Source organism: Heptranchias perlo, chromosome 4 (genome assembly GCF_035084215.1).
Source record: "Heptranchias perlo isolate sHepPer1 chromosome 4, sHepPer1.hap1, whole genome shotgun sequence".
NCBI lineage: Eukaryota > Metazoa > Chordata > Chondrichthyes > Hexanchiformes > Hexanchidae > Heptranchias > Heptranchias perlo.
The window spans coordinates 98,101,549-98,245,727 of NC_090328.1; the positions used below are offsets into that span (position 1 = coordinate 98,101,549).

The 144,179-nt window shown below is 44.5% G+C and overlaps 1 protein-coding gene across 3 annotated transcripts; it reads left to right on the forward strand.

The window, feature by feature from the left end:
• Positions 1-9,123: 9,123 nt before the first annotated feature.
• mfhas1 (multifunctional ROCO family signaling regulator 1) lies at positions 9,124-85,153 on the forward strand. 3 transcript variants are annotated; one of them, XR_010962719.1, is made up of 3 exons: positions 9,124-12,018; positions 76,553-76,776; positions 83,660-85,153. XR_010962719.1 is itself a non-coding variant. In XM_067983371.1 (3 exons), exons 1-3 carry the CDS (start codon positions 9,177-9,179, stop codon positions 83,662-83,664), a joined length of 2,970 nt encoding a protein of 989 aa, XP_067839472.1. In that variant the 5' UTR covers positions 9,124-9,176; the 3' UTR covers positions 83,665-85,153. The 3 variants fall into 3 exon arrangements, 2 of the variants coding, with proteins under 2 accessions (XP_067839472.1, XP_067839471.1); XM_067983371.1 differs by having other exon boundaries at positions 76,553-76,675; XM_067983370.1 differs by lacking the exons at positions 76,553-76,776; positions 83,660-85,153 and adding an exon at positions 14,694-15,301.
• Positions 85,154-144,179: the final 59,026 nt, after the last annotated feature.

Sequence of the window (144,179 nt, forward strand, 5' to 3'; positions counted from 1 at the left end):
TATTTTACGAGGGGTGGGATTTTCAACTCAACTGAGACTGTTTCCTGTACTGGGGGAAACACTCCCAGTTGAAATGAACGTGTTGCAGCCACCAGCCTGTGGCAGCTGCAAAGGTCCATTTGACAGGTGGGGTGGGGTGGGAGGGGGGGGGAGACCCTCACTCATTGCAGGAGGCCACTCTGTCACTTTGGACAAAGTTTGGCCTCCACCACCCTCCTTCTAACACAAAAATTCACCAACTTGGAACCTCAACCCAGTGTGCAGACACATTTACCAACCTTGTGGACCCCCTCAAACGTACATCTTCCGGATGGGGGCCGCCGTAGCTGCAGTCATGACCTCCTCGGAGGAGGAACAGCATCACCAGCCTCGCCGGCCACGCCGTCCACCTCTGACACGTGGAGCTCCACAACACAGTGCTGTGACACATCCACCTGCACAGCAGGAGGGAGGGCAACCGCAGAGAGAGATGCGTCGCAGAAGGGACTACCCTCGCCACAGGGTCTACAGACCGAGGCTCAGCTTCCTGGACCTCTCTGAGCAGCAGTGCACACGGAGGCTCAGAGTCAGTCGCCAGGTAGTTGCGGACATCTGCAGCCTCCTTCATGCCGAGCTGCTCCCGGATGGACCGAGCAGCATCTTCTTACCTGTCGCTGTCAAAGTCACCGCTGCCCTCAACTTCTTCGCCTCCGGATCCTTCCAGGGTGCCACCGGGGACATCGCCGGGGTCTCTCAGTTGTCTGCACACAAGTGCATAACGCAGGTCACCGACGGCTTGTTCTGCAGGGCCTCGCACTATATCAACTTGCCCATGGATGACCTCAGCCAGATGGGGAGGGCATTGGGATTCCATGCTGTGGTTGGCTTCCCATGGGTGCAGGGTGTAATCGGCTGCACCCATATAGCAATATGAGCTCCTCCACATGAGCCAGAACAGTTCATCAACAGGAAGGGCTATCACTCCATCAACACTCATCTCATCTGTGATCACCGCAAGAGATTCCTTCACGTGTGTGCCAGATACCCTGACAGCTGCCACAATTCCTTCATCCTGAGGGAGTCCAACGTCCTGCCCCTCTTCCACTCACCCAACATCCGCAAGGGCTGGCTCCTCGGGGATAAGGGATACCCCCTGCACACGTGGCTTATGACACCTCTGAGGAACCCCACCACCGAGCCACAGTGTCAATATAACAACAGCCACATCGCTACCAGGTCTACAACTGAGCAGGCTATAGGGTTGCTCAAGATGTGTTTCAGGTGCCTTGATCGTTCTGGGGGAGCGCTTCAATACGCACCAGACAGAGTGGGACGCATTGTAGTCGTGTGTTGTGCCCTGCACAACATGGCACAACAGAGAGGGGTGCCGCTGGAGGAGGCGCAATCCACATCTGCCACCCACATTGAGGAGGAGGAGGAGGCCGAGGAGGAGGAGGACGTGGAGGAGGAGGACGAGGAGGAGGAACAACCCATGGGCAGAACAACGGCTCACCTGGCAGCTTGTGAGGCCAGGGAGTCACTGATATGTGAACGGTTCTCCTAACATCCGACTGTATGAAGAGTCCAGTACTCATCACCTGGACAGAGGAGCGGCCACACCAGCCCCCTCCCCCGTCCCCTGCACAAAACGGTGGTACAACTACATCTACACCCACTGTAGAATGACTCAATGGGTGGCATCAAGTGTGCGTGTTCATGGTGAAGCTCATGAAAGGGACCTATTCCACAAGCCAGTCAAGAATGGGCAAGACGTGGCAGTAGTGGTGATAATAGTAAGATTTATTGTGAATGTGGAAGTAAACAAATATAAATAAAAAAACATGACAAATCATCAAAACACCCTTGTGCATCCCCTTTGTGCTCACAAAACCTTCTCCTTACGTTTATGGGAACCCCTACGTGGTGCTATCCCTGTGGCTTCAGCAGAGGTAGTGGCAGGTTGCTCTTGCTCATGCCCTGACCGATGAGATGCTTTGCGCGGAAGCCCTCTGGGTTTCGGTGCCCATGAGGACTGCTCCACCTGCACCTGTGCAGAGGCAGACTTGAGCACCTGGAGAGGAGGCAGCATTGGAGGTACTGGTTGAGAGGGGGGCAACGGGTGAGATGTGGAAGCGCTTTGACTGGCGTCCCCACTTCCAAGTCCCCTTTCACCATCATCCCTCTCCTATCAAGGCAAAACACAGAAAGGCGTGATTGAGTGATGGTTGCATAGTGACCCGCTGCATGCATTAGTGGGGTGAGCATGAGGGAGATGCATGGGAGGGTGCGTGTGAGACATAGCCATGAGATTGTATGAGGATTGGGTTGCGTGGTAGTGTTCGAATGGGAACTGGGGCGGTGAGTAAGTGCAGGCAAGGTGAGGATGATGGCTGAGAGGATGTGAGGAGTGATGCGAGTACGTTGTGGTGGCAGTGCAGAAGGAGTTGTGTAGTGGTGGAGGTGATGTGGAAGACAGAGTGTGGGAGAGTGCGTAAGTATACTCATTTTGGCTGACCTGGTTAGGTCATTACAGTGCTTCCTGCATTGGACCCAGGTTCGGGAGATGTTACTGCTGCTGGTGACCTCCTCTGCCACCTCGAGCCAGACCTTCTTGGTGGCAGAGGCAGGCCACTTCCTCCCGTCCGCTGGGAAAAATGTTTCCCTCCTCCTCCTCACCCCATCGAGCAGCACCTGGAGTGAGGAGACAGAGAATCTTGGAGCAGCCTTGCCTCTGGCCTGTTCCATGATCCAAAATTGGTTGTTTGCTGCAGGAGGAGCATTGGAGGACTGCCCCTTTAAATAGGGCTCCTCCTGCTGACAGCCTGTGATGTGGGTGCGCAGTGCGCCCACTGCGCAGGTCTAGAACGGGAAACCGGGAAGCCAAGGTAAGTGCCTTCAATTAGGCTGTGATCATGTGCGGAGCACCCCGAATTTACTGGCCGCGTTATCCACGCGCCCAGTCGACCCCCCGCTGCCAACCCGCCTCCCTCCTAAAATCGACCCCTTTGTGTCCTCATCGCAACTTGCTTTTCCATCTGTCTTTGTATCATCAGCAAATTTGGCCACAAGACACTCTGTTCCCTCATCCAAGTCATTGATATATATTGTAAATAGTTGAGGCCCCAGCACTGATCCCTGCGGCACCCAACTAGTTACAGATTGCCATTTTGAAAATGACCCTTTTATCCCGACTCTTTGTTTTCTGTTAGTTAGCCAATCCTTTATCCATGCCAGGATATTACTCCCAACACCATGAGCTCTTATCTTGTACAGTAATCTTTTATGTGGCACCTTATCGAATGCCTTTTGGAAATCCAAATATACTGCATCCATTGGTTCCCCTTTATCCACCCTGCCCGTTACTTCCTCAAAGAACGCTAATAAATTTGTCAGACATGATTTCCCTTTCATAAAACCATGTTGACTCTCCTTGATTGTATTTTGAGTCTCTAAATGTCCTGCTACTACTTCCTTAATAATTCTAGCATTTTCCCAATGAGAGATGTTAGGCTAACTGGTCTATAGTTACCTGCTTTCTGTCCCACTCCCTTCTTGAATAGGGGTGTTACGTTTGCAGTTTTCCAATCCGCTACTCTTCCTGTTACCTCTTTAAAGAATTCAGTAAGGTTGGTCAAACATGACTTTCCCTTTTGAAATCCGTGCTCACTATTCTTGATTATATTTATGTTCTCCAGATGTTTTTCTATTACATCTTTGAGAAGGATTCCATTATCTTTCCTACCACCGATGTTAAGCTAACTGGTCTACAGTTCCCTGGACTTGTTCTAACTCCCTTTTTAAATATAGGAATAACATTAGCTGTCCGCCAGTCCTCTGGCACTATTCCCTTTTCTAGTGAATATGGAATAGTGCCGGAGGAGACGTATATATTATATATATATACACATATATATATAAACACATTAGTTACAACTGGTCAGTCAACTTCCAGCCACACTAATTAACACCTAGTCAGTGACCCACTTACAGCTGATTGACTGTTGACTGCCATTGACTGATATCAAAGAGTCACTGTGTGGTCACTCTCATCCTCTATTATCTCCACCCACTGGACTTTGCTTCCTTGTCAGCACGACCTCTCACACCATCTATTGCTGGTTTCACCCTGTTACCAAGAGCCCCATTATAGCATGATCCAGGCATAATTGTAATTCAAGTGTAGAATTCTTATTTAGCAACAAACTTGCTATTCCCTCCTGTTAACACTGAGTGAACTCAATGGCCCACAGTTTGCTGCAGTATTGGGGACGAACACGTAAGTTAGACCGCTGTACTCCCCCATCCTCCAATGGTGAATTCACACCACAATTTGCTGGAAAAATAATTAGAATACGCCACAGCGAGCATAGCGGTGGCGTGGCCAATGCCAGATACACATTCAAAGTACCAGGGCCTGTCACAGAACAACAGGTTATTTAACAGGGACGCGTTTAGGAGCAATGGGGTCCAATCTGATAACATGGAGATGGTTCGCAGTCTGTACGGCCTGACCATCCAGGTTGGGTTTAATTTGTTCAATGAGTTTGTACTGAAACAGTATAAATATATAAATCGGCATTAAGAAGGGACCCGTATGAATTGGGTTGTCTCCCTAACTACATTCAATCCCTAGGCATATTTCATTGCAATCCATACTTAGTGCATGAGCTCAATAGAATCATAAAATCTTACAGCACAGAAGGAGGCCATTTGGTCCATCGTGCCTGTGCCGGCTCTTTGAAAGAGCTATCCAATTAGTCCCACTCCCCTGCTCTTTCCCCATAGGCCTGCAAATTTTTCCTTTTCAAGTGTATATCCAATTCCCTTTTGAAAGGGATAAATCATAATATAAAAATATCAGTCAGGGGGAAAATCAGAACATAACTGGCTGTCAAAGCACTTATTGTATTACTTAATTGAGGTTTAAGATTTCAACAAAGTCTCTAGAACAAGTCAGTAAAAATTTTATCCTCAGGCAACCCACTGAGCAATTGAATACTTTACTGATTCTGAGCTCTGCAGCGCCATTCTGTAATGGTCTAGGTCGCTGTAGCGATCACAATGGTGTTAATTCAGCAAACTCGATCTCGCCATTGATTTTACTAGGGGCGGAGCTGTGATAATTATCTGTTCAACTTTTTCAACAAGGGTCCCTGTGGAGCAATTCAAAAGAATCAGACGGGTGATGAGGAGAATTTATTTTTACGCAGTGAGTTATGATGATCTGGAATGCATAGCCTGAAAGGGTAGTGGAAGCAGATTCAAAACAACTTTCAAAAGGGAACTGGATAAATACTTGAAAAGGAAAAATTTGCAGGGCTATGGGGAAAGGGCAGGGGAGTGGGACCAATTGGATAGTTAAAAGTGTCGGCAACGGTCTCTTTCTGTGCTGTAAGATCCTATGATTCTAAAAGTCCCTCTGATGTATTATGGTGCAGCAGTTCCAGTAAATTATGGTGTAGCATATGTAATGGCATAAGTCACTCATACCACAATTTCCTGGAATTTTTGCACCATAATCTATGACGTAGATGCGTCATTACTATGGCACAAGTTTTCAACAAGCTCAGGCCCAATAATTAGCTGCGTCGGAAGATATTTTAAAAATGTGACACTCCTCTCCAGATGTAAACTCCCTTTTCAGCACTGTATCACCAATACATTTATCATTAATTGCAAAACTCAAGCAGCCTTTATTAAAATCTATTGAGATATTTTAATAGCTGACTACTTTTAGGCTGCATTCACACTGCACTGTTAGTACGAAGTGGTTTTGTCTACAGTTATTGCCTAAATCCTCCTTGGAATCTGGAGTCAGCATCAGACCTGACATTGGAGTGTGACTCCCTGGACAAGACAGTCTCACTCCACTTCACTTCAGTATCAGTTTACACCCGATTTACACTTCACAAGATCAAACCAAGACCGTTGAACTTGAAATGGAAATGACTTTCATGCAGAGCAACTGTGATTGGTTAGCTAACTAGCAACTGGCTTTATAAACAGCCTGGCAGATCTCATTTCACACAGTAATAAATCAATAAAATGTTGTATCAGAAATTCTGTGGAGCTAATCATAAACCTCTATTGGTTTTAATAAAAATTTTGAAATTTTGTTTTAAAAACTACATATCAGAAAACTTTTACAGGATATTCCCAATTTCCCCATCAGAGTATCTTGCCCTGTAAGATTTCATAACTAGCTAGAGTCCTTTTTTTTATTTGTTCATGGGATGTGGGCGTCGCTGGCGAGGCCGGCATTTATTGCCCATCCCTTGAGAAGGTAGTGGTGAGCCGCCTTCTTGAACTGCTGCAGTCCATGTGGGTGAAGGTTCTCCCACAGTGCTGTTAGGAAGGGAGTTCCAGGATTTTGACCCAGCAACGATGAAGGAACAGCGATATATTTCCAAGTCGGGATGGTGTGTGACTTGGAGGGGAACGTGCAGGTGGTGTTGTTCCCGTGTGCCTGCTGCCCTTGTCTTTCTAGGTGGTAGAGGTCGCGGGTTTGGGAGGTACTGTTGAAGAAGCCTTGGCGAGTTGCTGCAGTGCATCCTGTGGATGGTACACACTGCAGCCACTGTGCGCCGGTGTTGAAGGGAGTGAATGTTTAGGGTGGTGGATGGGGTGCCAATCAAGTGGACTGCTTTGTCCTGGATGGTGTCAAGCTTCTTGAGTGTTGTTGGAGCTGCACTCATCCAAGCAAGTGGAGAGTATTCCATCACAGTCCTGACTTGTGCCTTGTAGATGGTGGAAAGGCTTTGGGGAGTCAGGAGGTGAGTCACTCACTGCAGAATACCCAGCCTCTGACCTGCTCTTGTAGCCACAGTATTTATATGGCTGGTCCAGTTTAGTTTCTGTTCAATGGTGAACCCCAGGATGTTGATGGTGGGGGATTCGGTGATGGTAAAGCCGTTGAGTGTCAAGGGGAGGTGGTTAGACACTCTCTTGTTGGAGATGGTCACTGCCTGGCACTTGTCTGCCGCAAATGTTACTTGCCACTTATCAGCCCAAGCCTGGATGTTGTCCAGGTCTTGCTGCATGCGGGCACGGACTGCTGCATTATCTGAGGGGTTGCGAATGGAACTGAACACTGTGCAATCATCAGCGAACATCCCCATTTCTGACCTTATGATGGAGGGAAGGTCATTGATGAAGCAGCTGAAGATGGTTGGGCCTAGGACACTGCCCTGAGGAACTCCTGCAGCAATGTCCTGGGGCTCAGATGATTAGCCTCCAACAACCACTACCATCTTCCTTTATGCTGGGTATGACTCCAGTCACTGGAGAGTTTTCCCCATGATTCCCATTGACTTCAATTTTACGAGGGCTCCTTGGTGCCACACTCGGTCAAATGCTGCCTTGATGTCAAGGGCAGTCACTCTCACATCACCTCTGGAATCCAGCTCTTTTGTCCATGTTTGGACCAAGGCTGTAATGAGGTCTGGAGCAGAGTGATCCTAGCGGAACCCAAACTGAGCATCGGTGAGCAGGTTATTGGTGAGTAAGTGCCGCTTGATAGCACTGTCGACGACACCTTCCATCACTTTGCTGATGGTTGAGAGTAGACTGATAGGGTGGTAATTGGCCGGATTGGATTTGTCCTGCTTTTTGTGGACAGGACATACCTGGGCAATTTTCCACATTGTTGGTTAGATACCAGTGTTGTAGCTGTACTGGAACAGCTTGGCTAGAGGTGCAGCTAGTTCTGGAGCACAAGTCTTCAGTACTACAGCCGGGATGTTGTTGGGACCCAGAGCCTTTGCTATAGTTGTTTAATTGTCCACCACCATTCACGAATGGGTGTGGCAAGACTTCAGAGCTTTGATCTGATCCGTTGGTTGTGGAATCGCTTAGCTCTGTCTATAGCACGTTGCTTCCGCTGTTTAACAACATCACCAAATCCGGTCGGAGTACTGATTATATCCTTGGTGTGTAATTATTTATTTTAATTTGGAGACGGAATAATAAAGTTTACAAAGTCTGCAGTTTACAGCAAAGGGGCATCCCAAGTTGGTAAATGTTTTTTATCTGTCGAATATTAAAGTGGAATTTCTATTTCCAATATTGCAGTTTAATCCTCATAATTCAAAATAATTTTTTTGCAGTTATTAGCCAAAAATAACATAAGGGGTAAAGTTATAGCGCAGCAAAGGGGAAAAATTATAGCAGCAAAGGGGTAAAATTAGATCAGCGTGGGGGTAAAATTATAGCAGCGAAGGGGTAAAATTATAGCAGCGAAGGGGTAAAATTTTAGCAGCGAAGGGGTAAAATTTTAGCAGCGAAGGGGTAAAATGATCTCAGCATGGGGGTAAAATTATAGCAGCGAAGGGGTAAAATTATAGCAGCGAAGGGGTAAAATTATAGCAGCGAAGGGGTAAAATTATAGCAGCGAAGGGGTAAAATGATCTCAGCATGGGGGTAAAATTATAGCAGCGAAGGGGTAAAATTTTAGCAGCGAAGGGGTAAAATTTTAGCAGCGAAGGGGTAAAATTATAGCAGCAAAGGGGTAAAATTATATCAGCGTGGGGGTAAAATTTTAGCAGCGAAGGGGTAAAATTATAGCACGCCAAAGGGATAAAATTGTAACACAGCAAAGGGGTAAAATTGTGAATCACAACAGTGAATCGATTGCGCATGGTGAGATAATTTGAATTGAGGTGAATGTGCTCTTGTAATTTACCGGGGGGACCATTTCTAACAGAGTCGGTTTCACTCCCCAGGGTGGCGGGGCTGATTGAATGTCTTTGGTTGAAGGTTTATTTTATTCCCCTCCCCACCCCACCCCAGGCTGCTCTTTGTTACTGTCGGGCTGGTCTGGACAAGAAGGGGCGGCGACCGCTCCTCCCTGGGCACCGAGCTGTAACATAGGCTGACGTGTTGTGTTATTGGCTGCGGGGCGCGGCTTTGAGCCGGTGTCAGAAGGAGAAGGAGGAGCGGCCGGGCGGCTGTGGCTGTGCCGGGGGAAAGAGTTGCAGCCTCTCCGCCCCGGGTTAGACGGTGGGAGAGGGGGGGGGCTCCGCTCCCTGGCCCCCGATCCATGGCTCTGGGCGTAAGATGCGGCTGCCGCCCGGGATACTTGGCAGTCAGAGCCGTGGAGGAGTCTAGGAGGGAGGGAGAGAGAGAGGTGGGGGAGGAGGAGGAGGAGGAGGAGCGGCGGCTGACCATGTAGTAGGAGCAGGAAAGAGCCCCGTCTCAATATGGCTGAGAACACTCGCAGTGTGAAGACGGCCAAAGTGTGGCGAGAGGCAGCGCTGCGCTGCAGGAAACTCCGCAGTAACTTGCGCCAGCTCACCCTGTGCACCCACAACAACCAGCGCATCACCCTGCCGGAGAACATCAGCCAGGTGCAGATCCTCAACCTGGGCAACAACTCCCTGCAGGAGGTCCCCGAGGGACTGGACGGCTCCCTCACCAACCTCCGTGCGCTGATTCTGCGGAGGAACCGCTTCTGTGTCATCCCCGAACCGCTCTACGCCTTGGGCCACCTGGCCGAGCTGGACCTGGGCCACAACTGCGTCTCTCGGCTGCCTGGGGAGCTCGCCCGCCTCCACCGCCTCAAGAAGCTCTGCCTGAGCCACAACAAGCTGCAGCTGCTGCCGCCCGAGATCGGGGCCTTACAGAGCTTGGAAGAGCTGGACATCAGCTTCAATGAGCTGTGCCAACTGCCGGCCACCTTCGGCCAGCTCAAGAGGCTGCGGACGCTGGACGTGGACCATAACAAGTTGACTCATTTCCCCCACCAAATCCTGCATCTCAGCGACCTGGAGGAATTGGACTTCTCCGGCAACAAGATCGACGTTTTACCTGAAGAAATTCTGATGTTGCAGTCGGTGAAAATTCTGTGGCTGAGCAGCCTTAAGCTGTCGTGTCTGCCGGAGACTTTCTGCAAACTAACGGCCTTGGAGAGTCTTATGTTGGATAATAACACTTTACACTCTTTGCCGGAAAGTTTCGGCGACTTGGAGAGGCTCAAGATGATTAATCTGTCGTCCAACCTATTTGAGGATTTCCCAAATGCTCTGCTGGAGCTGGTTAATTTGGAGGAGTTGTACTTGAGCCGAAACAAGCTCTCCGTTATCCCGCAGAAGATTTCCAACATAACCAACCTGGCCACGCTGTGGTTGGACAACAACAAGGTGAGATACCTCCCCGACTCCATTGTGGACCTTTGCAATCTGGAAGAGCTTGTGCTGCAGGGAAACCAGATCGCCATACTCCCTGATTCGTTTGGAAAGCTCTCCAAAGTCAGCCTCTGGAAAATCAAGGACAACCCTTTGATACAGCCGCCCTACGAAGTATGTATGAAGGGGATTCCCTACATAGCGGCGTATCAGAAGGAGCTTGCACTGTCGCAGCCTGCGGTCAAACCCAGACTGAAACTCGTACTGATGGGTCCCAAATGTGCTGGCAAGACATCACTGAGGCAGTGCCTCGTTGGGAACCCGTCCGGTCTCCCTGCGATACACAGCAAGGGAATCGAGGTGACTCAATGGGTCGCCGATGCTGAAAAGAATCTAACTTTTATTGTCTACGATCTAGCAGGCGACCAGAACTATGATCTTATCCAACCATTTTTTCTCTCGCCCGGTGCTCTTTATGTTCTGGTAGTCAGTCTGAAAGCTTACGTCTCTGGTCGCTTTTATGAATTGGTTGGGTATTTCCTGCACTTACTCGGGGCCAGGGTCCCTCACGGTGTGGTGTGTGTGGTGGGGGCGCATGTGGACCAGTGCAACGAGAAAGAGGTGGAGGAAAAATGCCTGGACATCCACCACCAAATTGCTCTCCAAGAGAAGCGAGATGTTGAGTTCATGCAGGCTGTGGCCGAGAAGGTGGACGGCGCCCTCGGGCAGGAGTTCGACCTGCGAGCTACAAGCCCACATGCGCCGTTTTATGGCGTCTCTGATAAGAACTTGAGGAGGAAGAAGGCGCAAGTACAGTACCTGCTGAACAACCGTCTCCAGATCCTGTCCCCGGTCATCACCGTCAGCTGCCGGGGCGATTACCTTGGCATCAACCGCTTGAAGGAGAAGCTGTTGTCCGTGGCCGAGCATCGGGAGATTTTCCCCAATCTGCACCGAGTCTTGCCCAAATCCTGGCAGAGGTTGGAAGAACTGCACTTTAAACCTCAGGAGCTCTGGCTTTCCTGGTGGGACTCGGCCAGGCTGGGATTGCAAGCTGGTCTCACGGAAGACCGACTCCAAAGCGCCCTGTCCTACCTGCACGAAAGCGGCAAGCTGCTGTATTTCGAGGACAGCCTGATTCTTAAAGAGTGCGTTTTCCACAACTTGACCAAGCTGATCGACATCCTGAATGTCTTCTTCCAGCGCGATGCCTCGGTCCTGCTCCAGAAACTCTTAGCGGACGCGAATATCGACGAGCTGAGGACAACGCAGCTCCATCATTACGTGGAGGGATTTCTGCTCCACGGGCTGCTCCCCCTGCACATTATTAGACTGCTTTTGAAACCACACATAAAGACCCAACAGGACCTTCATCTGATTCTGGAACTGCTGGAGAAGATGGGACTCTGTTACTGCCTCAACAAACCCAAAATTACGCCTCTGAACGGCGTGACGGTTTGGTTCAAATTCCCGTGTTATGTGAAAAATGAAGTCCCTCATGCAGAAGCCTGGATCAACGGATCGAACCTCTCTGGGCAGCCGTTTGCAATCGAACAGCTGCAGGTGGAATACAGTTTCCCCTTTTTGTTCCCGCCAGGCCTGTTTGCCAGGTATAGTGTCCAGATCAACTCCCATGTTGTACACCGGTCAGATGGCAAGTACCAGATCTTTGCTTACCGGGGCAAGGTTCCAGTGGTGATCAGTTACAGGCCGTCCCAAAGTAGTCTGCAAGCAGACACCTTATCTATTGCTAGCCATGCTTCGTTGCCAAATATTTGGACAGCATGGCAAGGCATAATCCCTCTGGTGGAAGAACTAAACGTGCTCCTCCAGGAATGGCCGGGGTTATACTTCTCTGTGCATGTCCTGTGCTCCAAGTGCCTTAAAAGAGGGTCCTCAAATCCTCACACCTTTCCAGGTAAGATCCTTTAAAAATAATTAGAAACAGCTATCTCAACACCTCTTATCAGTGATCATTAAACTTGCACTTGTATATCTGCTTTATTCTTTCTTTAAATTCTTAAGACTGTGCAATTGCTTAAAAAGTATGTTCAAAAGTGGAATTCCACACTTGAAATTGTGAAAGTTGTACCCCTTGAACGCCATACTGACTTTATAACAGTGTATCAATGTTTGCTGGTAATACTAAGTTTCGAAGCACAGTAAGTAGTGTAGATGGGAGCAGAAAGTTGCAAAGGGACATTGATATATCAAGTGAGTGGGTAAAACTGTGGCAGATGGAGTTCAATGTGGGGAAGTGTGAGGTTATTCACTTTGGACCTAAGAAAGATAGATCAGAGTATTTTCTAAATGGTGAGAAGTTAGGAACTGTGGAGGAGCAGAGAGATTTAGGGGTCCAAGTACAAAAATCACACAGCTGAACGAACAGGTACAAAAAATAATTTAAAAGGCTAATGGAATGTTAGCCTTTATCTCAAAGGGGCTGGAATACAAAGGGGTGGAAACTATGCTACAATTGTATAAAGCTCTGGTTAGAATGCACCTGCGTTCAGTTCTGGGCACCACACCTCAGGAAGGATATATTGGCCTTGGAGGGGATGCAGCGCAGGTTCACCAGAATGATACTGGGGCTAAAAGGGTTAAATTATGAGGACAGGTTGCATGGACTATGCTTGTATTCCCTTGTGCTAGGTCATTCAGGGGTGATGTCAGGAAGCACTTCTTCACATAAAGGGTAGTGGAAATCTGATACACTCTCCCTCAATAAGCTGTTGAGGCTGGGTTAACTGAAAATTCAAAACTGAGATACATTTTTGTTAGGTAAGGGTATTAAGGGTTACGGGACCAAGGCAGGTTGGTAAATGGAGTTGAGGTACAGTTCAGCCATAACCTAATTGAATGGTAGAACAGGCTCGAGAGGCTGAATGGCCTACTCCTGTTCCTATAAGTTGCATAATTTAAAACAGTAACTGGCACTTGTCTGCCGCAAATGTTACTTGCCACTTATGAGCCCAAGCCTGGATGTTGTCCAGGTCTTGCTGCATGCAGGCACGGACTGCTGCATTATCTGAGGGGTTGCGAATGGAATTGAACACTGCAATCATCAGCGAACATCCCCATTTCTGACCTTATGATGGAGGGAAGGTCATTGATGAAGCAGCTGAAGATGGTTGGGCCTAGGACACTGCCCTGAGGAACTCCTGCAGCAATGTCCTGGGGCTCAGATAATTGAAGGCAGACATATTAATACTCTTAATTTGCTTCAATATTAAATGTATAAACCCACTCGGGGAAGGTTTTGGGAACTGAGCAAAAAAAAGCCCAAATGTCATGAGCCTAATTTTGTTTCTGAAATTTATATTTTAACTTGGAGTAGATGTACATTGTTAATTTTTCTTCTTATCTCTCACATAATGTGTTCTATTAAAATCATGTAAGGGGCAGGCTTTCATCTGTAAAACAAAAGATTGAAAATTTCTCACTTGTTTAGCATCAGAACTTTGAAACCCTTTCTTCCTGTCGCGTACTGCCTAACAGAACCAGTCAGAAAATGTTGGGGAAAAAATAGATGCTGACCTGCTTTTTTTCTGTCTGTTCTTGGGATTTAGGTAAAGTTGTAATGCCCATTCCTCGCTGCCCTGGGGGTATTAAGAGTCAGCCACGTAGTGTGGGGCTGGAGTTTCCCGAAGGTCAGATCGGGTAGGGGTGACAGGTTCCCTTCCCTGATGGTTATTGAGGGTGTTTCCATCATGTTCTGTGTTTATTTCTGATTTCCAACACTTGTAGTTTTTCCTTCATATCCAGCCGCGCCCACAATATGGAGTTCAGTTGGAAAACTCGAACAGGAAAGTAACTTAACATGTAACAGGTATTTTTTGTTATTGTCAGCAGTATGTACCCTTGTTAAAATACAGTGCTGTGTGTTGAGGTGGTCTGAGTGTAGATGAGATGCCGTGTACCCCTCCAGAGGTAGCTTCATAGAGGCAAAAGAAAAAAAAACCTTGCATTTATACAGCGATTTTCACGACCTCAGGCCGTCCCAAAGCACTTTACAGCCATTGAAGTACTTTTGAAGTGTAGTCACTGTTGTAATATAGGGAAACATGGCAGCCAATTTGCACACAGCAAGGTCCCATAAACAGCCATGTGATGATGACCAAATAATCTGTTTTTTAGCGATGTTGGTTGAGGGATAAGTATTGGCCAGGACACCAGGGAGAACCTCCCAGCTCCTCTTCGAGTAGTGCCTTGGGATCTTTTACTTCCACTGAGAGAGTAGAAGAGGCCTTGGTTTAATGTCTCATCATAAAGATGGCATGTCCAACACTGCCGCACTCTCCCAGTACTGCACTGGAGTGTTAGCCTGGATTATGTGCTCGTGTCTCTGCAGTGGGACTTGAACTCACAACCTTCCGGCGAGAGTGCTACTGCTGAGCCAAGGCGGACACAGTATAAATGGAGTAAAATTCTCTTTTCCTGCAGTTGATGTTGTCTTTTCCTCCTTTACTGTTATTTTATCTTGTGTTTAGGCTCCTTTTTATAAGAAGGGGGGGGGGTTAGGGTGTGCTTTATTTTTTTAAAAAACAAATCAAATAACAAACAAAGTCAAATAATTTTATTATATTGATCAAGGATGCACTCCAGTCCTTGCGGAGCCCACCGGTCGCGGAGAGTCTCAAGCGTACCGGCAGACACCTCATGATCCCTCTCCAGGGCCGTCCGAGCATAGAGAATGCCACGGAAGAGAGGCAGACAGTCGGAATTCTCGATGCTGCCCAAATCCCCCTCAAGGGCATCACAGCCTTGCAACTGTAAGGCGGAATCGAACAAAATATCAACAATTAAACGTGGCTGGATTAGAGGGTGATAGGCAAATGCCAAATTTGTTAGCGGAAGAGAGAACCTATCCAGAAAGTATTGACTGAAATACCAATCTTTGCAACTGGGGAGATAAGCTGCATAGAGAGGTACCTTTTCTTCTGGTTTGTTTTTAGATGACTCACTGCCTCTACAGCAGCAGTGCAGAGGGTTGCCAACTCTTGATGTATGCCTGGAGGTTTCATCACATGACCTCCTGCCTCCAAAGATCTCGCCATTGGTCACCCAACAACGACCATCCTCCTGACGCACTGCCTTCCCACGCCAAGTGGAAAGCAATCAGACTCCTCGTTACCTGATTGACTGACGGTCAAGAATCATTCAAACAGCCTTTGTTCCCCCTTTCCAATATTTTTATAACTAATAAAATGAAAGTATTCAAAGAAAATGGAAAAAGACATACAATTTTTTTTTAGTGCCCCCATGAATTTTCTCCCGGGTCGCTCACAACAGTGTGCAGGAGATTAACTTTTAATTCCTGGACACTCCAGGACAATTCAGGAGGATTGGCGACCCTAGCAGCGCAGAAGAGCTGTGAATTTCCACATCAGAAGGTCTCCCGTTTTTCCTGATGGAACAACTGGTGACTTCCTTACAGGGAAAGAAAATTGGCGGGCGAGTCATGCTTGTGCAACTCTTGGTGGCCACTTTAAGAGCATCCTGGCTTTTTAAAGCAGGTTGGATGCCCTCCGATTCCAGCCTGGTGTGGGGAGCAAGGTGGATAAAGGTAGCAGGAACTAACGGATGGATAATCTGTATACAAGGTACCCACTTGTAGCTCAAGAATATTCAAGGGTTTGTGATTCCAGCCAGTTTTATCAAAAAAAAGCACCCTGCTTCTCCACAGACTTGTTGAACCTAGCACACAATTAATAGTTAACTAATTTATTAGTAGTTCATTAAATATTTTTTGAATCAGGGTGAGGAGTAGATTTAATCCACTGATTAGAAACTATCTTCTGTCTGCTGGCCCAAACTATTAGGAATCCTGGGGTTTAGTAAAGAGTTTAAAATTGGCGTAATTACACCTCGGGAGCTGCGCTTGGAAATGTTTTGCGATGGCTTGGGAGGTGGAAGGGTATCGCTTGTGTGATGCTACCTACTGTAGGCTCATGCAGTCATAAAGGGCAGTGCTGAGGAGAAAAAACAAATGACCTGCTCACTTGGCTGGTTCAATTTTATTGAGAAACTCTCAAAAACTGTTAACTTTCACTTCAACTTGAGCATGATGAATGAAATCTCTGTGTAGTGAAGGAGAGATAGGCAGAGAATCAGACAGAGGAAGAAATTGAGAAAGATGTAGTGTTGGAGGTACAGGGAGAGAGGACTTGTCCTGAGCTAATCAGCAAATAGAACTTTCTGGCTCTGGTCTGTGATATTGAAGATCTCTCTGAAAATGAAACACACTTGTGAGAGCTTTGAAATGAAGGTTCTCTACACTAGTGACCCATAGAAGTTTACAGCACAGAAAGAGGCCATTGTGCCCATGCCAGCTCTTTGCTACGGTAATCCAAAGCTAATCCCAATGCCCTGCTCTCTCCCCATACCCCAGTATCTTATTCCACTTCAAATATTCATCCAATTTTCCCATAAGATTCAATGGTCTCTGCTTCAGCCATTCCATGTGGCAAAGCATTCCATGCTCCAACAACCCCCTGGGTAACTTTCCCAACCCCTCTCCTCACTCTTTTGGTGACCATTTTAAATTGATGACTCGTCATCACTGACTCTCCAGCCAGTGGAAATTAGCCTTTCCCTACTTATTCCATCAAAACACTTCCTAATCCTAAAAAAAAAACCTCCATTTAATCTCCCCTTTGCCTCCTCTGCTTCAGTGGAAATATTCTCAAAATTGCACGTCTCTCCTCATAACTATAGTCTCCCATCTCTGGCATCATCCTGGTGAATCTACACTGTGAGCTCTTTATGGCTTTGATGTCCTTTTTGTAAGGGGACCCCCAAAACTGCAGCCAGTATTCTAACTGTGCGTCAGAGTGATTTGCTAATGGTGTGTGCTGCTTCTGTAGTAAGGGTGCTGATTCCGCTTCCTCATTAAGCTTTGGTGACAGTGCAGTGTGCAATTAGATTCAGTAACTTCTCTGCTCCACTCTGCATTGGATTGCATGCAACATTAATGGCACAAGATTCTTGATTTTTCTTGTAGTTACTTTCATGACTAAATGGAGTTCCAAATGTGTAGATTGGAATGTTCAGCAGTAATTGGGAGATGATTATCCTTTAGTTTCTGTACTGAAATGTAGGCAGTGCAATTATTGCAAGCCACAGAATTTGATCCTACCAATGGTTAATAAGAAATAGTAGTTCCCTTGATGGCATTGAGTTTACCCAGTGAGGTGCTGAGTCATGCAGACCAGGCAAGTTCCAGGTTCATTCCTGGCCTGTGCTGAGATAGCTGATTTCAATTGGTTGTTTGGGGGGGGGGGGAGCGGCAAGGGTGCTATAATCAGCCTCAGTCCCTATTGATGAGAGGAGAATCACCTGGGGTTCCCATCCCTGAAAGCTATCTAAGTCACCCTTGCTAAAAGTGCGAAGGACGGGGTGAAGATCTATAATTAGCCCCAGTGTTTTTAGGGAGAGTAAATTCCTGCATTTCGATTGCTGATCACTATCCAGCAGCCCATGCTGCAAGTGCTAATGTGCAAATGTCAGGTGAACACACTCAACTGTTAAGGCTCATAGATACCAGACCCCCAATCCCCACAGAGTTAACAGACTTTAGAGGGCAGGGTAGAAAATTGGTGGTGAAGGAGGCAAGGTGAAATCATAGAGTCATAGTCATAGAGTTATACAGCACGGATAGAGGCCCTTCGGCCCATCGTGTCCGCGCCGGCCATCAATGATTTGAAGAAATATTGCTGCGCTCCTATTTTGCAGGTACGTTATTTTCATCTCTGCCCAATTCTGAGGTCCCCAGCCTGGGCACAGGAAGAGGATACTTTTCCGGTGTTCTGCTGATGTCACTTCTAAACGCCATTCCAGTACATGCGAGAGCAGCTCAGCTGATTCACCTGCTGTGGGTTTTTTTTCTTCTGGGCTTTCTTGAGGCTTTCTTTTACACACCACCATTATATTTTTTTAAAATGCATTTATACAATGTCTTTCACATCCTCAGGATGTTCCAAAGTGCTGCATGGCCAATGAATTACAGCCATTGTTATGTAGGGAATCAAAGCTACCAAATTGTGCTGCAGCAAGATCCCAAAAACTGCAATGAGATAGATGAATGACCAGTTAATCTGTTTCTGATGCTGTTGGTTCAGGGAGGAATGTTGACCCAGGACACCAGGATCACACTGTTCTGTGTATACTACCAATGGGATCTGTTCGTCCCACCTGAACTGGTGGATGGGACCTTGTTTAAATGTCATCCAAAAGACATCACCTCTGCCAGCGCAGCACACTCAACACTTCACTGAAGTGTTAGCCTAGAGTATGTGACCAAGCCCTGGAGTGGGGCTTGAACCCATGATCTTCTGACTCAGGCAAGTGTGTTACCAATGGGGGAAAGCTGCTAGCTAAGATCTGGAAATTGCAGGTGCATGGGCACCAGTCTCCAGCTTAGTGCCTCTTGTATATACTATTACTTGTTCCCCACTCATTCTTTAGTCAATAACTTGCACTTCAATCAGAAGAGCATGAAAAATAAAACCTCTGTGGAAGAGATGAGCAGGGAATCAGATGCAGGAGAATTGTGTAGTACAGCACTGGAAGTCATTTTAAGGGAGATGGAACTTCTTTGCTTGTCCAAGTTGCAGAGTGACCAGCACCGAGCTATGGCCCTTTCCAGCCCTGATACGTGATATTACAGAGCTGAAGCTCGTTTGCAGGTAGAACACAAAGTAGGAGTGACTGCACCGGTAGAATGGTGTTTATCCCATGCACCTTCTATATGATTAAGGAAGCCAGCGTAAAAAGCCTTGTTTAATTTTTGCAGAACTGCCAGACAATAGCCCCCTCACAGTACTTTTGGATTCAGGAGTTGCTTTCCTTTTCTTCCCCCCCCCCCCCCCAAGTGCTCTCGTACCCTTGCCCCCTCCGTCCCGTGCTCCCATATTCTAGGACCACCACCCCCGCCCCTCCGTCATTCCAAATCCCAAGATTGACTCCGCTGCTCCTACGATTAAACCTTCGTATAAATCTTTGAAGCCTGTAAGTACCTTACCCGTTTCGTCACCCGATGTACACAAATTCTGGCCGGCACGGGGGGCTCGCTGCCTGACCTGGCGGGGTGGGGGGGGGGTGCTCGCTGCCTGACCCGGGGGGGTGAGGGGGTGGTGCTCGCTGCCTGACCCGGGGGGGTGAGGGGGTGGTGCTCGCTGCCTGACCCGGGGGGGTGAGGGGGTGGTGCTCGCTGCCTGACCCGGGGGGGTGAGGGGGTGGTGCTCGCTGCCTGACCCGGGGGGGTGAGGGGGTGGTGCTCGCTGCCTGACCCGGGGGGGTGAGGGGGTGGTGCTCGCTGCCTGACCCGGGGGGGTGAGGGGGTGGTGCTCGCTGCCTGACCCGGGGGGGTGAGGGGGTGGTGCTCGCTGCCTGACCCGGGGGGTGAGGGGGTGGTGCTCGCTGCCTGACCCGGGGGGTGAGGGGGGTGGTGCTCGCTGCCTGACCCGGGGGGTGAGGGGGTGAGGGGGTGGTGCTCGCTGCCTGACCCGGGGGGTGGGGGGGGCTGCTCGCTGCCTGACCTGGCGGGGTGAGGGAGTGGTGCTCGCTGCCTGACCCGGGGGGGGGGGGGTGAGGGGGTGGTGCTCGCTGCCTGACCCGGGGGGGTGAGGGAGTGGTGCTCGCTGCCTGACCCGGGGGGGGGGGGTGAGGGGGTGGTGCTGGCTGCCTGACCCGGGGGGTGAGGGGGGAGGGGGTGGTGCTCGCTGCCTGACCCTGGGGGTGCGCTCGCTGTCTGACCCGGGGGGTGGGGGGGCTGCTCGCTGCCTGACCTGGCGGGGTGGGGGGGTGCGCTCGCTGCCTGATCCGGGGGGAAGGCATTTATTTCAAAATGGACCATTTTCTGCCAGGGGGAAGCTCATTAACCATTTGATTGAAACTCTTGGTAATTATTGCAGATTGTGATTGTGAGAGGAGAGTTTTGACCAGTTCAAAGACTCTCTTCTGTTGTGTGTTGGCGAGGCAGAAGTGATGAGCTGCTTCTGTTTACTTCACCCCGCCCTCTCTTAATGGGGCTAACTGATCCAGAAAGTGCACATCCTGTGATGGTTGGTAGTTATTTTTTTTGGTCCTACTGCGTCTCGTTGTTTAGCAATGGTGAGCACTGAGGTTACTGGCTCAACGCTGAGCCTATAGGCCGCAGTGTATTTACTTCCAATGTTTAACCCTTCCTGCTGTGTATTGCAGTGGGCTGGGTATCAGTGTACAGACGCTTCCCAGGGTGACGTACTGGAGAATGAGCACGTGGTCAATGCAGTGCAGCAGTATTCAGCAAGGAGCCTTACCGCACAGTCCTGTCTGTTCTCCACTACTTACCATGTCATTCCTCAGATTGCAAACGTACTTTGTTGTTGAGCCGTGTGGCCCAGTTTCCTTTCTTTCCCCTCCCCCCGCCACACTGCTGCCGAAGTCCATTAGTTTGCTATATTGTTATTTTTGGTGTCTGGCTTTGTTTTCTCCCCAGGAATCTACTAGGGAGGCACTGACCGAGCAGACATTCCTTTGGAAAAACGATCAGGGGGCACACTGCATTTAATTTAAGGATCAGTGGAATTCTCCAACAAAAGCTTGGTCTTCGTTGAAAGCTTTGATCAGGAATTTATCCTTTGTGGTCACTGAGTCAGAACCAGGTGCAGAGTTCCAGGGCTTTTAAACAGGCTGTAAATTATAATACAGTGACATTTCAGAAGGTCAGAGGTTCAAGCCCCACTCCAGAGACTTCAGTGCAGTACTAAGCCAGTGCTGCACTGATCAGAGGTGCTGTCTTTTGGATGAGGGGATAAACCAAGGCCGCGCCTGCCCTCGGGTGGATGTAAAAGATCCCCTGGTGCTATTTCGAAGAGGAGCAGGGAAGTTCCCTGGTGTTCTGGCCAGCATTTATCCCTCAACCAACATCATTAAAACAAATTAAATGGTTATTTACAAAAAGCAAAATATTGCAGATTCTGTTTATTTCTCATTGCTGTTGATGGGACCTTGCTGTGCACAAATTGGCTGCTGTGTTTTTCTACATTACAACAACTTCAAAATGCACTTCAAAAGTAATTAATCAGCTGTGAAGAACTTTGGAAGGTCCTGAGTATGTGAAAGATAATTTATAAATGCAAGTTTGTTTCTTAATTTTAAATATGATAAACTTGGTAAGTAGGCACCTCACTTGGACAGTGCCAGGTTATAATGGGCACTGTTGGGGTAGGATGGTACAGCAGTATCAATATCACCTCCAGAGATGGATGTGCTTAGAGTTTGAATAGCTGGAGCTTTCAACTAGTGGTGCAGACTGCAAAATGAAAAGGTTCTGGGTCACACTCGATGGCTGGATGGTGCACTGTAGTTGGGAGAAAGGAAAGCTGTTGAGGGGTGAAACAGTTGCACTTAAAGCTGCCCAACTGTGTATAAATGATCAGGACTGATCAACAAACCAATTTAAAATCATGTTTAGTTGTGAAATTTTTAATGTTTGTTTAATTTGTGTTCCTTCTGTCCCCTTGGTCCTTTGTATTGTTTCTGGTTTATATGTTCAGGTACATGGAGACAGCTCTAAATAAAAACTAAACGCAACAACAACTTGCATTTATATAGCGCCTTTAACATAGTAAAACTTCCCAAGGCACTTCACAGGTGCGTAATCAGAAGCCAAAGGAGTTATTAGGACGGGTGATTAAAAGCTTGGTCAAAGAGGTAGGATTTGAGGGGGGAAGAGAGGTGGAGAGGTTTAGGGAGCGAATTTCAGAGGTTGGGGCCTAGATGGCTGAAGGCATGGCCACCAATGGTGGGGCGAAAGAAGTGGGGGATGCACACAAGGCAAGAATTGGAGGAACACTGAGTTCTCGGAGGTGTGTAGGGCTGGAGGAGGTTACAGAGATAGGGAGGGGCGAGGCCATGAAGGAATTTGAACACTGGGGATGAGAATTTTAAAATCGAGGTGTTGGTTGACCGGGATCCAATGTAAGTCAGTGAACACAAGGGTGATGGGTGAATGGGACTTGGTGTGAGTTAGGATGAGCTCAGTAGCTTGCAACAGTAGCAGAACAAGTGTTCTCTTGCTAATAATTGCTCAATTCTAGTGCTGAAAATATTGGTTATTGCGTATCAACATGGTGCAAAGATCCAAATGAGGAGATCCACATTTGAGTCAAATTTGCTGTGATTTGCAATGTAGAGGTCGAGTAATTTGCATTGCTATTCATGGCTAAACTCCAAGCTATTAGTGCTTGGACGACAACTAAGACTGCAGTCCCATTCCAACTGTAGCAAAGTGGTTCTGCTCCACACTGACGCTGCAGTTATAGTGCAAAAGCAGCCTGCATCTGGAACCAGGACCCGACCTGGCACTCAAACAAAGTGGAGTGAGACTCCCTAGAAAAAGAGTCTCACTCTATTTCACCTTGAACTCTGACTGCCGATTTACACTGCACAAGTTTAGCAATGGTGCTAAGCCAAAAACTTGTTAAATGAGTGTACTATAAGTATTAAGGTAAATTTCAGCTCTCCCACATAGACAGTGTGGATGTTCAACATTGCATTCTCCGTAAAACTATATCCAACAATAGCACTTCCAAAGGAAGTGTGCTTTATCTGAAGACGAGCAGCCCTGATGACACTGTGCAGCGGAGTTGAGTGCGTTGTCAATAGGTTGAACGCCGGCCAACTGCCATTAGCGAACTAGAATGTTCCAGATTTCCTCCCCTCTTGTGTAGCTGGTAACTAGCTGTGGTTCCAGGGTGCAAACGTTAGGAGCCATATTCTCAATCGACACTTGTGTGGAAGACCTGTAGCAACTCAAAGCTCTCCGAGAGAGAGGTTTTTTTTATTCGTTCACGGGATGTGGGCGTCGCTGGCGAGGCCAGCATCTATTGCCCATCCCTAATTGCCCTCGAGAAGGTGGTGGTGAGCCGCCTTCTTGAACCGCTGCAGTCCGTGTGGTGACGGTTCTCCCACAGTGCTGTTAGGAAGGGAGTTCCAAGATTTTGACCCAGCGACAATGAAGTAGGGGAAATGAGACAATCCCTGCTCATCACTGATATCTAGTGGCTGTTGCTGGAGTGTGTGTGTTTGGGGAGGGGGATAGGGTAGCAGAACTGGGCTTGCTGTGATGCCCCCGTAGTTAAACAGCCTGCCTACACTTGCCATCCAGATTCATTATATGAAGTATGGGCACTTGGGCATGGAAATAGAGAGCTGTTAGCAGACTTTTTTTTATTAAAAAATGTTCTCTCTTCCACCTCCTTCGCCCCTGAGTCAAGGCACACTGAGGACAAATGTAGCCTGGCTGAGATCAGCTAGCTCAGCATAGAGTGTGGACTGAACCAGATACCTTCCTGATTTTATCCCCCTTCAATCACAGGCCGTGTCCTCTGGTTCTACTGTTCTGGATAAAGTGAAGTAGCTTGTCATGGTCTATATTATCGAGTCTCTTTAGAATCTTAAAAACAACAATCATATCTCCTCTCAACATTCTCTTTTCCAGTGAGAATATGCCCAATTTACATGATTGCTCCTCATAATCCAATTGCTCCACCCCTCAATCATTCTGGTTGCCCTCTTCTGTATCCTTTTAATAGCTGTAATATCCTTTTTGCACCGTTGCGACCAGAACAATCGGAAAACCCTTATCCTCAAGGTGGAATTCTTTTTGCCTTTAATTCCACTGCTAAGGGATGGAGATAGCACTCCTGCTTTCTAACAGTGAGTTTACATCGTACGTTTGGCAGCTTGACGAAGCGATTCTGGTGTACGTCCGGAGTCTGACCTGCCTCTGGAGTGAAGCGGATTCAGACTCTGCTTCAGATTGATGCTGCATGAAGTGTAAATCCAGTGCGTTGTTAAACCTGGTGTATAAAATGCTCAGCAGTCCCTCAGACCCCTGGACACTGTTTTAAGCCTCCCCGATCTCTATTTAAAATGTTTATAGAGGGTGGGGATGCTCCCCATCCCTAGACACTAAGTATTTGCTTTTCTAGCTGTTGGGAAGGAGACCTGCCCTGCCCTACAATCTTACACACAACTCTCTCTTAAAGAGGACAGTCAGTTCCAGCCAGGCAGGTGCTACCAGTGTAAACAGGCTTCGGCCTGGCTGGAACCCAAACTGCAGCTACAGGTTTCACACTGGTAGCTGTAGTGTTAATGCATCTTAAGGTTCTTCAGTTTACTGGTGCTGAGAACTATCGTTATCGTAAGTGCTCAATACCCAATGACTGAAAGAGAACGTGTGAATGGTAAGCACATCGTTGCACAGTGCGTGCACAGATGTTGATTGACTGTTTTCCTCACTGTTTTCCTTTGATTTAAACAATCTTATATTCTTCCACATGTAGGACATGGTGAAGGAAGGAGTTAGCCTTTCACCTGGGATCTGGCTTTGAATCCATCGTTGAACAATTCAATGAAAGTTCCCTCCCTGGGCAGTCTTGATCAAGTATCTAGTGCATTTGGGCCGACAAGCAGAAGAGAACAGTGATTTAGCATAAATTGGCAACCTCATTCTGGCATTGGTGATGGCTAAAGTAACAATTAAGAAGAATTTACATTTATAATGGCACCTCTCTACCTTATGTCCCAAAGCGCTTTACAGCCAATGAAGTACTTTTGAAGTGTAGTCACTGTTGTAATGTGAAACACGCGGCAGCCAATTTGCACACAGCAAGGTCCCAGCAATGAATTAATGACCAGATAATCTGTTTTTGGTGGTATTGATTGAGGGATAAATATTGGCTAGAACACCAGGGAGAATTCTCCTGCTCCTCAAATAGTGCAGTGGGATTTTTTATGTCCACTTGATAGGGCAGATGGGGCCTCGGTCTAACATCCCAACTGAAAGATGGCACCTCCAACAGTGCAGCATTCCCTCAGTACTGCACTGAAGTGTTGGCCTGGATTATGTGTTCAAGTCTCTGGAGTGGGACTTAAACCTACGACCTTCTGACTCAGAGGCGAGAGCGTTACCACTGAGACAAGGCCGACGCCTTGGAGAGAAGAATCACCGGTGCGGTATGGGGTGCTGTCATGCAGTTGGGCTTCTGACTAGAACAGTCCGCCTTTTACTGTGTCTGACCTGAAAATGTGATGCTGACATTCAGGGCATGGCGGGGGGTTCCAGGAGACAACGGAGATCGGGGTGTGGGGGGGAAGGAGACATCGGAGATCGGGGTGGGGGGGGAAGGAGACATTGGAGATCGGGGTGGGAGGGGAGGGAGACATTGGAGATCGGGGTGGGGGGGGGGAAGGAGACATCGGAGATCGGGGTGGCGGGGGAAGGAGACATCGGAGATCGGGGTGGGGGGGGGGGAAGGAGACATCGGAGATCGGGGTGGCGGGGGAAGGAGACATCGGAGATCGGGGTGGGGGGGGAAGGAGACATCGGAGATCGGGGTGGCGGGGGAAGGAGACATCGGAGATCGGGGTGGCGGGGGAAGGAGACATCGGAGATCGGGGTGGCGGGGGAAGGAGACATCGGAGATCGGGGTGGCGGGGGAAGGAGACATCGGAGATCGGGGTGGGGGGGGGGAAGGAGACATCGGAGATCGGGGTGGGGGGGGGAAGGAGACATCGGAGATCGGGGTGGGGGGGGAAGGAGACATCGGAGATCGGGGTGGGGGGGGAAGGAGACATCGGAGATCGGGGTGGGGGGGGAAGGAGAGATCGGGGTGGCGGGGGAAGGAGACGTCGGAGATCGGGGTGGGGGGGAGACATCGGAGATCAGGGTGGGGGGGAGGGAATCCAGGCAGCATCAGTTTTAAGGTATGTTTTTCAACATTTTTTTACAATGGAAAATGTAATTTTATTTAATTTATTTAGTGTATTTTTCATTGACTCGGCCCTTCCCACTGGTTCTAGCTGGGATGTCTGCCTGCTCCCGAAAACATTGATTTTTGTCTGCCCTGCCCCTCCCCTCCCCCAATCCACCCGATCTTGGGGGATAAAATTGAGCCCCCAGTGACACTAGTGGGAGAAGGATTCTGTTGCTCAGAACTGAAAATCCCTAATCTTGAGCTCAAAAATGCAGTAAAATACTTTCAAATTCTTGCATACAAAACTCCAGGTTGATTTGATTAGTATTTTAAGGGACATCTCCCTTTGGTTGTTTTTGCTTTGGACTGAAATATGGGAGATGCCTAGAGATAGGGTGGTCATTAGCTGTCTCTGCTACTGGCATGGTCTACAGGTTGGCAGTAGGATGTGATCGTGGCATCTCAAGTTGAGAGAGGTTCTTTTCTGGCACTGGAGCTTCACAGTCCCTTCCACATGGAGAGCAACCGACCACTGGGATTTCGGAGCAATAATCTAATCCTGTGGGCCGTACACCAGAAGAATGTATTTTAGGTGGTTTATAAAAGTTATCTGAATCCAGATATCCTGCTTCTGCCTATAGTTCCCTGGTGTTTATTGTATAAACTTTAGGGAAGAGGTATTATTATTCAGAGTTTGTCTTCGCGATGACACTGGGAGTGAGGTATGATGATGAACAGCTAGAAGGTAATGGTACATCGTGCACACAGCTGAATTGTTTGACTAACAGATGCAGCCTCCATCCATCTGGGGCTCTGATACTCTTATTCAAACAACTGATGGTTTCGGGCAGCTTGACGTACTTTGGGACTTTGTGCTAACTTTCAATAGGTTTATGACACTACCACCATTTGTATAATTTCATTATGTAACGTTTTGAAATTGGAAACAAGAACCTTTGCAGTTGGAAAGATATTTGTTGTGGTCCCTGAATTGTTGCATCCCGGGGTACTTACAAATTTTCAAAGATGATGATAAACTTGCGAGCACCAGCCCTTTCTTGGACTCGTTCATTGTTGCTCAGGACTTTTAGTTCTGAATGGTCTTAAATTCTACTTGATTTACCTCATCTTCTCTCTTACTCTTTTCAACCTTGCTGTAAGCCTGAAATGTCCTAGCTTTTGTTGTCAAGGAGACATAGATTTAAGATTAAATTTAAGAGATTTAGGACAGAGAGCAGGAGAGATATTTCTACAGAGGGTGGTGAGGCTGTGGAATGTACAACCGGAGTTAGTGATTGGTGCAGAGACCACGTCAACATTCAAGAATAGGTCAGATAGATGGTTGAAGGAAAGGGAAATAAAGAGCTTTGGGAACAGGGTGGGAACCTGGGATTAGGATGACTGCTGATGTGGACTTATTGAGCTGAACGTCCTATTTCCATGTTGCGATTTCTGTGTAATTATTTGCAATAGCAGATCTTTTCATAAAATCATACAGCATACGGAGACTATACAGCCCATTGTGCCGGCTTTCTGGGAGAGCTATTCCCTTAGTCCCATTTGCCTGTCCTTTCCCATTTAGAAGAGAAATTTTTAAATAACTATCCGCTTTGAGAAGTTTCCATGTTCCCTGAGCCCTCTGTGAAAAGAGCCCAAGTCTCTCCTCATAACTGAAGCCTTTGAAGATGAATTACAACCGTGAAGAATGAAGCCAGTTTATGACATGACATTGAACTGAACTGAATTAGCCACCAAAGCGACAATGGAATCTTACTCCATGACAGTAATGCCAATCTTAAATCACATTTTACAGTAGATTATCTGATTTGCCTAGCAATTATGGAATGGACACTTTTTCTCTCTCTCTCTTTTTCTCTCTCTCTCTTTTTCGCTCTCTCTCTCTCTCTCTCTCTCTCTCTCTTTTTCGCTCTCTCTCTCTCTTTTTCGCTCTCTCTCTCTCTTTTTCGCTCTCTCTCTCCTCTTTTGCTCTCTCTCTCCTTTTTCGCTCTCTCTCTCCTTTTTCGCTCTCTCTCTCCTTTTTCGCTCTCTCTCTCCTTTTTCGCTCTCTCTCTCCTTTTTCGCTCTCTCTCTCCTTTTTCGCTCTCTCTCTCCTTTTTCGCGCTCTCCTTTTTCGCGCTCTCCTTTTTCGCGCTCTCCTTTTTCGCGCTCTCCTTTTTCGCGCGCTCTCTCTCTCTTTTTCGCGCGCTCTCTCTCTCTTTTTCGCGCGCTCTCTCTCTCTTTTTCGCGCGCTCTCTCTCTCTCTCTCTTTTTCGCGCGCTCTCTCTCTCTCTCTCTCTCTTTTTCGCGCTCTCTCTCTCTCTCTCTCTCTTTTTCGCGCTCTCTCTCTCTCTCTTTTTCGCGCGCTCTCTCTCTCTCTTTTTCGCGCGCTCTCTCTCTCTCTTTTTCGCGCGCTCTCTCTCTCTCTTTTTCGCGCGCTCTCTCTCTCTCTTTTTCGCGCGCTCTCTCTCTCTCTTTTTCGCGCGCTCTCTCTCTCTTTTTCGCGCGCTCTCTCTCTCTTTTCTCGCGCGCTCTCTCTCTCTCTCTCTTTTTCGCGCGCTCTCTCTCTCTCTCTCTTTTTCGCGCGCTCTCTCTCTCTCTCTCTCTTTTTCGCGCTCTCTCTCTCTCTCTCTCTCTCTCTTTTTCGCGCTCTCTCTCTCGCTCTCTCTCTCTTTTTCGCGCTCTCTCTCTCGCTCTCTCTCTCGCTCTCTCTCTCTTTTTCGCGCTCTCTCTCTCGCTCTCTTTTTCGCTCATACACACTGAAGTACCACAGAAATTACAACTCCGTTTGTCGAGCTGTGTGTGTTAATACCTCTTAAAGCTGTTTCCTTGGCTATCAAAAAGGAATCTGAGTGTCCACTACTAGTTTGCCTGCAGACTGAGATTTTGTCTACCATTTTTATAACTTAGTGAAGATAGATTAGCTTCCATTTTGGCCTTGGCTATTTTTTTAAATAACACGTGAAATAAAGTCTCAAAACCCTGCCCTTGTCACAGTGGGGCTGATAATCGGATGGTACAAGCTGTGCACGAGTCTGATTAATCCCCTGGTTACTCTTCAAATTAGGGGCCGTCCCACCTCTTGTCCTTGGTGACTCTCTCCTCCCTCGTGTGAGGAAAATCAGGCAGCCAGTAGCTGCTGGTACCCAATATTCTGGCCTTTGCTCTCCTGACGCATTACAGGAAACGTACACAGAAAGCCAGAGAATGACTTAAATGGAATGGCAGTTATCCGGTGAGGGCAACTCATCTGTGTGGGATTGGTACCGTATCACCAATGAGCACCACTGGTTTAGACAAATGTAGGGTGATGATAAATTGGCCCTTTAAAGAATGGCAGCAATGTTTTTGCACCTTAAAAGAGAGTAAATAACTGTAGGTAAGGTTCTGTATATTTCGCAGTAATGGTGGGTGCTCTTTGAGAATCAGGCTGTCATTTCTCTTCCGAAATCCCTTGCATGCATTCCGTTAAATTGTAAAGGTTGTTTTTTTTTCATCTTTTAAATCTCTTATGACCATGATTGCTGTCTTCAAGAACAGGAATTCCATGAATCTTCAAAGTAAAATGTTACTGCATGACCTCCCTTGTAGGAAATATGTCGCCTTTTTGTTCTGTTCAGTGTTTCTTCCCACTGAATGTCTGGAATTCCAGAGGGTGAAGGTTTTGCACCGAGCGTTTACAGAGTTGATGCTTATCACGCTGCACTCGTGACGGTATTTTAAAAATGTTGTTCTTCCTCATTTAGTGATAATCCCGTTTATTATTAATCTTTAATGGGCGAGGGGTTGCTAAGTATTTGGGAGGATTTCATGATCGTTTTTTTGCAACTATGCTTTGTCACCACAGGCACTGCTTTTCAGGTTATTCCACTGTTGATTTGCCAATTATTAAATTGTTTGAAGAGAAAGAAAGAGACTTTCTTGCATTTATACAGTGGCTTTTACGACCTCAGGCCATCCCAAAGCGCTTTACAGCCATTGAAGTACTTTTGAAGTGTAGTCACTGTTGTAATATAGGAAACATGGCAGCCAATTTGCACACAGCAAGATCCCACAAACAGCAATGTGATAATCAGGTAATCTGTTTTTAGTGTTGTTGATTGAGACACACTGCCGAGCACTCCCCTGCTGTTCTTCAAATAGTGCCATGGGATGTTTTACCAAGTTAAAGGCGCTATATAAATGCAAGTTGTTGTTGTTATTGCCATGGGATCTTTTGCATCCACCTGAAAGGGCAGTCGGGATCTTGGATTAACGTCTCATCAGAAAGATGGACCTCCAGCAGTGCAGCACTCTCAGTACTGCATTGAAGTGTCAGTCTGGTTTATGTGTTCTTGAGTGGGACTTGAACCCTCGACCTTCTGACTTAGAGGTGAGAGTGCTACCAACTGCCATTTCACCTGCAATATTTCCCAGAGTGGACAGCTGTGCTATCAAACCATACTCATCTACATGGAATGCCATTGTTCAGGCTGCATGCACGATGCATTCTTGTCGGCTGGATTCTCTTCAGCAGCGTCATTGCGTGGAATTCTCTCTTGAGCTGGTTTCGCTTTACGTGAAACCAGTGCCTATTGTACCGGATTCCCGAAGCGCAGGTCCTGTGTAGCCAGCTGTGAGCTGTGTGTAAAACTGTCAAGATTCATTAAAACTGGTGATGCGGGAAGACCTGCTGAGATCCATAAAATGCAGGTAGATAAAGCCATGGAGCAGGCCAACAGCATTTTGGGTTTTTACAAATCGAGGCACAGAGTGCAAAAGTAAAGAAGTAATGATAAAGGTGTACTGGGCAATAATTAGACCACAGTTAGAGTGCTGGGTGCAATTTTGGGCACCCCATTGTAGAAAGGACATTAAAGCCATAGAGAGCCTACAGTGCATATTCACCAGAATGAAGCCGGGGTTGGAAAACTATTTCTGAGGAGATACTTGAGATACTGGGACTATTTCCATTGGAGCAGAGGAAGTTTAATAGAGATTTTAAAATTATGAAGAGATTTGATGGTGAATAGGGAGAGACTATTTCCTCTGGTTGGAGAGTCAGTGATGAGGAGTCATTAACTTAAAATTTTCACTGAGAATGAGGAGAGAGGTTGAGAGCAGTTTCTTTACAGTGCTGTTGTAGCATGGAATGCTTTGCCATAGGGAATGGTTGAGACAGAGACCAATGCATCGTCTAAGGGAAAATTATATAAATGTTTGAAGCAAAGGGAGACTCAAGGCTGTGGGGAGAGAGCGGAGCAGTGGGATTAGTTTAGGATTGTTCTGGTAAAGAGTTGGCATAGACACAATGGTGAATGGCCTCCTCTGCTGTAAACTTCTATGGTTGTAAGAAATGGGCCTATTGGTCTACTGGGTGTAGCAGATCCTGGCAGTGAGACGTTGGTCGCGTCTGGCTGTGCAGGTCCTGCCTTTTGGCCAATGGGTGGCACCAGCCCAGATTTTGTCCGGTGAGAAATGCAGCTTCCAATGCAGAGGTAACCGGCACTTGCTGAACAATGTTGCCGTATTCTGCATTAAGCTATGGGAAGTTTCTCTAGCATGGTTCACCATCTCCAAGTACTTCTGTACTTTCGGTACATCTGTCCCTGTCATAGTTGCCTCTGGCTGCACCCTGTTATACCAGCCGATGTTCTACAGCCCTTACTGTAGCGATTCTGCACCAAAAATCAGCAGAGCATCAAGTTTCAATGTGAAGACAATTTGAGCTGAAAAATGCTCTTTGAAATCTCTAGTGTTTCTCCAATTTTAGTAATTTGGTTAAGTTTAGCTCGGTTTGTAAGGTGATGCCTGGCCCTTTCTGGGGGGGAATAACCCCCCCCCACCTTAAGATTGATCGGTTTCCATGCAGCACCCTAGGTTTCAGTGGGATTTATTTTTTGAGTACTGGCCGTAGAATTATCTGTTAATCAATTGTAAAAAAAACTTACAACAGTATTAATTGGTCCAAGTCTGTGCATATCCTGCTGAATCAGCAAAGTGGAGGAGCCTGACTGCATTGACACAAAAGCTGACCTGAAACTGAGGAAATCTCTCACGTAAATTAAAAGTCGGAGGCTTTGGCGTGAGTCCAAGGCAGTAATGTGACCGAGTGATGTTTGGGGGGGGGACATGTAAACCGAGCTTTGCTCTTACAGCTTACCATTTCAGATGAATTTCCTGATTTTGATTGCCGCTTCGGTACATTTATATGGCGCCTTTCATGAACTCACAGTCAATTAAGTACTTTTGAGGAGCAATCACTGTTGTAATGTAGGAAATGCAGCAGCCACTTTGCGCACAGCAAGGTCTCGTAAACAGCAATGAGATAAATGACACAATTCTTTTCTGTAGGTTGAGGGATAAATATTGCCCATGGCACTGGGAGAACTCCCCTGCTCTTCTTTGAAATAGTGCTGTGGGATCTTTTACATCCACCTGAGCGGGCAGATGGGGCCTCGGTTTAATGTCTCATCTGAAAGATGGCACCTCCAACAGTGCAGCACTCCCTCAGTACTGCATTGAAGTATCAGCCTGGATTATGTGCTCTAGTCCCTGAAGTGGGGCTTGAACCCATATCCTACTGACTCAGGTGAGCCCTGGCCAATATTTATCCCTGAACCAACATCACTTTTTTTAAAAAAAACAGATGACCTGGTCATTTTCTCATTGCTGTTTGTGGGTTCTTGCTGTGTGTAAATTGATTGCCATGCTTCCTACATTACAACAGTGACTACACTTCAGAAGTACTTCATTGGCTGTCCTGACATCGTGAAAGGTGCTATATAAATGCAAGTTCGTTCTTTTCTTCCTCTTGGTGCTGCTTTATGCTGGAATTTATAAACTGGACTTCTCCCAACTTCCAATAAACTACTTTGAATATAAACAGTTGATGGAACATGTCTTGGCACACCTGAAGCTTCACCAGCTTATGTTGGATCCGGGAGCATGGAGAAGTAGATTAAATAGAGCATTACTTTCCTCTTTCACATGCTGACTGACCTGCTGTGTGTATTTGCAACATTTTTTCAAATTTTATTGTTAAATTTCTTTCCTTGGTTATTTGGGATTACTTGTTTGCATGCAGTCACTTGCACGCATGATAACATTGTACTGGCATGCATTTAACTTTTAGAATTGATTCATATTGTTTTTCTCTTGTTTTTCGCTTTGGACACAGAAGAGCAAAGTAACTCCGTGTGTCTCTCTCTCTCTCTCTCTCTCTCTCTTGCATGCGCTCTCGTAGTTACTTTTTTTGCTTGCTCTTGTTCTGTCTCTCTCCGTCTGTCTGCTTTTTCTTTCTATCTCTCATGCTCTCTCTGTGTCTGCCTGTGTGTGTGTGTCTCTTTCCCTCTTTATCTCTTTTTTTGTATGTCTCTTTCTCTCTTGCTCACTCTCTGCCGTTGTATATTTCTCTCTCACTCTATCTCCATTTCCCCCTTCCCTTGTATCACATGTGATGATGTAAGACCTTAGGCTATATTTCTTTAAATTTTGGAGCTGTCAATAGCAAATAGTTTAGTAATGGCTTTGATTTTTTTTTAGAGCTTTAAAACAAGATTTGTGCACATGAAGGAAAATTTTACCAAATAGGGTTATGGTGGCTCAAACGACTTTTAAGTACATGAATAGTGTATAAATGGAAATCTCCAGTTTTAGCTGTGAGCATCCAAGGCTGCATCTCCAGGCACTCTGACCGATTCCACACTGCAGAGACAACTTAACTAGCTTCTCCATCAGTTTGTAGCAGGAATCAATCAACACAGCCTTCTTGCTGCATGATCACTTTATTTCACTTTCTTCCTGCCTCTTCTCCTTCACTCTTTCCACCCTCCCCCAAACATATGTTAAAGCCTGGCTGAAGAAGGGACTGAATTTGGATGGCTAGTTTCAGCAAAGCTCTTTGCTCATAGAATCATAGAATCTTACAGCCCAGAAGGAGACCATTCGGCCTGTCATGCCTGCTCCCGTTCTTTGAAAGAGCTGTCCAATTTAGTCCCACACCCCAGCTTTTTCCCCATAATCCTACAAATTAGGCCTCCAAGTACATGCCCAATTGCCTTTTTGAAAGTTCCAATGGAACCTGATTCCACCACCCTTTCAGGTAGTGTGTCCCAGATTTCTCCTCATTTCCCCTCTAGTTCTTATACCAATTATTTTAAATCTATGACCTCTGGTTACCGACCCACTTGCCAGAGGAAACAGTTTCTCCCTACTTGCTCTATCGAAACGCCTCATAATTTTGAATACCTCTGTTAGGTCTCCCCTTAAGCTTCTCTGCTGTCAGAAGAACAACCCCAGCTTCTCCAATCTCTCCACATAACTGAAGTCCCTCATCCCTGGTATCATCCTGGTAAACCTCTGCTGTACCCTCTCCAAGGCCGTGACATCCTTCCTGTAGTGTGGTGCCCAGAATTGAGCACAGTACTCCAGCTGAGGCCTAACCAGTGATTTGTAAAGGTTTAGCATGACTTCCTTGTTTGTGTATTCACTGCTCCTATTTACAAAATCAAGTATCCCTATGCTTTCTTAACTGCTTTATCAACTTGCCCTGTCACCACCTAGGATGAATTAAAAGAGTTATTGTCCTGGTGGGGGCTGGAAGAGCTTTTGGTGGATTGTGTTAAACTTGCTTCCCAACGTCGGCCAAGCTGTCTCCTTGACCTTTTTAAAAAATTCCTGCCTGATCCAAGAATACCTTCAAACACAGTAATTCAGCCTTTTCTTTTAACACTGGCAACCTGGAGACTCGGAGGTGTTTTGTAATAAATTGTCCATTCCCGACCCAATTATTTTCAGCATCTGCATGCCAAAAGAGGAGACGTTTCTTTGCAAATCATTTCTCAAACCCCTGCTGGGATTTGATCGAGGATGCTGTGCAAGCTTTTCTAGCTGATGCCCAGTGAATAAATCTTATTTTAGAATTCTCCTCCTCCTCCTTTTCTCCCTTTTCCTTCTGAAGGCACTGATTGATGCTGGGGTATCAGCATGGATGAGCCCCTATTTCTCCCAAGTGGCCATTTTTCATAAGTCTCTATTATTGAGTGTTGGTAGGCTATTCGACCATGGGGGTTACTGCAGCTGAGCTAAACCCTAATCTTGCTCAACATTCGAGTGTGTACCTTTGTAGCACGAGCCATAGAACGATACAAGTTTACAGTGCAGAAGGAAGCCATTCGACCCATTGTGTCCGTGCCAGTTCTTTGCTACAATGATCCAAAACCATTCCCACTGCCCCACCCTCTCCCCATAGTCTTGTATCTTCCTTTGCTTCAAATATTTACCTAATTTTTCCTTTAAAAGATGGTATGGTCTCTGCCCAAACACTTTGGCAAAGCATTCCACGTTCCGATAACCCTCTGAATAAAAGAAATTTCTTTTAACCGCCCCCCCCCCCCACTCTTAATGACTTTTTAATTAATTAATGCCCCTTGTCACTGACTCTCAACCAGAGGAAATTGTCTTTCCCTATTCACTGTAACAAAACCCGTCATAATTTTAAAAACCTCTAATTCTCCCCTTGTCCTTCTCTGGAAATAGTCCCCGTATCTCAAAGCTCTCCTCATAACTATAGTTTTCCATCCCTGGCATCACCCTGGTGAATCTATAATGCAAAGCTGTATGGCTTTAATGTCCTCTTTATAATGGGACACCCAAAACTGCACCCAGCATTCTTAACGGTGCCGCAACCAATGTTTTGTACAACATTCTCGTTACTTGGAAGGCTCTAACTTTCCTTTTGTCCAGGATATTGCTGCCAGTGCCCTGGCTGAGATCAGCTAGCTCACCGCAGCCCAGCGGATCAAAATCTGGGCCTTCTAGGTCTGTATAGCTCAGTACCACACCACGTGGGCCCATCAGTAGAGCTTGTCAGATGAAGTATTTTTGTACCTCTGCCAGTCTAACACTTGAGGAGTTGAACTACTCCTGCTAACTTAAGAGGAACCTGAAGTTAGACTTTTCACAATAAATCCAGTTGAAGGTTTCATGTGTAGCTTTGAGTACTCCCTAGGGTGAGACGTTAAACCAAGGCCTTGTCAACTCTGTCAGGTGGACATAAAATATTCCGTGGCACTATTTTGAAGAAGAGCGGGGGAGTTCTCCCCGGTGTCCTGGCCTACCTCAACCAACATTACAAAAACAGATGATCTGGTCTTCATCACATTGATGTTTGTGGGATCTTTGCAAATTGGCTGTCACATTTCCTAAATTACAACAGTGACTACACTTCAAAAGTGCTTCATTGGCTGTGAAATGCTTTGGGACATCCTGAGGTCGTGAAAGACGCCACATAAATGCAAGTCTTTCTTTTCTTTAAGAAGTGCAACGAATGATTAAACAATCTACGCTGAACTCGTCCTTTTCTCATGGTGGCCAGTTCCTGTTCTGTTTGTTTGTGGGACACCAGAGCCGGTTCTGTCACTTTGAACAATACGTCGCATTGTTTACTTTTCACTCTGATGTTGTATCTGCCCTGCCAGTTCATGACCCAATTTGCAGTGACCCAATTTGCAGGGAGTTGATAACTCCTTGTAAAAACTTCTTGTGCACATTTTAGTTTCCATGGCCCGGAAAGGAAATGGCAGCATCAGGTTTAACACCATAGGATGTAGTTACTACAGCAGTGGTTTGGAGGTTTTTTGATTGCTGGCCACATTTTCTGGCATGGCCAGTTTCACTGTGTGTAAGCAATGTTAATAGGCATTTATTCAGCCACAGTTAGGAAACTCTTTTTGGACCTGGGCTTCAGTCCAGCGCAGATGAAAGCCTGCTGGATGTATGGTCCTACATGGCGTCTCAACCCAGTTCCTAATGCTTATTAGACCACAACACAAAACTGTTGCTAAATTGCCAATCCTATGCAGAAACCAAGGGGATGATTTTCAACCCCAAGAACGGGTGGGTTGGGGGCGGGTGGGAGTTGAAAATAGTTTTTTTTTGGGTCGCAACCGCAACCCGGCTTTATATCCGGGTTTAACATCGGCGTGTAAAAGTACAGGCTTCCCACTGGGAATGCAAAGTCCGAAAATTTTGTGATTGCGACCCCAAAAAAACAACTATTTTCAACTCCCTCTCGCCTCCAACCCACCCGTTCTTGGAGTTTAAAATCACCCCCCCAAGTGTATGGAATGGAAAATCTTACACTTGTGCAGTGTGAGGCGATCGTCTGAGAGTGTTTAGTCACACTGTTGGGGCAGAGAAAATGGAGTTGGCTGCGGTGTACCTAAGCTCAGAAGTCTTGATGGATACCTGAAATTAGAAACCTTTTGATTCCCCACTACTGCTGACCCTCCAACTGGATGAGTGGGAAAAATTCACCGCCCCCTCCAATAAATTTAATTAAGAATTAGGGGAGGTATCAATTGGGGAACCTGAGTTTGAATCCAAATATTGGTGGCATTCAGGGCCTGCATAGTGCTAGGAGGTGAGTTTGCCCATCCTAGTTGGCATGAATCAAAGAGTGCAAGATTTCATTTCCTCTACATCTTTGATGTGTTTTTCTCAGCTTAAAGTAAAAGCTGTTATGTTGTGGAAAATTATTCCTAGAGTTCTGCTAACTGCCTATAGATGGTGGTGATGGTAAAATGAAAGCAGTGTAACACACTGTAGTTAAGACATTGCTTTGCATTTAAGTGCTTCTTAGGAGAACAGGAACAGGCGTAGGCCATTCCGCCTCTTGAGCCTGTTTCACCATTCAATTAGATTATGGCTGATCTGTACCTCAACTCCGCCATTGCTCCATATCCCTTTATAACCTCAGCTAACAAAAAATCTATTGCTCTGTCTTGAAAATTTCAATTGTCCCAGCATCCACAGCCTTTTGGGGAGCAAGTTCCAGATTTCCACTACCCTTTGTGTGAGAGAGTGCTTCCTGATTTCATTCCTAAATGGCCTAGCTTGGGTTTCAAGGTTGTGCCCCCCTCCCCCCACCAGGGGAAATAGGGTAGACACGGAGAAACTATCAACATCCGTTCATCATTTTGAAAACCTCGATTAGATCACCTCCTCTTCTACAGTTTGTGCATTGTTGATTGACAGTGTTTCAGACCCTGGGTTGTTGACCATAGTGAGCTGGTGTTTATCCCTATTTCTGAATGAGAATCAATGAGTTTTGTGTTGAATTCTTTTCAAGTCCTGCTCTGACAAGCGATCCAATCTCCATTAAGGAGTCTGACTAAATTTGGTTGTGTTACAGCCCATGTATGTTTTGATCAGTGATGATTGATGCCTTCAAGCGGAGGTAGGAGAGTGCAAGTCCCTTTTTGTTAACACAACGGAGTGATAATATTGGCATGTTACCCCAGGGATTGTGTTTTAACCATTTTTGGTAGTTTTCTGAAGTTTTCTTTGCAAATATTCTGGCTGCTTTACAGGCACAGGGTGTACTGGAGCACTGAGTCTCTAATTATTCATCTCTGAACATTGGCTTGAATAGGTTCCAGATTGTAGTCAGTAATCAATAAATATATTGCAACTGTGGCAGTCTGCCCCCGCTTTTTACTCCAGGCAAGTTCACTTAAGACTGACCGTTAAAGATAATCTATTTTACATTTCGGTTTCATTTTTAAACATCATCTTATGTAAAGGCAGCTGCTGGTTGAATAAGCTGTGGTAGTGTAGTGGACTGGTAATCCAGAGAGCAGGAGTTCAAATCCTGCTTCAGCAAGGAATGAAATGGAATTTAATAAATCTGGTCATTTGTGGGCTGGCACCACAGAAAAATGATCACGAAAGCTGCTGGAGTGACATAAAATCTCAACTGGTTCACTATTGCCCTTTAGGGACATTAGCCCCTGCCCAATCTGGCCTACGCGTGATTCCAGTTCCATGTGGTTGACTCTAATGCCCTCCAGGCAACTAAAGAGCAATAAACGCATCCCAAGAACAAAATTTTTTAAAAATCTGCAGCAAGGACAGCTGAACATTTTGGTGCATTTATGAGGAGACAATGTAATAAACTGGGGAAGGGCAGGTCTTTTTCTCGCCATTTACAATTGTGTGTGCACACATAAATGAAAAAAAATTAACGATGAGAGGACTGGCAGGATAGTTGGGGCCAAAATCACTTACAAAGTGCAATCTGTGTATCATAACGTGTATTAGTGATCTCGCCTGCTTGTGACAGGCTACAGTCACGCGCAATGTGGGCAGTAATGGGAAGAAGGGGTGGCGTTAACCTGCTCCCTTGGGAGGTGTGCATATTGGGCCACTTGAAGTTGTCAACAGTGGAGTTACCCCCACCAAAGGTGAAGGGATCATCAGCTGTAAAGTATTTTCTGTGTCTGAGAAGAGAACGGTTGGTCTACACTGATCAAAAGAATGTCGGCCCCCTTCTACATCAATGGCTTCATGTGCAATTGGCTTCATGCCCATTGCACCATGGATGCAACAGCTCATTTCCCCCATTTGTGTTCTCTGGGCAGAGGAAATCTACCCCCTGGTGCCATGGAAGGCCAGAAGTGAGGAGTTGAACACTCACTCACCCTGTCAGTTTTGCAGCCTACAGAAAGGGCAGCAGGCTCCTGTGTTGTTTAGCAATGGAGACTCTGTACAGATCCCTTGGAATAAAGGCTGTTGGAATGTGTGGGTATGGAAAGGACAGAATGTTGATATGAGGGGCCATTTTTGTAATTAACGCCAAGCCTTATAGGGGTGCGTTGGGGTTCGAGGAAAAAGGGTGACTACCCTTCAAACTGAGATCGACATATTTTTGGACACTAAGGGAATGTCGGGATATGGGGATCAGGCGGAAAAATGGAGTTGAGGTGTAAGATCAGCCATGATCTTATTGAATGGCGGAGCAGGCTCGAGGGGCTGTATAACCTACTTCTGCTCCTATTTCTTGCGTTCTTATGTTCTACCAGTTGTGATGAAGCAAGGTGGAAGCAGATTTTGCTACTTCCACTGCCCTAGATGCTCCATTTCCAGCTGGCTGCTACCATTGTTACTTTGTCCCTGATGGGACAGCGCTCCAGCAGTCGATGGGGCCCATTTTGTTTTTCAAAAAAGGCACATTCGCTGTACAGAGCATTTCAGAGAAATGAGAATGGAGAGCAGGAAGGAAGAGAGAGAGGATCAGCATTGAGAATGAGCACAAGAGAGAAACTTGAGAAGAGGAAGCCAGAAAGGAATCATTATAAGCAGATGGGTTGGGGCATGCATTCTAATACTTCTGTCTTGGGTGTCTAAGATCATATATTAACAATTGTAAGCAACTGCTGCTAATTGAAATATGTGTGGTCAGAAAACAGTTGAATATAATACAGTTGCTTTATAGTGTCTCTTCGAATTAGATGTGTTTCTCTCTTGGGGGTCTGGCTAGTGTCGCAATGCAGTTATTAACTGTGCTTTGCAGCTCTGTGATGTGTTACAGACCAAGTTATTTCTTCCTTTTATAGAAAGTTCCAGGGCCCCAGTTCCTTTCTATTAACTTCTGTAAACTGATGAGACTTGCTGCTTGTAAGCGTTGGCAGAATTAGGAAGCTAAATATAAATCCAAAGCTAACTGTCGACAGTGCCGGTTCCAAGATCTTTTTTGTTCTGTTTTTGGAGGGGTGCCAATGTATCAAATCAGTGCATGTTATTTATAATAAAATAGGCCTAAGTATTTAATATGCATATCTATATAATATATTAAAAATCTCACGTCAGTTTGAACATCCTGCCAACTGTCTCCACTAAATTCCTATGTCCGCATTTATAATGAAAACTGACTATGTAAACTTGTCATGCAGGAAATAAACCCTCCCACCAGTAGAGGTGCTACAGTACCACCATTGGCAGGAGGGGATAATTATGGCATGACCAGCTTACATAGACAGTTTGTATTATAAATGGGGAAATAGGAATTTATATTGGAAATATAGTAAGGCCAGATGTATGACTTCAAAGTGGAAATTGAATTATGTCTGGGAGGCCTGGACCAATTATCCCCTGCCCTTTTTAACCCCGCTTCACCTGAGGATGGTACTTGGCCTTGACTCCCCCTGTACATTACCGAGGGAGATTGACTAGTATGTTTTAATACCAAAACTGAATTTAAAAACTGTAAAACCAGCAGGTCAGTCAGCATTTGAAAAAGGAAGGTCAATATTATGGATGTCTGCTGTGGCTCAGTGGTAGCACTCTTGCCTCTGAGTCAGAAATAAATCATTCACAAGTTGCTCATAGTAGGAATGCTGGGCTGTCTGCATCGCATCACTGATAATTCCCATCACGGTCTTGTGAAATCTGATGAAAGAAGGAAATGCGCAACAACTAGCATTTGTCAGCTTGGCTCCGTGGTAGCACTCTCACCACTGATAACTTTTTGGGTTCAAGTCCCACTCCAGGACTTGGGCACATAATCTAGGCTGACTCCAGTGCAGTACTAAGGGAGTGCTGCACTGTCAGAGGTGCCATCTTTCGGATGAAATGTAAAACCAAGGTCCCGTCTGCCCACTCGGGTTGATGTGAAAGATCCCATGGCACTATACGAAGAGGAGCAGGGGAACTCTCCCTGGCATCCTAGCCAATATTTATCACTCCACTAACATCACTAAAATAGATTAACTGGTCATTTATCTCCTTGCTGATTGTGGGACCTTGCTGTGCACAAATTGGCTGCTCTGTTTCACAACTTCAAAAGTACTTCAATGGCTGTAAAATGCTTTGGGACATCCGGAGGATGTGAAAGGTGGTATATAAATGTCCCTTCTTTCTAAAAACAATATTACAGATTCATTACGGGGTATGCCATTTAGAACTGAGATGAGGAGAAATTTCTTCACTGAGGGTGGTGAACCTGTGGAATTCTCTACCACAGGAGGCAGTGGAGGCCAAGTCATTAGATGTATTCAAGAAGGAAATAGATATATTTCTTAATGCTAAAGGGATCAAGGGATATGGGGAAAAAGCGGGAACAGGGTACTGAGTTAGACGATCAGCCATGATCATTTTGAATGGCGGAGCAGGCCCGAAGGGCTGAATGGCCTACTCTTGCTCCTATTTTCTATGTTTCTATTAGTATTTGCGCTTAACTACATATATGGGATCTGTTTCTGTTGCCTTTCCACAATGGTTTAACACGGCAAATATTTTGGATCGTTTTGTTCCCTTCCCCCCCCCCCCCCCCCCCATCCAAAATATTTCTAAAGTTCCAGAATGATAGTGTTTTCAGCGTAAATTAGGTGCTTGGTCCTGGATTGGGACTGATTGAGGCAAATTGGCTGTCTTACGAGGAAAAACACAAGAATTGTAGATAATTTGAACATCAATTTTTATTTTCCTCTTAAATAATTTTCAGTGACATTATTGGCTGGAAAAGTTTACTGATTTTCAACAGTGTGAGGGAGCCACATTAATGTTAACCTGATGCCAGGTTTGCTTCAGCCGCAGCTGTGAGTTAGGTCATTCAGTTTCCTCGCAACGTTGAGATCAGTTATTCGCCAGTCGTTTTGCCAATTATTTCAGGAGCAGTCATGCTTTAACAAAAAGACAAATTGACAAATGGGTGTAACAAAAAGAAGTTCATATTAATCAGAATTCTTTTGTCCCTGATATTTGTAAAGGGCCTTGATGGCAACGTTCCCACTTTTTAAGTGTCCGCGTCTGTTTAGCAGAACTGCTTCATTTATCTCTTGGTTGAACAGTATGGTGGGGTTGCTGGGAGTACTGGTGGGCAGTGCCTCGTTACCATTGGATGCCAGTGTAAATCTAATCCACTGGGGGCAAGTTGCAGCAACTCGAGACCGTTTCAAGGCAGTTTTGTTGCAATGTTCGATGGCTTCAGGAAATCTGACACAGGAAATTGCGGCCCATTTGTAAGTGACACCCGGAGCAAGCCTCCGATTGACGGAGTGTCCAGTTTCTCATTTAATCTAATAGGTTGCTCGCTTAATGGCTTTTGGAACCTGACATCAGAGAAGGTCATTTTGTTGAGAGCAAGAGCTCTGTGTATCACTCTCCAAAGCTGAAGCCTCTCGCTCAGGGTTAATCTGTCACACTAACTTTCTTTCCTGTCAGGCTTTGCTGAGAGAGCAGCCTTTGTAACAAGTACAATATAAGGAACACTTGAGACCGATTGTTTTTCATTGATTTCGTTTTTATTGACTTGCGATTCCATGGATTCTGGTGATTCAGTGCACCACTGGAGCAGAAGGGAATGTTGCCTATGGGGAATTTTCATCTCTGGTTAGGGCGCAGCAGTGGAAGAAGGCGGATAACGTGCCATCTTATTAGATAGTGAATGGGTAAAATCTAGGGATTTGGTTTATGAGTGCTTAAGTTTAGATTTTTTTTTAATCCTCACAAAACACTAGCTATATGGAATAGACTCTCAGACGAGGAAGGCCATTCAGCCCATCTTGGTTCATCTCTCCAGAGAGACCCTACAGTCCTGCCATTGCAGTACCCAATTGTTTCTGAATTAATTTCCAGGGTTTTTGCCTATCCTGGAGTCCACTCCATTGATTGGTTATTCATTGTGTGAAGAAGAACTGGCTGATATCAAGCCCCCATTCCGCCATTATAACTTCACCGGAAGCGCGGGCGGGAAACAACGTTTATGCATGGTGAAGTGACTGTGGCGGAGCGGGAGCAGCGCCGAAGAAATTCCTGGCTCTGCTGATTCTCTTCTCCGTCTTGTCAGCAAACTGAAATTTACAGCAAAATTAAGGCTTATCTAGGATGACTTTGGTCTTCCCTCCTTTCTAGACTGGAGGGGAGGGAGGAGAGGCAACTGTCTGCATTCATCTTTAATCATGCAAATTACTGTGCAGTCTGGCTCTTGAAGGATGTGGTCTGTGAGGATCCTTTACATTATCCGGTACATTACAAGATCCTTTGATATCTGCTTGCACAAAATAATGTCGCACTGGGATTCAGAGTCCTTCACAAAGCATGCTTCATGCCAACTCTGGTTGGACGTGTTCCTGGAGGTATAATCACATGACCTTCAACTGCCCTGCCCAGTCAAACAGCCTTTTTTCCCATTGCCAAACTAAAGTGTTTGTTTATTAGTTATAAATTATTAGTTATAAAAATGGGGAGAAACACATTTTTTTGTTTAATGCTAGTTTAAATTTTTTTAAAAATTTCTCCCAGGTTGCTTGCAGCAATGTCCAGGCGATCAATGCCTGGAGACTACAGGCAAATGAAAACTTTCAATTGCTTTACAACCGAGAATCTTGCTCTTAACGGGATTGTTGTTTTCGTATCTTCGCTCTCTTTTCCAAGAGAAGAGTGTGAAGCAGCCTGACAGGCTGTGACACAACTTCCACCCTTTATACAAGTCAGTAGGGTGGTTAGTCCTTTTTGGTGGGAGGGTTTAATGGGTTCCCCCGACCTGTATGATGAGGGAGAGCCACCCGCACCCACCGGAAGCAAGTATCCTGCTGGATGTCAACCCAGAATTCAGAGCCGGAGCTCCGGAATCCACTATGCAGGACTGTCTGGAGTGGGGTTTGAACCCTGCTCCTTCTGACTCAGAGACAGGAACACTGCCACTAAGCCAAAGGCTCGCTCCTCTTAATGGTGTAGAAAGATAAAACTGGAGATGAACCTGTGTACAAATTAAAATTTGTTCTTGTCAGACATTCTGGGTGGAGCTCCTTTTAATGACGTAAAGGACTGGTTAGTGTAAGTGTGATTTATGTTGCAGTAATACTGATTATATTGCAGTTTGTAAATTCTGCTAAATAAATCATCAAAGACAGAACCCAGTAGAATCATTGTGTGAGGTTTAGCATTTGCATCCGTTTTTTGTATATCTGTTCTTTGGATGTGGGTGACACTGGCACGGCCGTATTATTGCCTGTCGCTAGTTGCTCTGAGGGCATTAAGTCAACCACATAGTGTGGGACTGGGGACTCATGTAGGCCCAGACTGGGTAGAGGTGATAGATTCCCTTTCCTGAAGGACATTAGTGAATCAGTTGGGTTTTTAACAGTCTGGTAGATTTTCTGGTGCCACACACAAGAGAGACGGGCAGTGAGTGAGAGAAATCCTTTTCAACTTTAGATCACTATTATAAAAGTAACCTTGTTCACAGCATCCTGATTATTCTATAATTCAGCCTGTCCACTGGAGTCACATGTAGGCCAGACTGGGTAGAGGTGGCAGGTTCCCTTCCTTAAAGGACATTAATGAACCAGTTGGGTTCTTGCAACAATCCGGCAGTTTTAATGGTGTTTTTTTTTCTGGTGCTAGCCCACAAATTACCAGATTTATTGAATTCAATTTCACAACTTGCTTTTGTGAGACTTGAACTCACAGCCTCTGGATTACTAGTCCGGTATTATAACCGCTAGGCTGCTGTATCCTATTTACAGTGCCATTAACAATTCTGTATAAAGATACCTCATTTAATTTAAGGCTGTCCACTGAGTGTCTACTTGTCTTTCAGCTAACAGTACAATGAGGATATAAAAAGAATTCTCTATTTAAACATCAATTTAGCTTCCAGTTTTTAACACTGAGCATCTGTCCCAGTGTCTTGGCTCAGTTGATATATATTCTCTCTCAGGGAACATCAGTGGAAATTTCCTCAATTCTGTGTCCAATTAAATCAAAAATTGGCAATAGTGCAGAGTTCTTTAATGCACCCGCTGGCTCTTCGAGAGCGGTTGCACAGTCACTAAAATAATGTGACTTTTTGCCTACATTCCCGGTTAATGGATGCTATTTGGAATCTTTGGGTCTCAGGGATGGGATCTTCTAGTTACTGTTGTCATGGTCATATGGATGGGATTTAAATTTACTGCAGTTACTAAAACTGCCTGATCATGTTTTTCAAAGTTTTGTTTTAATATTAGAAGAACTTGCATTTATATAGCGCCTTTCATGACCTCAGGACGTTCCAAGGTGCTTCACAGCCAATGAAGTACTTATGAAATGTAGTCATTGTTGTAGTGTAGGAAACATGGCAGTCAATTTACAAGGTCTCCATGAATTAAAGATTAATCTTTTGGGCACTGTAGTGAGCAACCTGGAAGAAAAACCATAGGAGCACTTAAAAAAAAAAGTTTTTTTTTTCATTTTCTTTGAACACTCTTGTTTATTAGTTTTAAAAATATTGGAGATGGGGGGGGAAAGGCTGTTTGACCGACAGTCAAGAGTCATCCAATCGGGTAGCAGAGTCTGTTTGCTTTCGAATTGGCGTCTGAAGGCGGTGCACCACAAGGATGGACGTGTCAGGCGACCAATGGTGGGAGCGTGCGCAGGGCAGTGGGAGGCAGGAGGTCATGTGATGAAACCTCCAGGAATACATCCAACCAGACTTGGCAACCCAATAAGTACTCCCAACCCCTCTCCACTGAGACCAGTAGGCGAGTGGAAGCAGTGTCCTCCCTCTTCATAGCACTCGCTTTCAGCATTTCGTTTGTGTGTTTTTAAACCTATTGACTGTGTTAAATCTCTTTTTTTATGATCCCAGTAGTATTGAATTTTTTGTGAGCAAATAAAGACATTTTCTCCTCAGACTGTTGCCTGTTCTTGTTGAAACTACTTGGGAGATGATATCAGCAGTTGTTGGATTTATCTTCTGGACTGTTTGAAAGATTCCCTCACAAATGACATCTTTTCCAAAATCAGTAATCGCCTGGAAATAAGTTGTTAAGAGCTTCTCCGCCAACCGTCAATCCAACGTGATCTTTGCACTCCAAGGGACGTGCTTCAGGAATGACGGTTTGTTTATTCAGGGTATGGATCGCTGCTATTGAGCACTTTCCTAGTAATGTAGGCCCATTCTCAGGCCTGTCTGAAAGTGACCTTCAGGACTGACCTCCAATGGTGCTGGTGACTGCTAATGTTCTAGTGTGGCTAATGGAGAAAAAGTTCTCCACTCCCATATTCAGGGACAGAATTTGTTGCATTTTAATAAATTATTTTTTAATTTAAACCATGTGATATTTGCTTCAGAAAAACATAGTCCAGTGTGCTATATAAGATTTTGTAAATGCAGCCTTTATATCCTGTATAATATCTCTGATATTTTCTATTTACATCCACTGAGGGTAAATAAGGCTTTGGTCTAACATCTCCCCCTAAAGACGGCACCTCCGACATTGCAGCACTCCCTGGAGTGTCAGCCTGGATTATGTGCTTGTGTCTCTGCAGTGGAACCTGAACTCAATCTTCCGACTCGGAGACGAGAGTGCTACCACTGAGCCATGGCCCACACAGTATAAATTTAAAATTAAATTGCCTGCACAGCAATGTGCATAGCATCCGAAACAAAACTGGGGAACTGGAGGCAATAATTTGTAGCGAAGAGCCAGATATAGTTGGGATGACTGAAATGTGGCTTAATGAAGACCAGGACTGGTAGTTAAATATTGCAGGATATAACGGGGCAGAAATCGTTCGCGAAATAACAGAGGAGCTCCACAGCACTCTGCCATTAGTGGTGAAATGGAGGAGCAAGTTCTGGCGTTCGCACATGGGCAGTGAAATATGGAACTTGTCCCAAGTGGTTGGCCGGTGATATGACAGCTCCGAATTAAAGGGACATCGCATGCTGCAATCAGAGAAATCATTGAAAAAGTGCAAACTTGCTTATCTGCCCAGCTGGAAAGTAACTAATTATACCACCAAACAGGTACGCTTAAAAAACAGGTCTAAACCAAGTTTTAATAATGCGGTAAGACTGCCAGACAACTAAAAATTAACTTTTTAAGTCTCCTTATTTCTTATTTTAATAGTTTTTGGTCATTTCTAAAAAAAAATTTAAATTATAACTTTTTTTTTACTATTCACTTCTGTCTTTTATTTAATTCAATTATTTCTTACCCTGTCTTTTTTCGCTGTCTGTAACTGTTTTTACATTGATTTAAAATGTTGCACCTTTCACTTCCTGATTTAACGCTGCAAGCCTTTAGAGACAGTGAACGCAGCTGTCAAAAATACTGCGATCTGATTGGTCGAGGGAAGAGACCGATCCTCTCGCTTCTCGCTGGGCCTGAACGGACGCTGGTCTCTTCTCTGCTTCCTATTCGAGGAAGTGCCTGAAGAAAAGACTGCGGTAAGTTTGTGGGTTAGTATAAATCTATGGAGTGGCAAACAGTGTTAGTTCGCCACTCTGACCAATTTTTACCCCAACGTATTTAGAAAGGATAGGGAAGGAAGAAGTCCGATTGTTGGGGGGTGGGGGTGGTGGAGTAGCTATACTAATTGGAGATGACATAACGGCAGTAGAAAAGTAACATTAAGATAGAAACAGAATCTATATGGATTGAGACAAAGGATAAGAAGGGATCGATCACATTAACAGGGGTATTCTACAGCTCACTCAATTGTGGAAGGGAAGTGAAGGAAGAAATATGTAGGCAAATCTATGAAATGAATAAAAGACATAGAATAATAACCATGGGAGATTTCAACTACCCCCAAATAAACTGGCAAGAAGAGGCAGGGAAAGGGGAAAAGGGAATGGAGCTTTTACAGTGTGTTCAGGACTCCTTTCTTTCCAAGTACATAAGAAGCCCAACAAGAGAGGAATCATTACTGGATCAAGTAATAGGGAATGAACCAGAGCAGATAAAAAAAGTAAGTGTAGGGGAACATCTAGGCAATAACGATCATAACCTAATAAGGTTTAAAATAATGATTGAGAAAGTAAGTAAGACAAAGACCAAAGTAATAGATTGTAAAAAAAGCTAATTTTGAGGGGATGAGAATGGAACTGGGAAGGCAAACTGGGAAAAAAAAATTGACAGACAAATAGATAGAACAGCAGTGGGAAATATTTAAAACAGTGATCAATAGAGTTCAGGAGAAATATAGTCCACTTTTTAAAAAAAAAACAAGAACAAGCTAGCCAACAGTGCAAGACCATGGATGAATAATGAGGTAAGGGTAAAATTGAAACAAAAAAAAAGGCATACACTAAATACATAGACAATAAAAGAGAGGATGACAAAAGGGAATACGAAGAGGTTAGGAAAGCAAAGACCTAAATTATCGAGAAATATAAAATGAAATAATAAAATATTCTACAGACACATAAATAACAAAAGAAAAATCAGGATAGGGATAGGGAAGCTAAGGGATACGCATGATAAACTCACAGGAAATGACAGCAAAATGGCAGAAATATTGCCTAGTTACTTTGCCTCATTATTTACCAGCGAGATTAACAAGGTGCATATTACGTTAGAAGAAGAGATCAAAAAAGATATAAAGACATTTAAGATAGATAGGGGGGAGATAATAAACTAATCAAAATTAGAGAGGATAAAACCCCTGAACCGGATAAATTACATCTGATCATATTAAAAGAAGTTAGGGAAGAGATAGCAAAGGCACTATTACATATATATATAAAAAAATCATTAGAAAAGGGAATAGTGCCAGAGGACTGGCAGACAGCTAATGTTATTCCTATATTTAAAAAGGGAGTTGGAACAAGTCCAGGGAACAATAGACCAATTAGCTTAATGTCGATGGAAGGAAAGATAATGGAATCTATACTCAAAGGTGTAATAGAAAAACATCTAGAAACTGAAAATATAATCGAGTAGTCAGCATGGATTTCAGAAGGGAAAGTCATGTTTGACCAACTTTATTGAATTCTTTGAAGAAGTAACAGAAAGAGTAGACGAGGGTAATGCAGTAGATGTAATATATTTGGATTTTTAAAAGCCCTTCGATAAGGTAAACATAGTAGACTTATGACTAAGGTCAGAGCATGTGGAGTCAGGGACAGGTAGCAGAATAGATAGCAAGCTGGCTACAAAACAGAAAACAGAGAGATGGGGTTAAGGGTAGCTACCCAGACTGGCAAAAGGTGGGAAGTGGTGTTCCACAGGGATCGGTGCTGGGACCACTGTTGTTCACAATTTACATTAACGATGACTCGGGAATCGGAAATACGATTTCAAAATTTGCAGACGACACCAAAGTGGGAGGTGCATTTAATACAAAGGAAGAATGCGACAAAATGAATTTTAGTATAGATCAATGTGAGGTGGTGCATTTTGGTAGGAATAAGGAGGCCACATACTGTTCTGTATAATAAGAGTCTAAATGGGGTTAAGGAGCAAAGGGATCTAGGGGTAAAGATACACAAATCACTAAAAGTAGCGATGCAAGTTAATAAGGCCATTTTTTTTTAAAAAGCAAGCCAAGCTCAGGGGTTCATTTCTAGTGGGATAGAATTGAAAAGCAGAGAAGTTAGGTTAAATTTGTATAGAACCTTGGTTAGACCACACTTAGAATACTGTGCACAGTTCTGCTCTCCATATTATAAAAAAAGGATATACAGGCATTAGAGAAGATGCAAAAAAGATTCACAAGGATGGTACCAGAACACAGAGGATATACTTATCAGGAAAGACTGAACAGGCTGGGGCTCTTTTCTCTCGTAAAGGGAAGGCTGAGGGGTGACCTGATAGGGGTGTTGAAGATAATTAAAGGTTTTGATGGGGTAGACATAGAGAAAATGTTTCCACTTGTGAGGGAGTCCAAAGTTAGAGGTCATAAATATAAGATAATCACTAATAAATCCAATAGGGAATTCAGGAGAAACTTCTTTACCCAAAGAGTGGTAAGAAAGTGGAATGGGCTACCACAAGGAGTAATTAAGGCAAATAACATAGATTCATTAGGGGAAGCTAGAAAAGCACATTAGGGAGAAAGGAATAGAAGGATATGCTGATAGGGGTAGATGAAGAGGGGTGGGAGGAGGCTTGTGTGGAGCATAAACGCCGGCATAGACAAGTTGGGCCAAATGGCCTGTTTCTGTGTAAATCCAGTCCCTGTATGCAGTACAGTCCCGCCACTTAAAACTCCACGTTTATAAAGGGCAGTCGCTTATATCGGCCAAAAGTCGCTAACCATTATCCATTTGCATTAATGTCAATTTCAAAGTTGCCGGTTACAGTGTCTTAAGTGCTCCGTTTATTTCGGGTAGAAACAGATTAAAATGATTGCTATTTTTGGTCTTGAATGTTTCAAATGTGACTGTTGGTGTATTGCATGGAGGTAATCCAGGTGAGGAGGTCACATAATTACACAAGCTGCAAGATCCTTCAGACTGGACTGTTGCCTGCATTTCACTGACCACAATCCAGAATACTGCAGACTGACAGATAACCAATTGAAACAGGAACACTGCTGAGCATGTAACAATTACCAGACCAGGTATAACATTTCTTTTGAAAAAGTTTTTGGAGGTTGTGCGCTGGTTTTCACACTGATACAGCAGAGGTGTATATTCTCAGAAGTCTCCTTTTATAGAAGGGTGTAGTGGCAGCTTATCTGTGTAGTAACTTAACATGCGTCAGGTGCAGGGTGAACAGTGGCCATTTCCCCTATTCTGGGGGCATTTATTTGGGTTGGGTCGCGTTTTCTGTACAGCGGTGAACTACTTCTCATTTGCAACAATCTACCGTCTTGGTTCCTTTGATCGAAAAGAGTTGGTTTGTTCCATTGTGACGGTCTGTGTGTTTGCAGATGTGCTAAGGGCTGAAGTCTTCCTGAATATTGGCCATTGTTGTGTGACATTTGCTCTGTATTACTAATTGGATGCTACCGAATGCTGCGTATAGCAAAAGGTATAAAGAATGGAGAGTGTGTCGCTTTTAAGGCTTTGCACTCTTGGAATGCATCATGGGATCAAAGTGCAGAGCAGATTTGTTGAATTGATAGGTCAATTAGGAATTGGCAGAGACCGTGGATCAGGCATGTTGGAGAGAGGATGCTGATAAAGCACAGAGCATTTTAAGATTGTTTTACATCTGTAAGGAAGGGACCCCAGTTGTAGGAGGCAGAAAGTGCAAATTATCCTAATTGTCAGAATCAGTGTTTTAAGAAGTTGAAACTTTCCTACATTTACACCTAGCTTGAAGCTGTTCCATTGTTTTAGTTTATTTTAACTTGATCTGTAGTTTGCAGCTCTTGGAGAAAGTGGGAGTCACACTTACAGCACAGAGAGAAATTGTAAAAATTTGGATAGATTAGCATTAATAACTCAGTCTGTGACTGAAAGGTGTGGCATTTTCCAGAAGTATGCACTGTGCGCAACTTTCAATATATTACTAGTCAATTTCCCGTGACATTGCACATGGGGAGTCGACACCAAGTGTAGTGCTCAGGGGACATGGGATTATAGGGCGGGGAATAATCGGACCGGCTGTGCAAGGCGCAATTCACACCCCATTTTAAAGTCGTCTTTACTTTTATTTAATACTTTTGATTTTATATTATGATTCAATAGCAATTTGAGAAGCAGAGAAGTAGGGCTAGTTGGAGCCGAGGGGTTTCTCTGCAGGAGCTGGGAGATGCCAAAGTGAGGTGGTGGAGTGGGTTGGAGCAGCTTTGAGATTTGACAGTTTTCTTGGTAAATATCACTATATGTGGACTTTTAGGGTACGGTATGTTACTGGACTAGTAACCCAGAGAACGTGAGTTCAAATCCCACCATGGCAGCATGAGAATTTGAATTCAGTTTTTAAAAATCTGGAAATAAAAAGCTGGTATCAGTAAAAGTGACCATGAAGCTGTCGAATTATCATAAAAGCCCAACTGATTCACGAATTCTGAGGAGGCAGAGGAGTGATTTAATTGAGGTGTACAAAATTGAGGGGCCTAGATAGAATAGATAAGAAGGACCTAGTTCCCTTAGTAGATTCACTAATCATGATTAAGAAGTTTGCAGATGATACAAAAATTGGCCGTGTGGTTGATAGTGAGGAGGAAAGCTGTAGACTGCAGGAAGATATCAATGGACTGGTCAGGTGGGCAGAAAAGTGGCAAATGGAATTCAATCTGGAGATATGTGAGGTAATGCATTTGGGGAGGGCAAACAAGTCAGGGGAGTACACAATAAATGGGAGGATACTGAAAGGTGTAGAGGAAGTGAGGGACCTTGGAGTGCATGTCCACAGATCCCTGAAGGTAGCAGGACAAGTAGATAAGGTGGTTAAGAAGGCATATGGAATACTTTCCTTTATTAGCTGATGCATAGAATATGAGAGCAGGGAGGTTATGCTGGAACTGTATAAAACACTAGTTAGGCCATAGCTTGAGTACTGCATACAGTTCTGGTCACCACATTACAGGAAGGATGTAATTGCACTAGAGAGGGTACAGAGGAGATTTACGAGGATGTTGCCAGGACTGGAGAATTTTAGCTATGAGGAAAGATTGGATAGGCTGGGGCTGTTCTCTTTAGAACAGAGGAGGCTGAGGGGTGATTTAATTGAGGTGTACAAAATTATGAGGGGCCTAGATAGGTCCTCCCTATTCACTCTATTTCCCTTAGCAGAGAGGTCAATAACCAGGTGGTAGATTTAAAGTGATTGGTAGAAGGATTAGGGGGGAGCTGAGGAAAATTTTTTTCACCCAGAGGGTCGTGGGGGTCTGGAACTCACTGCCTGACAGGGTGGTAGAGGCAGAAACCCTCAACTCATTTTTTAAAAAAAATACCTGGAGGTACACCTGAAGTGCCGTGACCTACAAGGCTACGGACCAAGTGCTGGAAAGTGGGATTAGGCTGGGTGACTCATTTTTGGCCGGCACGAACATGATGGGCCGAATGGCCTCCTTCTGTGCCATAAATTTTCTATGATTCTAATGTCTTTTAAGGAAGGAAACCTGCTGTCCTTACGCGGCCTGGCCTAAATGTGACTCCAGTCCCACATTGATGTCGTTGACTCTGAACTGCCCTCTGAAGTGGCCTAGCAAGCCACTTGGTTGTATCAAACTGCTACAAGAGGACAGTCCACCACCACCTTCTTGAGGACAACTAGGGATGGGCAATAAATGCCGGCCTTGCCTGCAACGCCCACATCCCAAGAATGAATTTAGGAAATGACCTGTAAACGTTGTTCCCGGCAATTGTGGATTATTTCAATTGGTGACTTAATATTGCACAGTTTATGCGAAGTTTGCTATTTTCAGTAAAATATATCACCCTAAAGCTGCTCACCTTTTTCCACTGTGTTTTTATGAATTTAATGCTTCAGAGAGGAGTCCCACTGCGATAAATCACATACCCAATTTCCTGGCAACCCTGTCACGTATGTTTACAGTAAAGGCCCAAGGAGCTTCCAGAAGATTCTTGCATATTCAGAATTCTCTGGCAGAATTCCCAGGCGGAGCAGGATGTCAGCAGCGGTAGTGAAGCAGAACATCACATCTACAGTAATCTATTTAGTGGCGTCTCGAATGGAACATTCCAGTCAACTGTTAGAATCAGTTCACTGTAATTCAAACAATCTGTGCCTCTTCCCTCTTCACTTTCACAAACCTTCTCAAAAGCCATCATTTTTGCCCAAGCTTCTGATCACCTCTCCTAATCTCTCCCTCATCCAGTTCTGCCTGGGAATTCAGAATAAGCAAGAATCTTCTTAAAGCTCTTGGGCCTTAATTATAAACGAATGTGACAGGTTACCAGAAACTTGGGGTATGTGATTTATGGCTCCTCCCTCTAAAACACCCTTGAATTATGGCTCCTTCCTCTAAAACAACCGTAAAAGATTTTCTGTGTTAAAGGCACTATATAAAGGAGAGTTGTTCTTGTCTCCATTGTTACTTTTAGCACCAGATGGAAGTTAAACGATGTGGCAAACTCTCTTTGCTCCCGCTCCCTTTTCTGAGCCCATGTGGCCACTCCCAGTTGCTGTCATTTAACATGAGGACCGGGGGGGGAGATGAACTTGTAACAGTCTATGGTGAATCCTGGTAGAAAATGAGCTCATGTCTGGTATCACTAGAGTAGCCAATCCTCCAGGATTGTCCTGGAGTTTCCAGGAATTAATCTCCTGGACACTGCTGCCCTGGAGAAAAATCATATGGGCATTAAAAAAGATTGTGTGTGTTTTTCATTTACGTTGTGCAGGTTCCAGATAGGGGTGAAAGTTTTAGACACCTTTTCCTATACAGTTGCCAAAATCCTAAATTGTCATGGCTGGTGAGCAAGTAGACATTGTAGGTGATTGCACTAGGGCCAGAGTGGGACTTGTAAAAGTCTATAGTGTTTACATGTCAGCCATGGCTCAGTGGTAGCACTCTTGCCTCTGAGTCAGACGGTCATGTGTTCAAGCCCTGCTCCAGACACTTGGGCACATAATCAAGGCTGACATTCCAATGCATAACTAATGGAGTGCTGCACTGTCTGTGGTGCTGTCTTGTGGATGAGACGTTAAATTGAGGCCCCATCTGCCCTCTCATTAAAACATTATCTGGTCATTATCTCTCTTGCTGTTTATGGGATCCTGCTGTGTGCAAATTGGATGATGCGTTTGCCTACGAAACATCAGTGACTACACTTCATAAAGTGTTTCATTGGCCGTGAAGTCCTTTGGGATGTCCTGAGAATATGAAAGGCACTATGAATGCAAGTTCGTTCTTTCTCAAATAATTTGCAGTGCAATTGGACTTTTACACATCACGTACCTGGCCGAGAATGCAGGTGATGTATAGGGTTCAAATATGTTTATAATGGCTTGTCACGAAGCCATTCTAAAGAGGTCTATGATGCTCTTTTGTTCTCCTTCCTCTCCTCCATGGCTGGTTAAGTTGCTGTTGTATTACGTAGCTGCATATTTGCTGTGCTGTGCTAGAAAGAAATGAACTGGTCCTATAATGCCAGTCGTGTTAATCGATAAACCTTCTGCCTCGAGTCATTATCTTTGTATCTTTTTCATCATAAATTGCGCTCAGTGCATTGGGGGGAAAAAAACTTTTTGGGAAAATAAAACTGATATAAAGTGCAAAGTTGTGGCCGTGCGTTTGAAGTAGAGTTTCTCTGACTTCAGGATTCACTTTCTTTTCTCTGCTAGTTTAATGTCAGACCATCCAGTCTGAGTTATTGATTTCTGCTGTGCAATGACGTATATTCCAGTCCCGATTAGTTTAGCAACTTGCATCAGTCGGATCACGATGATTAAGCCTTCAGTGAGGCTGCCCAGCACCATGGTGCCCACCATCAGTAAACCAATGGACTGAAAGCCGTCATCTCATTTACTTCTGAACCTTTTGGTATTCCAATTGTAAGAATAGGATTTACATAGAACTTTATAACTTATTCAGCCCAACCCCTGCTGCTCAGTCCCATTCCCTATACTCAAGTTTTTTATCAAATATTTCTCCATTTCCCTTTTAAAAATGATCATGGATTCTGCTCCCACCAATGTTTCAGGTCGGGTATTCCATGTCCTAACAACTTGCTGTGTAGAAAACAAAATTCTTGAAACTTCCTCCTTCTAACTACGCAGTGTCATCTTAAAAGAAGGGAACATTTCAGAGCTGTAATTTTGACTTCTGGATTGTGGACAGATGGATATTTATTGCTCTTATAGTTATGATCTCTGAATCCCTTGGTGAGATTGCGGCCTTGTAATCATTCCTGGGTATCTGTTGTTCACTGTGTAATTCACGTGCAGACGTTGGTTATTCTATAATAATCAGTCCCTAATGCTTTCAGTATTCTGCAGGCTCTGTCTGTTTCCTCATGTTTTTCATGTTACATTTTAATCTGCAATGCATGCTGGTTAGGCCACAACTAAAATATTGCACCCAGAATGGGGCATCTTACTTTAAGAAGGATGTCAATGTCATGGAGAGGTTGCAGGAGAGATTCACTAAGATGATACCAGGGATGAGAGGCTTTGATTAGGAGGACAGACTAGAGAAACTTGGCCTGTTTTTATTAGAACAGAAGGTCAAGAGGAGATCTGATTGAGCTGCTCAAAATTATGAGAGGTTTTGATGAGATAAATGGAGGAAAAACTCTTTCCACTGGTCGGCGAATCAGTAACTAGAGGGCATGAACTTAACATTGTCAAAAGAACAAAGAGAGAAGCTAGAATGTTTGCTTTTTTACACCGAGGGTTGTTAAGACATGGAATGCCTGACCAGAACCAGTGGTGGAAACAGAATCCATATTGGCTTTTAAAAGGGAAGTGAATAAATATTTGAAAACGAAAAACTTGAGAGTATGGAGAAAGGGCATGTGATTGGGACTAAGTGAATCGCTCTTTGAGAGAGCCAGCATAGGTGTAATGGGTCGAATGGGCTCCCTCTGTGCTATAAAGATTAATGCAGATCTTGTTCTCATGATTGTAATAGCAAAGGTCACGACCTTTCGTGGTCCCGAAGTAAAGGAGATGACTGCAGCATGCTCCAGAGAATTTCAGGTTGGAAGGGGATTTTAATGAAAATTCATACTAATGTCAGTCAAGGAAATCTTTTTTAAGTGTATTACAGCACAAGAATAAAAGCACTTGCTGTTGGCAGAAAATTGACAAAAGGTCAGGAGATTTTACAACGCCATAAAAGAATGGAAAAAGGAATGTCCCTGATATCTGTGGAAAACCATAAAGACCACATTAATGTAGAAATACGTGAACAGTTACTTGACCATAAAAAAGAAAAGAAATGCATGATGGATATTTGACCTATGTTAACTCCTTGACTCCCATACATGGGGTAGCTACAGCACACACACGCACAGAAAGACACATTTGTGTAATTACGTTTAAGCCTTGGTATGTTGATGATTAAGTTGGCTGTCCAGGTGCTTGGTACTGTCTGCCCCCCTCCCCCCGAGCAGATAAGGGTATTGCTGACTATAAAATATAATGAGAATACAGTTTCTTGAGAGGCCATGTGGCCTTGAGACTGACTTCAGCCCTACTGATAAGCCAGCTTCGGAATTTAGGGAGGGTAGTGCTCGGGCCTACGAGGCTTATGTGCCAATATAGGAATGAGCTATGGATGTCCAGAGGAGGCAGGCTCACTACTTGATTGACCAACTACCTGAACTAATAAAGAATGTACATGTACGCCTATATTCTATGACAGGTGGCATTGCTAATTAAACTGTATAAATGTGAACTGTGTCCTTTGTTCAGTGAAGAGGTTGTTCTGACCGTTGTTCAGAATACAGCTTCCCTTGTATACAAGTCAATTAAGTAAAACTTTTCCCTTTTGTGATACTGGTCTGAGTGTGTTAGTGCATTGGTATAGTGTTAAGTTTCGACATATCTCAACAAAAATAATGTGCTAGTAACCAACAAGTGGAGAAAAATATCGGAATCTCATGACCTTTGAAAGGCCTCCCTGGTATCATTTTGTGGACCCCATAGATAACAAGGACACCAATCTGAAAACATGGAACTTGTAGGTGTAAAGATGGAGAGTTGGGAATGCTGGGACTGGACGTATACATAGGAACAGAAGTAGGCCATTCAGCCCCTCGAGCATGTTACGCCATTCGATTAGATCATGGCTGACCTACCATGAAACATTTGACATACACGGCAGGTTAACATTTTGGGTAAATAACTTTTTTGCCAGAGCTGAAAAGGAAGTAGAGAACTTCCTGACCAAAAGAGAGGTAAGCAGGCAATGGGTAAAGGACAAGAGTAGGGATAGCTAGCTCCTAGGACAAAGAGGCAACTCCTAATATGAAAAGACACAAAGGGAGAGCTGCTTCTCGAATTGGCGCCAGTTTTCCATTGGGTGGGTGGGTAGGGAGTAGAAAATTGGGCTGAGACCCACCTCACGAATCCCTGCCATTTCTGGCCGCGTATGGATCTAAGATTGTCACTTCTTCTGGAAGCAGTTGGCCAAAACGGGACAGGTGTAACCAAAAAGAAAAGGTGGTAATGATGGAGTGACATTATGCTTTACATTTTCGTCAAAGCAACCTGCACACTAGGAAGGACAGCCTGTTACTGCAGTCCAGCATTGCCTGGCCTGGCGGAGGCCTATTAAAAATTTTTTTTAAATGCATTTGATCACGGGGCAAATAGTTTGAAACCCCCTACAAGCATTTAGTGACGGATCGAGCAAAGGCATCTCCCTGCCTGGAGGAGGGAGGTCCTTAAAGTTGCTCTAAGCCTCAGATTTTCCAAACAGATTCTCCTCCCCTTTTCCCCCACCCCTCCCCAAATATTTAAACTTGGCAACTGCAGGGAAATTCGTCGGGGTTGATGGCACAACTGTAAGGACTGACTATGCTTGCACCCGATGCATAGTTGTGAAAGAGGAAAGGCCAGACCAATGAGTCCAGAAGTTGGCCAGTGTATAATGTCACAGCACCACGTGCAGCTGCAACAACTAACCCAATGTGAACAGGACAGGCCCGTTCTCCTGCACAGCAGGATATGGGAAATGTGATTTGTTTTTCCTAAGTTTAGTGCACAATGCGGGGAAGTGCTGTAGGCTGTGAGTCGCTTTATTTTTCACTCTGATAACCCCTTGAAAGGATGAAAGCTGTAACTGTGAATAAGACATATCTCGCACAGTCTTGAGCTGTGCGGCCTGAATGATTCACTTATCAACAAATGGAAGTCGAGCCCATGTAAAGAGTCATGTCTCTGATTCAGCAATTTTATTTTGATTGTCTAATTGTTTGTAGAGATATTTTGATTTACTTCAAAGCTCAAAATGTTTCATTTCTTGATTTAACACTGTTCCTTTTGAAATGAAAAGTACTTGTTTATGCCATTGTGTAATTTTTGTCTGATGGACACAGATGCAGAGTGTTAATATTTTCCAAACTATGAACTGCTGCAGTTTTGACATTGAAAACTTTAAATGACCAGAGATGAGGGGTTAGTTCCAGTTACGAAGTGGGACTCGTCTTTTTTCACTCGAGCTGAGAGGATTGAAGGATGGTCTAATAGAGGACTTAAGAACATAAGAAATAGGAGCAGGAGTAGGCCTTAAGGCCCTTTTGTGCCTGCTCCGCCATTCAATAAGATCATGGCTGATCTTCGACCTCAACTCCACTTTCCTGCCCAATCCCCATATCCCTTGATTCCCCTAGAGTCTAAAAATCTATCCATCTCAGCCTTGAATATACTCAACGACTCAGCATCCACAACCCTCTGGGGTAGAGAATTCCAAAGATTCACAACCCTCTGTGTGAAGAAATTCCTCTTCATCTCAGTCCTAAATGGCCGACTTCTTATCCTGAGACTATGCCCCCTTGTTATAGGCTCTCCAGCCAGGGGAAACAGCTTCTCAGCACCCACCCTGTAAAGCCCTCTCAGAACCTTTGTATGTTTTAATGAGATCACCTCTCGTTCTTCTAAACTCCAGAGAATATAGGCCCATTCTACTCAATCTCTCCTTATAGGACAACCCTCTCATCCCAGGAGTCAATCTAGTGAACCTTCATTGCACCACCTCTAAGACAAGTATATCCTTCCTTAGGTAAGGAAACCAAAACTGTACACACTACTCCAGGTGTGGTCTCACCAAAGCACTGTACAATTGCAGCAAGACTTCCTTACTCTTGTACGCCAACCCCCTTGCAATAAAGGCCAACATTCCATTTGCCTTCCTAATTGCTTGCTGTACTTGCATGTTAATTTTCTGTGTTTCATGTACAAGGGCACCCAAATCCCTCTGAACACCAACATTTAATAGTTTCTCACCATTTAAAAAATATTCTGTTTTTCTATCCTTCCTACCAAAGTGAATAACCTCATATTTCCCCACATTGTACTCCATCTGCCACCTCTTTGCCCACTCATTTAACCTGTCTATATCACTTTGCAGACTCTTTGTGTCTTCCTCGCAGCTTACTTTCCCATCTAGATCATGAAAGGTTTTGATGAGGTAAATCATGAGCGATTGTTTCAGGAGAGGACAAAGGCGGGCAGAATTCACCAGCCCAGTTTAATAGATGCCGACTGCACTACATTATTCGAACCTGTGAGAGGAGCAAATTCGCCTGGGAATGAGGTTCCTGTTATGGTTGTCCACGTTGCTGTAGAAGCGTAAAGAGCGGCAGAGAATCTCGCCACTTAAAAAAGAAATAACTTGCATTTATATAGCACCTTTCATTAACTCAGGAAGTCCCAAAGTACTTTACAGCCAATGAAGCACTTTTGAAATGCAGTCACTGTTGTAATGTAGTCAATGCAGTTAATTTACGTTTTGCAATGTCTCACAAACAGCAATGAAATAAATGACAAGATCATCTGATTTTAATGATGTTGAATGAGGAATAAATGTTGGTCAGGACACTGGGAGAACTCACCTGCTTTTCTTTGAAATAGTGCCATGGGATCTCTTATATCCACCTGAGAGGGCAGATGGGGCCTTGGTTTAACATCTCATCTGAAAGACACCACTATCAAAAGTGCAACACTCCCTCAGTACTGTACTGAAGTGTCAGCCTGGATTATGTGCTCAAGTCTCTAGAGTGGGACTTGAGCCCACAACCTTCTGAATCGGATGCAAGTGTGCTACCACTGAGCCAAGGCTCACACCATCGACTGAGTAAATCTGATAGACAGTCAGCTGACTGACTCCATGCTTAAGGCTGTGTAAGATCAGGCAGTGCAAGCTGACTTGCAGCTCAAGACAAGAGTTATGTGCAGGTACCAGGAAGCACTATTGATTCAGTAATGGAGTTTGATGTGAACCATTGCTAAGCAACCAGCAGAGTTCCTTCAGGTATGTTATAAGTAGCTTATGACTAGGGGTGCATCACTCCAGTGATTGTCTACTGTCCCCAGTAGATTGGCCGCGCACTTCAGACTGAGGCTTGAGGGCCACTACTAAGCAGCCTAACCCCAGCAAATCAAACCTTCCAGCTGGTAAATTTGCATTCCCCAGCGTGGGTGCCCCCAGGGTTAGCTGTCTATGGAGCGGCTCTTTGGTTGGTCTGAAGTGGTGGTCCATTGTGAATACAGTGGTGGTACTTTGGGTTGCTGCCCGTAGAGGCCTGGGGGTGGGGTGGGGTGGGGTGCAGGAGGCCCTACTCGAAGGTCTCCATGGTGCTGAGAAAACTGTTTGTTTTCTTGCAATTCAATTCTGCAAGAAAACCAAAAAGTGCTCCCTCTACATTTCCTCTTTTAAGACTTGGCAGCAATGCCTCTCTCTAGTTGTATTTCCAAAATTGGGAGAAGACTTTGGTTCAATTTTAATTTCAGATCAATCCTTAGCCCAAAGTTCAAGACTGTACGGACGCCAATATTAAACTTCAAAGCTCCGGCGACTGCCAGGGGCATGGAAATGTATTTGGGACAAGTCCACAAGTCTTATTTGTGTTCTCATTAATTTTTCTAAAAATAAAATGCAAGCTTCTATTTGTGATTTATGTTAAATTTGGATTGTATTTCAGTGCAGCTCTTGGAATGGGAGATGTTGAATGGGGTTCACCTACATAAAGCATCGTGGGTATAGTGATGGATAGCTGCCCCTCCTTGTTTTTAATAGAATAACTGTTAATATTGTGATGGTTGGTTACGTATACTCGCAGACTGAGCGCTGGGAGGCATTGGAAGGTCAGGGTTTTCTATTGTTTAAGGTAGTGCGCCTGTTACTGGGCTATTAGGAAGCACTTTTTCGCACAGTTAATATTTTGAAAAATGTGAGTCAAAAAGGAAGCTGCACAGCCCTGTGTACCTACCCCAAAATGTGTAGGGTCACAATGTTTTGGAAAAGAGTTTTTGACCTGTTAAAATAGAAGCAGGCAGCGAGTGACTCCTCGGTGCAAGTTCACTGCACTGCTATTTGTGAGCTGCAGAATGCTGTCTAGACTGTGAGCTGAAAATACTCTCTGCTTTCTTTGCATGTGGTTGCCTTGCAGTTAGGGCTTTTTATAAAAAGGCCCCAAGTACCTGATGCCTTTCAGTACTTCATACAATCTCCAGGCCTCTCAAGTTTCACTCATTTTAGTTTTTTAAAAAATGTGACCTCTTTTACTATACTTAGCTCCTAAAATCCAAAGTCAGCTCCATTTATTTTTTTTTTAAAACATGGATTTGCAATCTCCACAGCTCTGGTAATATTGTACAGAGGGAAGAAAGATTCATGAGAGACCCTCAAGTTCACTGAACCGAAACTGTGCTGAAACAAGGGATTTTGTGATTAGAGATTTGAAATATACATTGTTCCACTGGCACATCTCTGTTTACTCAAGTATCAACGTCAAATCCTCTGGAAATTCTCAGGAAAGCTCCATGGTATAAATAAAGGAATGCAAAGGTAGCAAAACTAGTCCTGGGGTGGACTATAGTGATTTCCTTGCCCAGTGCATTAAGGAGCTTGACTTTATATATTGCCTCATCACACCCTCGGCATTTCCCTCAGCACATCACAGTTGATTTTTTGAAGTGTAGTCAGCTGTGCTGGCGTAGAATATTGCAGCAGCCAAACTGCTCACGGGAAGATCCCACAAGCGACAAATCAGGCCAGTTAATCTGTTTCTGACAGCGTTTCTTGAAGTAGGAATGTTGACCGGGGACTCAGCGAGCCGGCTGCTCCTCTTCAAATACATAATGGGCTGCTGGAAAGAAAAGCCAAAAATTTTAGAATCATAGAACCGTACAGCACAGAAGGAGGCCATTCGGCCCATTGTGCCTGTGCCAGCCCTTTGAAAGAGCTATCCAATTAGTCCCACTTCCTGGCTCTTTCCCCATAGCCCTGCAAATTTTTCCTTTTCAAGTATTTATCCAATTCCCTTTTGAAAGTTACTATTAAATCAGCTTTCACCATCCTTTCAAGCAATGCATTCCAGATCATCATAACTTAATGTGTAAACAAAATTTTCCTCCTCTCTACTCTTTGCCCCCCACATCCCCAGTTTGCTTTATTAACTTTTCTTTTGTGGGCCAGGAGGAGCAGGAGTGCTTTGTAACGCAAAAAATATTTGTTCCAAATGTAATCACCTAGAATTAAAAGGGAAAAAAGACCTAGCACATGTATATGTACAAAATTCTGAACAGGAAATACCTATTTGGAATTTTTTTTTAAATTTCCCCGATTTTCCCCTCCTCTCTTTCTCCCCCCCCCCCCCTCCCCCCAAGACAAAGAACACAGGGCAACGAGAATGTACTGTACTTGCAAATTTGAGTTGGGCATGTTTGGAACTCAGTCAGGGAATGGGTTCATCCAGAGAGGGAGCGTGATTCATATTGGTGCAAGGATCCCAAATGTTCAGGTATATTTATAGAAAGAAAGACTTGCATTTATATAGTGCATTTCACGACCTCAGGACGCCCCAAAGCTCTTTGCACCCAGTTAATTACTTTTGAAGTGTAGTCACTGTTGTAATGCAGGAAACGTGGCAGCCAATTTGAGCACAGCAAGGTCCCACAAACAGCAATGAGATAAATGACCAGATAATCTGTTTTAGTGATGTTGGTTGAGGGATAAATATTGGCCAGGACACCGGGGAAACTTCCCTGCTCTTCGTCAAAATAATACCATGTGATCTTTTATGTCCACCTGACCGAGCAGATGGGGCCTTATATGTGTATACAGTTTAAAACTAGGAGTAGTATCCTAACTTACGTCAAGTCCTGCTCACCCACCACCCCGTGCTCGTTGACCTACATTAGCTTCCGCTCCACCAAAGCCTCGAATTTAATATTCTCATCCTGGTGTTCAAAACCCTCCGTGGCTTTGTCCCTCCCTATCTCTGTAACCTGTTCCAGCCCTACAACCCTCTGAGATCTCTGCGCTCCTCCAATTCTGGCCTCTTGTGCATCCCTAATTTCCATCGCTGCACCTTTGGTGGCCGAATCTTCAGCTGCCTAGGCCCTAAGATCTGGAATTCCCTCCCTAAACCTTGTTGTTGTTGCAGTGAGAACAAAGATCAGTAGTGCAGGAGCATGGATTGCAACTGAACTTATTAGGCTCTATTGATCAACATAGTTGGCATTTTATTGGATTGTGGGCCACTGAATTTGCCAACAAAAAGTCAATGAAAACCACACCAGTTCCTTGCAGCAAAGCAAAGCACACATGGTGATTGGGCTGAACAAGCCCCAGCTTGTTCGAGTTACATTTGTTCCAGCTAATGTGCTAGTAGCTTGTTAATAAACAAAAGATCAAAAGGCTTCAGGCGAGCTTCTAATCTGGCTCTCAAGCTCCCTGGAGTCTAGAGTTTGAAGTGTGTAACCAGGAATCTGCCAAGCTGCTGTACTTTCTATAGAGTGCTGGTGAGCAGGTCATCGACAGTGCAGCACTGCCTCAGTACTGCACTGAAGTGCTGCACTCTGCTCAAATTTCTGGTGTGGTGTTTGAACCCACGACTTCCTGCCTCACAGACAAGAGTGCTACCACTGACATCCAAGTCCTAAATTCCCCTTGCACATAATTGGGCAAGACTTGTCTCTGTTGTAATCCTTGCAATGAAGTTCAGCTATAGAGGCACAAGCATAAAAAACTGGCACTAAAGGGCTTCCTGTTGTTTCAGTAGCAATTCCATATGAATCATGGTGTGTGATTGGAGAGCCCCACCTTGCATGAATTGGCACTGAAAGATGTCGATGGTGTTGGGGAGTTGGAATACAGTACTTTCAACCATATTCAGTACATCCCCTGAGATGTAGGTAACAGTGGTAACGCCTGGTGTGATTGGTCATGGGAGCCAAACACCCATTCTTATGAAATCTGTTTGGAGGAATTGGCTGCCTCCGTTTTAAAGACAAGGCGGGGGAGGGTGGGGGGGGAGTTTCTTCAGTGTAAAATGCCTCTTGCAGCGAGAGTAACGCCCAGAGCTGATCTGCTACGATCCCCTGTTGTAGCATGCGACGAGCTGTATTTCAAGTGATGCGTTTGCAGTAGGTATTCTGTTACCTTGCATTGTGAGTGGTGTGCCAATGCGAGACGAGATTATGGGGATGATATTGCGAGGGTCCACTCCTGCCGGGAAGTCGCAGATCGGAGGTGGTGCTGTAACCACTATCTGTTGATTCTGTGACCTGCACAGTTGTAGACATTGTTACTGGGAGCCAGTCACCTAAATGCCAATCCGGCAAGGGACTGATGGGTGGTTTGAGGAGATTGATGATCAAGTTCTACAGGTTATGAAGGGATTGTTAGGTGAGCCAAGGCTGTATTACCCAAGCAAGAAGGTGTGAAGTATTTGAGGTGACTATTTCAATTGTCGTTCTGGGCTATTGGAACTCCTGAGAGTGTCAATAATTCCACTCAACGCAGAATTAAAATGGAGATTTCCTTTTGTACAGTGCATGTTTTCATTTGAAATGATTTGCCACATAAGCATCATTGTAAGCTGGAAACGTGTGTTGCATCACATGGTCTTCCTCTGAGGGAACAAATCGATAGCTGCCAAGGCCTAATTTTGGAGTATCCCTTTTTTTAGAGGCTGCTGGATTGTAATTTTGAGTTGGAATAGTCTAGCTGGATTTGCTAGCTTTGTTTTTTTTTGTTCGTTCATGGGATGTGAGCGTCACTGGCAAGGCCAGCATTTATTGCCCATCCCTAATTGCCCTTGAAGGTGGTGGTGAGCCGCCTTCAACCGCTGCAGTCCGTGTGGTGAAGGTTCTCCCACAGTGCTGTTAGGTAGGGAGTTCCAGGATTTTGACCCAGCGACGATGAAGGAACGGCGATATATTTCAAAATCAGGATGGTGTGTGACTTGGAGGGGAACGTGCAGGTGGTGGTGTTCCCATGTGCCTGCTGCCCATGTACCTTCTAGGTGGTAGAGTTTGCCGGTTTGGGAGGTGCTGTCGAAGAAGCCTTGGTGAGTTGCTGCAGTGCATCCTGTGGATGGTATACACTGCAGCCACGGTGCACTGGTGGTGAAGGGAGTGAATGTATAGGGTGGTGGATGGGGTGCCAATCAAGCGGGCTGCTTTTTTATTGTGCAAATGAGTGTTTGTTTAAGATTCTGAATGATCTAGTGGCTCTGCTTTGAGCTCTGTCCCCTTAGTTCTAAAAGTGATCTAGTAGGTCTTTGAACTCTGTCCCCTTATTTCTGGAGGTGATCTAGTAGCTCTCCTTTGAACTCTGACCATTAACTTCTTATACTTTTAAGAGTATTTAAACAGGAGAAACTAGTGCTGATATAAGCACAAGGTTTGGAGCTTTGTGAACCAGAAGACAGGTCTCACTGGCTGCTGCAGTTTGGACATCCAGAGATTGCATGAAGCACATGGGTCCTGGAAATAAACTGGACCTCAATGTTTACTCTAATGAGCAGGTATTTGTTGGGAATACTACAATGGCCCTTTTTGTATGAGTATTACACAGTGACTAGTTTATTGGCCTACATTTAGTATGTCCAATGTCCACCGTTTGCACTTTGATCGTTGAAGGATTGGGGGTAATATATTAGCATGGATTGAGGATTGGTTAATGGACAAAAAACTGAGAATAGGAATAAATGGGTCATTTTCGGGTGGCAGGTTGTAATTAGTGGAGTGCTGCAAGGATCAGTGCTTGGGCCTCAGCTGCTTACAATCTGTATCAATGACTTAGGTGAAGGGACCGAGTGTAATGTTTTAAAGTTTGCTGATGATACAAAGCTAGATGGGAAAGTAAGCTGTGAGGAGGGCGCAATGAGGCTGCAAAGGGATATAGACAGGTTAAGTGAGTGGGCAAGAAAGTGGCAGATGGAGTATAACGTGAAATTATCCACTTTGGTAGGAAGAATAGAAAAGCAAAATATTTTTTAAAAGGTGAGAGACGAAGAAGTATTGTTAGTAAGAGGGATTTGGGTGTCCTTGTACATGAATCACAGAAAGTTAACATGCAGATACAGCAAGCAATTACAGCAAGCAAATGGTAAGTTAGCCTTTATTGCAAGGGGTTTGGAGTACAAGAGTAAGGAGGTCTTGCTGCAATTATGTAGGGCTCTAGTGAGACCACACCTGGTGCACTGTGTACAGTTTTGGTCTCATTATCTAAGGAGGGATATACTTGCCTTAGAGGCAGTGCAACGAAGGTTCACTAGATTGATTCCTGAGATGAGAGGGTTGTCCTATGAGGAGAGATTGAGTAGAATGGGCCTATATTCTCTGGAGTTTAGAAGAATGAGAGGTGATCTCATTGAAATGTATAAGATTCTTAGAGGGCTTGACAGGGTAGATGCTGTTTCCCCTGGCTGGAGAGTCTAGAACTAGAGGTCCTAGTCTCGAGATAAGGGGTCGGCCGCGATTAAGGACCGCGATGAGGGAAAATATCTTCACTCAGAGGGTTGTGAATCTTTGGAATTCTCTACCCCAAAGGGCTGTGGATGCTCAGTCATTGAGTATCTTCAAGACTGCAATCGATAGATGTTTGGACACTAATGGAATCAAGGGACATGGGGATAGGGCGGGAAAGTGGAGTTGAGGTCGAAGATCAGCCATGATCTTATTGAATGGCGGAGCAGACTCGAGGGGACATATGGCCTACTCCTGCTACTATTTATTATGTTCAGTAACTAGTTAATAAAGTCCTGACCTTTGTTGATATAATAACAGTCCCTGCACTTCAAAGTAATTCATGGAATGTGAAATGCTTTGTTTCTGGCATACACGATGAAGCAAGTCTTTTTCGTAACTCTAGTTGACATAACAAATGTAGTGGTGAACGTGGGTGACAGGCTGAGGCAACAGGTGTCAGCCGTGGCTCAGTGGTAGCGCGTTCACCTCTGAGTCAGAAGACACACAGCACTATTCAAAGAAGCACTGGGAAGTTCGTCCCAGTGTCCTGGCCGATGTTTATCCCTCAACCAATACCTAAAACAGATGATCTGGTCATTATCACTTTTGCTGTTTGTGGGATCTTGTGCGCAAATTGGCTGCTACATTTCCTATATTGCAATAGTGACCACGCTTCAAAGGTCATTCATTGGCTGTGAAGCGCTTTGGGACATCCTGAGGTCGTGAAAGGCGCTATATAAATGCAGGTTGTTTACATATTGGCAAATTACAGATTTGGGGCTTTAAGTGGTGATGAAGTTGGAATGACTTTTTTTGCTGAATTACAGTGGAATCCAATAGTAGTACTCACAGATAAAATGATCAATTCCTGTTTACAAAGCCCATTTAGATGGAGCCTGCATTTTTTTCACTGGTTGTATCTACTTTGAGCCGTGCATTGGGGACTCAAACAGCTAACGCAGTCCTCAAACTACCCGTACTGCTTATTAAATATCTTTCAAGGATACAGAATTGTATTCAATGAAATGCTTGGAAAAATGTAAAAGTTAAGTCCCAATTTAAGAAAGAAAGATGTACATTTATATAGAGCCGTTCACAACCTCAGGATGTCCCAAAGCACTTTACAGCCAACAAGATACTTTTGAAGTGTAGTCACTGTTGTAATGTAGGAAACGCGGCAGCCAATTTGCGCACGGCAAGGTCTTACAAACAGCAGTGACCAGCGTATCAGTTTTAGTGGTGTTGGTTGAAGGATAAATATTGTCCGGGACACTGGGAGAACTCTCTCTTGCTCTTCTTCGATAGGATCATGGGATCTTTTACATGCACCTGGGAGGGTAGAGAGGGTCTTGGTTTAACATCTCATCCAAAAAAAACTGCACCTCCAACAGTACAGGACTCCTTTAGTACTGCAGTGAAGTGTCAGCCTGGATTATGCACTCAAGTCTCTGGGGTTCTTGTTCTCAGCGCTATTCAGCTGCCACTTTCAGTTTAGCGAGTGTATGGTTATTTGGGGGCCGGTCCTCCATCATCACCACCTACGAGCTTCACTTGGCTTTGGAGAAATGTCAGGATTAGACGCTGCATCTCAACCAATCAGAACTTGTCTCCACATTTCCAAAGAAGTCCGTAGGTGGAAAGAAGTACTTCTGTTGACCCCAATCATTGTTGATAAATCTGACATGTTTAAAGCTTTCATGCACTGAGCCCCATAGTTTCTGGCTCTCCTTTTGCAGATGTGGAGATATGATGTGCTCTCTGGAACACGCCCGTCATTAAAGGGCGATGTGCTTTAAAACCTATAAACATTATGATATGAGCTGTGGTTTTTGATTTGCCTTACCTTACGAGGAAAGGACATGGGGGCGGGGGAGGTACTCACTATCCCCTCCCCCAAATAAATGTCTTGACTAAATATTTCTAATAGCCATTTGGAGAAATTCCAAATTGAATAATTGCACGCAGACTGCTGAAGATTATGCTCCAGTATCGAGCTTTGTGGGTACGTCAGGGTTTTGCTGTCATTGTTTGGAGCAGGGATCAGTCTTCTGCTCCTTGATACCGATCGGAGCATTACAGTGTCCAGTACAAGCCAGGAGTTCAGTGTAGGATGTTTGAGGTTGTGATTCTAGCCAACACTGAACTTTCCTCGTACCAGGATTGAGGGGGTGTTGATCCCCAATCATCTGCTGTGGCTCAGTGATGGCCCTGCTCCAGAGATGAGCACATAAACCAGGCTGACATGTAGCAAGTTTAAGGCATTGGGTTTATTAAAAAATTGGGCAAATGCAGGCTTAGGTTGGAATCTTGTCCTCACCACAGGGGCAGTGATAAACATTAACCTTGTAGTAATGAGGTAGTGCTGCACTGTCGAAGGTGCCGTCTTTCAGATGAGACATTAAACTGAGGCCCCATATGCCCTCTCAGACGGATGTAAAAGATTCTGGGGTACTATTCGAAGTAAAGCAGAGGAGTTCTCTTATGTCCTGGCCAACATTTATCCCTCAATCTACACCACTAAAACAGATTATTTGTTTGTGGGACCTTCCTGTGTAAAAATTGGCTGCTGCATTTCTCTACAGTGACTACACTTTAAGAGTACTTCATTGGCTGTGAAGTGCTTGGGAGATGCCCTGAAGTTATGAAAGGCTCTGTATAAATGCAAGTTATTTTGTTTAAAGCAGTGAGAGCAGCATTCTGACAGACCCACCCCACAATTCCAAGAGGGACCCTCCTTCTCTGGCTGGGATACCTGATGTGACAGGCCTCTGGTAGGCTGCTGTTAAGTGTTCAAATATTTGTGTTAAAGTAGTTATATAAATATTTTTTTCCTTTTAGAAGGCGAGTCCTTTATGCCCCCACAGTTTGCACCTTCCTAATGAGAAATAATCATTGTAACTTTGCAAATTAATGTGTTCAAATCCTCAGTGTGAGTACTGTGAAACAGTGGGAATATTGGCTCTGGTGCACACAGGGTTAACTCGGTGCAGACTGGGACATGTGTGGATGGATACGCTGACTAAAGATAAGACGTGATATATTGCAGTTTACTGGAATCCCAGATAAGATATGGAAGTAGTACGTGTCCATCTGGTGTCCTGATCTAATCAGAGAGAACATCATCACTTCGACTGGGAGTGAGGTCCTGCTGCAGAGGCCTGTTTTGTTTTATCATTCTTTGTGCAGGAAATTCTGTGTATTAATTTTCCAGTAGCTGCGTTGTATTGGTTGCTGCTGTACCAATTTTGCTTCAGTCTGCTTGGCCTATTAGATTTTTATTTGCATATTAGCCTTCACAAATGATTTGGGCCCATCAGGAAACTCCTTTTGCTGAAGGTTTAAGATCTCTAATTGACTATCCCAGCTGCCGAGTATATCTGCATTAATGAGTTAATTAGTAATTTCCATCCTAATTTGGATTCACAGCTGTCAGCCGCTGCTTTTCAACCTACCTGGTTGGTCCACGGGAAGGAAACGGTTTACCTCGATGCCCAAGGTCACAGTCATTGTATGGCAACCTTAACATTTGTGAAATTCTTTGTCAGCACCGTGATGATATCTATATTTTAAAAAATCTTGTGTATGCGTTTACTTCCTCTCCACAAACTTGACTTCCTGGAAAACGTCTTATGTCAATATTTACAAAGAAAACTGCCTATGTAAACAGCTATAATGGAATTCAGTATGAAAACAATTTATAATGGAGAATTTCCCATGTAAACAGTTTCTGTCACGGTATGGTATCATTGGGAGCACTGGTTAAATCCATAGTTATTTGGGATCACTGGTTAGGTCCACAGTTAATTGGGATCACTGGTTAGGTCCTTAGTTATTGATTGTGATCACTGGTCAGGGACATGGTTGTTAATTGGGATCATTGGTTAGGGTCATAGTTAATTAGGATCATTGGTTAGGTCAATACTTGTTAATTTGGCACTAAAAGAGGTGGCAGCAGAGATAGTGGATACATTGGTTGTGATCGTCCAGAATTCCCTAGATCCTAGATCGGTCCCCATGGATTGGAAGGTAGCAAATGTGACCCCACTATTCAAGAAAGGAGGGAGAGAGAAAACAGGGAACTACAGGCCAGTTAGCTTGACATCAGTCATCAGGAAAATGCTGGAATCCATTATTAAGGAAGTTGTAACGACACTTAGAAAATCATAATATGATTAGGCAGAATCAACATGGTTTTATGAAAGAGAAATCATGTTTGACAAATTTATTGGAGTTTTTTGAGGGTGTAACTCGCAGGGGAGATAAAGGGGAACCAGTGGATGTAGTATATTTGGATTTTCAAAAGGCATGTGATAAGGTGCCACATAAAAGGTTGTTATACAAGATAAGGGCTCATGGTGTTGGGGGTAAGATATCAGCCTGGATTGAGGATTGGTTAACAGAAAACAGAGAGTAGGGATAAACGGGTCATTTTTAAGTTGGCAGGCTGTAACTAGTGGAGTGCTGCAAGGATCAGTGCTTGGGCCTCAGCTATTTACAATCTATATTAATGACTTAGATGAAGGGACCAAGTGTAATGTGTTCAAGTTTGCTGACGATACAAAGCTGGATGGGAAAGTAAACTGTGAGGAGGACACAGAGTCTGCAAAGGGATATAGACAGGTTAGGTGAGTGGGCAAGAAGGTGGCAGATGGAGTATAATGTGGGGAAATGTGAAGTTATTCATTTTGGTAGGAAGAATAGAAAAACAGAATATTTTTTAAATGGTGAGAAGCTATTAAATGTTGGTGGTCAGAGAGACTTGAGTGTCCTCATAAGAAACACTGAAAATTAACATGCAGTTACAGCAAGCAATTAGGATGGCAAATGGCATGTTGGCCTTTATTGCAAGGGGGTTGGAGTACAAGAGTAAGGAAGTCTTGCTACAATTGTACAGGGCTTTAGTGAGACCTCACCTGGAGTACTGTGTACAGTTTTGGTCTCCTTATCTAAGGAAGGATATACTTGTCTTAGAGGGGGTGCAACAAAGGTTCACTAGATTAATTCCTGGGGTGGAAGCATTGAATAGAATGGGCCTATACTCTCTGGAGCATGGAAGAATGTGTGGTGATCTCATTGAAACATATAAGGTTCTGAGGGGGCTTGACAGGGATGCTGAGAGGCTGTTTTCCCTGGCTGGAAAGTCTAGAACTAGGGGGCATAGTCTCAGGATAAGGGGTCGGTCATTTAAGACCAAGATGAGAAGGAATTTCTTCACTCAGAGGGTTGTGAATCTTTGGAATTCTCTATGCCACAGGGCTGTGTATGCTCAGTTGTTGAGTATATTCAATTGTAAACAATTTTACAACACCAAGTTATAGTCCAGCAATTTTATTTTAAATTCACAAGCTTTCGGAGACTTCCTCCTTCCTCAGGTAAATGTCATCTCCACATCATGAGTATATTCAAGACTGAGATCGATAGATTTTTGGACATTGATTTAGTAATCAAAGGAAATGGGGATCAGGCGGGAAAGTGGTGTTGAGGTTGAAGATCAGCCATAATCTTATTGAATTGCGGAGCAGGCTCGATGGGCCGTATGGCCTACTCTTGCTTCTCATGTTCTTATCACTGGTCAGGTCCATAATTATATAATATTGGGATTGTACAGTTGCTACTTGCTATCTTTAAACAAACATGTAGTATTGTGAGTCATGGTTGAAGCAGACTCCCACTAAGTGGGTAATCGCCCTTGCACCTGCATCATTTAGTCGGCATTGGCTGAGTTGGTGAAACATTTGCTGTTTCTAAACATTGCAATTCATGCGGACGAGGTCTCTGAAAATGACGTGCTAAGATTTTGTTCTGTAAGATTACACTGATATTTGATCGCAAAGCAATGCAATCTGCCCATTCAGGAGCCTACTTTTAACAGTTTAGCTCATAGAATAGAATCATAGAATCATAGAAGTTTACAACATGGAAACAGGCCCTTCGGCCCAACATGTCCATGTCGCCCAGTTTATACCACTAAGCTAGTCCCAATTTCCTGCACTTGGCCCATATCCCTCTATACCCATCTTACCCATGTAACTGTCCAAATGCTTTTTAAAAGACAAAATTGTACCCGCCTCTGCTACTGCCTCTGGCAGCTCGTTCCAGACACTCACCACCCTTTGAGTGAAAACATTGCCCCTCTGGACCCTTTTGTATCTCTCCCCTCTCACCTTAAATCTATGACCCCTCGTTATAGACTCCCCTACCTTTGGGAAAAGATTTTGACTATCTACCTTATCTATGCCCCTCATTATTTTATAGACTTGTATAAGATCACCCCTCAACCTCCTACTCTCCAGGGAAAAAAGTCCCAGTCTATCTAACCTCTCCCTATAAGTCAAACCATCAAGTCCCGGCAGCATCCTAGTAAATCTTTTCTGCACTCTTTCTAGTTTAATAATATCCTTTCTATAATAGGGTGACCAGAACTGTACACAGTATTCCAAGTGTGGCCTAACTAATGTCTTGTACAACTTCAACAAGACATCCCAACTCCTGTATTCAATGTTCTGGCCAATGAAACCAAGCAAGCTGAATGCCTTCTTCACCACCCTATCCACCTGTGACTCCACTTTTTCAAGGAGCTATGAACCTGTACTCCTAGATCTTTGTTCTCATGAGTAAGAACACTTGCCAGTAAAAACAAATGTTAAAATATTTGGGTAGGTATCTATTAAAACAAATGGAGAACTGGAATAATTTTGTTCCTGCTGTTGGGGCACCATATTTAGTGATTGAGTTCCCTGTGCAGTGTAAGGTTGATAAATTGTACTCAACATACTTAATCCTTTGACCGCTGGCCCAATCCAGGGAAAAGACTATCTCCTGGGGCTGACCAGCTTTTAAGCTTTCTTTGTGGCAGTGAAACAAGTACCAATACAACACAAATAAAGCTATCCGACATCGGGGCTTGCTTTGTTGTTGTAACGTTAAAATAGGAATTTTTGGCAGCAGGAAATGGCCTTTAAATTCAAACAAACCCTATCCCTTTTTCATTGATTAATCTGCCCACCTTCTCAGCATATCCCTCAATGTCTGATATAAACTATAAAGGTAAATGCTTCAGATGGCAATCTTCTGTTCCCTGTTTTCCTATTTTGATTTTTCCCAAGTTAATGATACCAAGTATAACTTTCTACCCTAACCTTTCTTTCTAGTTTACATATTGCCTTCTGCTTCCTCTCTGCTCCCACTGTTTATTTTGGAGGTAGTACACTGCCTTAACTTCATTCTAGACTGACAATCCAGTGTCATACATGAGGGAGTGCTGCATTGTCAGAGGTGCTGTCTTTCGGATGCTCATTAAGCCGAGACCCCATCTGCTTATACAGGTGCACGTAAAAGGTGGCATCACACTATTCAGTGAAGCGTAGGTTAATTCTCCCAGTGTCCTGGCCACTATTCACCCCCCATCCAACACCGCCAAAACAGATTGAAGGATCATTCACCTCATTTGCTATTTGTGGAACCTTGCTGTGCACAAATTGGTTTCCAACAGTGACTGCATTTCAAAAGTAGTTCATTGGCTGTGAAATGCAGAGGGACACCCTGAGGATGTGAAAGATGCTATATAAATGCAGGTTTTCCTTTCTTCCTTCTCTCTGTCCATCTTATGAAGGAGGGGGAGTTTGAATTGTGTACTTATCCTGGTGGCTGAACACTGAGGGGCTAGGTCAGTGAAGTGCTCCACTTGGTGGCCTAAAAACTGCCCCTATGACTGACCAACTGGTGAGAGAAGAGGTTAATTCATCCGATTCTCCTTGTGTTCTCGAGCATATTCCTACATTACAACAGTGATTACGCTGAGTGTTGCATACAATCTAATTTATTAAATTCTACTCATAAAGAAAGAAAGACTTGCATTTATATAGCACCTTTCACAGTCTCAGGACAAACCAAAGCGCTTTATAATCAATGAAGTACTTTTGAAGTGCAGTCACTGTTGTAATGTAGGAAACATAAACATACATATAAATTTTCATGTACAGTTTTTTGCATTTTTATTGGATGAGGAACAATGAAAAAGACTGAAGTCGGTTATTAGTCAAACCTGGGCCTTGTCTGCGATCTTTAACTATGTGGGGTGCGTGTTTAGTACTTGCCATTTGTCAACAGCGAGAAGTTATTTTGTTTGATTATGATCATTTAGGTCCTTTAGTAACTTTAGGCTGGATTTTGGCAATTATCTATTAAATTGCTTGTTTTCTCTCTCTTGTCCGGCCAACACTGTTTTGTACAGTTACAGGTGGGAACTTCTCACAATTCAGTTACAAGTGCAATCATATGAGTGTCACACCAGCCGCTACACTTGGGAAACCGTTGCCTGGGCTGTCAGAGCTGTAATTCAATAAGAACATTCTGTAATTAGAAAAAAAATAGCCAATTTATGACTAATGTCCTCAGCTGTAAATGCCCCATAAAGACGTTCACTTCTCTGTTCTGCATTTATTCATTGAGAATTTACTCATTGAGAATTACTTGTCCCATTGGGGGTAATTGTAACTTTCAGCGATGGTGGAAAACAGGCACCATCACCCAAAATTAGAATTACCCCAAAATGGGAAACGTAAAGCCAAATTCAGAAACACTGAATGAATTTTTCAGTGTTTTGAGGGTTAATTGCTGAAAGTAGCTTTCTTTGTCCAGCTGGCAGAGGGGAGCTCGAGTATGAGGAGGTTTTGCTTATTGCTACAATGCTAATAATATACTATAGGTGCTTCATGTACCTGCCGAACTCGCTGGCAGGCGTGAGAATTATTTGCTTTAACTTATTTATTGGTCCTTCAAATGAAAACTCTGCTAATGTGAGTCTGATTGCAGCCTAAGACGAAGGGTTTTTGACCACTTTTTAACTATATAAACCTTTTTTGTTTCTCTCTCATATCAACAGGCGAGCTATTGACCCAAACCAGGCCGGAAGGAGTGACTGAGATCATCTGCCCCAGAAATGGAAGTGAGCGTGTGGATGTGGCTCTGGTTTATCCCCCGACCCCCACTGTGATCAGTCCCTGCTGTAAGTGAACAGTGGGCCATCCTGCTAGTCCTCATCAGAAACGATACCTTTAAAATTCTGTTCAAATATGTGGCAGACAACAAGGTTTTGGCAAGAATAAGGTACGGTGTGCGTGTGTTTAAAATTGCAATGGTTTTGTAGAGTGCTGTCCAATTACCCTTTCGGATTCAAAAACTCCTCCCTGTGGCTATTGAGTCCAAATCACAAACAAAATAGATTTGGGTTTTTATTTGAGTGGATCTTCAAATCGAAACACAATTCAATGATTTGATTTTTCATGCACCAGCTGCCAGATGAAGTTGAGGACAAACGAATGTACGAAAAAGGACAGGGATAAAGCAGCTGGTCATTCAAGCCTGTCCTATAATACAAGCACAATCAAAGCCCCCTTACTCCGCAGTCATTCAATCTCCTCAGAGAGGTTAAAAAATAGAGGAAAAAGGACAATTTAGGATAAACAAACTGACAAGGTTCCTCTCTGACCCCCGGAGGTTATCAAACACGCTCTAGGAGTCCGCAGTTACTGGTCACGCTGGTCTCCATCAGCCCACCCATCCTCTATAACTCAAGATGTGTTCTGCTTGCAGGAACTTGGCCAGCTCCCTTTTGAACGTTTGCAGCAAATGCACAATAGGCGCAAGTAATGGCAATTTATGGTCAGTGACTCTCTGTGGAAAAAATGTACTTACTGCCACCTAAGCTAACGTTCTGCTTTATTGACTTTTACAGATTCCCCCTAGTCTTACTCTGTCCATCTAGCCCAAATAACCTATCCACTCAGACAGAATCTAATATCTTCGTTATTTTAAAGAGCTCAATCATATCCCCTCAAAGTCTACCTTTGCTAGGTCAAAAGCCCCAATTCTATAAGCGTATCTTGATAACTAAAGGCCTTTAAACTAGGTACCAATCAAATAGATTTCTTGTGAACCTTTCTCAAAGCCTCAATATCCCCCACCGTGGAGCAGATCAAAACTGGACACTGTATTCCAGATATTGCCAGACTAAGGAATCGTAGGATCAGACAGCACAGAAGGAGGCCATTTGGCCCATCATGCCTGTGCCGACTCTTTGAAAGAGCTATGCAATTAGTCCCATTCCCTCATTGTTTTCCCATAGTCCTGCAAATTTTTCCTTCTCAAGTATATATCCAATTCCCCTTTTGAAAGTTACTATTGAATCTGCTTCCACCACCCTTTCAGGCAGTGCATTCCAGATCATCATAACTCGCTGCGTAAAAAAAATCTCCTCCTCTGGTTCTTTTGCCAATTATCTGTTTTTAGAGGATTTTTAATGAATCCACCTTCAAGCAGATGCTTCCAATTGATGCCTGTACGGATTTAATATTTTCCTGATCATTGTTCAATCTTGGACTGGATAAAAGAAATGCAGAGTAATGGAGCACAAATGCCTCATGGGCACAGGTCCACTGGCATCAGGAAATGTGGATGCTAGTGTTGAAGGACGCTAGCATTGTTCTAGTGCCATGTCAGGCGCTCAATGCCCCAACTTAGTGAAGCTGGCTGCACGAGAAAGACACATCAGGAGTCAACAGCATGAACTGCAACATTTAAAAAAAAAATCAACTCCTATTTAGAAGATGGAGGCAAACTTGAACTCGCGCTTGCCCCAACAATTGGGATCTGTTTGCATTCTTAACCACAACTGCAGCCTTAATTTCTAGTATTCTATTTAATTGTCCTAGCTACAAATCCTAATGCCCTATTGGCTTTCAACAGCCTCACTACACTGGTCATGGTTCTTCAAAGACTCTTGAACTATAACCTCCCAGGCTCTTCTCCCACTCAGCAGCCTTGCATCCGCAACTTTGTATAGTGCATGCATGCCTGGAATTACCCCAAGCCCAAATTCATTACACTGCAATCGTCTGTATTAAAAAGACCTCTGCCACATATGAGCCCAATGCATCCTGGTCCACCTGCAGACTATTTTCTTGCATTCAAGAACTTAACTCCTGCACATATCTTTGTGTCGTACACAAATTCAGGGACCGTTCCCCAAACGGTCATTGGTAAAAGTGATGAAGACCAATTATGATCCCTGTGGGGCTCTTCTAGTGACCAGCCCTCACCCGGAGCAATTACAAGCCAGTCAGTCTATTTCGATAGCGGGGAAACTTTGAGACAATAATTCAGTTCAAAATTAATTGGCACTTGGAAAAGTTTGGGTTAACAAATGACAGCCAGCACGGATTTGTTAAAGGCAAATTGTGATTGACTAACGTGATTGAGTTCTTTGATGAAGTAACGGAGAGGGTAGTACGGTCGATGTGTATATGGACTTTCAAAAGGCTTTTGATAAAGTATCACATAATAAACATGTTAGCAAACTTGAAGCCAGTTAAAGGGATAGTGGATATGAAATTGGCTAAGAGACAGAAAGCAGAGAGTAGTAGTGAACAATTGTTTTTCAGACTGGAGAGAGGTATACTGTGGTGTTCCCGAGAGGTCGGTATTAGGACCACTGCTCTTTTTGATATATATTAAGGACCTGGACTTGGGTATACAGTTTAAAAGTTTGCAGATGACACGAAACTCCAAAATGTAGTAAACAATAAGGAGGATAGTAACAGACTTCAGGAGGACATAGACAGATTGGTGAAATGAGCAGACACATGGCAGATGAAATTTAATGCAGAGAAGTGTGAAGTGTTACATTTTGGTAGGAAGAATGAGGAGAGGCAATATAAACTAAATAGTACAATTTTAAAGGGGGGGCAGGAACAGAATCCCGGGGCTGTATGTACACAAATTTTTGAAGGTGGCAGGAAAAGTTGAGAAGGATGTTAAAAAAGCATACGGGCTCCTTGGCTTTATTAATAGAGCCATAGAGTACAAAAGCAAGGAAGTTATGCTAAACCTTTATAAAACACAGGTTAGACCCCAGCTGGAGTATTGTGTCCAATTCTGGGCACCACACTTTAGGAAGGATGTCAAGGCCTTAGAGAGGGTGCAGAGGAGATTTACTAGAATGGTACCAGGGATGAGGGACTTCAGTTATGTGGAGAGACTGGAGAAGCTGGGGTTGTTCTTCTTAGAACAGAGAAGGTTAAGGGGAGATTTGATAGAGTTGTTCAAAATCATGAAGGGTTTTGATAGAATAAATAAGGAGAAACTGTTTCCAGTGGCAGAAAGGTCAGTAATCAAAGGACACAGATTTAAGGTAAATGGTAAAAGAACCAGAGGCAACATGAGGATTTTTTCTTTTGCACTGCAAGTTATGATGATCTGGAATGCAATGTGTAAAAGGGCGGTGGAAGCAGATTCACTAGCAACTTTCAAAAGGGAGTTGGATAAATACTTGAAGGGAAAAAAATTGCAGGGGTGTGGGACTAATTGGAGAGCTCTTTCAAAGAACTGGCACAGGCACGATGAGCCGAATGGCCTCCTCCTGTGCTGTATCATTCTATGATTCTGTAACACGGCCCGCATTTCTTTCAGTTTGTTACAGGTTTGTGAGGTTCCCTATTGCAATGTAAATGTCGAGGTTCTGTAGGAAGCTGCCATGTATGGACTTTGGTGATGAGGCTGCTTCTGCGTGTCAGTGGATCTGTTGACCACCATGGGTTATTCCATTGGGGAATCCCCTGGTGTTTTTTGGACTGTAGTAATGTTACTTTGTAATCTTCCTACTGATGGGGATTTCATTCGATTAGTTTTTATATTGCAGGTTTGTGTCAGTAGTGGATCGCATTCTGGGGTGAAGCGGTGGTCTTGTACCACTGTTATAATGCCATTTCCTCTACATAGACTGGCCCTTAGCTCTGACCCAGAGTCTTTAAAGGGGCACCATAATAGCTCATGAGAATTACTGGTGTTACCGTGAGACAACTTTACCACAGTATAACCATATGGATCAATTAGTAATTATTCCTGGTTTAAAGAAGATATGCTAAACCTTTATAAATCACTGGTTAGGCACCAGCTGGAGTATTGTGTCCAATGCCGGGCACCACACTTTTTAGGAAGAATGTCAAAGCCTTGGTGAGGGTGCAGAGGAGATTTACTAGAATGGTACCAGGGATGAGGAACTTCAGTTATGTGGAGAGACTAGAGAAGCTGGGATTGCTCTCTTTTAGAGCAGAGAAGTTTAAGGGGAGATTTATTGGAATTGTACAAAATTATGAAGGATTTTGATAGAGAGAAGCTGTTTCCATTGGCAGGAGGGTAGGTACCTAGAGGATACAGATTTAGGATAATTGGCAAAAGAACCAGTGGGGAGATGAGGAGACATTTTTTTTTACAGAGCGAGTTATTATGACCTGGAATGCACTGCCTGAAAGGGTGGTGGAAGCAGATTGAATAGCAACTTTCAAAATGCAATTGGTTATGTACTTGAAAAGGAAAAAAATTGCAGGGCTATGGGGAAAGAACAGGGGGTGGAACTAATTGGTAGCTCTTTCAAAGTCAGCACAGGCACTATGGGCAGAATGGCCTCCTTCTGTGCTGTATGATTCTGATGATTTGATTTTAGGATCTGTTTGTTTATTCAGTAAACACACTTATCAGCCTCTTGACTGATTCAGTAATGTAGACTTTGCATCTGTGGAGTTACTGGGTGTGACTCTGGGCTTGGAGTTTGAATCTAGCCTGCCAATTGTGCTTCGGTGATGCATGTGTTTCCATACTGACTGAGTTCAATGCTGTGTCATTGTACACTCCATTATGTACAAACGTGCAAATGCATCTTGCAGGGAACCTTGTACACAGTGAACAGCAGTGATGTGATATGCAAGTATCATGTCTGGTGCTACAAGTTACCTTTTTTTTAGTTTATTTTCAATTAAAAATTAAACTGAACATGTGAAAACCTATCTAGTAAAGTCCATGCTGCAACAGCTGGTGTTTGAAGCTATCGCGCTTTTTAGAACCCCACAATCCCGAAGAACTTTGCTCAACTCAAACTACACAGCATCGTGCCTTGGATGGTTACAAACAAATCATTCAGCCAAAGTTTAATAACTGCTATGCTCAGCTGATTGGACCTGCTCACATGTTCTATGTGCTATATCTCACAATGTGACACACACTAGGAAGGCACACAAGCTCCTTTATAATAGGGGTGTCTAAGTTTCTGCCTTCATGGGCTACGTGGATTTGTACCTTGAAGCTTACATATAAAGTTTAAATCCCTGTTCCTATAAATTTGCAGATATTTCATTTTACTGATGCCTGGTGCTCTGATTGAGGACTTATCCACCAATCAGGCAACAGCGCTAAGAACAGCCCTTTCCAAACTTCCAGGCCCGTCACGCTTACAAGGCAGGCCAGTAAGTAAAGAATATTAGTGCAAATAGGGCTATCTCGCCAGGGCTCATGTGGCCCACAGACTGCACATTGGACATCCCTGCTTTATAAGACTGACCAAAACAAAAAGGGGAGAAGTGAACTGTAAGTAAAGAAATGCTAACTATCTGTAAACAGTGTCCTGGCCAACATTTATCCCTCAACCAACATCACTAAAACAGATCATAGAATCATATAGCACAGAAGGAGGCCATTTGGCCCATCATGCCTGTGCTGGCTCTTTAAAAGTGCTACCAAATTAATCTCACTCCTCTGCTCCTTCCCCATAGCTCTGCAAATTTTTCTTTTCAATAATATGCTTAACTGGTTATTTATCTCATTGCTGTATGTGGGATCTTGCTGTGTTCAAATGGGCTGTTGCTGCCTAAATAATAGTGACTACACTTCAAAATACTTCATTGGCTGTGAAGTACTTTGGAACACCCTGAAGATGTGGACGGTGCTACATAAATGCAAGTTCTATTTTCAAGGTTGTAATATCCCACTTACTTGAATTAAGTGGCCAGATACTCCAAGGTCTCCATCTACCATGGCTGTGCATCAGAAAGCTCCTCTCCTGTTGAAAGGGTTTTTACTTGGTCTGATATTCATTAAACTCCCAGCCAAGCAGAATTGTTCTGGTGAGAACAGTCACTCCTCATTTTAGTATAAACTCAATGTTTTAAAGGTTGGTGGTGTTTTCTATGCTTTAAATACTGGAGTGAGTATTGACAATACTGTCAGCCAACGAATTGCACTGTGTCAGCTGCTGAGCAACAGTGTCTATGTGTTTGGCAAACGGGGGTCTATGTAAACAGCGTCTCTACGAACTACAGCAAACAGAACTCATGACCAAAGCAACAGCAGTCTCCCAATAATAGCAGGATTATTTCTCCAGCTAAATGCAGTGAGTGGAGGATAGTTACGTAATACAAATTATTTGCATAAAATCAACCCCGGTCACTTACAGCAGGCCTGATTGATGAGGGAATTACCCAATCATCTCCATACTGGCCAGGACATGTGGTGTCACTCTCTGCAGCCTTTAAATACTGCTGAGGATAGATGAGCCTCTACTGGACAGACATGTAAATGCTGTTTGTCAACTTTTTCCACAGTGTTTGATTACATGAGTTGATACTTGCACAATAGGTTTAGAATTGGTGTGAAGTGGTTGGCAACGTTAAAGGTTTCATGTTGTGTAAATCCAGAGTTGAGACCTGACCCGACATTGGAGCAAGGCGCTCTCCTTCAGTCTCACACTGGTATGAAGTCAGGTCAGAGGAGGTAGCGATCAAACTATTCTGTGCTCTTGTCAGACTGCACCTTGTACGTTGCGTCCAGTTCTGGTCATTGAGACATTCAAGCACTGGGGGGCAGTGCAGAGAAGATCTATTCGGATTGGACCCCTGGATAGAGTACTGGAGGCAAAAAACCTGGATTCATTTAAGAACCAATTGGATGCAGCAGTGAGGGGACTTAAGGATTTTTCTGGTTGGATGAACTAAGATGGCCGAATGGCCTTCCTTGTCCATAATTATCTTGTGTTGTCAGCTTGGAAATTACTTTGCACTAATGCTACATTAATGGTATAAATGCCGCCCAAGAATCTTACACTTTTGTTAGATGTGAAGCTGGCCTATGTTAATCTTTTCATTTTTTTTGTTCTCTTAATTAGGTTGATGTTGAGCTGAAACGTTTGTGAGCAGTGGTGGAATGTCCATTTTCCTTGGATATGTGGAGGATGGAGCTGACCCAGAGATGCTTTTTAACAGTGGATTCAGAGCAGCTCCATGATGGGCACAGGACATTGGGGATATTGCACCCGGCTGGCTGAGCGATTGACTGTCTGCACAAAGCATAGAGAGATGCTTTCTCGTCCCATTCCAAGCTGTCCTCCTTTGGATGTGGAGCAAGGGATTTTCATCATTTGAAACCTGGTTGACCCGACACACCCATTCTACCGATGAATAGCGCAGACGTAGAGAGTTCCACCACTTATTTTTGTAACGAGTGGCTTCTCAGGGATTTTCTTTTGCAGTGTTTTACTAAAGCCATACTTTCAGTATTGTCTAAAGTGCTTTAGGAATAAAATGCCAAACATGGTTGTTCTGCTCTTGAGTGTGGAGCACAGATCACACGAAGTCTGCATAAGCACATTTTGTTCTTTCCACCTACTGAAAGATTTAATTTAGAGCGTTCTGCTTCATTTTTAAAAAATATGTTTGTGCAATACTCAGTGTGACAAAGCAATCCTATTCACGTTGTATTTTGTTCATCCTTCTTTTGAATCACAGTTGAGAGAGGCCCCCAATTGATCCTGATCTATCTGTCAAATTTCCCTACGGACGAAGGATTGGGTTAAAGCTCCAAAGCCCTATCATTTCTATATATTTGTTCAGGAGTATTCATTAAAATAGGATCCTGAGAAACCAGTGCTGTTTGGGAGATGCATTTGTTCAACAAAAAAATCTTTTTTAAAAAAAAAACGCAAACACGATCCCAGTTTGATTTACCAGTTTTTCCATGTTCTGCCTGACTCAGTTGGTAGAACTCTCACCTCTGAGTCAGAAGGTTGTTGGTTTAAGCCCCACTCTGGAGATAGGCTATCACTCCAGTGCAGTGCTGAGGGAGTGCTGCAGTGTCAGAGGTGCTGGCTTTTGGATGAGATGTTCAACTGAGGCTCCATGTACCTGTTCAGGTGCATGGAAAAGATCCCGAGTTACTATTCGAAGAGCAGGGGAGTTCTCCCGGTGTCCTGGCTAACATTTATCCCTCAATCAACATTAACCAGTCGTTCGTTCATTTGCTGATTGTGGGATCTTGCTACATGAAATATGGTGGCCGTGTTTGCCTACAAATCAGTGACTACATTTCAAAAAGTAATCCATTGAATGTGAAGCGCGTTGGGATGTCCTGAGAGCATGATAAGATGATATATAAAGACACATTCTTTTTGCGACAAAGGGCATTTCAAAGTTGTGCATCTTCAAAACAAAAGTGTTTTTCTTTAAATGAATACTTCTGAAAGGAAGAATGAAAATCAGTGCAACTTACAAATATCTTATTTTTTATATGCTGCTAATGGAAATTGTATTGCGATGGAACTGAAGCATTTGCACATCAAGTCACCTTGGATAATTGACACTTATTAAATGAATCAATGGAAAAATGTCTTGCTTCCATTTTATGACCCCTTGTACATGGCTTAACTCTAATGTTCAAAGAATGAATAGCGTTTAAAAGTTTGACTGTCTGTGCTATAAAAAGTTGTTTAGGTGAAATATTTTTTAAAATATTTGTTCTCGTAAGGTGGTGATGCTGACAAGGCCATGTTTATTACCTATCCCTAGTTGCCCTGAAGGCATTATTTTTACACTGAGGAACATGCTAGGCCACTTAAGAGGGCATTACGAGTCAACCATGTAGTTTATCCCATGTAGGCCAGACCAGGGTGGCAGATTCCCTTCCTTGAAGGACGTTAGTGAAGCAGTTGGGTTTTTACAAAAATCTGACAGTTTTCGTGGTCATTTCTATCCTCTGATGCCAGCCCACAAATTACAGATATATTGAATTCAATTTTGCCCCCATTTTAAGATCTGTCACCAAGAGCTATGACTTGTACTTTCATCCTCTTCCCCAAATAGGGATTGGAGAGTCATGAGAAACTGGTGGTGGGGGAAGGAATTGTTATGAATCTGATAGGTGGGGGAAATTTGTTAATAGCAGGTATATGCTTTTACTCATGAATATTAATGTAAGGGAGAGGAACGCTACACTATCATGGTATTCGATGCTTTCAATGACTGGAGTCTTTTTAAAAGATTCAGCAATACTGTTACATGGGGCGAGTCCTGGTATTATCGGAATGATAATTGGATTTGCTCTCAAGAAGAGCAAAGTTTCTATTATGGCACCAACGTTTCTGGTCCTGTGTTATTAAGTGCCTTTCTACCACATACTTCATCGTTCAGCTCATGAGAGAAACCACCGTATGGTAATGTTTTTGTAGAACAGTGTTGTCTAATAGAAATCGCTGACTAGCCACAGTGACACTGTTTTTAGCCACATGCACTAATTTTAGAAAAAAACTCATTACACACACTATGGGTAAATGTACTTCATGTATATTTACTGAACAAACATCTATCACAATTCAGTGTGAAACTTTACACTTTCTCTTTTAAAGTTTGGACATCTACCATAAATGTATCAGACACAGGGCATCTTAATGAAGCTTCTAGGTTTTCATCCAGCAATTGCGAGCGGTACTTTGACTTTCTGAGTGATTGCTGAGAATATAGGTTCACACAACGAGAGGCGGCAGACCCCGCCCCCGCTCTCCGTCCAGACCCCGGTTGGATGCTGCTTGCCCTTTGCCCTGTTGGAGCTGCTCATTATTGGTTGGGCTTTCTTCCTACTGCTGGGCTGGAGGGATATACCGCTGGTCAAGCTGACCCCAATGCTAGCTCCCCTCTCCACATAATGTTGCTGATCTTTCCATGGAGATGAAGTCTGCCGTTTTCACCTGTGTTACACACCATTTTGGCAGATGATCAATAAGCAGTAAACAAGAAAGTAAAGCACACCCAATGATCAAAAAAATTACAAGTTCTGCTTTTCATCTTACCATTTTATCAAACATAAAAAGGTTAAAGTTCACCTGCTTACACTGTGTGAATATGAGTATTGAGATCACAGACCCACAATGGTGTCTGTCACTCACAACTACAATAACAATTTACATTTATATAGTGCCTTTAACGTCGTAAAACTTCCCAAGGCTTTTTACAGGTACGTAATCGGACAAAAATTGACACCGAGCCAAAGAAGGACAGGTGCTTGGCCAAAGAGGTAGGTTTTAAGGAGCATCTCAAAGGAGGAGAGGCGGAAAGGTTTAGGGAGGAAATTCTAGAGCTTAGGCCCCAGACGTTAGAAAGCACGGCTGCCAATAATGGGGCGAAAGTTGTGGGGGATGCACAAGAGGCCAGAGTTGGAGGAACGCAGAGCTCTCAGAGGGTTGTAGGGCTGATTTTTAAAAAAATGCAATTAGCCTCATCCAGGTACCTAATTAGCCATGTGGCTAGTAGCCAATATATTGGACAACACTGCTGTAGTGCAACATGCTTTTAGTTCAGCAGCTTTGGGCCCAAGGTGGGGCCGGCGGGGGGTGGGTTAAGTGTGGACACAACAGCAACAGCAATATGCTCCTAGCAACCATACTGCCCCACTGAGCTGTAGATCTTCACTAACCAATTGAACTGATCCTTGGGCTCAGAGCCATGACAGTAAAAGCAGAGCCAAATCTTTTCATCTCTTTGAAAGTGTATAAAGTCACAAATTACCACCTCACCGTTAATTATTATTGATTAAAAAGAACTGTTTGTAATCACACTTTGCCATTTGTGTATTGTGGGCAACTCCTGATAATTCAATGCTGGGTTCGAATTAAATCGTACAAGTGACACAGCAAAGTGTGAAATTTAGTAATTCAAAAAACCCCTGAATTATCAGATAATTTGAATTAAGCAACTTTAAGTTGAGAGCGGTAGACTTTAATTGGTTGGTTTGTATATCCAGTGAGGCCATGCTGTGAATCCTCTATTTAAACATACACTGCTGGCTATGTGCTTCGTGCTGTGCAGTGGGTTTATTGTGAGATAAATATATACAATGATGCTTTCCCAATTGTAGCCCACCAGCACCTACAGATATTTCCGTAATAGGCCTTCTAGTGGGTGTCTGGCATGTACTTAATTCATGTACTCTTGATCACCTTCAAGAATCCATATCAAAAGCTACACTGGGAGAAATGCGGAAGCAGGGGCAGCTCCAAATTAAACACTTTAAAATGATTTTTAAAATCCTTTATGCATGCTTGTAGTTCATTTATTGTTACAGTCCACATTCTAATTATGCTATCTCTGTTTCTGTCATAACAAAAGCTTGGTCAAAGATGTAGGTATTATGGAGGGTCTTAAAGGAGGAGAGGGAGGTGGAGAGACAGAGGGCGCTAAATTGGGCCGTGTGGCGCCCTCTGTCTCTCCACCTCCCTCTCCTCCTTTAAGACCCTCCATAATACCTACATCTTTAGGAGTTAGCGCAGGCACAGATAACACACGCTGGAATCATGTAAAGTAGGGAGAAAATGGCTTCAATCAGTGTGCAATGCTGATTCAAAGTGATGGACACCATTTTGGGACTTATCGCTCAACTCAACGCACAGTCTTAATCCCAACCATCTTAGAGTGCCTGGAGGACCCCCACCAGCGCTATTTAAAGGGACCTTGCAAGATTTACAGGTTAGTGGCTGGATTATTGCTTCTGGCTGCCGAGACATTTGTAACTGTTTTTGGAGGTCTCCTAGACTTGAATACTAGGACGCGGGGACATAGCCGAACATTTAGAGCCAGAATGTGCAGGAGTGAAGTTAGGAAATGCTTCTAAACGCAAAGGGTGGGAGACTTTTGGAACACTCTTCTGCAGACGGCAGTTGATGCTAGCTCACTTGTGAATGTTAAATCTGAGATTGACAGATTTCTGTGAACCAAGGGTATTAAGGGATATGGGGCTAGGACAGGTATATGGAGTTAGGTCACAGGTCCACCATGATTTCATTGAATGGTGGAACAGGCTCTAGGGGCTGAATGCCACGGCCACTTGCTGCCTCTTGTTATGCGCCACCTTCTCCTGCAAGAAAGCGGGACATGTGTCTGGGTGATGTGCCAGTCATGGTTGAATTGCTGCCAATATGTGTGGCCTGTGATTTGTGGATGGGCGGCATGAAACAGTGGTAATGTGTAAGGGTGAGAGGAAATATCTGGTTGAAAGAGTTGAGTACTGATGGAAAGAGTTTATTGGTATGTGGGGGGTGTAGTTTGTGGTGCAGTTGGTAAGAGACGCAACTTGACAGTTGACCTCACTCACCTTGACCACTCATGTCAAAGCATTGAACTTCTTCCTGCACTGCATCCATGTTCATGATGCTGTATGCCTGGCATTGACCTCAACCCCCGCTGCCTCCCACTGCCTTTTGAGTATATGTCTGGAGGGCCTCTTGACCTCCTGCGGATATAGGATGTCCCTCCTTCTGTCCACCTCTTGCACCCAAGGTCTGTAGTGTATCAGCAGAGAACCTTGGTGCACGCACTCTCATAGGCCTGGTACCAACTCAGATCGGCAGATTGGTGAGGTCTTGCGTGCAGATTGGAGGATGTGGGATTTAGTAGTGCGCAACCTTTATTCAATGTTTTAACATAACTCATCAATGTGTAAACATCGGGATGGGACCTGCACCTGTGTTTTATGTGTGCGATGTCTGATCTCCATTCAGACTCCATACAGACAGTAGACTATTATTTTCAGCAAATAAAAGGTACCAGCTACCTTTAAGAGATTTCTAGGAAACATCCTCCCTTTAAGAGATTGAGCTCCCTCTGGTGGTGGAAAGTGCAAATTGTATTGATTCCACGTACAAGGCCTGGAAATGAAGACTGATTGCAGGTAAGTCCTGGGGTGGGCCCAAACTTGCGTCCTGCCTGCATAGGGGCCATTGGGTGTGGGGTAATAGCACATCACGCTACCTGCTCCCAAAAACGGACCCTATCCAATTTTTCCTCCAGGGAGGTTTAAGGCCTAAATGGCTGAAGACACATCTGCCAATGATGGGGCAAATGGATTGGGGAATACACAAGAGGTCAGGGTTGTTGGAATGAAGAGTTCTTGAAGGGCTTTAGGGCTGGAGAAGATTACAGAGATAGAGAGGGGCAAGGCCATGAAGGGATCAGCTAAAACCACACAGATTATTAACACAGAATACTTGAGGAAATGGCTTGCAGGATTTTCTGGAGCTACTTGGAGAGAATCTCAGCACCCCCCAGTGACAGGTGCACGTCTCCAGGTTCCATCAGTGAGCCAGAAGGGCTGGTGAATCAGAAACAATGTACTGGAGAACTGTAGGGCTGCCTGGCTCAACTTCCAGATCAGAGTCTGCCACAGAGGGTTCTGAGCTTCCATCACCAGGTGCCATATTGGACTGTTTCCAGTGATTGAACCCGAGAGCATAGATATAAAATTAAATGTAAGAGATTTAGGACAGATAAGCAGATGAACTTTTTTTTTACACAAAGGGTTGTGAAGCATTAAAGCGCACTACCGGAGTTGACGATGTCACCCCCATTAAGATTTGGTTAGGTGGTTGAAGGAAAGGGATGTTGTATGGAGATAAACACTCAACACGGCCGGACAGCCTGTTTCCATGTTCAATGTAATTCTATGGAGTCGCCTAAACCGCAAAACAGCCCCTGCTTTCCTTCCCTTACCTCGAGGTTAGTCACAAGTTGGTCATTTGCCAAATGACAAGTTTGCCTCCTCATGAGGTGGACAGCAGGTACCAGCAACTCCTCGCAAGTGGCATGGCGAACACCACAAAGCATATGAGTGTATTGCCACCATGCTGCTGACCACAGCATAAGGCACAAACCGTTACCCTGTTGGTCCCACCAATTGGAGCTTGCCTCTCTGCAATCCAATCATTGCTGACACTAAACCCTGATACATGAGCACCTGTTCTCATATCCAGGTTTTTGTTTAATTCATTCTTGGGATGTGGGCGTTGCTGGCAAGACCGGCATTTATTGCTCATCCCCAGTTGCCCTGAGAAAGTGGTAGTGGGCCGCCTTCTTGAACCGCTGGTGGTGGTTTGATACAACTGAGCGGCTTGCTAGGCCACTTCAGGGGGCATTTAAGAGTCAAACACGCTGGTGTGGGACTGGAGTCACATTTAGGCCAGGCTGGGTGAGGATGGCGGGCTTCCTTCCCTAAAGGACATTAGTGAATCAGTTGGGTTTTTATGACAGTCTGGTTTACTCACCACTAGCTGCTCAATCCAAGCCCTTACGTGATTAATCCAAACTGCAGAGACAATTCGGCCAATCATGCCTGTGCTGGCTCTTTGAATGAGCTATCGAATTAGTCCCTCGCCCCCTGCTTTTTCCCCATAGCCCTGCAAATTTTTCCTTTTTAAATTCCCTTTTGAAAGTTATTATTGAATGGAAATTGGATATTAAACATAATTGTATGATTAGCTGTAATAAGTTCATTAGTGTTAATAAATTTAGCACTAACTTTTGACCATGCTCATTTGAGCCTGGATAGTTCAAAGGCAAAGCACCAACTAATACACTGACCCTACATCAACAGTGCTTTTGACTGTTGAGGAAGGACTTCTCCCTAAATTTCAGAATTTGACTCTTAGTGGAAAAAAGCATTATTGATGGTTGTTCAGAGCTGACGTAATGGCAGCAGAAGGATCCAGAAGCTGCTTAAAGTGATCTGAAACAGACAAATCCAGCATGGGAATGTGAGGAAGCCTAAACTTTCTTGATGGGAAAATAGTTGACAGGTCATGACCACTCCTATGTATGTGTTAGCACTGATGTCAAGGTCCTCGGTCATTTGCAGTGACCCATCACGCTTGTCCTTGAGAAGGGAGAGCTGAAGAATAGTAGCAGAAAATTCTATTAAAATGTGAATTTGCATTATGAATAATTATGTACTGAGGATCAACCTGATACTAACTGAACTAACATTCATTCCACGTGTTGACATCCAGCTTATTAGCGGGCATGGTTGAATTTGACATTTCCATACAGCACAGGCATTCAAACTGAAGACCTGAAAAGGAATCCTGAGCACCAATGTTTTTATAGATTGTGATATGTTGCGATGTGTCAAAGGAGCTCATTCTGAACTGAGCAGAGGACTTGGCTACTACTACTTCCAGTTTAAGACCACTTTACCTCATCACGTTTCAATTACTTGTGGAAAAACTATACAAGTTTACCAGTATCAAGATATTGTTACACTGAGTTACATTGAATCTACAGCACAGAAACAGGACATTCGGCCCAACTGGTCTATGCCAGCGTTTATGCTCCACACAAGCCTCCTCCTTCCCTACCTTATCTAGCCCTATCAGCATATCCTTCTATTCCTTTCTTCCTCATGTGTTTATCTAGCTTCCCCTTAAATGGATCTCTGCTAATCGCCTCAACGACTCCTTGTGGTAGCAAATTCCACATTCTTACCACTCTTTGGGTAAAGGAGTTTCTCCTGAATTCCCCATTGAATTTATTAGCAACTTTTATATTTATTACCTTCAGCTCCCTCACAAGTGGAAACATTTTCTCTATGTCTACCCTATCAAACCGTTTCATTATCTTAAAGATCTCTATCAGGTCACCCCTCATCCTTCTCTTTCCCAGAGAAAAGAGCCCCAGCCTGTTCAGCCTATGCTGATAAGTATCTCCTCTCAGTTCTGGTACATCCTTGTGAATCTTTTTTGCACCCACTCCAATGCCTCTATATCCTTTCTATAATTCATGAATGGTGGTGGACAATTAAACAACTAATGGGAGAAGGAGGCTCTGTAAACATCCCCATCCTCAATGATGGTGGAGTCCAGCACGTGAGTGCAAAAGACAAGGCTGAAGCGTTTGCAACCATCTTCAGCCAGAAGTGCCGAGTGGATGATCCATCTAGGCCTCCTCCCGATATCTCCACTATCACAGAAGCCAGTCTTCAGCCAATTCGATTCACTCCACGTGATATCAAGAAGCGGCTGAGTGCACTGGATACAGCAAAGGCTATGGGCCCCGACAGCATCCCAGCTGTAGTGCTGAAGACTTGTGCTCCAGAACTACCTGCGCCTCTAACCAAGCTGTTCCAGTACAGCTACAACACTGGTATCTACCTGACAATGTGGAAAATTGCCCAGCTATGTCCTGTCCACAAAAAGCAGGACAAATCCAATCCGGCCAATTACCGCCCCATCAGTCTACTCTCAATCATCAGCAAAGTGATGGAAGGTGTCGTCGACAGTGCTATCAAGCGGCACTTACTCACCAATAACCTGCTCACCGATGCTCAGTTTGGGTTCCACCAGGATCACTCGGCTCCGGACCGCATTACAGCCTTGGTCCAAACATGGACAAAAGAGCTGAATTCCAGAGGTGAGGTGAAAGTGACTGCCCTTGACATCAAGGCAGCATTTGACCGAGTGTGGCACCAAGGAGCCCTAGTAAAATTGAAGTCAATGGGAATCAGGGGGAAAACTCTCCAGTGGCTGGAGTCATACCTAGCACACAGGAAGATGGTAGTGGTTGTTGGAGGCCAATCATCTCAGCCCCAGGACATTGCTGCAGGAGTTCCTCAGGGCAGTGTCCTAGGCCCAACCATCTTCAGCTGCTTCATCAATGACCTTCCCTCCATCATAAGGTCAGAAATGGGGATGTTCGCTGATGATTGCACAGTGTTCAGTTCCATTCGCAACCCCTCAAATAATGAATCAGTCCGAGCCCGCATGCAGCAAGACCTGGACAACATCCAGGCTTGGGCTGATAAGTGGCAAGTAACATTCGTGCCAGACAAGTGCCAGGCAATGACCATCTCCAACAAGAGAGAGTCTAATCACTTCCCCTTGACATTCAACGGCATTACTATCGCCAAATCCCCCACCATCAACATCCTGGGGTTACCATTGACCAGAAACTTAACTGGACCAGCCATATAAATACAGTGGCCACAAGAGCAGGTCAGAGGCTGGGTATTCTGCAGTGAGTGACTCACCTCCTGACTCCCCAAAGCCTTTCCACCATCTACAAGGCACAAATCAGGAGTGTGATGGAATACTCTCCACTTGCTTGGATGAGTGCAGCTCCAACAACACTCAAGAAGCTCGACACCATCCAGGCCAAAGCAGCCCGCTTGATTGGCACCCCATCCACCCTAAACATTCACTCCCTTCACCACCGGCGCACAGTGGCTGCAGTGTGTATCATCCACAGGATGCACTGCAGCAACTCGCCAAGGCTTCTTCGACAGCACCTCCCAAACCCGCGACCTCTACCACCTAGAAGGACAAGAGCAGCAGGTGCATGGAAACAACACCACCTGCACGTTACCCTCCAAGTCATACACTATCCCGACTTGGAAATATATCTCCATTCCTTCATCGTCGCTGGGTCAAAATCCTGGAACTCCCTTCCTAACAGCAATGTGGGAGAACCTTCACCACACGCACTGAAGCGGTTCAAGAAGACGGCTCACCACCACCTTCTCAAGGGCAATTAGGGACGCCCACATCCCATGAACGAATAAAAAAAAATACGGAGACCAGAACTGTGCACAGTACTCCCTGTGATCTAACCAAGGTTCTATAGAAGTTTAACATAACTTCTTTGCTTTTCAATTCTATCCCTCTAGAAATGAACCCCAGCACTTGGTTTACCTATTTTATGGCCTTATTAATCTGCGTCGTTACTTTTAGTAATTTGTGTATCTGTACCCCGAGATCCCTTTGCTCCTCTACCCCATTTAAACTCTTCTTATCCAAGCAGTATGTGGCCTCCTTATTCTTCCCAATAAAATACACCACCTCACTCTTATCTATATTAAAATTCATTTGCCAACTACTCACCCATTCTGCAAGTTTATTAATGTCCTCTTGCATTTTGACGCATTCTTCCTTTGTATTAACTACACCTCCCAATTTGGTGTCATTAACAGATTTTGAAATTGTACTTCCAATTCCCAAATCAAAATCATTAATGTAAATTGTGAACAGTGGTCCCAGCATGATCCCCTATGGAACACCACTTCCCACCTTTTGCCAGTCTGACTAGCTGCACTTAACCCCAACTGTCTGTTTTCTGTTTTGTAGCCAACTTGCTATCCATTCTGCTACTTGTCCCTTGACTCCACATGCTCTGACCTTAGCCCTGATTTTACGGTCCTGCAAAGTGCCTTGGGACGTTTTCCTACATTAAAGGTGCTGTAGTTGTTGTTGAGTTTATAAGGCATAATTAGTATGGCATGAGCTACTTAAGTGCATTGAAGTAAAAGGAGAAAATGGTGGAAATACACAGGTAGGGGCAATTTTAATTCCTTGACGATCGGACAATAGAACATGCGGGCAAACCCATTGTGGGGAGGGGGTAACGGGAGGCCTGGTCCATTTTAATGGCTGGGCTTCATTTAAACCCGCCTCAAATGGCAGTTACCAAGTTCCAGCCGGCACAACATCAGACGTCCCAGACTCATCCAGGGGTGGATCGGAAGGGCACTGAGATTGAGGAAAGGGCTGGATCCCAGGCAGCAGTGACCCAGAGTTTGTGGGGCCCGGAGGAGCACTCATGCCCCACAAAACTAAGTTTTGATCTTGTCTTTTGGTGTTTCCGGTGGGTTCCACTGAGTGAAGCGTTCACACTGTCAGCCGTTAAAATGGCTTCAGGGTCCTAGGTAAGTGATATGACCCCGATTTGCATAAATTCATGACACTGAATTTAAGATAATCCTTATCCTTTACTCTTAATACAGGCACATGGACTCAAGGGATAGAGAGATGTCCAATTAATAATCTTTATTAATAAAGCCACTAATACCACCCTTTATGTGCAGTCTTCATGAGATCAACGTCACTTAAACTCACAAAGAACTCATCGGTGATTCGCAAGCTGAGCCTTCAGACTGCTCACGGTAGTCCAATACAAGACTAGGTAGAGTTCCCACAGTACATTGGTGTGTCCTACCTTTACACAGTTCAGTAAGTAAAGGTACGGCAGCAGTCACGTAGATAACGTCCCTTCCTCATGCATGTGCATTGAGGCTTAATCTGTTTATTGTCCTCTAGATATTTCACATGCCTGAGTGGTCTTGAGGGATCAGCATTTTCTCCAATATACTTCTGTATCCATAGCAATCCTCCCCCCACCCCCCCTTAACTTTTAGAAACTTCATTCATGTGATACAATTTTCATCTAAGAGCCTATTGTCTACAAAAGGACAGCTAATTACTACACTAGCTGTCTTATCTTGCTCAAGCTGTCTGTCTCTCCACAGAAATATCCTTCAGATCCTCTCTCTCTCTCTCTCTCTCGCCTGTTTACACATTCATTACAGCCCCCTATACCAATTAACCCATGATGCTTTCTGCTCATGTCAAGTCATCCTAACAGTCATTTTCTTACCATTACCCCCAAAACCTACACATTAAGTTTCTGCCTGAGTTAAATGAACACCTCAGTCGCCCAGCTTCAATAGAGCTACAGGGCGGAAACAGGGTGGTAAGTGTGCCGCTTGGATAGTCATCCCCATTCCAGCTAGTTTCTGCCCCAGCGTATCTGAAAGGAGGAAAGACTGCTTACTATTTCTGGTAAAGGTCCTTTGTTGAAGCCAACAAAACGTCCCAACTTGATCCTTCACTTCTCCATCACCATCAAAGAACGAGACCAACCCTGGTTCAGTGAGGAGTGCAGAAGGGCGAGCCGGGAGCCGCAGCGGGTATACCATAGAATGAGGAACCAACCTAGCAAAGCTACAACATAGGGCTACCTGCGAGCAAAACACCAATAGCAACGGGTTATAGACAGAACTAAGCAGTCCTACAATCAGCAAGCTCTGTAGCCCTCTCTCATCCAGTCAAGAATGGTGGCGGACGATAAGGCAACTAATGGCAGGAGGAGGAAGCTCCATGACCATCCCCATTCTCAACCATGGTGGAGTCCAGCTTGTGAGTGCAAGAGACAAGACTGAAGTGTTTATTGGCATCTTCAGTCAAAAGTGCTGAGTGGATGACCCATCTCAGCCTCCTTCCAAGGTCCCTATCATGTCCGCCCTGACAATATCCCTGCTGTAGTGCTGAAGACCTTCACACCAGAACTAGCTGCCACCCTAGTCGAGCTGTCCAGTGCAGTTATTCAAGCATTCAGCCAACAATGTGAAAAATTGCCCAGATATGTCCTAGTCACAAAACTAACAGTGTGAACTTCAATAAGAGAGCTCAGTTTTAATTTTTAATTAATCCCTCGACTTGGCTGGGCCGACGAGTCCAACTAACTTGCAAAGGTGGAGAGGAATGAAAAAGAAAGTAAAAAGAAATCGCCAGCCCTGCGGCAAGAGAGACTGAGTACGGTTGTTTCCAATTTCATGCACATTTTAACGGAACCCTCCTGGAGCACAGCGGGCAGATTAGCAGAAAATCTCCCGGGACTTTAATCTCCAACTCCTGGAGACTCGAGGACTATCGGGGAGGTTTGGAATCTCTACACGCAGCCAGTGCGCTGAGTAAATTAAATGAAACTCCTAACATGCAAGGTATCAAAGGGCACAGAGGCCAACATGACCTGCTCTGCCTCCTCCCATCTGTACGGTAATTACGCTGCACTGAACCTGCAAGTTAGAAAGTCCCAGAATTCTATTGCGGCATCTGTACTTGTGTGCATCTTTCTTTCTCTTCCCCCATTCCCATCCTCCCCCCACCCCCCCACTTACAAATATGGACAGAATGCCCAATCACCAACGTAAAGTGCAGTCCTAAAATATCCCATAGTATTTAAAATGTAAATTCAATCCTAGCTGATAAAACAAACCTTCATTGTTCACTTCCCTTTTAATGAAATTAATGTTTGCCAAAAAGAGGGGGGTGGGGGAGATTTTTGGCTGGAATTGACTTGTCACAATTGTAACATACTGCAGCAAGCGGGTGATTCAGAAAGTTGCTGCCATGGCGACCATAACAAACCAGAGTAAGGCCGGGCCAATAATCCTTTCTGAAGGTCCCACACCCTGTGAATGAGTGCACAGTTCTGGAGGAGTGCTCTGTCAGACTCAGGCCCCCTCCAGGAAGTCTGAGCCTATACTGTAGCCCACGAGAGTTTGTGTACTTTGACGGTATGACTTGAAGTGTAGGCATTTGGCAGTTTTATACATATATATTTTAATTAGCTTGAAATGCCGATCTCTTCAGGAGCTGAAGGACACATTGGAGTGGGGGTTGACACGTCTATAAAATGGCTGCCTGATGCAGGCGAAGTTGTGGATTACTTTCCCAGAAGAAAAAACCCTTCCTATCTGCAGAGGTAAGTTTAGAAACACTGGGTTGCTCTTTGTAAGTTAGTGCAAGGATAAGCAAACCTTGCCATCTATTGTCATGGAAACCACCGGTTACTCTGGGAAAATCTTTCCCAAACTGGTCTCTACAATTCAGTAAATTACCATTTCGGCGTCTGCTGCTTCCTCTCATTTAAAGCATTTAAAACTCCTTTGCTTAGACCCTTAGTTTAACTCCTTATTCTGGGCTTGTCCCTAATAAATCACGGTGTGTCAGCTTTTCAGTAAATTAATGGGGCATTACAAGTTTGCCTTGGGTTTTATCACCATTCAAAGCTTATTTTATTTCTATCACAACAAACAATTTTAGTGATTGCACTGCCTGAAAGGGTGGTGGAAGCAGATTCAATAGTAACTTTCAAAAGGGAATTGGATATATACTTGAAAAGGAAATATTTGCAGGGCTATGGGGAAAATGCAGAGGAGTGGGACTTTCAAAGGGCCAGCACAGACACAATGGGCCGAATGGCCTCCTTCTGTGCTGTAAGGTTCTATGATTCGAATATAAAAGCAAGAGCACAGCTTTAGTGGTCGAGGTCTGCCGCAATTGTATTTGGCTGACTTTGATCAGGGTTCACTGAGCTGCAACATGGAGTGCTGTGGAGCCATAACATGGCACAACCTGAGCCTTCCCCTCTGAATGGGATCTCCTGTTCACAAGGTCACGAGACACTTAGAGACGAGGAAGGCCATTCAGCCCATCTTAGTTCATCCATCCAGAGTCCCCCCATTGTGTCATCCAGTTGCTTCTTGGGTTTTGTCTCTATTATTCTATCTGGAAATTTATTCCACACATTGGTCAGTCTTTGTGTGAAGAGGAATTTACTGATAACAATCCAAAAATTACCGTTGACCTGTGTCCTCTAGTTCTACTCCCAAAGTTTAATTTAAAATAATACTCTGGGTCAACTTTTTCTATACCCTTAACATTCCTATAGCCCTCTATAAGATCACCTCACAGACACCCCCTTTTCAACAACAACAACTTGCATTTATATGGAAATTAGAAAAATGTCCCAAGGTGCTTCACAGAGGTGTAATCAACAAAATGGATGCTGAGCTAATGAAGGAGATATTAAGCTTGGTCAAAGAGGTGGGTTTACAGGAGGATCTTAAAGGAGGAGAGGGAGGTGGAGAGGCAGAGAGGTTTAGGGAGCAAATTCCAGATCGTGCAACTTAGGTGGCTGAAGGCAAGGCTGCCAATGGTGGGGTGAAGGGGATGCCTGAGAGACCAGAGTCAGAGGAACTAACAGTTGGGGAGGAAGTTATAGGGCTGGAGGAAATTACAGAGATAGGGAGGGGTGAGGCCATGAAGGGATTTTAACACGAGGATGAGAATTTCAAATTTGAGGTGTTGGAGGATCAGGAGCCAATGTAGGTCAGCAAGTCAGGGGTGATGAGAGAGCAGGGCTTGGTGTAGGATAGGATATGGACAACAGAGTTTTGGATAAGTTGAAGTTTACAGAGGGTGAAGGATGGGAAGTCTGAAATAGTCGAGTCTGGAGGTGACAAAGGCATGGATGAGGTTTACAGCAGCAGTTGAGCTGAGGCAGAGGTGGAGACAGATGATGTTATGGAGGTAGAAAAAACAGTCTTTGTGATGGAGAGGTTATGGGGTTGATCAGGACACTGAGTCTGGCAGAGAGCTGGGGAGGAAGGTGGAATCAATGGCAAGGGTACAGAATTTGTGAAAAGGGTCAAAGACGACGGCTTCGGTCTTCCAAATGTTTAACATGAGGAAATTGTAGCTTGTCCAAGACTGGACTTCAGACAAGCAGTCCGACAGCACAGAGACAGTAGAAGGGTCGAGAGAGGTGGTGGGAAGGTAGATCTGGGTGTGATTAACGTACACGTGGAAGGTGACTCCATGTCTGTGGATGATGTTGACAAGGGGCAGCATGTAGATGAAGAAGAGGAGAGGAGAGAGGGTTGATCCTTGGGGGACTCTGGAGGTGACGGTGCAATGGTAGGAAGAAAAGCCATGGCAGGACTTGCTCAGGCTACAATCAGATAGGTAAGAGTGGAACCATGTGACGATTTTGGAAACGACAACACATTCAAGGACTTTGGAGAGGAAAGGGGGATTGGAGATGGGGCGGTAGTTTGAAAGGACAGAGGGATCGTGGGTGGGTTTTTTAAGGAGGGGAGTGAAGATGACAGTTTTGAGAGGGAGGGGGACAGTACCTGAGGAGAGGCAAGTATTACAATGTCAGCTAGCATGGGGCCCAGGAAGGGAAGTTTGGTGCAGTTTAGTGAGAATGGGGTCAAGGGAGCTGGAGATGGGTCTCATGGACAAGATGAGCTTGGAGAGGGAATATGGGGAGATAGGAAAGAAACTAGAGAAAGGGATCGGGGCTAGGGCAGGGGGGATCCTGGGGGGGATGTTTATCTTGGTGCACAAGAGGAAGTGGGAGGAAGCAGTAGGGGCAGCTGAATGGATAGTCTCAATCTTAGTGATGAAGTCCATGAGGACCTTGTACCTGTTGGAATTGCAGGTGGAGAGAGAAGGGTAAAGGGGTTTAAGGAGATGGTGCGTAGTGAAGAAAAGAAGCTGGGAGTTATCATTGCTGTCTAGGGAGATCCTGGAGTAGCGGGCAGTTTTGACAGAGGTGACCAGGGCCCGATTGTGCTTGATGTGGTCCAGCCAAATCTGTTGATGGACGGCGAAACCAATTATGTGCCAGATACACTTAAGTCTATACCTCTTGAATTTGAGGGAGTGAAGATGGGGGCCATACCAAGGGGAATGACTAGGATGGGAGAGAGTAAAGGTTTTACTGGAGATAAGGGCATCAAAGGTGGAGATGAGGGAGTGTTTGAGAAAATCGACAGCAGCGGGAGTATTGTGGCTAATGGAGAACCAAAGGCTAGGCAGTTGGGAGTCGGAAAGTACAGTTGTAAGTGACTTGGGGGAGAGTAGCGGTGGATATAAAATGAAGTAGGTTTGGAAGGAGGTTGCTGCTTGTAAGGAGAATGCCCAAAAGAGGCCCAGAGAGAAACTGTGGGCTTATTCAAGAGGGCTTCAAACCTGGGACACTGCCAGAAGAGTGGGAATGCAGAGGAAAATTGATGGGGAAGGGTAAAGATTGGGGGGGCAAAGTACGCAAGAGGGGAGAAATGAAAGTTAGCATGACTGGGTGACAGGAAGGGGAATGGACAGGACAGAAGGTTCTTGAGAGGGGTTAAGATGAAGATAAGAGAAATGGAAGTAATGGGCTTGGGTCCAGAGGGGTAGCCAAGACGCACACACGAATGTACATAGAGGGAATTTGGGTTATGACATAGAATGCAATCACTGACACCTTGGCTCAACGTGCACTCTTGCCTCTGAGTCAGAAAGTTGTGGGTTCAAACCCCACTGCTAAGATTCGAGCACATAATCTAGTCCAACACTTCAGTGCAGTACTGAGGGAGTGCTGCACTGTCGGAGGTGCCGTCTTTCGCACGAAATGTTAAACTTAAAATGTCTGCCCTCTCAAGTGGACATAAAAGATCCCATGTCACTATTCAAAGTATAGCAGGTGAGTTCTCTTGTTGTCCTGACTCAGCTGTACAGGGGGGAGGAGAAAGATCAGGAGAGTAATAATGATAGGGGAATTCAATAGTTAGGGGAACGGACAGGCGTTTCTGCGGCCGCAGATTCCAGGATGGTATGTTGCCTCCCTGGTAACAGGGTCAATGATGTCACTGAGCGGCTGCAGAACATTCTGGAGGGGGAGGGTGAACAGCCAGATATCGTGGTCCATATCGGTACCAACGACATAGGGAGAAAGAGGGATGAGGTCCTCTAGGCAGATTTTAGGGAGCTAGGAAAGAGATTAAAAAGCAGGACCTCAAAGGTAGTAATCTCTGGATTACTCCTGGTGCCATGCGCTCGCGAGTATAGAAATAGGAGGATAGAGCAGATGAATGAGTAGCTGGAGAGATAGTGCAGGAGGGAGGGCTTTAGATTCCTGGGGCATTGGGACCGGGTCTGGGGGAGATGGGACCTATACAGGCCGGACGGGTTGCAATTCAACGGAGCTGGGACCAATGTCCTCATGGGGAGGTTCGTTAGTGCTGTGGGGGGAGGGTTTAAACTAATTTGGCAGGGGGTTGGGCACCAGGATGTAGCAATGGAAAGGAGAAATAAGGTACACAAAGGATCGGAAGAGACAAATAGCACTAGAGTAAGAAATAGTACGGTATTAGATGGGAGCAGCCTAAGAGAGAATAAAAGAAGGTCTAAGATAGGTTTACAGTGCATGTATGTTAACACACAAAGCGTAGTAAACAAGGTTAGTGAGCTGCAGGCGCAAATAATCACATGGGAATATGATATCTTGGTGATAATGGAGACCTGGCACAAAAAATGGCAGGATTGGGTACTAAATATTCCTGGATACAAGGTGTTCAGGAAAGATAGGGAAGGAACGAAAGGAGGCGGGGGGTGGGGGGGGGTGGTGGTGGCAGTATTGATTAAGGAGAGTATTGATTAAGGAGATTATTGCAGTACTGGAGAGAGACGATGTCCTGGAGGGGGTCAAGAACAGAATCTATTTGGTTAGAGTTAAGGAACAATAGAGGCACCATTACACTACTGGGTGTATTCTATAGGCCACCAACTAGTGGGAAGGAGATAGAGGAGCAAATTTCAAGGGATATTACAGAGAAGTGCAAGAGCCATAGAGTAGTGATAGAGTAGGGGACTTCAATTATCCTAATAGAGACTGGGATAATAATAATATAAAAGGTAAAGAGGGGGAGGAATTTTTGAAGTGTGTTCAGGAGAACTTTCTTGACCAGTACGTTTCTGGCCCAACGAGGAAGGAGGCATTGCTGGACTTGGTTCTAGGAATGAGGTGGGTCAAGTGGAGCAAGTGTCAGTGGGGGAACATTTAGGGGATGGCGATCATACTATCATAAGGTTTAGATTAACTATGGAAAAGGACAAAGAGCAATCTAGAGTAAAAATACTCAATTGGAGGAGGGCCAATTTCTGTGGGATAAGAACGGATCTGGCCCGGGTAAATTGGAATCAAAGATTGGCGGGCAAAACTGTAATTGAAGAGGAGATGGATCAGGTACAGTATAGGTACGTTCCCACAAGGGGGAAAGGTAGGGCAACTAAAGCCAGAGCTCCCTGGATGACAAAAAAGATAGAGAGTAAGAAGAAGCAGAAAAAAGGGGCATATGACAGATATCAGGTTGATAACACAAGTGAGAACCAGGCTGAATATAGAAAATTCAGAGGGGAAGTGAAAGACGAAATAAGAGGTGCAAAGAGAGAGTAGGAGAATAGACTGGTAGCTAACATAAAAGGGAATCCAAAAGTCTTCTATAGGCATATAAACAGTAAACCAGTAGTAAGAGGAGGGATGGGGCCGATCAAGGACCAAAAAGGAGATCTACTCATGGAGGCAGAGAGCATGGCTGAGGTACTAAATGAGCACTTTGCATCTGTCCTTACCAAGGAAGAAGATGCTGCCAAACTCTCAGTAACAGAAGAGGTAGTTGAGATACTGGACGGACTAAAATTTGAAAAAGAGGAGGTACTAGAAAGGCTAGCTATACTAAAAGTAAATAAATCATGTGGTCTGGATTGGATGCATCCTAGGTTGCTGAAGGAAGCAAAGATGGAAATTGCAGAGGTACTGGCCATAATCTTCCAATCATCCTTGGATAAGGGGGTGATGCCAGAGGACTGGAGAATTGCAAATGTTACACCCTTGTTCAAAAAGGGTGTAAGGGTAAACCCAGCAACTACAGGCCAGTCAGTTTAACCTCGGTAGTGGAGAAACTTTTAGAAACGATAATCTGGGACAAAATTAACAGCCACTTGGACAAGTGTGGATTAATAAAGGAAAGCCAGCACGGATTTGTTAAAGGCAAATCGTGTTTAACTAACTTGATTGAGTTTTTTGATGAGGCAACAGAGAGCTTTGATAAGGGCAATGCGGTTGATGTGGTGCATATGGACTTCCAAAAGGCATATGATAAAGTGCCACATAATAGGCTTGTCATCAAAGTTGAAGCGCATGGAATAAAAGGGGCAGCATGGATACGAAAATGGCCAAGTTACAGGAAATAGAGAGTAGTGGTGAACTGTTTTTTAGACTGGAGAGAGGTATACAGTGGTGTTCCCCAGAGGTCAGTACAAGGACCACTGCTTTTTTTGATGTATATTAATGACATGGACTTGGGTGTACAGGGAACAATTTCAAAATTTGCAGATTACACAAAACTTGGAAGTGTAGTAAACAGTGAGGAGGATAGTGATAGACTTCAAGAGGACAGGTTGGTGGAATGGGCAGACATATGGCAGATGAAATTTAACGCAGAAAAGTGCGGAGTGATACATTTTGCCAGGAAGAACGAAAAGAGGCAATATAAACTAAAGGGTACAATTCTAAAAGGGGTTCAGGAACTGAGAGATCTTGGAGTACGTGTGCACAAATCGTTGAAGGTGGCAGGGCAGGTTGAGAAAGCCGTCAAAAAAGCATACGGGATCCTGGGCTTTATAAATATAGGCTTAGGGTACAAAAGCAAGGAAGTCATGATGAACCTTTATAAAACACTGGATCGGCCACAACTGGAGTATTGTGTCCAGTTCTGGGCGCTGCACTTTAGGAAAGATGTGAAGGCCTTAGAGAGGGTGCAGAAGAGATTTACTAGAATGGTTCCAGGGATGAGGGACTTCAGTTACGGGGATAGACTGGAGAAGCTGGGGTTGTTCTCCTTAGATCATAGAGAGAGGAGATTTGATAGAGGTATTCAAATTCATGAAGGGTCTAGACAGAGTAGATCGAGAGAAACTGTTCCCATTGCTGGAAGGGTCAAGAACCAGAGGACGTAAGATGATTGGGAAAAGAACCAAAGACGACATAAGGAAAAACTTTTTTGCACAACGAGTGGTTATGATCTGTAATAAACTGCCAGAGTGGGTGGTAGAGGCAGATTCAATCATGGCTTTCGTAGAAAGGTTACAGCATGGAAGGAGGCCATTCGACCCATCGAGTCCGCGCTGGCTCTATGCAAGAGCAATCCAGCTAGTCCCACTCCCCGCCCTTTCCCCGTAGTCTTGCAAATTTGTTCCTTTCAAGTACTTATCCAGTTCCCTTTTGAAGGCCATGGTTGAATCTGCCTCCACCATCCCCTTGGGCAGTGCATTACAGATCCTAACCACTCGCTGTGTAAAAAAGTTTTTCCTCATGTCACCTTTGGTTCTTTTGCCAATCACCTTAAATTTATGTCCTCTAGTTCTTGACCCTTCCACCAAAGGGAACAGTTTCTCTCGATCTACTCTGTCTAGACCCTTCATGATTTTGAATACCTCTATCAAATCTCCTTGCAACCGTCTCTGTTCCAAGGAGAACAACCCCCGCTTCTCCAGTCTAACCACGTAACTAAAGTCCCTCATCCCTGGAATCATTCTAGTAAATCTCTTCTGCACCCTCTCTAAGGCCTTCACATATTTCCTAAAGTGTGGTGCCCAGAACCAGACACAATACTCCAGTTGTGGCCAAACCAATGTTTTATAAAGGTTCATCATGATTTCCATTCTTTTGTACTCTGTGCCTCTATTTATAAAGCCCAGGATCCCGTATGCTTTTTTAACAACTTTCTCAACCTGCCCTGCCACCTTCAACGATTTGTGCTCATATACCCCCAGATCCCTCTGTTCCTATAACTCTTTTAGAGTTGTGCCCTCTAGTTTATATTGCCTCTCCTCGTTCTTCCGACTGAAATGTATCACCTTGCATTTTTCTGCGTTAAATTTCATCTGCCATGTGTCTGCCCATGCCACCAGCCTGTCTATGTCCTCTTGAAATCTATCACTATCCTCCTCATTGTTTGCTACCCTTCCAAGTTTTGTGTCATCTGTAAATTTTGAAATTGTGCCCTGTACACCCAAGTCCAAGTCATTAATATATATCAAGAAAAGCAGTGGTCCCAGCACTGACCCCTGGGGAACACCACTGTACACCTGCCTCCAGTCCAAAAAACAACCGTTCACCACTACTCTCTGTTTCCTGTCATTTAGCCAATTCTGTATCCATGTTGCTACTGCCCCCTTTATTCAATGGGCCACAATCTTGATGATAAGCCTACCATGCGGCACTTTATCAAACGCCTTTTGAAAGTCCATATACACCACATCAACCGCATTGACCTCATCTACCCTCTCTGTTACCTCATCAAAAAACTCTATCAGGTTAGTTAAACACAATTTGCCTTTAACAAATCCTTGCTGGCTTTCCCTCATCCAAGTGACTGTTAATTCTGTCCCGGATTATAGTTTCTAAAAATTTCCCCACCACCGAGGTTAAACTGACTGGCCTGTAGTTGCTAGGTTTATCCTTACACCCTTTTTTGAACAAGGATGTAACATTTGCAATTCTCCAGTCCTCTGGCACCACCCCCGTATCTAAGGATGTTTGGGAGATTATGGCCAGGATCTCTGCAATTTCCACCCTCACTTCCCTCAGCAACATAGGATGCATCTCATCCGGACCGGATAACTTATTTACTTTTAAGTATAGCCAGCCTTTCAAGTGCCTCCTCTTTATCAATATTTAACCCATCCAGTATCTCAACTATATCTTCCTTTACTGAGACTCTGGCAGCATCTTCTTCCTTGGTAAAGACAGATACAAAGTACTCATTTAGTACCTCGGCCATGCCCCCTGCCTCCATGACTAGATCTCCTTTATTGTCCCTAATCAGCCCCACCCCTCCTCTTACCACCTGTTTACTGTTTACATGCCTGTAGAAGATGTTTGGATTCCCTTTTATGTTAGCCACCTATCTATTTTCATACTCTCTCTTTGCCTCTCTTATTTCCTTTCTCACTTCCCCTCTGAACTTTCTATATTCTGCCAGGTTCTCACTTGTGTGATCAACCTGACACCTGTCATATGCCCCTTCTTTCCATTTCAACTTATTCATTATCTCTTTTGTCATCCAGGGCGCTCTGGCTTTAGTTGTCCTACCTTTCCCCCTTGTGGGAATGAGCATAAATGAGATCTAGGAGTCCTAGCATCAAGCCTACTTGGACTCCTGGGTCTCTTTCACTGCAAGAGGACAAGCTGCACCCATTGGGTAGTGGGAATCTAAACTGATTGATAAGAAAAAGAGTGCAATGCTCTCACAAAGGCTCATTGTTCAAACTAATAATTAACTTCATGAAAGAATGAAAAAAAATCCTAGCCTTGTCCTTAAGGACTTGCCACTGTCAACTGCAATGAGCTTTAAGTTGACAGTAAACATAGGAGGTGTCACTGTCTTTTTGGGTGGGTCTGTAAGAAGACACTTTAGCATTTGAAGTGAAGTACATCAAGGAAGTTTCCAGAGCTTTTTTTACATAGGCTGCTATTTGTGCAGGGTTAACTGTAGGCTGCAGGTGGGTATGAAACCTATCATCCTGAACCGGTCTGGCATATATCTGACTCCAGTCCCACACCAATGTGGTTGACTCTAAACTACCACTCCGATATGGCCTAGCAAGACACTCAGTTGTTGCAACTAGGAATGGGCAATAAATGCCGACCTAAATAGCAACGCTCACATCCCGAGAATGAATTAGAATTAAAACTGCATTGTGGGCAGCTGGAAAATGAGCTGGATTCCAACTGGGACCTGGAGTATTTGTCACTGTAATCGATGCGATTTTTTCATTTAAGATGAAGGTACATTCCAGTACAGTACCTCCGTGCTGGTGTAAGGGGAAGCTTTAATGAAAAATATCCACAGAGATTATCACACCACAAAGTATGGAGTGAGCCTTTAGCTCAGTGGTAGATTCCTGCCTCTGAGTGTCAGAAAGTGTAGGGTTCGAGCCCCACTCCAGACAGTCCTCATCATGTGGGTTGTGGGAGCCCATAAAATGCTCCCTCCATATAGGACTAACCACCCTATCGATTGGTATAAAGATGGTTATGGCCATGGAAGGTGTGTTCGTATCGGGTCCTATCGGACTGTTAATCAGCCTACAAATCCTTCCACTACTTCGCACTATTCTCTAAGGGGATAGTGTGAAGAATAAACACAACCCCACAAAGTGTGTTTATCGCCATTACTACAGCAGTCACGATGCTACAGTTAACTACTGATAGGACACAAGTTATTAAGTACATCAACTGAAAGGAAGAGTCAGCTCACACTGACAGGGCCTAGGAATGCCATTAGGGTTGTGTGGAGGGTCCATCACATGACCTCCTGCCCCCACCCAGTCAAACAGCCTTCTTTCCCCATTATTTTTATAACTAATAAACAAAAATGACATAATTTTTTTTCATTTTTTTCTCCCAGATTGGTCGCAGCAGGAGATCAATCTTCAATTCCTGGAGACTCTAAGACAGTTCTGGGGGGTTGGTAACCCTGCCCTCTGATCTGAGGGGTCCCATGCATAAGAACCACTCCTAGCTTCTTTGGCCTTTTACCACTCCCTACATTCCCGATAGCAGAACCTTTGGCCTTGTCCTACCCATTTGCTGAAACGTCCTCCCGAGATCCCTGTCCTTCACCACTTCTCCTTTAAATTGCTCCTCAAAACCAAACCTTTCGAACATGTTTTCTGTTTCCCCCCCTAACTCTCCCACTGTTGCTCAGCATTATTTTCTCTCCTCTGTGAAACACTTTGGGATGTTTGCAATGTTAAAGGTGCTATATGAATGCAATCTGCCGTTTTAAATAAACAAAAAGCAAAACAAAACTGCAAATGGCAGAAATCTGAAACAAAGACAGAAAATACCGGAAACACTCAGCTGGTCAGTCAGTATCTGTGAAGAGAACAGACTTGTTAATGTATTGGGTGTGGACCCATGCTTCAGTTTTGAAGAAGGACCCTACCTGCTGAGTGTTTCTGGCATTTATTGATTTTGTTTGGAGTTTTTATACTCTGGGCCTGTTCCAGTAACAACGTAAATAGCTCAGAGAGTTGGCGGAATTATCCAGCTCCTTTAAATGTGAACAAACTGTGCAGTGTGCCAGGATATGCCTGCAGGTTCTGTAGATTCGAGTGCTAACATCAGACTGGGGACAGCAGCCAATGCTTCAATTTCTCCTGGTTATAGTCCAGTTTTATTTGAAAATCACAAGCTTTCGGAGCTTGCCTCCTTCGTCAGGTGAGTGAGAACCTCACTCACTTGACGAAGGAGGTAAGTTCCGAAAGCTTGTGATTTTCAAATGAAACTGTTGGACTATAACCTGGTGTTGTAAGATTCCTTACATTTGTCCACCCCAGTCCATCACCGGCATCTCCACATCAATTTCTCCTGTTAGTAAAGTGCTCCATCTAGTGGTTTGGCTGAGCACTAACAGGATGACTTCAAATAATCCAGTACCATCTGCTTCAGCTACTTAACAGCTGAACTCAAGACACAATTTAGCAAAGGGGGACCTACTCCTAACCACCCCTTACGTTTTGGGAGGGAGAATAAAGAGAGGAAATATACACCAAATGGTAAAAGTTTAAAAGGAGTCGAGGATCAGAGAGTCTTAAGGTTTTAGATACACAAATCTTTAGAGGTGGGAGGACAGATTGACAAAGTGGTAAAACAAGCAAAGGGGATCCTGGTTTTATAAATAGGGGCAGAGAGTACGAAAACAAAGAGATAATGCTAAAGCAATACAGATCATTGGTTTGGGCAGAGTTAGAATATTGGGAGTGAACTTCTGCTCGTCCATCGTAATTTCAACAGAAGAGCTGCAGGAATCCCGGAGAAATGGCATTTCTGATAAATAAACGGTATTTCTGAGGTATCCACAGTTCTTCCACCGGTTACTGCAGACGATCAGGAGACCCTCCACAGAAATGAGTCCAGTTCTGTGCGCCTTATTTTAGGACGGATGTCAAGGCCATGGAGAGTGTGCAGGAGATATTCACTAAGATGATCTCAGGGATGAGAAGCTTTAGTTATGAAGAGAGACTAGAGAAACTAGAGGGTTAGATAAAGTAGGGAGAGAGTATAAAAGCAGGGAAGTCATGCTACAACTGTACAGAGTGCTGGTGAGACCACACCTGGAGTACTGTGTACAGTTCTGGTGGCCTTATTTAAGGAAGGACGTACTTGCATTGGTGGCAGTTCAGAGAAGGTTCACTAGGTTGATTCCGGGTATGGAAGGGTTGTCTTATGAGGAAAGATTGAACATGTTGGGTCTATACTCATTGGAGTTTAGAAGAATGAGAGGAGATCTTATTGAAACATACAAGATTCTGAGGGGACTCAATAGGGTAGATGCTGAGAGGATGTTACCCTTCATGGGGGAATCTAAAACTAGGGGGCATAGTCTCAGAATAAGAGGTCGCCCGTTTAAGATGGAAAAGAGGAGGAATTTCTTCTCTCAGAGGGTCGTGAATCTTTGGAATTCTTTACCTCAAAAAGTTGTGGAGGCTGAGTCATTGAATACATTCAAGACTGAGTTAGACACATTTTTGATCAGCAAGGGAGTCAAAGGATATGGGGAAAGGGCGGGAAAGTGGAGTTAAGGTAAAAATCAGATCAGCCATGATCTCATTGAATGGCGGAGCAGGCTCGAGGGGCCGAATGGCCTACTCCTGCTCCTATCTCTTATGGTCTTATGGTCTTATGGGAGGAGGCTCGTGTGGAGCATGGACCATTTGGGCTGAATGGCCTGTTCTTGTGCTGTGGATTCTATGTAATTCTATGTAAAAACGGGGACTCTTATCATTGGAACAGAGAAGGTTAAGAGGAGATCTGGTAGAGGTGTTCAAAACTACAAAGGGTTTTGATAAAGTAAATAGGGAGTAATTACTTCCACTTGACGGTGAGTCGGTATCTAGAGGGCATAAGCTTCAGGTCATCATCAAAATAAAAGAAGGGAGCGTTTAGGAGAATTTTTTTTACACATAGTGTTCTAGGACATAGAATGCCTGACCAGAAAGCGAGTGGAAGCAGAATTCATAGTAGCTTTTAAACGGGAAGTGGATAAATTTGTGAAATATAAAAATCTTAAAGGACAGGGGAATAGGACTAAAGGGATAGCTCTTTCAGAAAACCAGTATAAACATGATGGGCCAAATGGCCTCCTGTGCTATAAATTTTTAATTCTATGATCTCAAGTTGCTGATACTAAAAGATCTTGGGTCTTCTGATTTAGGATTTATCCACCAATGAAGCAACAGAGCTCAGAACAGCCCTTTCCAAACCTCCAGGCCCACAGAATTCAAACAAGTCAAGCCAGTGACTGAGAAATATATTTAATGCAGACAAGCATAAAGTGCTACATGTAGGAAGGAAAAATGGACAACACATGTATTCTGTGAAAAGTGTTGAAATAGTTAAGGATGAAGTTGACAGAAACCTAGGGAGTCTTAGTAGATTCAACATTGAACATGTCCAACTGATGCAGAGTGGCAATCAACAAAGCCAACAGGATGTCGAACTACATTAGTCAAAACAGTTTAATACAAGGCGGTGGAGGTAATGATCAGACTGTATCGTGCTCTGGTCAGACTGTGCCAGCTCTGGCTGCCGAGAAACAAGGAAGCCATGCAAGCACACGAGGCTGATCTCAAATATCAGGGGTCTGAGTTATGAGGAAAGACTGGAGAGACTTGGCCTTGCCAGCCAGGAAAGGAGGTGTCTGAGAGGTGATCTTATAGAGGGATACAAGATAGTGAAGCAAAAGGTTAAACCGGAAAATCACTTTAAATTGATTTGTAAGAATAGGACAGAGGGGCACTGGTTCAAAACTAGTAAAAAGAATCATTAGGACTGCTATCAGAAGAGTGATCAATGTGTGGAATAAACTCTCAGATAGAGTCCATATCTCATGTTCTGCTCTAGGGCAGGTCCTAACTCAAATCTTGCACATGAGATTCTTGAGCCACTTACTAGTGAAGAGTAGTTGAGCTGGTTTCCTGTTCCATTCCTCACGGTTTTTCCCTTCGGAGTACCTTCTCCTAGGTGGGCTGCAACTGAGGCTAAAAAGCCCACCTTTAATATGGGGGGCCGCCCACAAGCATAAGATGCAAGTACCCTGGCTGGACGTCAACCCAGTATTCAGAGCCAGTGCTCGGGTATTCGGGGCTGTCTGGAGTGGAGCCCGAACCTAACCCTTCCGACTCAGAGGTGGGAATACTACCCCTGAGCCAGTGGTCACTCCTACAGATAGAGCGGTGGAGGCAAAAACTCTGGGACCATGTAAGAAACAATTGGACCCTACAATGGGAAGTTAGGATCTCTCTGGATGGATGAACAAAGTTGGGCTGAATGGCCTTCCCCATCTTTATTTATCTTGTGATCGGCACAAATTAGGCTGGGTTGCCCAGGCTTCAAGCCCTGGATTGCGAGGTCTCAGGGCTGTATGTGGCCTTCGGGCTGCAGGATGAACCTCTATGGTTGGACAGGCCTTTTAACCAAACACCTTTAATAGTATGCTGTATGTTATCTGGGTTTATTCTCCTTAGAGCAGAGAAGGTTAAGGGGAGAGTTAATAGAGGTGTTAAAAATTATGAGGGGTTTTGATAAGAGTAAAAAAGGAGAAACTGTTTCCACTGGCCGAAGGGTCAGTAATCAGAGGACACAGATTTAACGTAATTGGCAAAAGAACCAGAGGCGAGATGAGGAGAATTTTTTTTATACAGCAAGTTGTTATGCTGTGGAATGCACTGCCTGAAAGGATGGTTAAAGCAGATTCAGTCATAACTTACGAAAAGGGATTGGATAAATACTTGAAAAGGAAATATTTGCAGAGCTGTGGGGAAGGAGCAGGGGAGTGGGACTAATTGGATAGCTCTTTCAAAGAGCTGGAACAGGCAGGATGGGCTGAATGGCCTCCTTCTGTGCTGTAAAATTCTAAGATTCTGTGATTATTGCTGAACTACAACTGTGGGTTCATTACTGGTCGAGTCCAGAAAAAAGAAGCTTTCAAATTCTCAGTTGGTTGCATTTTCTGGAAGACCTTCTCTGTGAAATTACAGTATTAAAATGTACAATTAAACTGTGATGCTTCACGTTCTACTAAACACTCAGCAGGCTCTATGTTTCCTTGTTAGGTATTTAGACACCCATCCGATCACAAGAAGGAAATGGATTGTTGGCAACGAGGTAAGTGGTTTGTAGATGCTGTCAGTCTCCCTTCTGGAAGTCATACATTGCTGAAAAAATGCAATTTTTCTTTTTTACAATGCATTCCTATTCAATTCTAAAATAATTCTCACTCATGTGGTTAAGCCACCTGCAGCATTCATTAGCTGTGATGGGAAGGCCCGTCTGGTCCCTTGGATGATTATTTCATTAATGATTGCCCTGAGCAACCTCGCTGGGACTGGCCAACTTGTGATAAACAACCTGTGACCGCCAGGCAGAGTAAAAGGACTAGGCAGGTAAAGCAGGAGTCCCCTGGGGCCATCTCCCTCTCAAACAGATACTGTTTGGGGAGATGGCTTATCAGGGGAAAGCAGCAAGAGCCAAGTTCATGGCACCACGGGTGGCTCTGCTTCACAGGAGGGGAGGAATAAGAGTGGCAGGGCTATACTGATAGGGGATTCAATTGTAAGGGGAACAGATAGGATTTCTGTGGCCGCAAACGTGACTCCAGGATGGTATGTTGCCTCCCTGGTGCTAGGGTCAAGGATGTCACAGAGCGGCTGCAGGACATTCTGGAGGGGGAGGGTGAACAGCCAGTAATCATGGTCCATATCGGTACCAACGACATAGGTAAAAAAAGGGATGAGGTCCTGCAAGGTGAATTTAACGAGTTAGGAGATAAATTAAAAAGCAGGACCTCAAAGGTGGTGATCTCAGGATTACTACCAGTGCCACATGCTAGTGAGTATAGGAACAGGAGAATAGACCAGACGCATGCGTGGCTGCAGGGATGGTGTAGGAGGGAGGGATTTAGATTCCTGGGACATTGGGACCAGTTCTGGGGAAGGTGGGACCTGTACAAGCGTGACGGATTACACCCGAGCAGGACCGGGACCAATGACCTCACGGGGGTGTTTGCTGGTGCTGTTGGGGAAGGTTTAAACTAGAATGGCAGGGAGATAGGAACCTGAGCAGGCAGGCAGAGGAGGGGGAAACAAGGATAGAAACAAAAGACAGAAAGGGAAGAAGCAATAGTGGAAAGCAGAGAAAACAAGGGCGAGAAACAAATAGGGCCATAGTGCAAAATAAAACTAAGGTGACTAGCAATCTTAAAAAGACAAGTCTAAAGGCATTGTGCCTTAATGCGCGGAGCATTCGCAATAAAGTAGATGAATTAACAGCGCAGATAGATATTAACGGCTAGGATACAGTTGCGATTACGGAGACATGGCTGCAGGGTGACCAAGGATGGGAACTGAACATCCAGGGGTATGCAATATTTAGGAAGGATAGGCAAAAAGGGAAAGGAGGTGGGGTAGCGTTGTTAGTAAAGGAGGAAATCAATGCAATAGTGAGGAAGGATATTGTCTCAGAAAATCACAATGTGGGATCTGTGTGGGTGGAGCTAAGAAACACGAAGGGGCAGAAAATGTTGGTGGGGGTTGTCTATAGGCCCCCAAACATGTAGGAGAAGGTACTAAACAGGAAATTAGAGACGCATGGAAGAAGGGTACAACTATAATCATGGGTGACTTTAATATACATATAGATTTGTCAAACCAAATTAGCAATAATACTGTGGGGGAGGAATTCCTGGAGTGTGTACGTGATGGTTTTCTAGACCAATACGTTGAGGAACCAACTAGAGAACAGGCGATCCTAGACTGGGTATTGTGCAATGAGAAAGGATTAATTAACAATCTTGTTGTGCGGGGTCCCTTAGGGAAGAGCGACCATAACATGATAGAATTCCTCATTAAGATGGAGAGTGAAGTAGTTGAATCCGAAACTAGGGTCCTGAATCTAAATAAAGGAAATTACAAAAGTATGAGGTGCGAGTTGGCTATGATAGATTGGGGAACTTTACTAAAAGGAATGACGGTGGATAGGCAATGGCTAATATTTAAAGAATGTGTGCAGGAAATGCAACAATTATTCATCCCCGTCTGGCGCAAAAATAAAACAGGAAAGGTGGCTCAACCGTGGCTTACAAAAGAAATTAGGGATAGTATTAGATCCAAAGAGGATACATGTAAAATTGCCAGTAAAAGCGGCAAGCCTGAGGATTAGGAACAGTTCAGAATTCAGCAAAGGAGGACAAAGAGATTGATTAAGAGGGGAAAAATAGAGTATGAGAGTAAACTAGCAGGGAAAATAAAAACTGACAATAAAAGCTTCTATAAATATGTCAAGAGAAAAAGATTAGTGAAGACAAATGTAGGTCCCTTACAGTCAGAAATGGGGGAAATTATAATGGGGAACAAAGAAATGGCAGAACAATTAAACACATACTTTGGTTCTGTCTTCACAAAGGAGGACACAAATAACCTGCCAGAAATGTTAGGGAGCGAGGGTCTAGTGAGAGAGAGGAACTGAAGGAAACCAGTATTAGTAAAAAAAATAGTGCTCGGGAAATTAATGGGGCTAAAGGCTGACAAATCTCCAGGGCCTGATAATCTACATCCCAGAGTACTAAAAGAAGTGGCCCTGGAAATAGTGGATGCATTAGTGATCATCTTCCAAAATTCTATAGACTCTGGAACAGTTCCTACAGATTGGAGGGTGGCAAATGTAACCCCACTATTTAAAAAAGGAGGGAGAGAAAGAACGGGGAATTACAGACCAGTTAGCCTAACTTCAGTAGTGGGGAAAATGTTAGAGCCTATTATAAAAGATATGATAACAGAACACTTGGAAGGCATTAACGGGATTGGACAAAGTCAGCATGGGTTTATGAAAGGGAAATCATGCTTAACAAATCTACTGGAGTTTTTTGAGGATGTAACTAGTAGAATAGATAGGGGAGAACCAGTGGATGTGGTGTACTTGGATTTTCAGAAGGCTTTTGATAAGGTCCCACACAAGAGGTTAGTGTGCAAAATTAAAGCACATGGGATTGGGGGGGAATATACTGGCATGGATTGAGAATTGGTCGACAGACAGGAAACAGAGAGTAGGAATAAACGGGTCTTTATCCTGGTGGCAGGCAGTGACTAGTGGGGTACCGCAGGGATCAGTGCTTGGGCCCCAGCTATTCACAATATATATCAATGATTTGGATGAGGGAACTAGATGTAACATTTCCAAGTTTGCAGACAACACAAAGCTGGGGTGGAATGTGAGCTGTGAGGAGGATGCAAAGAGGCTCCAATGTGATTTAGACAAGTTGGGTGAGTGGGCAAGAACATGGCAGATGCAGTATAACGTAGATAAATGTGAGGTTATCCACTTTGGTTGTAAAAACAGAAAGGCAGATTATTATCTGAATGGTGATAGATTGGGAAAAGGGGAGGTGCAACGAGACCTGGGTGTCCTTGTACACCAGTCGCTGAGTACAGGAGCAGGGATGTCTTACTGCAGTTATACAGGGCCTTGGTGAGACCACATCTGGAGTATTGTGTGCAGTTTTGGTCTCCTTATCTGAGGAAGGATGTCCTTGCCATGGAGGGAGTGCAATGAAGGTTTACCAGACTGATTCCTGGGACGGCAGGACTGACGTATGAGGAGAGATTGGGTCGACTTGGCCTATATTCACTAGTTTAGAAGAATGAGATCTCATCGAAACATATAAAATTCTAACAGAACTAGACAGACTAGATGCAGGGAGGATGTTCCTAATGGCTGGGGAGTCCAGAACCAGGGGTCACAGTCTCAGGATACGGGGTATGCCATTTAGAACCGAGATGAGGAGAAATTTCTTCACTCAGAGGGTGGTGAACCTATGGAATTCTCTACCACAGAAGGCAGTGGAGGCAAAGTCATTAGATGTATTCAAGAAGGAGATAGATATATTTCTTAATGCTAAAGGGATCAAGGGATATGGGGAAAAATCGGAAACAGGATACTGAGTTAGACGATCAGCCTTGATCATTTTGAATGGCGGAGCAGGCCCTACTCTTGCTCCTATTTTCTATGTTTCTATAATCAGTGAAGACTGGCACTTGTTCTTGGGAAAAGTCCAATTGTTGCTTATTACAACCACTGTCTGTCTTGTCTCTGTAACCTCCTCCGGCCCTACAACCCTCCGAGATCTCTGCACTTCTCCAATTCTGGCCTCTTGTACAGGTCCGATTATAATCGCTCCACCATTGGTGGCCATGCCTTCAGCATTTTGGCCCTAAGCTCTGGAATTCCCTACCTAAACCTCTCCGTCTCTCTACCTCACTCTCCTCCTTTAAGACACTCTTTAAGACCTACCCCTTTGACCAAGCTTTTGGCTACCGGACCTAATATCTCCTTATGTGGCTCGGTAACGCTCCTGTGAAGCGCCTTGTGATGTTTTACTAAATTAAAGGCGCTATATAAATGCAAGTTGTTGTTGTATAAAAATATTAATTCCTTGACATTTCTTTTTGGTTATTGAGTATTTAACTGTATTCCACTTAAGTTGCTTGGCACACACAATTTATCGTTCACAATCTTTATTCGATCCTTCCCACACTATGCCATACCATGAGTAAGGGCAAGTAACCTGTTTCCTGACCTCTGCTTGTACTACCCTCGTGCCAGCAATTAGAGGAACATGAAGTGTAGGTTGACTCAGTTCCTGATCTTCCTTTCTTTCCTCCCTATAAGGATGCGCCTCCCTGGATGACTTGGCTGAGATTAGGATCTCCCCAAGTCACGTCACTACTCCCTTCCCCCAAGCGTGCGTGCGTACTACTGCTATTCTCTGGTCACTGTTCCCTCTACATGAGTGACCACAGCTGTCTGACATGGCCTTCACTTATCTATCTCGCCGATATTTATTACAGAGAGAGCTATTCATCACTTACAGTCCTCTTCGACACCCAGACCAGGCAACACCATTCCTGCTCATTAGAATTCCTTTCTTATATCTTCCCATAGTCCTTTGCTGATTCTTACTTGTCTCAGCTCTCAGAGATTGACGTCACTTTTATTAACCCCGACAACTACCTCAGTGTTAGTTTAATATATATATAAGGCAATTCTACCCAGTGTGTCTACTCTAACAGCTGGTCATTCATATTTACAGACTTCCCTCAACAATTTAGGATTCTCATTTAAGGCTGTGTTGTAAATAGAATTGATGCTTTAGAACTGTGGGTTCTCCTGTTCCTTTTTGGTACAGAAAGTAACACCAGAAAAACATCCAATAGGATCCACGAGCATCCCAGCAGCAGCGTTTAAAGTAAAGGGGACCGCAAACAACAGCGAGGAAACGATAAATGGAGGTATGAGGAAAAGCGTCAGTGCATTAAATGTCAATAGGTGAGGGCTGCACGCTGCCCATTAGTTTATCACAATCTCTGTCTCCTGTACACTGCCCATTGGTTTATCTCAGTCTCTGGTTTCCTGTACACTGCCCATTGGTTTATCACAGTCTCTGTCTCCTGTACACTGCCCATTGGTTTATCTCAGTCTCTGGTTTCCTGTACACTGCCCATTGGTTTATCTCAGTCTCTGGTTTCTCTGCACTGCACATTGGTTTATCACAGTCTCTGGTTTCCTGTACGCTGCCCATTGGTTTATCACAGTCTCTGGTTTCCTGTACACTGCCCATTGGTTTATCACAGCCTCTGGTTTCCTGTACGCTGCCCATTGGTTTAGCACAGTCTCTGTCTCCTGTAAACTGCTGATTGGTTTATCACAGTCTCTAGTTTGTTGTACACTGCCCATTGGTTTATCACAGTCTCTGTTTCCTGTACACTGCCCATTGGTTTATCTCAGTCTCTGGTTTCCTGTACACTGCCCATTGGTTTATCACAGTCTCTGTTTCCTGTACACTGCCCATTGGTTTATCACAGTCTCTGGTTTCCTGTACACTGCCCATTGGTTTATCACCGTCTCCGTTGCCTGTACACTGCCCATTGGTTTATCTCAGTCTCTGGTTTCCTGTACACTGCCCATTGGTTTATCACAGTCTCTGTTTCCTGTACATTGTCCATTGGTTTATCACAGTCTCTGGTTTCTGTACACTGCCCGTTGGTTTATCACAGTCTCTGGTTTCTGTACACTGCCCATTGGTTTATCACAGTCTCTGGTTTCTGTACACTGCCCATTGGTTTATCACAGTCTCTGTCTCCTGTACACTGCCCGTTGGTTTATCTCAGTCTCTGGTTTCCTGTACACTGCCCATTGGTTTATCACAGTCCCTGGTTTCCTGTACACTGTCCATTGGTTTATCACAGTCTCTGGTTTCCTGTACACTGCCCATTGGTTTATCACAGTCTCAGTTTCCTGTACACTGCCCATTGGTTTATCACAGTCCCTGGTTTCCTGTACACTGCCCATTGGTTTATCACAGTCTCTGTTTCCTGTACACTGCCCATTGGTTTATCACAGTCTCTGGTTTCTGTACACTGCCCGTTGGTTTATCACAGTCTCTGGTTTCTGTACACTGCCCATTGGTTTATCACAGTCTCTGGTTTCTGTACACTGCCCATTGGTTTATCACAGTCTCTGTCTCCTGTACACTGCCCGTTGGTTTATCACAGTCTCTGGTTTCCTGTACACTGCCCATTGGTTTATCACAGTCCCTGGTTTCCTGTACACTGTGCATTGGTTTATCACAGTCTCTGGTTTCCTGTACACTGCCCATTGGTTTATCACAGTCTCTGTTTCCTGTACACTGCCCATTGGTTTATCACAGTCCCTGGTTTCCTGTACACTGCCCATTGGATTATCACAGTCTCTGTTTCCTGTACACTGCCCGTTGGTTTATCACAGTCTCTGTCTCCTGTACACTGCCCATTGGTTTATCACAGTCTCTGTTTCCTGTACACTGCCCGTTGGTTTATCTCAGTCTCTGTTTCCTGTACACTGCCCGTTGGTTTATCACAGTCTCTGTTTCCTGTACACTGCCCGTTGGTTTATCTCAGTCTCTGGTTTCTCTACACTGCCCGTTGGTTTATCACAGTCTCTGTTTCCTGTACACTGCCCGTTGGTTTATCTCAGTCTCTGGTTTCTCTACACTGCCCATTGGTTTATCTCAGTCTCTGGTTTCTCTACACTGCCCATTGGTTTATCACAGTCTCTTCTTTCTCTACACTGCCCATTGGTTTATCACAGTCTCTGGTTTCTCTACACTGCCCATTGGTTTATCTCAGTCTCTGGTTTCTCTACACTGCCCATTGGTTTATCACAGTCTCTGGTTTCTCTACACTGCCCATTGGTTTATCACAGTCTCTGTCTCCTGTACACTGCCCATTGGTTTATCTCAGTCTCTGGTTTCTCTACACTGCCCATTGGTTTATCACAGTCTCTTCTTTCTCTACACTGCCCATTGGTTTATCACAGTCTCTGTCTCCTGTACACTGCCCATTGGTTTATCTCAGTCTCTTCTTTCTCTACACTGCCCATTGGTTTATCTCAGTCTCTGGTTTCTCTACACTGCCCATTGGTTTATCACAGTCTCTTCTTTCTCTACACTGCCCGTTGGTTTATCACAGTCTCTGGTTTCTCTACACTGCCCATTGGTTTATCACAGTCTCTGGTTTCTCTACACTGCCCATTGGTTTATCACAGTCTCTGGTTTCTCTACACTGCCTCGTCATTTTATAACTTTTATTCAGGAACTTAATCATAAAGGTCACACGTATGGGATCGAAGACAATATCAAATGGGCTGTAATGACCCATGGAGACTTACTTACTTCCTGACCTTCAGAAAAGTCTTATGGAATCTTTTACGTGCATTTATATTTTATGACCTCAGGAAGTCCCAAAGTGCTTCATAGCCAATTCAATATTTTTGAAGTGTAGTCACTGTTGTAATTTAGGAAAACACAGCAGCCAATTAGTGCACATCGTGATCCCACAAATGCAATTGAGATAAATGACCAGATAATCTGTTTTTAGTAATTATGGGGTAAATGTTGGCCAGGACACCAGCGAGAACTCCCCTGCGCTTCCTTTATAGTACCATGGGATGTTTTATGTCCATCTAAAAGGGCAGGCAGGGTCTTGGTTTCATGTTTCAGCTGAAAGACAGCACCTCAGACAGTGCTGTACTCCTTTAGTACTGCAGTGGAGTGTCAGCCTGGATTATGGCCTCAAGTCTCTTTAGTAAAGCTTGATCCCACAACTTGCTGACTCAGAGATGAGAGTCCTACCACAGAGAGACTTGAAGATTAACCAATCACCTGGGCCAGATGACATTATCCCAGGGTCCTGAAGGGGGAGACGAATGAAGAGATTTGTCGGGGCACTGACTACAACCACGACTCACTGGAGAGCTTCCACAGGGTCTATGTTTAAAAAGTGTGACAAATCTTCAGTACCACATAAAATAATGGAAACCTTTCAAAGGTCAACTCAATGAATGAAAATCTTATTTTGTGAAGGGGTAAATTCAGTGAGGCGATGCTCCTGGAGAAGAGTCTTGCTAGACAGGAACACGAGGCAGAGATAGATCGCGATTAGCGAATCTCCGCTCCAGTACTGCAGCCTCACTAAATTTGAAGTAAATGTCTTTGTGTTTGGTTCATCACAAAAGGTGTCAGTTGTGAATCAGCATTTGTTAATCTGCAAGTGCCAAAATGAAATGAACTTGATATAATGGGGACTGAATATTACATTGGCCCTAAGGTTTTATCAGTTTCTGGGTTAACCCAACAAAGCAAACATGCACGAGGCCATTGCTGTCACACGACCAACCTTTCTAAAGAGGGGTCATTACATTGACTGCAGTTTCTATGCCTGCTGATAACAATGATTTTATGTTGACTGAATGGGTGCGACAAGGGTTTAATATTAACTTCCATGTTTGCATCTGTTAACAGATAGTTGATCTTTTATTTTCTTTCACTTAGGTGAAAATTCCAATTGTCTTCAAGTCCAGGATAAAACTGGGTCAGTCAGCCACCCCACAGCAGTGAACAAGAGCAGCTCCCAAAACACACTCAAACACTCATCTATCTGTACAGTCCTGTAGAACGTTGGAGCCTCTCAGGTTAAGAGCCGAGCGTTAAATGGTTTTGACTCCAGAGTTCAACAGGTTGAACTGCGAAAAAAAAACTGATGGTGTGTTGATCAGATTTTAAAATGGTGGTTCTTAAATTAACAACATGTTTCACAACGGAAGCTCTGTGAACTCAGTGAATCTTGGAACCTGGGCCGACAGCTGTATTAAATCCATTGCAGTATTTTATCAGCAAGAGGCAGTAATGGAACTATGTAGTACACCTCAAACTGGACAATAGGAATGATCAACATTGAACAAATCCTAGATCAGAAGATTTTCAATTGAGGGCGATGGAGTCTGAGATGCCAAGAAAAACAAATATTTATTTTTAAAAGTCGAGTTATGTACATGTCATTGTGGAAAACTTTGCTGATCTTGGGGGTGATGACTATAATCTTCCTGTGTTATCGGCAGCTTGGCCTGGACTTCAGGCTCTGTTGCTGTATGATCTGAACAGCTCGCATCAGTTTCTATCTAGTGGCAAACTATATCCACCACATGGCCTACGCTGCACGGGGCAGCTAAGTGGCATTAGCTATAACGTTCTCTCCTCTCCTTCAGTCTCTTTCCTCAGAGCTGCACAATATTTTCTCCTGCCTTCCCCCACAGCGTCAAAAGGGGTAGAAATTAACCTCGGACGGTAGCGGAAAACAGGCGATAGCGAATCGTCCGCCTGTTACATATTCCAATGGAAAAGAAAATCGTGTGGGGCACAGAACGGGTGGCTGACTCGCTAACACCCGCTTTCTGCTACCCCCCAAAACTAATTTCTACCCCATAGTTTCAAGGGTGGGATAGCCACATCACCATAGCAATTATCTAGCTTTGCAGCAGGTGAAAGCAGGACAAATGACGGAAGAACCTACAGGGTCAGGGACAGGCCTAGGGCTAGAATTAGAACCTACAGGGTTAGGGTTAGAGTTAGAACCTACAGGGTTAGGGACAGGCCTAGGGCCAGAATTAGAACCTACAGGGTTAGGGTTAGAGTTAGAACCTACAGGGTTAGGGACAGGCCTAGGGCCAGAATTAGAACCTACAGGGTTAGGGTTAGAGTTAGAACCTACAGGGTTAGGGACAGGCCTAGGGCCAGAATTAGAACCTACAGGGTTAGGGTTAGAGTTAGAACCTACAGGGTTAGGGACAGGCCTAGGGCCAGAATTAGAACCTACAGGGTTAGGGTTAGAGTTAGAACCTACAGGGTTAGGGACAGGCCTAGGGCTAGAGTTAGAACCTACAGGGTTAGGGTTAGAGTTAGAACCTACAGGGTTAGGGACAGGCCTAGGGCCAGAATTACAACCTACAGGGTTAGGGTTAGAGTTAGAACCTACAGGGTTAGGGACAGGCCTAGGGCTAGAGTTAGAACCTACCGGGTTAGGGTTAGAGTTAGAACCTACAGGGTTAGGGACAGGCCTAGGGCTAGAGTTAGAACCTACCGGGTTAGGGACAGGCCTAGGGCTAGAGTTAGAACCTACCGGGTTAGGGTTAGAGTTAGAACCTACAAGATTAGGGACAGGCCTAGGGCTACAATTAGAACCTGCAGGGTTAGGGTTAGAGTTCGAGTTAACTGACCCACTGAGCAACTAAGGAATGAAATCCAATATTAATTGTACTTTAAACACTGTGTGCAGTTCTGGTCGCCACACTACAGGAAGGATGTGATCGCTTTGGAGAGGGTGCAGAGGAGATTCACCAGGATGTTACCAGGGCTGGAGCGCTTCAGCTATGAAGAGAGACTGGGAAGATTGGGTTTGTTTTCCTTGGAGCAGAGGAGGCTGAGGGGGGACATGATTGAGGTGTACAAAATTATGAGGGGCACAGATAGGATGGATACTAAGGAGCTTTTTCCCTTCGTTGAGGGTTCTATAACAAGGGGACATAGATTCAAGGTAAAAGGCGGGAGGTTTAGAGGGGATTTGAGAAAGAACTTTTTCACCCAGAGGGTGGTTGGAGTCTGGAACTCACTGCCTGAAAGGGTTGTGGAGGCAGGAACCCTCACAACATTCAAGAAGCATTTGGATGAGCACTTGAAATGCCATAGCATACAAGGCTACGGACCAAATGCTGGAATATGGGATTAGAGTAGACAGGGCTGATGGCCGGCACGGACACGATGGGCCGAAGGGCCTCTATCCGTGCTCTATGACCCTATGACTCTATGACTCTAAACAAGAAAACGTTACTAGTCACTCAAAGTCACAAATGACATCCTATGTGACTGTGGCCACAGTAAACTATCTCTCCTCATCCTTCTCGACCTGTCTGCAGCCTTTGACATGGTTGACCATACAATCCTCCTCCCACGCCTCTCCCCTGTCATCCAACTGGGTGGGACTGCACTCGCCTAGTTCCATTCTTATCTATCCAGTCATAGCCAGCGAATCACCTGCAAAGGCTTCTCTTCCCATTCCCTCTCCCGCACAGTTAACTCTGGAGTCCCCCAAGGATCTATCCTTGGCTCCCTCCTAGTTCTCATCTACATGCTGCCCCTCGGCAACATCATCCAAAAGTACACCGTCAGGTTCCACATGTAAGCTGACAACACCCAGCTCTACCTCACCACCACATCTCTTGAGCCCACCATTGTCTCTGATTTGTCACACTGCTTGTCCAACATCCAGGACTGAATGAGCAAAAGGTTCCTCCAACTAAATATTGGGAAGACCAAAGCCACTGTCTTCGGTCTCCACTGCAAATTCCGTTCCCTAGCCACCGACACCATCCCTCTCCCTGGCCACTGTCTGAGGCTGAACCAGATCGCTCACAACCTTGGCATTCTATTTGACCCTGAGATGAGCTTCCGACCACATATCTGCTCCACACCAAGACCACCTACTTCCACCTCTGTAACATCGCCTGACTCCACCCCTGCCTTTTTAAAATCTGATCAGATAATCTGTTTCTTGATGGACTGCCCCTTTGCGCTGAAGGTGTGGAGAGAGATGATTTGGTACCTGTTCCGGTTCATCCCATACAGCTCGGTAACAAAGGACTCTGTGCTCTACGGGCTGTTCCCCAGGACTAACACCGAGACAGATATCAACTGCTGCTGGAAGACCATCAACTCGGTGAAGGAGGCCCTTTGGTCTGCCCGAAACCTGCTGGTCTTTTTTTTTATATTCATTCATGGGATGTGGGCGTCGTTGGCGAGGTCAGCATTTATTGCCCATCCCTAATTGCCCTTGAGAAGGTGGTGGTGAGCCACCTTCTTGAACCACTGCAGTCTGTGTGGTGACGGTTCTCCCACAGTGCTGTTAGGAAAGGAGTTCCAGGATTTTGACCCAGCAACGATGAAGGAACGGCGATATATTTCCAAGTCGGGATGGTGTGTGACTTGGAGGGGAACGTGCAGGTGGTGGTGTTCCCATGTACCTGCTGCTCTTGTTCTTCTAGGTGGTAGAGGTCGCGGGTTTGGGAGGTGCTGTCGAGGAAGCCTTGGCGAGCTGCTGCAGTGCATCCTATGGATGGTACACACTGCAGCCACGGTGCACCGGTGGTGAAGGGAGTGAATGTTTAGGGTGGTGGATGGGGTGCCAATCAAGTGGGCTGCTTTGTCCTGGATGGTGTTGAGCTTCTTGAGTGTTGTTGGAACTGCACTCATCCAACCAATGGAGAGCATTCCATCACACTCCTGACGTGTGCCTTGTAGATGGTGGAAAGGCTTTGGGGAGTCAGGAGGTGAGTCACTCGCCGCAGAATACCCAGCCTCTGACCTGCTCTTGTAGCCACAGTATTTATGTGGCTGGTCCAGTTAAGTTTCTGGTCAATGGTGACCCCCAGAATGTTGATGGTGGGGGATTCGGTGATGGTAATGCCATTGAATGTCAAGGGGAGGTGGTTAGACTCTCTTGTTCCAGCTGAAGGAGCTGTCCATGACTGAGTGTTGCCGACTGGAGTACGTGCTGCGGGACGCACTGAAGTTTAGTGCGGCCTATGCAAAGGCTCTATGGGGAAATGATGTGGAGATGCCGGTGATGGACAATTGTAAACAATTTTACAACACCAAGTTATAGTCCAGCAATTTTATTTTAAATTCACAAGCTTTCGGAGGCTTCCCCCTTCGTCAGGTGAAGGCCACTGTGTAAGGCCACCCCACTTCGTATGGTACAGAATGTATTAGAAGACATATACTATGTTTTGTATTGTAATAATGGGATTGTAGTGTGTATGATCTGCATTGTATTGGTTTGAACGGTATTGCTTGGAATTGCATTTTTTACATTGAACTGTGTATATCTTTAAATTTTATGAACTAAGTATATTTTGAAATTTAAAAAATGCCTCGGAAACCAGAGCTGAGAGGTGCTGAGCCTGCACAGGAGGCAACTGCTCGACAGGGCAGAGCTGTCAGAGCTCACCTCATACAGCATATCCTCACGTAATGAGCCCCATCTCATGCCCCCTCCCCTGTACTGAGAGCAGAAGAAGACTCGGACACTGTTATTTTAAAAATCAAGAGATTTATTACAATCTCCAATTGTTAGCTGTTAATGTTAAATGAATAGAATTTTGCAGTTCAAAAATATAGCTACATTTGTTTCTTGTTTAAATTTGTTCATTGTTTAAATGTTCACATTTGTTACAGCATATATGTATTAAAAATGATAACATTTTATAAACAACATGAGTAAGAATATTTATTCAGAAATGTACACATGGAGAAGTACAACTTTAAGAAAGTGCAAAAATGGAACTTCAACAATTCAACAATGATTCAAAAAACTTTTGAAAAGTGCAAATAATATCCAAAAATTTTATAAAAGTACAAACAACACTCTTATCAACTCCCCCCTTGGACGACAAGGAGGAGAAAATGGAAGTAATAGAGACAGGAAATAAATTGCCCTACTCTCTCAAGGCACCTCGCTTGGCCCCCGTGCCCAGACGAGCTCTTCTACCTGCTGCCCCCCTGCGCTGTCTACCAGCCACTGTGGATGCCACGTTTACCTGCGGTACGGTGAAGAAATGTAGGTCTGATGAGCCACGGGCCTGTGACTCCTGGAGAAGAGATACTGCTGCCCGCATCCCAAGATTGAGATCCTCAGCTGCTTCGTGCAGCCTGCCGTGTGCAGCTGGCAACACGCATGCTGCCATAAGGCTGGAGTCCAAGGTGGTGCTGCCACCCATGGAGGTAGAAGCATCAGCCACATGACCCCAACGAGCCAACCCACCAGTGCAGAGTTCACCGACAAGCTCACCAACTGCCGTGTTGGGTGTCTTGATGGCAGCTGCGATGCCCTCCAAGGTCTCGTTGACAGACTGAAAGCTGTCTCTTATAATGGCCTCCAGTCTGTCTCCTAAGGCGTGAACTGCAGAAGCCTGAACCTCCATCGAGTTGGGGGCCCTGGTTTCTAATTGATTGTCCCCTTGCAGAGGACCTGCCAGATGGCCCAAGACAGCATTCAACTGGTGAGTCAACTGCTGGATGAGCTCCTGGGCTGCAGCTGTTGCCTGTCCAATGTTGTTGCAGATCTGCACAGCTGATTCTGAGACCAGGCCAGCAAGGTTGTCCAATTGGTCCTTGATGGAGGATATGGAACGCATCCCCCTCTGGTGTTCTATTACCATGTGCCTCCTCAATTCGGCAGTCAACATGTCAGACTCTACTGACTCACTGCTCTGTGTCTGCCTTCTGGCTGGTCTCACCGGACAGGTGGAAACATCTGCCACCTCCTCCAAGTTTTCCACCGCCACAGCGCTGCTGGAGTCAGACTCCTGGGAGCTATCGTGGCACAGAATAACTCTCTGAGTACGGTTGTGTGTGTCCGCACTGGTACCAGGCTGGGGCGAGTCGGATGACTGTCTTTGCTTGGGGGTGGCCTAAAGGTGGGGTTGAGGGTTCACTCCCAGGAAGGAGCATTGGTGAGGAGTCCTGGGTTTGTGTCAGTCCCTCAGCATTGAGCACGAGCTGCCTTCTGAAGCCAGGGCCCTCTTCCTCCATCTCCCGCTGGAGCTGCACCACCTCAATTTCCCCAAGCACTCGCCTCCACCTCCATCTTCTCCTCCAAGTCGTCCTCCTCTGACTCCTCCAGCGGAACCACCTTTAATCTTCTCCTCTTGCCTGCGGGGAAAAAAATCAGATGATTAAAATGTCTATGTTGCTGGGGGGAGGGGAGTGAGTGAGTGTGAGAGGCAACCTTCTGCTTCTGCCACTGTCCTGTACGGAAACCTTGAATGACCATAGGGTGGGTTCTCACCGGTTGTTGGACTCTCCCAACCCACCTCAGCCTGCGCCACAGCCACGATGGTGAGCCTCCTCAGTAGCTCCACTGCCTCTTGCTCGTGGGGGGTCAACACCCTGAGGCTTGGGATGCCCCCCCCCCCCCCCCCCACCCCGTCTTTACCCTTTCCCGGGCATTGTGCGCTTGCTTGGCCTGCAAAGACAAAAGAAAACAATCAAAATGTGAGAAAAGCTATTCTTGCGAGCTACTGCCTTGCATATATGGGGAGAGGAGGGTTTAATCCTCTCCGATGGATTGCTGGTCTGGTTGCTTCGCCTGAGTCGGACAGATTGGGCGTGGGAGTGGGAATACAAACTCATTTCTCACCTTTTCTGATCTTGTCAGGTCATTAAACTTCTTGAGGCACTAATCCACCATCCTGGGGTTCAGGATAGACCCATTCAGCGCTGCCACCACCTCCCTCCAGGCACGCCTCCTCACTGCCTGCGAGAGCTCGGCCCCAGATGAGGCAACCAAGCTCCCTCGCCATGCCTCGATCTCGTCAAGGAGGGCCTGCACGTCACCATGGGCAAAGTTGTAGGCCCTCTTGCAACCATCAATCAATTTTCTCTCATCAGTCATCAGCAGGGAGGGATAAATTACACAATACATTTAGGCTGCTTGGCACACTGCTCAAACTGCAAACTCTCTCAATGCTCTTAAACTTTGCATTATTAAATTAACATTAACTTAAATCAATCATTAGATGAATAGTTTTAAAAATCAATTTGCACACTGCTCAGATTAGAGTCAACTGCATTAATAAAGTAATAAAAATGAAAGCATTTATTAACTTATGCATTAATAGATTTACATCAATCAGATCAATGCAGTTCGTTAAATCAATGTGCACAGAGCTCAGGTTGAAATCACTCTCTACTGCCATGCATTAAATCAATCAATCAATCAAAAAATCAGATAAGTCAGGCCGCATGGCATTTTTGCAGAAAGTGAGGAGTATCATTTTACCTTTTATTCTTTAGCCTCAGTCTGAAAGAAAATTTTTCAAAGTGACTTTTATATGGCCTCTCCCCAGATACTCAAGGTCTGATTGGTTCTGTTTTCAATCACTTGTCACTTGTCGATCACACCAGTTTACGTTGCTCCGTTGCAACTGATTCATGTGGAATTTTATGTTCAGTGTTGTGCAAATGAGTCAGGGCAGAAACTCGAAAAAGAACTTCAATTTGGAAAAACAACACAATTTCAAGCACAATTTGAGCCCAATTTAGCGATTGCACCCAAAGCGGAAACTCTAGGCCCATTTCTTTACCTAAAGAGTGATTAGAATGTGGAATTCTCTGCCACAAAGTGTTGTTGAAGCAAAGTTCATAAATTCTTTAAAATGGAAATTAGATAGTTGCCTGCAAATAAGGTAAATTAAAGGGTATGGGGAGTGAGCAGGAGAATGAGATTCAACCAGGTGGGATATTAAAGGGCATGGGGAGTGAGCAGGAGAATGAGATTCAACCAGGTGGGATATTAAAGGGCATGGGGAGTGAGCAGGAGAATGAGATTCAACCAGGTGGGATATTAAAGGGCATGGGGAGTGAGCAGGAGAGTGGGATTAGACTGGGTGGCTCATGGGGTCCAGAATTATTGGGCTGAGTGGCCTGTTTCTGAGTTGTAACATTCTACGATTCTTTGTGATTTTAGGAGGGGGAAAGGATTAAGCAAAAGAGTACTCTACACCCCTGGGAAAATAGATGACAATTATGCACAACTGCTTAAAACGATGATCAAATCCCATTATTATTGCAGATAACACTTTTGTTACTTTTTTCCTTCTAAAATTGTGTTGGAAAAATAAAAAGCAAAAAGTTTGAAGTAAATACAATTTTAAAGGAGAGAGCTTTTGACTTATTGGTAATGCTGCTCCAGACAGTCCCCGGTGAGTGGAGACTGGAGCTCCGGCTCTGAATTCTGGGTTCGCATCCTGCAGGATACTCACGTCTGGTGGGTGTGGGTGACCCCACCCCCCTCATCATATGGGCTGGAGGAGCCCATAAAACTCTCCGTCCATAAAGGACTAACCACCCTATCGGCTGATATAAAGATAGTTATGGCCATGGAAGGAGCGTTCACATCACAGCCTGTTAGGCTGTTAATCAGCCTGCGAATCCTTCCACTACTTCACACTATTGTCCAAGGGAAGACTGTGAAGATACGAAAACAACAATACTATTTAAAGCAAAGATATATACAGAAAAATATGTACTGACGGGAAGCATTTGGCCATTAGATAATTTTGCAAACAGCCCAAAGTTCACCTACGATACAAAGTTTTTCAGATATATTAGAAGCCAAGTAGGTGTATTCATGTAGCAATTCCCCAAGTATTTCTGAAGCCTTTATTTAAAACAGCACTGTACTTCCCCAACAGCCTTGTACAACATTGATCTTTTGGTAACACAATGCTTACAGTTATTACAAACTAAGAAACCCACCCATCTGTGATCAGAGTTCCCTGCTCCTGCCCACTCTCAGAGAAAGCACTAGCGTGGCAGAGTTTGCCAGCCTCCTCAGCGTGAGGTCTGTAAATTAATAAGCAAAGGATTAGCCCCAGAGCTGTCGCTAAATGCAGCAGATCCCTCAAGAGGTGGAGGCGGCTGGGAGCCATCTAGGGAGTAGCATGGAAGGGAGTTGACCAGGAGGAAGAAGACTCACAGTGAAAACAAGGCAGCCAGAAAAAGTGAGTCTGCTTGAAGGGGAAACAACATGCTTGAGTGATATTGTGGTCAGCTGCACATTCCCAAGGGCCAAAAATAGACTGCACAGATTTAATGCACAACTTTCATGACAAGAAGTAATGGTTTTGTTATGTGTGGGAATAATGGAGTTCCTTCTTTACATATTTATATGTGCACGTTGGGCTACTTGTGGAAATGGGATCAATAGAAAATTCATAAATCTGGACTGGTTTAAAAATAGGTAGAACCAAAGAAGTTTACAACACAAAAAGAGGCCATTCAGCCCATTGTACCTGTGTCGGCTCTTTGTTAAAGGAATCCACAACTAATCCCACAGCCCCGCTCTTTCTCCATAACCTTGTAGTCCCTCTGCTTCACAAGAACATAAGAAATAGGAGCAGGAGTAGGCCATATGGCCCCTCGAGCCTGCTCCGCCAGTCAATAAGATCATGACTGATCTTCGACCTCAACTCCACTTTCCCGCCCGATCGCCATATCCCTTGATTCCCCTTGAGTCCAAAAATCTATCGCTCTCAGTCTTGAATATATTCAATGACTCAGCATCCACAGCCCTCTGGGGTAGAGAATTCCAAAGATTCACAACCCTCTGAGTGAAGAAATTCCTCCTCCTCTCAGTCTTAAATGGCCAAACCCTTATCCTGAAACTATGCCCCCTAGTTCTATACTCTCCAGCCAGAGGAAACAACCTCTCATCATCTACCCAGTCAAGCCCTTTCAGAATCTTGTATGTTTCAATGAGATCACCTCTCATTCTCCTAAACTCCAGAGTATGGGCCCATTCTACTCAACCTCTCTTCATAGGACAACCTCTCATCCCAGGAATTAATCTAGTGAACCTTTATTGCACCGCCTCCAAGGCAAGTTTATCCTTCCTTAGAAAAGGAGACCAAAACTGTACTCCAGGTGAGGTCTCACCAAAACCCTGTACAATTGTAGTAGGACTTCCTTACTCTTGTACTCTAACCCCCTTGCAATAAACGCCAACATGCCATTTGCCTTCCTAATTGCTTGCTGTACCTGCATGCTAACTTTTTGTGTTTCTTGTACGAGGACACCCAAATCCCTCTGAACACCAACATTTAATAGTTTCTCACCATTTAAAAATATTCTGTTTTTCTAATCTTCCTTCCAAAGTGAATAACCTCACATTTCCCCACATTATACTCCATCTGCCACCTTCTTGCCCACTCACCTAACCTATCCCTTTGCAGGCTCTTTGTGTCCTCCTCACAGCTTACTTTCCCACCTAGCTTTGTATCATCAGCAAACTCGGATACATTACACTCGGTCCCTTTATCTAAGTCATTAATATTGATTGTAAATAGCTGAGGCCCAAGCACTGATCCTTGTTCCACCCCACTAGTTACAACCTGCCAACCTGAAAATGACCCGTTTATCCCTACTCTCTGTTTTCTGTCCATTAACCAATCCTCAACCCATGCTAATATATTACCCCCAACCCCATGAGCCCTTGTGTAACAACATTTTATGTGGCACCTTATCGAATGTCTTTTGAAAATCCCAATATACTACATCCACTGGTTCCCCTTTAACTACCCTGCTAGTTACACCCTCAAAAAACTCTAATAAATTTGTCAAACACGATTTCCCTTTCATAAAACCATATTGACTCTGCCTAATCATATTATAATTTCCTAAGTGCCCAGTTACCACTTCCTTAATAATGGATTCCAGCATTTTCCCGACGACTGACGTCAGGCTAACTGGCCTTAAGTTCCCCATTTTCTCTCTCCCTCCTTTCTTGAATAGCGGTGTTACATTTGCTGCCTTGCAATCCGCTGGGACCATTCTAGAATCTAGGAAATTTTGGAAGATCATAACCAATGCATCCACTATCTCTGCAGCCACCTCTTTTAGATATAGGCCATCGGGTCCAGGGGATTTATTGGCTTTTAGTCCCATTTGTTTCTCCAGTACTTTTTCTCTACTGATATTAATTACTTTAAGTTCCTCACTCTCATTAGGCCCTTGGTTCCCCACTATTTCTGGTATGCTTTTTGTGTCTTCTACTGTGAAGACAGATACACAATATTTGTTTAACGTCTCTGCCATTTCCTGATTCCCCATTATAATTTCTCCTGTCTCAGCCTCTAAGGGATCAATGTTTACTTTCGCTACTCTCTTCCTTTTTACATATTTGTAAAAGCTCTTACAATATTCAAATGTTAATCTACTCTTACCTTTAAAGAAGCAATGGCCTCAACTACTCCCATGGTAAAGCATTCCACGCTCAAGAAATTTCCCCGAATCTCTCTTCTCACTCCCTGTGACAATTTTAAATTGATGACCTCTCGTCAATAACATCTCAACTAGAGGAACAGTCCTTCACCATACATCCCATCAAAACCTTGGATAATTTAAAAAAAATCTATTAAATCGCCTCTTAGCCTTCTCCTATACATTGGAAATAGTCCCAATATCTCATGTCTCACCCTCATTAATGTTGCTTTTTTTATTCCTGGTATCACTTTGGCCCCTTTTACAATCACACTAAACCTAAGCTTCAGCTGAAGGTTTTTAAACAATGTTAGCTATATTTCTATATTTTATAGTTACTGGACATTCCTTGTCTTCTGGAATGTTTCTATTGTATTTACCTGCAAAAATATATTCTAATTTAACCTCCTATTCGCCTCCATCCCTAACGGCACTTGAGGCAACCCATTTCTTCCACTGCTTTTACATCCAGCAGGTCGTGCTCTGGATTGTTTCTGGGTACATTCCTATGAGGCAGAAGAGTAGGGCAACTAAAGCCAGAGCTCCCTGGATGACAAAAGAGATAGTGAGTAAGATGAAATGGAAAAAAGGGGCGTATGACAGATGTCAGGTTGATAACACAAGTGAGAACCAGGCAGAATATAGAAAGTTCAGAGGGGAAGTGAAAAAAGAAATAAGAGGGGCAAAGAGAGAGTATGAGAATAGACTGGTCGCTAACATAAAAGGGAATCCAAAAGTCTTCTACAGGCATGTAAACAGTAAAAGGATGGTAAGAGGGGGGTGGGGTGGTGATTAGGGGCCATAAAGGAGATCTATTCATGGAGTCAGAGGGGATGGCTGAGTTACTAAATGAATACTTTGCATCTGTCTTTACCAAGGAAGAAGATGCTGCTACAATCGCAGTAAAGGAAGATGTAGTTGAGATACTGCTAAAAATTGATAAAGAAGAGGTACTAGAAAGGCTAAAAGTACTTAAAATAGATAAGTCACCTGGTCCGGATGGGATGCATCCTAGGTTACTGAGGGAAGTAAGGGTGGAAATTGCAGAGATCCTGGCCATAATCTTCCAAACATCCTTAGATACGGGGAGTGGTGCCAGAGGATTGGAGAATTGCAAATGTTACACCCTTGTTCAAAAAAGAGTGTAAGGATAAACCCATCAACTACAGGCCAGTCAGTTTAACCTCGCTGGTGGGGAAACTATTAGAAACAATCACCCAGAACAGAATTAACAGTCACTTGGACGAGGGTAGATTGATTAGGGAAAGCCAGCACGGATTTGTTAAAGGCAAATCGTGTTTAACTAACCTGATAGGGTTTTTTGATGAGGTAACAGAGAGCGTAGATGAGGGCAATGCAGTTGATGTGGTGCATATGGACTTTCAAAAGGCGTTTGATAAAGTACCCCACGTTAGGCTTATCATCAAGATTACGGCCCATGGAATAAAGGTGGCAGTAGCAACATGGATACAGAATTGACTAAGGGATAGGAAACAGAGAGTTGAGGTGAACAGGTGTTTTTCGGACTGGAGGGAGGTATACAGTGGTGTTCCCCAGGAGTCAGTGCTGGGACCACTGCTTTTCTTGATATATATTAATGACTTGGACTTGGGTGTACAGGGCACAATTTCAAAATTTGCAGATGACACAAAACTTGGAAGGGTAGTAAACAGTGAGGAAGATAGTGATAGACTTCAAGAGGATATAGACAGGCTGGTGGCATGGGCGGACACATGGCAGATGAAATTTAACACAGAAAAATGCAAAGTGATACATTTTGTTAGGAAGAACGAGGAGAGGCTATATAAATTAAAGGGTACAACTCTAAAAAGTGTGCAGGGACAAAGAGATCTGGGGGTATATGTGCACAAATCGTTGAAGGTGGCAGGGCAGGTTGAGAAAGCGGCTAAAAAGCACAAGGGATCCTGGGCTTTATAAATAGAGGCACAGAGTACAAAAGTATGGAAATCATGATGAGCCTTTATAAAACACTGGTTCGGCCACAACTGAAGTATTGTGTCCAGTTCTGGCCACCGCACTTCAGGAAAGATGTGAAGGCCTTAGAGAGGGTGCAGAAGAGTTTTACTAGAATTATTCCAGGAGTGAGGGACTTTAGTTACGTGGATAGACTGGAGAAGCTGGGGTTGTTCTCCTTGGAATAGAGACGGTTGTGAGGAGGTTTGATAGAGGTATTCAAGATCATGAAAGGTCTAGACTGAGTAGATAGAGAGAAGCTGTTCCCATTGGCAGAAGGGTCAAGGACCAGAGGGCATAGATTTAAGGTGATTAGCAAAAGAATCAAAGGTGACATGAGGAAAAACTATTTACACAGCATGTGGTTAGGATCTGGAATGCACTGCCCGAGGGGGTGGTAGAGGCAGATTCAATCATGGCCTTCAAAAGGGAACTGGATCTTGAAGGGAAAAAATTTGCAGGGCTATGGGGAAAGGGCGGGGGGGTGGGACTAGCTGGATTGCTCTTGCATAGAGCCGGTGCAGACTCGATGGGCCAAATGGCCTCCTTCCGTGCTGTAACCTTTCTATGATTCTATGATAACAAAGAACTTTTTTATGTGGACAGGTCATTAGTCTGACTCACAACACCCGACCAGGAGCAGTATTAATGCTTTACATAGAGCAAAGTGTAAGTCCATTATTCTGCAGTATTAATGCTTTACATAGAGCAGGTGTGAGCCTAGTACTCTGCAGTATTAATGCTTTACATATAGCAGAGTTTGAGCCCATTACTTTGAAGTATTAATGCTTTACACACAGAAAGAAAGAACTTGCATTTCTATAGCACCTTTCACAATCTCAGGACGTCCCAAAGCGCTTTACAGCCATTGAAGTACTTTTGAAGTGTGGTCACTGTTGTAATATAGGAAACGTGGCAGTCAATTTGCACACAGCAAGGTCCCACAAACAGCAATGAGAAAATGACCAGATAATCTGTTTCAGTGATATTGGTCAGGACACTGGGGAGAACTCCCCCGCTGTTCTTCAGAATAGCGCCATGGTATCTTTTACGTCCATCAGAAAGGGCAGATTTAACGTCTTATCCGAAAAAGGCACCTCCGACAGTGCAGCATTCCCTCAGTACTGCACTCAAGTGTCAGCCTAGATTAGGTCCTCAAGTCCCTGGAGTGTGAGCCCATTACTCTGCATATGCACTGAACTCATAATATTGATGCTTAATGAATACAGCTGACACTCTATTATATACTGATAGGTTGCTTTGAACAGAAAGGCTGCAAAAGGTTTTACTAAAACACCAAACCATAGTATAGACTTAATGTACAATAATTTAAAAATATACCAACACTGAAGAGGTTTTCTAAATTTTTTGCTACACTGGCATGTTCCTGATCTTAGTGAAGCTGATCAACAGGACAGAAGCCAGATCACCAGGGCAGGTGCCAGCTGCCTGATCACCGGGATAGCTGCCAGACCACCAGGTAGGTGCCAACCAACTGAAATAGTTGTCAGGTCACCAGGTAGGCGCCATACCACCATGTTAGGTGTCAGATTATTGGAATGGGTGCCAGCCACACCACTGGGACAGATATCACTCCATGGGGATAGGTGCCACATCACCAGGGCAGGCCAGACCAATGGGGCAGATACAAGACTAATGGGGGAGGTGCATTACCACTAATAAGAACAAAACACAGCGACTCTCACACAAACACATACAGTATGTGAAACACAGTTTGCTCTCAAGCACCTCCCATCAGATGGTTACAAAGCAGCATTGGCAGAGGCCTAGGACCAGTACACCTCCAACTCACAGGATGTGGGGAGTGTAGTGAAATAAAAATGCATTTTAGAAATGGGAAATTTTGTAGAATTCAAGCTAAACTTTAGGGGGCATCATAATCGTTACACTATAAACTTTTAAAGACAAACTTGCATTCATATGGCACCTTATCACATCTCTAAGAAACATTCCACAGCCAATGACTTACTTCTGAAGTTCAATCACTGTTGTAATGTCAGTAAATGCTGCAGTCAATTTGTAAAGAGGAAGATCTCACAAGTAGCAAATGAGATGAATACCCCGCTATTCTGTTTTTCTTGGTATTGATTGAGGGAGCAATGTTGGCCAGGACACCAGGTGAACTCCTTATTCTTTTTTGAAATAACGCCACAGGATCATTTTCATCCACCTGAATAGGCAGACGAGGCCTTGGTTTGGCGTCTCACCCAAAGGACTGCAGCTCCAACAGTGCAGCACTCCCTCAGTACTGCACTGGAGTGTCAACCTTTATTAGGAGCTCAAGACCTAGGGTGAGACTTGACCTCACCACCTTCTGCCTCAAAAGTACTACTAAATGAGCCGAACGGACACTCAATAATCAACATAGAAAAAGATTGCATTCCCAAACATATAGCAAAGGCCAGACTCATTTTAATTTCTTGCCTATGCAATTAACATAAAAGACGTTAAAAAGACGACTTTCATGTATACAGCACCTTTCACGACTTTAGGACATCCCAAAGTGCTTTGCAACCAATGAATTACTTTTGAAGTGTAGTCACTGTTGTAATGTAGGCAACGCAGCAGCCAATTAGTGCACAGCAAGGTCCCACAAACAGCAATGAGATAAATGAACAGATAATCCATTTTTTCGTGATGATAGTTGAGGGATAAATATTGGCCAGGACACCGAGAAGAATTCCCCTGCTCTTCTTCAAAATAGCGCCATGGGATCCTTAGCTAAGAGGGCAGACGGGGCCTCGGTTTAACCACTCATCTAAAGCACGGCTCCTCAGAGAGTACAGCACTCCCGAGCACCCCAAGGAAACTAATTTTGAATCAGGGACGGGGACTCATCATAATTAACATAAGAAAATTAACAGCAATGAAGAAAATCCTGGCAATGAAGAGTTTCATCCCAGGATTTTAAAGGAATTAGGTGAGAACATTGCAGAGATCCTAACTATAATCTTCCAAAGTTCTCTTGATTTAGGAGCCGTTGCTATAGATTGGAAAATTGCACATGTCACTCCGCTATTTAAGAAAGGTGAAAGAAGGAAACCAGGAAATTATAGACCAGTTAGTCTAACGTCTGTTGTCAGGAAATTACCAGAGTCTATAATTAAGGATTGAGTGACTAACACCTTGAAAATTTCCAGCTGATCAGAGAGAGCCGGCATGGATTTGTAAAGGGTAGGTCATGCCTGACAAACCTGATTGAATTTTTTAAAGAAGTGACTGAAGTAGAATGTCTATGGATGATGTTTATATAGACTTCCAGAAGGCATTCGATAAAGTCCCATTTAGCACGGTGATAGTGCCACTCAACACGTTGGATGGTGTCCTCAGTATAAAGATGGGACTTCGTCTCCACAAGGACTGTGCGGTGGTCAGTCCTACCAATACTGTCAAGGACAGATGCATCTGCAACAGGTTGATTGGTGAGGATGAGGTCAAGTAGGTTTTTCCCTCGTGTTGATTCACTCACCACCTGCCGCAGGCCCAGTCTGGCAGTTATGTCCTTCAGGATTCGGCCAGCTTGGTCAGAAGTGGTGCTACCGAGCCACTCTTGGTGATGGACATTGAAGTCCCCCACCCAGAGTACATTTTGTGCCCTTGCTACCCTCAGTGCTTCCTCGAAGTGGTGCTCAACATGGAGGAGGACTGATTCATCAGCTGAGGGAGGATGGTAGGTGGTAATCAGCAGGAGGTTTCCTTGCCCATGTTTAACCTGATGCCATGAGATTTCATGGGGTCTGGAGTCCCAGGGCCACTCCCTCCTGACTGTTTATCACTGTACTGCCACCTCTGATGGGTCTGGCCTGCCGGTGGGACAGGACATACCCAGGGATGGTGATGGAAGACTCTAGGACGTTGGCCGAAAGGTATGATTCTGTGAGTATAGCTATGTCAGGCTGTTGCTTGACTAGTCTGTGGGACAGCTCTCCCAATTTTGGCACAAGTCCCCAGATGTTAGTGAGGAGGACTTCGCAGGGTCGACTGGGCTTGGTTTGCCTTTGTCGTGTCCGGTGCCTAGTGGTCCGATGCCGGGTGGTCCGTCCGGTTTTATTCTTATTATGACTTTTTGTAGCGAGATTGTACAACTGAGTGGTTTGCTAGGCCATTTCAGGAGGCGATTAAGAATCAACCTCATTGCTGGATTTTGTGCTCGTCAATTCTGGGAACTAGATGTCACTTGAATAAGCCAATTTTTTTCAATTTCTATTCTGCAGTGGTGGAAGTAGAATTTGGAGCAGGATTGAAGTACACTGTAAACATATTAATGGAACACTAGGTGTGGCTACTGAGCATCTTCCTTTAGAACTGAGCAAGGAGGTGGTTACTTAGAGAAGGACAATGTACCCAGGCCACTGCTCTACAAGCAAAGGATAAATTACTTGGATTTATCAGAGGAGCTGCATGCACAATGGGGTCTCCCCATCAGAGAGGCAATAACTGGAATCTGTAATATGCTGCCTGCTCTGCCTTTGTCCATTAACAATCAGCTGTTTAATCTAATGCTGGTTGCAAGCAGCTCATTGATTTCCAAATTGAGGCTACCTGCTCAACTGCTTGTGATTCAGAAGGTTGTGGGTCAAGTCCCACTCCAGAGACTTGAACACAAAATCTAGGCTGACATTCCACTGCAGTACTGAGGGAGTGCTGCACTGTCAGAGGTGCCATCTTTCAGACACGACGTTAAACCAGTGGACGAAGAATAACAGGGGAGTTCTCCCCAGTATCCAGGCCAATATTTATCCCTCAACCAACATCACTAAAACAGATTATCTGGTCACCATCACTTTGCAGTTTGTGGGACCTTGCTGTGCACAAATTGGCTGCCGTGTATTCTACATTACAACAATGACTATACTTCAAAAGTACTTAATTGGCTGTAAAGCACTTTGGAATGTTCTGAGGTCGTGATAGGTGCTATGTAAATGCAAATCTGTCTTTCCTTCTGCCTAAGGCATCCTCCCCAATCACCCCAACCGTAGCTTTGACCTCAACCTCAGCTCTCAACAGACTTATCTCCGCAAACTCATGCTTCCTTGACCTCCTGGCCAATTCAATTCCTGACTATTCACCTGCACCACCCCCACCTTACCCCTTGGCCCAATGCTTGATTATATCATCAATTGCTCCTTTTCTTCAAAATCATCTCACTCTTTAAAAAGCCTTTGAATCCTTCATTCTCTGCAGCTACTGCACTATCTCCAATCTCACTCAGGTTCAGGAATATGTCATCACAACCCAAATTAATAGTTATGCCACTTCTCCCTGTTCAAAGCCATTCTATCTGACTTCCATCCTAGTCAGGGTTGCAACGGCATTGTGTTACTGTGACCACGGCAGGTGCTTTATCCCTCCTCAACCTCTGTGTCATTGGCATGGTCGACCATACCATCCTCATCCAGTACCTCTCCTCTTTGCTCCACCTCTTAGTTACTACCCTCACACGGTTTCATCCCTACTGGAGCCAGCACATTTCCTGCAATGGCTTCTCCTCCCACGTCCCTTTGACTCCTCCAATTCTTCCTCTATATGCTAACCCCGCCCAGCAACATTATCCGTGAGTAAGGGAGTCAGCTTTTATACGCTTATCGACAATATGCAGCTTCACTTCATCAGCACCAACCTTGACTACATGACTTCTTTTGCTGTCTGAAATCAAATCATGGAGGAGCCACAATGTTCAGCAGTGCATCACTGTTAGGACAGAAGCCATCCTGTTCAGCCCCCACCTGATTCCACCCCCCTGCTTGTATTCCCACTTAAGCTCCAACCTGACAGTGTGCAACTTCAATGTCTTGCTAGACCTACAGTTAACTTCAAACTCCACATCCAGTCCATCATAAAGACTGCTTACTTCCACCTCCAAAATATCCTGTCTCCATCTCCAACTCACCTCTACTGCTGAAACCCTCATCCACACCTTGATCACCCACAGACACTTCTCCAATACCCTCCTCCTGAGCTCCACTCTACAGAAACTCCAACTCATCCAGAACTCCAATGCAGCATCCTATTCGGCATAGTCCCACTCCATTATCACCCTCTCCTTACCAACTTCCACTGGTTTTCCATTTCTCAGAGCATCAACTTCACAATCCTCATTTTTATCTGTAAATCTCTCCACAGCCTTGTACCTCTCTACCTCTGAACCCGTTTCCCTGCTTGCACCTTCCACCGTACTGTGTGTTCCCCCATCGCACTCCCACATTGTGGAACTACCTCCCTAAACCCCTCCACTTTGCTTCATCCTGCCCCACCCTCAAATGCATCTCTAAAACCTACCTTCAAGTTCAGCTTCAGGCACTTCCCCAATTCCCCTTCTGCTCTAGTCTTTGTCCCTGAAGAGTGAAGTAACTTGGGCCTTTTTTGTTACATTAAAGGCCATGTGTAAACCTGAGGGGAAATTATAGCAGCATCGCACAGTCCAACATACAGACGACTGATGCATTGATCCGGAGGGCTGCAGGTTTATCTGCTATTCATTCCCAAGGTACCGGGAATGGTCAACCTACTCTCATTTATATACAGGCACTGTCAAACAATCAGATTACATACATCAATAGAAAGGGTAGTCATTCCCTTAGCTTGCAAGGGAGGTGCAATGCTTGAAATTCATCCTCCAGGGGAAATATGATAGGTCAATGCAGTAGTCTTTCCTCTTTAGCCAATCTGTTGTGGTTTGGATTTGAAATATTAGTTAACAAGTACTAACAGAAAAACAATTTAAATGGGTCAGGACGGGGCCTGGTATTTGACAAGGGGCATCCTCCTGGGGGCGGTCACTTTGGAGTTGAGATGGCTCCAAGACAACAATTCTGACAAGGGAAATTCAAAACCAATCCAACACTCTATGGTAGACTCAGTAATTCAATATCTGATCCAGGCAAGTTCGCAATAGGGTACTGGTCAGCCATCCTGGCTCATTAGTGGAATCTGGAGGGGGAAGACTAGCACTGGGTGCTGAGATTCTTCCTATTTGGCTCTAGGTTGCCCTATCAGTCAATGCCCTAGCAGGTAAGGTGTTCCTAGCAGGCCAAGCAACATGAAGCCTACCAGAGCTTTGCATTGGTGAATTGCATGGTTGAACTTCAGCAGAAGCTCTGTGCATGCTTGGGACTCTGCCAGCCTGCAACCTAAGCTCTCTGAATTTGGGTAGGTGGGCTGTGTTCCTACAGGGAGAGATTGAGCACTCTGTATTGCGCAAACATATTCTACCAGTGTAGGTTTTTCAGTAGTTTGGTATGTATCAGGTACCCAGTTGACCAAAAAAAGGGAAATAGTGAGCAGTAGCACTTGACTAAAATGGTCATGCCGTCATTAAGCCCATAAAAGGAAAAATACTCAAAGACATTGTTCCTATTGGACCATGAAGAACTGCCAGCTTTTCCCCCCATTTGATCTCTTCTACCCTTGCACATCTACACGGTGCCTCTGAACTGTGCAAAACTATACATTATTCTAAGCACCTCAGAAAATTTGGAAGGTTTGCATTAGCCCAAAAACGACATTCCAGGGAACACTGGTAATGAGAGGAGCTCAGTCCTGTGTAAGGAGTTCCGTTCCCTTCCGCCTTACACCGGTTCTTGGGCCTCAGAATTACAAGAACAAAATTGCACACGACAAACAGGCTTTGGCTTAACCCAAACTTGTTAGTTTTTTAGACCAACAAAAAACCCCAGTATAAACCCTTCTATGATTTGACTGAAACTTACAATCACCCATGCGGCTTGTCGTTACCGAGGCTGATCGTAGGCCTGGACCTGGAAATGATCGGTTTCTGTACTTCTTCCCTTGACTGTAGTCTCCGCAGTGCAAACTCCTTAGTAGTTTGCCTGGAACTTACAATCACCCACGTGGCTGGTTGTTACCAATGTTGATTTTAGGCCTGGATCTGGAGGTGACTGGTCTCCATCTGTCTTCACCTGGCTGCAGTCTCCACGTGCTTCTGTTGTACCTTCTTACAGTGTTCCAGGCATGCAAACCCCAACGTGGGCCTCATCCGTGGTTTCAGCTCTCAATCTGTTGGATTGCTTGACATTCATACCTCTTCATCTGGGCATCTCGGTGATTCAAAACTCCTTAGTTGTGCAGAGCTGTGAGGTCGAGAGACAACTCCTTATCTCCTCCCCACTACCTGCACAGCATCAGGACAATGCGGCATTCCTCACTGTGATGGGCCCTTGGCTCATAGCATTGTTTAGGTGAGAAAGGCCTTCCGTTCTTGTCCGAGACTGAGCATGGCTCAGAGGCTCAGTTTGATTATACATTGTCTCAATGTTAATGTGTCTTCACTGGGCCTCATTGTTTGATGTAAATGAATCTCTGAAACTGATCGTGGGCTGGAGTTTCTTTGACTGGCACCTGGGGTTAACTGTTTCACATCTCGCAGCCTGTTTCATGTCCTGCAGTTTTACAGTGTTTTTACAATGTTTTCCACATTTGTAGTCTTACAGTCCCTCCTTTAATATCTCGTATAGACTAGAGATATTACTTTTGATGCTTCTCCACTCTCAGTTGCATTGCCGGTTTCAGTCAAATCTTACATTTTTTTAATCACACCAATACATTTGGTCAAATCAACCCAAATCCCCTTTTAACAATCTTACACGTTTTTCCTTCTTAGCCTTTCCTTTTGGTTTACAGAGCAGTATCAATAAATACAACACAATAATCAATTGCACAATCACTAATACATGCGATGCGATTCGAATCCGAGACGGGACCTCAATATTGGACCCAATATCCCACCAAGGAGGGGTAACTATTTCTTCAATTTCACCCCTCACTTTATGATTCTGTTGCTGTAGTGTATAGTAATGTTTTTGTGAAAGTTCTACATCCTTTACCAGTTTAGTCAAGTGTTCTGGTAATGGTGGGATATCATATCCAAAACGTGATATGTATTTCCGGAGGTTCGGCAAAGTGCCGATAATTGTGATATTGATTGGAGTGTGATCCGAGATAGGGATTATCCTTTCCTGTGCTACCCGGACCTCCACCTAGGGTCTGAAGCAAAAGGTAGAATCTTGAACTGGGCACCAGGTATCATTTTGTACCCTATATCAGCTTTCACTAGTGCTGACACGGTAAGTTCCATTACCGTTATATGCAACCTGGGGCGGGACATGACT

Bases quoted from the DNA above. Each gene is read 5' to 3' on its own strand.
- mfhas1 (XM_067983370.1), top strand. From the start codon at position 9,177: ATGGCTGAGAACACTCGCAGTGTGAAGACGGCCAAAGTGTGGCGAGAG. The intron at 12,019-14,693 runs GTAAGATCCTTT...ATATTGATCAAG, and splicing joins AAATCCTCACACCTTTCCAG to GATGCACTCCAGTCCTTGCG.